The following is a 144179-nucleotide window of genomic DNA, read 5'->3' on the forward strand; positions in this document are numbered from 1 at the left end:
TTATTTGATCAGTAACACCAATGCAGAAAGTGTAAGAGTATGTATTATTAGAGACAACAATATCTAAAGAGCAATATACTGATTCACAAAGTGAACTTCCCTATCATATTACCTCAAATAACTTAACTGTTTTGACTGATTTCACTAAGAGTATTTCTGTTTTTCCTGGATGATCTGTGTTTATATAAAACCGTTTGGAAGGAAGCGAATGCAGTTCTTGGCAGTGAGGTCCCAGTCCTGGTGCCCACTTCATCAGTCCCTGCTGGAAAGGAGTCTTTCTGTCCCTTAGACAGTTCTTCCTGCTTGCAGTCCTACACCCTGCTGGTCCTGAACAAAGGTATGTTACAATCTTAGAGGCATTGAAAAGCTCCCAAAATAGTGCCCATCAAATCTAGTACTGATAAGTTCCCAAGTTTACAACTTTTCCTGTGCCTTGAAGGATTGATTCCAGAAGGCCCTTATTAAAATACAAATATTTACTGGAAGAACTAACATTTTATCATCCACTGTGATAGCAACACCAGCTTTGTAATTTCATAAGCTCCTTGTTAGAAAAGGCACTGAAAAAATGAGATTAGTTTCCATTCATTCAAACATATATTGTCAGCCTACCACAGCGAGACTAATTGCTGGAAATCTCAAAATAAATAAAACAGTGTCACTACCCTCAGGGAGTTTACTGTCTGGTAGGGAAGATGAACATATACACAATCATTTTTATAAAGTATTGCATGATGAGTCTTAATAAGGAATCATTTGATAATAAGGAACAGAAACTCAACTGGTCAAGTTAAATAAGAAGATATTAGCATAGATTTGAGTGTCTAAAAAGCAGCTAGAGCATCAAAAGGGACTCCAATAGGAACTGACAAGCCACCAAGAATCAAGATAAGTCCCCACTCATTCTGTATTTGTTTGCTCATCACTTACACATGCTTTTTCTTGCAATTTGCCCATTTTCCTACCTTTCCTTAAAGATCATCTCTCTTGGCTTGCACATATGACCACATCAACCTTTGAGACCATAAGACCTTACTCATCCAACACCCACAGCCAACTAACTGACTCTCTCTTTCCATCCCCATTATCAATTCCTTAGAAAGAGAAACTGACCTAATCCTACACTAATCCAAGAATAGATTCTTGGCTTTTAAAAAATGTGGGAAATAATCTCCATCTCCAATCCAATAACGTAATTTCAAGGTGAGTCTTGGAGGAAAGGTAGGCATCTTCCACAGAAACAAAGGGAAAAATGCAATTCAAGCAAACAGATTGTCATGTTCAAAGGTATATGGATGAAGCAAAGCAGCCCATATATAGACCCAAGTGGTGGTATAAAGATCCATAGCGAGGAAGCTATTGATAATGCTGGGAAGATAGCCAGGGACCAGATAACACAGTATCTTTGTATGCTCTGCCAAGGTATATGATTTTTATCCAATAGCTGAGGGAGGTAGGGTGTGAAAATTTTTACTGAAGGGGAGACTAAAGCAGACCTGTGCTTTAGGATGAAGACAAAAAAACAAAAAAATCCTCTAACAGCAGGGTGAAGGGTGGACTATTAATACAAGAAGACCAGACTGAATGTACCACTCTGGAAGCCACTTTAGTAATTCAGACAAGAGATGGTGTAGATTCAAAATTGGACCATGGCAAAGAGGATATAGAGGAGAGGAAGGATTCAAGAGCATTATGAAAGCAGAATATAAAATGAAGTAGAGTCAATTCAGAAAAGCAAAGAATCACAAACTTTGATACAGGGAGAAGTAAAGTCTAACCTGAACCCAAGGCTGGTGCTAAAGGATGCACCAGACACAGGAAAATAACACACTGAAGGGAGGGAGGGCGGGGCAAGGAGAGTCACTTTGCATCCTTTCCAATCTGTCCTTAGAGTTGCCTTTCCTACAATCTCTAAACATCTTAATCCACATAAATAAAGGCAGACTCCAAATCTTCAGGGTATGAGCATAAGTGGCATCAAAATAATTAGTAATCAAACATTAATCAAAGCCATATTCAAGTTACCCTGTCATTTTATTAAAAAATCTGTCGATTGAGTCTACTACATAAAGGGGCAAGAATTCATTCCTGGTGAAGACTTAACTCGCCAGTGCCGGGCCTTGTTTCATTATGTATTCAATTAGAAGTTTTCATGGTGTTGTTTTCCTTTCAGTTCCAAGAATAAAAAGTGAAAAATGAGAAATGTGAACTTCTCAGAAGATCCTGTGACTTTGAAGCCACATATCTGAGTAAATGATCTCTTGCTTTTGCATTTAGAAGCCCTAGGGAGCAACATTATCAGACTGATTATGAATGCGTATATTTTCATAAGAATATGCAATCTTAGCCAGCTCAGCACAGGACACTGAAGTGACTAAGTATCAAATTAAAGATTATTCTTTTTTGTGCAGAATTCACTCCAGCAAGAAATTGAACAAGGGGATTTAAAATCCAAAAACAGTGGGACCACCTCCTGAGACATTATTAATTATTAGTGGGCCCCAGTTTTCCAGTTTCTTATCTCCCTATACACCCAACGCTCCCATTGCTTTAAATTATTATCATTATTTGTTAAATGCTTTCAATGTGCTCGGTACCCTGGCAGGCACAGAAAAAAGTTACCGTACCTGCCCAGGGGCTTTCTACTTAAATTGCACAGATATAAATTAAGTTTGAAAATGGGTTGTAGTTGTCAGTTACAGTCTTTTCTAAGGCTTAGAAGCAATAGAACAAAACTAAAAGTATATAAGTTTGAATACCTCCTTTCTCGGCCAACTTGGGTCTTCTTTATATTCCATAGCCTGGTCTACTAACCCAGAAAACAGTATCACAGAAACATGCCAAAGGTCAGTAATGAGAGGCCATCAAGCACTTAGAGAAGATTATCAACACTTAGAAACAATCCCATGTGTCTGACTTCTCACCCTGCTCCCTGTTGTCCTGGGAGGGGAGCCTGTGGTTCAAAAGCAACAGCAAGTGACGAGTTGAGTTGAGGGAAAAGCCTCAAAGCTGACTTCTTCCCTTTGACTTCCCACCTAGTCAAAGCCAGCAGTGCCCACACCCTTATTCTAATCCTTACTCTCCTCTCAAAAGCCCATTCTTCCCAGACATCTACCCCAACTCCTGTGACAAATATCTAGAAAAGTGGAGTCGGAAATTTAGTCTGACTCGGGTCCTTGTATATATATATTTGTGTTTTAATAAAAATGTAGCTGTATAAATGAAAAGAAAATGGGAGTACCCTTTCACCTCTATGTGTGCCCTCCACTCCCGTTACTAACAAAACCAATCCTTTTAAAAAAAATTAAGAAATGCTTTGTTTGCCTCAAGGTCTGATGGGAGACAGGGCAAAAGCAATGAACAAGGGCTCTATTTCACCAACAGATGGAGAAAACCCAGACAAAAACCACTTGAGACAGCTATGGAAGAGAAAACCAGGGAGACCCCCACCTTGAGTCAGAGAAGACAATAACTGCAGGGAGAGGAGGAAAGGGGAGGGTACAGGGAATGGCCTGAGACTCCAGAGGATGACGGGGGTGACTCTACCAGAACCGCAGAAGGTTCCCCATATTGTAACTCCACTGCCATTGCAGCCACCACCAAACCAACAATAACCCCCAGATTCTAGCCCAGCTTCCAGCCGTGGCCTTGGGGTCCACCACCAATGGTTCATCATCAGGGCATCCCCTATTTCATCCATCCAGCAGAGAGGAAAGGGAAGAGCTCTTCTAGACCCCGCAGAAGGGAACCACAAGGTACACCCAGATGTTCAATCACTGAAAGTTATTTTCTGACACAATATTGTTACACATAATGAATTATCTAACTTTGGACATATATATTTTTCCTTTGAAATACACATTCCTTGAAGACAAAGCTCCTATCTGAGCATGAATACAATGAAAAGTGCATAAGAATACATTTCCAAGGGATAAGTACTCATATATCACTTCATTATTGTCTACTGCCTTGAACCTCTGCCTTGAGCCCCACAAAGCCAGCTCCTCAGTCACTTGCGTGCATGCCTGCAAAGTTGTTTCAGTTGTGTCTGTATCTCTGCAACCTAACCAGGCTCTTCTGTCCATGGGATTCTCCAGGCAGGAATACTGGAATGGGTTGCCATGCCCTCCTCCAGGGGATTTTCCTGACCCAGGAATCGAATCCCTGTCTCCAGCATCTGCCCGCATTGGCAGGAGGGTTCTTCACCACCAGCACCACCTCACTGCAACCCAGCAAAGCACCAACCATGACCACTTCTACAGCTAACAAAGTCTCTGTCGTCTCTGGCCTTTTCTTCTGTTTTCTATCTGTATTCACCCAGTCCTGCATTTCTTCCCCCAAGCAGGTTTACCCGCACATTCACTATTGATGTAAAGATTATGTGCTGAGTGCCTACTGTATACATAACACTGTACTGACTACACAGCATTGTTAAGTTTGGAGTCCTGGGAGTTTTAGCATTCTATTCACGTCTGCTCTAACCTACCAATTTCTAAAATGTCAACTAGGTCTTAGTCCACTGATGCAATAGGAACCTAAGTTCTTACTCCTTATACTCCTGGCATTTGTCTGGAGATTCTTGAATGCATGCATAGCTCTTTTTTCTTACTGACCCTTTGCCATCTTATTGTTTGGACCACCAAAAAATCCTGACCTATTTTCTCCAAATGAATCTCAGTTGTTCATTCAAATAAATGAAATTGCCTTCAATAAGCAGCTCAGTGAAAGTGTGTATTACAGGGATACTATGAAAGTAACTTTAAAATGTATATCCAGAGATAACTCTGAAGAGATGAAGGAAGCAAAAGGAAATAAAAATTGTAATAAAAGTAAAAGAAAATAAAAATTACTAAAATCCTGAGAGTAAGAGGTACAACTGTGTCACATTTACTTGAAAACATAGATTAAAAAAAAAAAAATTGAGTCAGAGGTAATTTTTCACCTGACAAAAAGATTTACAGTATCACTTTGCAAAATGAAAAAAGTATGGTTCAATTAGTAAAAACAGGATAAACATAATTCCTTTCTGGTATATAAGGATCTGTAGTATTTGTACACTAATCGCTCAATATAAGTTTGTTAAATAATGGACGGGATGCCCATTTCTCAATTTTTAGCTCCCACTGCATCTTAAAAACCTTGCCAAATCTCTAAGAACGTAAGAATAACCAGGTGGGAAGTGTATTTTAAGAACAGGTTAAATGATTTAAGATTGGACCAATCCACTGCTTTCTCTTAACCGCCCAGACAAAGGCTAATATATGATTGTCAGATCTGGAATCCATAAATGTCACAAGCACAGAGCTGGAAAATCCGTATCAATGTGCGGGCAGGAGGTTGGTGGATACGGAAGACAAGGGAGAGAGAGGCAGAGAGATTACGTTTAAAGAAAACACTTTATAGTCATGGTTTCTAAATGTTGGTTAATGGACTGCTTTAATCTTAATGTAATGTGTTTTTTCCTAGTTTTCATACTGCCTAAATTCATTTTATCCAAATTACTACTTAGATGTTATTCTTTCTTGCCAGTAAAGTCCCTTTTTTCCATCTATCTCCTCTGTAGATCTTTATAAGGTTTTCTCATCCTTGCCTCTTCTCCCTTTATTAGTCTATGCAATTTACTCTTCTTTCAGCCATTCTTTTTTGTTTTTATCTTAAATCTGACTTGAAAACAAACAAACAAAAAATCTGGTTTGTATCAATTAGGTCTGTAAACAACAGTAGAAGCTAATATAGGATGCTAAAATCAAGTATATGAATAATCATCACCCTACTTTTAATGTATATATTTTTAAAAATCAGCTTTTTGCTTTACTCAGAGAGGATTCTGTCTTGCATTCTTTTTATTGTTATAACCATCTTTACTGAGTTTAAGGTAAAAATGTGAGTCAGTACTTCCAACAAGAGCCCAGATCCTAAACTAGGAGCCCAGAGAATTCAGGGTCTGTGAAAACTTGGGAGGTGCCTCCACTTTTGATGAGAATAGATCTGGGTCTGGATGAAGTCACCGATGTGTCTCTGAAGAAACAAATGTCAGCGCGACCTATTAAAGTCAACCCCGAGCTAGGTAGCAACAATGAGCTGGGGATTAGCATTGACAGCTCGCTTAATGTGATTCTTTTGGACAGGGATTAATTTAATGTGTTGCTGTCAAATGAAACAAAAAACGAGATGGATTTACTAATGACTCTATTCTATACCACACACTTTTCCACCCCTGATCTATGTCAGAATGAATCTGACAGCAAAAGAAAATAATTTTTAAAATGAAAAGGAAGAAGACATTGCCTTCTGGAGACGAAACTCAAGAAGGGAGTTTTTTAACTGGGCTCCCAGCAAGGAGGATGGGCTCAGGGTGCAGGGCCAAATTAAGTGAGAGACAACCGAGCGGTCAGGCCACCACCCCAACCAAAACGGGGAACGCCAGGGCGGGACCTAGTGTCCGGTCCCAAGCTATGGCACAAATTTACAAGATGCCCCTAATTTCTCCAAGGCCTCACCTAGCTTCCGTGTGAAAGTAAACGGTTGTATTACGAGGCTTCTAAATAACCTCTCGACTTTAAATTGCTAATCTCTAAAAAGGGTGGCATGGGGAGGGGGGGAGCCAAACCTGCCTGCCAGAGCATTAGCCTTGTTGCACAGACAGCTTACAGTGAGACTGTGACAGAGAGGGGGCGAGTCAAAGAGCGAAGGTTGATCTTTATTTTAGCGAAACGGTTTGCCAAGTCAAATGCTAAAGCCTCCTTAAAATAATTTGGATTCTTCTTTGTTCTCTCTAACAAAGAAACTTTAATTCGCAGTTCTCTGCGAGGAAAGACAATGCAGACAAGCCATTTTTAGGTGAAAGGTGTCTCGTCAATTAATAATCATTGAATAATCACTAAGGATTGGCAGGAGCTTTTCATCGAAAACGGTACTCAGAACATGAAAATGTAGCGATTTACAATGCAGACCTTTTGCGTGTTATTCTTCTTTGTGGTTGTTCTGCTTTTACCTCCTATGAAGTACATACGTCCCTAGTCTTGTTTCTGTGTATATTCTTGTTAAGTTACCGTTAGGTTGGTAAATATCCTCGATTTCCAAGGGTCTGAGTCAGGTCTTATTGACAGGGACACGCTCCACCGCGGAGCTTGAGCCGGGGCTCTGGGAACCGTCGTCCCTGCCAGGTTCGTGAGTCCTGAAGTGAGCAGTTAACTCAGCAGGAACCCCGGGCATCCTCAGCCCGCAGACCTCTGTGTTGCGCGCCCCGCCAGGGGGCACCCCGCCACGGCGTGGCCAGGGGACCTTGAAAGCGACGCGAAAAGTCTTTGCGCAACGGGGAGCCTAGGGATGGGGCGCTTCTTCCCTCCCCGGAACCCAGGGCTGCTAGCTTCTCGTTCCTATGCCCAGACAGGCTGGGAAAGACATCGGGCCGCGCCCCCTAAGAAGCGCTCTTGTTTAGGGGGGTGATGATCGCGTCCGCCCCGCCGCCTCCACGGCGTGCTCCAGCCCCGGGCCGCGCCTCCACCCGCCTTGCCTGTCCTTGTTCCCGAGCGGCTGGCGCGATCCCGCCAAAGCCCAGATCCCGGTTGAGGAGCGATGAGAATTCTGACTCTGGCATTTAGCTCGGTGACCTTGAGCAGTTTCCCAACCTTTTAAGGTCAATGTTTTCCCACCTATTAAGCGGAACCGAAGACTGTTTCCGCGGGCTCCCCGTGGGATGAAATGAAAGAATGGATGGAGCTCCTAGCGCCCTGCCCCGTCTTCGTTTATTCCGCTTTTCTGCGTTTTTTTTCTTTGCCTTTTGCTATCATTTTTGACTCGTGTGTTTTCCCTTGGTTTTGTCTCCCCAATTTCCCGAAGAATTCGTTTTCTTCTCTTCTTTGATTTCTCCCAAGCTCATTATTGTAACCAACAAATTCATTAAAGATTTGTTTCCACTTTCTATTGGACCCTAGACTCCCCAAGATAATAAATGCCCATAATCTCCATTCGCCGCCTCCCTGGGTCACCCAAATAATCGGGCAGTAAAGGAAGAACTCTGCTTATTGTGTAAATACGGTCTCAAGACACAAATCCCTTTGCCCTACTCCCAACCATTAAATTTCTGATCTCTGGGACCCCTAAAACCACCAACGTGCCTTGTCATAACGTCCTAGACGCCGCCAGGCCCAGAAATCTATGCAAGGGCGCATCAAACGTCCCCAAGCGCCTGCGAACGGTACTGGGAAGATGAAACTGGAACCCAGTCTTGAATTACTAGTCTTGGTTTCTTACTAAGAGAAAAAGCAAATTCATATATGATGGTCCATACTTACACAGAAACATATTGTTTAATCTTCAAATAAGCTCAAAGGTACAGCTTTTAAAAAGCACAAGATACACACTCATGCTTTTTAAGCATGTTCTGTGATTTTTACCTATAAAACCGAGATTTAGATCAAGATATTTATTGGGAGTGGTTAGAGAGAGAAAACCGGACTGCCTAAAACTTGAATTGCCTAAAAATGAGCTGCCTTTATATTCATTTATTGAAACATTTTAAAGATACCTGAAAATATATTATCTTTGTAACAAAATTCCACTCTTTAGTGTATAAGCATCATAAACTAAAACCAAAGTTTGTATTTACAAAGAAGTAAAAAGCTAAGGCTAGAGAATTTTTAATTACTTGTCAGTTACTTCAAACCTAAAAGTATCAAGTTTCCTTTGAAATTATTTCTCATTTTTATTAGAATCTAATTGAAGATCACCTGTAAAATGTTGGGGGAAGAAAGACAAGTGGAAAAATATCAATTCTATGCTGAGATTTTTGAAAGAGTAAAAGAACCACAGTACCACCTTGTGGGGAAGACAGATTTTTTTTTTCCATCTTCTCCATTATGGTTGTTTTATCTCCTTCCACTATATAGTCACACACACGTTTTCAAAATAAAAATAAAGCCATAAATAAAAACTTGGGTCTATGTGAATAAAATGTGATAATATACTTTCACTATTATTTTAAACACACCAGCATGTTTATATCAAAATAACATAACATTTACATTAAATTAAATGTAACAATATATGTATAATATTAAGAAATTTTGCTTCTAGTAGTACAAATAATTTTAGAAATCAAATGTTTGGCATGCAACGGTAAATATAAAATTATGTATACATTCTAAAAGAAGAATAATTCTTTAAAAAATTGTTTTACATTTCACTATAAAATACTATTCATGGGTTTTTAACATGTAGTTAGTTCTTTGTTCCTGTTTGGACCAGGAAAAGCCACATTCTTAGATAAATACAAAGTAATGTTTTATTTTTTTTAAGGTTTTTGTCTCATTACATTTAAGATTGGCAGAACAGTCAGATATTTTTAGAACCTATATGAGTTGGTTTAACAAAGCTGTTTTAGTCACTTTGAGAATATAAAAAGGGCATAGATCATAAATCTTGGAATTTAAGAAGATTATAAGACTCCAAAGCTGAGAAATGCAAAATAAAAACTGTTTCTCTTCTATTGTACATCTGGAAATATCTTACATGACACAAATGTTCTCTGCTCTAAACGTGTTTTCTGTAAAGCAAGAGAGAATTCCGGGGTTACCTGTAGGCATTCTTTATTCTCTATGCTTTAGAATCACAGAGCTGGTATATCCCTCTGACCTTCAGGAAGGACTAAATCAAAAGCATCCTGGGAAGAGACCAGTGTATTTCAAACTGTGTTCAGCAGAGCCCTAGGGGCTGTCAAAAGATTATAAGGGAAGGGGAACACTGAGAGAAGCCCCTCACTCTCAGCTTCTACCAACTGACTCTGCTTTCATCGCTTTCACATACAAGAATTCTGCCTAGGATTGAGGTTAAACAACAGGCTCCACATCTCTAGAAATGTTAGAAAACCACTAATCTAATCTATTTTGTCTAAGTCTAGTAAAGAATTGCTGTGAGAAATGTTCTGATGCTTCTTGCACATTTGTTAAAAATGCACCTTAAGAGCAGCCCACTGTGATTACACAGACCGTATTTTCTTTCTTTAGAAAAATAGTTCATTACAAAATACATACAAAATTGACTGTTAAAAAAACAATTAAAACTGAAATATATTAAATTAAAAATCTTTATATCTCAATCCTAAACCACTCACTTCCCAGGAATAGCACAGCTATCATTTTGGTTTGCACACATCCAATTTTTCCATGTGGGCACAGGTACAAGCACGAGTGGGCTAACGCACACCCATACTGAGGGTTTCAAGAACACAAAATCATATCACCTGCATTTTGTCCCTCAATAATATATCTCTCTGTGTCAGTAGCCACAGAACCTCCTCATTCATTATTCAAAGAATGGATGTATACAAGTTATCTAATCTCTATTGTCGAATATTTGGATTTTTGTTCTTACCTTGTGTATTTGTACTTGCTCTTCCTTCTATCTAAAATACATTTCCTACTCTCCACCTGGCCAACATCTAGACCCCAGAGTAACAACACTATCAACCTGGAAGAAGCCACAATTTCAAAATTTTAAAACATAATTTCTCAATACAATGTAATTCTTTACCCCAACATTTTAAACACAATAAAATGGGGCTTTTTTAAAAAGTCTATTAATTTCTTCACAAGAAAAAAAATCTATATCCTTTTTAGATTTTCCCAATTCCTCAAGAATGGAATTTATGCTTTTTTGGAGAGCAATTTGGTTGTATCTATCAATATTAAAAATGTGTATATCCTTCAATCCAGCACCAGAGTAGCTTTCTAAAGGCATATTCACACAAATTCACTAATTCATTCAATAAAATTACTGAACCTATCTAAGTGTAGGTCATTTTATTAGGTTCTTCTGGAAGTATGGTTAAAAGAAGAAAAACTCAAAGAGATTACAGTGTACTGGGATAAATCCTCATTGGATAAATAATCACATAGTATGTTTATCATTTATAAATTGTGATAAATAGTAAGGAATATTATATTATAGTAAACTACTTTAATATTGAGTCTTCTTCTTAAAGAGCTACAAAAATGTTATAAAATCTCTATTACACTTACCTTTTTTGACCCAATCTTTGATGGTATATTTCTAAGCATCCCAAAATGTTCTTTTTGAAAAAATACACCTGAACCTACAGACAAGCAACTGAAGTTGAATGAGCATCTGATATTGACAAATCACTGCTTTCAACTCATTTAATAATTTTCATCTTTATCCCAAATTTATTAAGATACATAGTCCCTTGTTTCTTACCAGCTCTTTCATTTTTCTATTGTGAATTCATTTTTCAAATAAAGGATAAAATAGAATATTCAAATATTAAATAAATACTGCTGCTTGGATAAGGTCAAGAAAATAGGTGAAATTAAATTTTTGGCTGACAGTCAGTGTCAAGCCCATACTATTTCAAAACCATTGCTGATAAGGTGGCTTAGAAGAGTCCAAATTCAGTGCACAGAAGGTAGGTGTGGGTTTGTTAATGTTTAAGGTATGAAAGTCTGCACTTCGTGAAAAGGAATGTATGAAAGCTAAATGCCAACATAAAAAATAAAGTGTTTCCCATTGTACTGGAGGAGTAAAGGCTAGAAAAAAGGTATGGCCCTTAGCTATGGTTTAGTTTTGAAGGATGTCATTTGTGATAATAGCAACAGCTACCAAGGTGAAGCTGAGCCCATGAATCCACAGGAAATTCAGACATGTGTGAGTATATCTAGAGGACAAATGAGTGGCCATCAAGGGGTCTCTTTCTGAAAGAGACCAAGAATGCTTCTGGAAAATAATTCATCTTTAGGTTAGCAGAGACTTTAGGATTATCAGTTTGAACCAAGTAAACGTGGTAAGTTAGTGTCAACAAAAAAGGGGATGATTTGGGTCATGTTAGGAAATTTATGTGACACATGTGGGGACTGCTTGAAAGCAGTGATAGGAATTTAAGAGGCCAGAATGACCTTGGAATTGACCGGGGAGAATGGAGGGGAGGTGATAAACAGAGAAATACTGTACTGTTTCTGCAAGTGTGACCTTTGACCCTATTTTTATTCTGCATCTCCTCACCCCAAGGAAAGATGAGTTAGATCACATAACACTAGGGCCTAACTGGAAAAAGTCATCACAAAGCTGATGCTGTGCCAGCTTCTCTCTTTCTTTTTTCCCTCCAGTTTTGGATGATTGCAAATTTTGGAAGCAGAGTTCTTTTCTATTTGAATCATGAGAACAGGAAACTGAAGAAAGATTATTTGAGAGCTCATTAATGATATTAACGGGTACAAATCAAAATTTTGCAACTATTACTTTAAAAAACAAAACACAACAGCCCTGGCCTCTATTGGTTGGGCAGAAATCAACTGGGAAAGGGCATGAGGGAACTTACTGGGAGGTGGTAATGTTTCATATCTTGATAGGGTTTAAATTATATAGATGTATTCATTTGTCAAAACTCAACAAATGTACACTAAAGACATATGCGTTTATCATATGGAACACTCACCTCAAGAGAAAGAAATGTAAAAAATACTGAGCTCATTAGTGATATGAAAGCTGAAGTATTTATGAGAAAATGTACCAATGTCTGCAATTTACTTTCATCAATGAATACACCAAAAATTAAGATATACTAATGGGTGGATAAAGTACTAAATACATGGACAGAGATGTGATAAACAATAAAAGTAAAATGTTGATAAAACCTAAGTGGTAAATTACAGGTATTCACAATAAAATTATTTTAAGTTTGCTGTATGTTTGAAACTTTTCACAATAAAATGTTGGAGGAAAAAGTTACTTCCTTGCATCCAAGAAGGCCTAAAGTCTAAAAGAGACCAAAGTAGAGTAAGATACTATCTATCTACACTGCATTTAAAAACCAACAAAGAACCAGAATGGGATAGGAACAAGCAAGATCAGTCTGTCAGCTCCTATTTTCCCTGCCTCTGACTCCCCAAGCACCCCCTCGCCAGCACCTCAGGTTATATTGATTCTCCAATTTTTTCCTGGTAATCCAGACATTCTATGCGTTAGACAGTCAGTATAAAAACAGATACAGTTGTCCATTATATAACACTTCCCACCTCAAACCATACATACATCTTACTCCAAAAAACGAGCTTAGAAGCTGACACACTTGCCCATATTCCCAGGCTCAACATGCTTCCATGTTGCTGCCTGAGCTCTTCTGCCCAGTCAGGCTTATGATTCAGTGCCCCCGTGATGACCCACGGGCTTCTGGGATTACCCTACCCCTTTCGATTTCAACTCTAGGAAGCTCTAGTAATAAGGGTGGGGTTTCTGTTTTGGTTTCTGTTATCTCACCAGCTTTCTGTGATCACTCTCCCAGTTTGGCTCCTGAGGCCCAGCCTATCACATAAATAGATGATGACTGCTGTACCACAGTGACCCTGAGAATAGACAGCTAAAGGAAAGGGCTACAAAGGGTCCTTCACTGGGAAGGCATGAGGCTCAGAAAAGGGTTGAGACAGTAGAACCTACATCTCAAGAGCCCCGGTCAAGCCAGTTATGCAACAAATTTATTTAAGTCTCTACAATGTGCTAGGCAATATGCCAGGCACTGAGTAATTCGGTGGTGAACAAAATATAGTCTCTGACCTCACAAAGCTTACATTAGTGGGAGAAACAGTAAATAAGCACTAAAAATCAAATACCTATACATATATCCTTTAGAATTTATTACACATACTATGAAAAGTAGGGTTCTCTGATGGATTATTAAGGAGATATACTTTAGACTAAGTGGGGAGAAAACACTGAAGAAATGTCATTTATGTTGTGACCATATGAAATATCAGAAAGCAAAGACAGTCAAGATAGAAAGAAGATGTGAGTCTGTGAGACACAGCAAAATTAGAGGAAAGGGAAGAAGGCCTGTTTAAACTAGAGCAGCATGAGTAAGGGGGTATAAGCTCTTGGATGAGGTTTCAGACTAGTGAGCACAGACCAGATTTGAGCAGTTCTGATAAATGTGCCAAGGCTTTGGATTTTACTGAAGTACAATGGGAGACCCTGGGTTCAAGTCAGAGGTTCGAATGAAGTCTTCCTGAGTGCCACCTATCCCAGAAATCACTCCAGTTCTGCAGACAAATCTTCCAGGATAATAAAAGAATGTCAGCTCCAAGAGGTCAGGGATTCTTATCTGTGTTGCTCACTGCTCTATTCCATGCCTAAAATAGCAGGAACTTGGGAAACATTTGTTGAATCAACAGGGTGTCTCTAAGAACAACAGGTCTTCCTTATGACTGTAGATTTTGTTTCAATGGCTCTGCTCTCCTTTAAGCAACTATCATTTCAACATCATAGCCACTTTTTACTTCTTCACAGCAAAGAAAAGCTTAACTCTCTAGCACATACTCCAAGAGTCAAAATGTTTTTAAAAATAGAAGTCTATTTATTTGGTGTTTTGCTCCAAAAGAGTTGTTGAGGGAGGGAGAAAAATGGTTTCATATGGTTCATATAGCAAATATTAGGAAACTTACCGTGGAAAGTGAGGGGAAAAAAAAGCAAACTGTGAAGGAGTTGCAGGAAAGCGTTGGTGGAACAGTTGGAACATAACGGTTCACGTAAGTAACAGTTCAGGGTAGATCCCCAGGTACCGCTGAACCCAAATGCTCTGGCATTGTCCTCAAGAGTCTCTTTCCACCCACACTCCAATTTCCGTTCACAGGCTTTGTTCTCAAGCAAACTTGTTCCACAAAGATACCTACTAGGAGCTTCAGGTATACTGACTAAGAGTCTAGCAAAGCAAGCAGAAAGAGCATGCCTCTTTCCCATGGTTTTAGCCAAAGTCTATTGGCTCTTATTGGTCTGACTTGGTTTACACATCCTTTCTTGAACCAATCACCATGGCTACAGGGGTATACAACTCTTCATGGCCATACCAAGATGGTTTTCTTACCACTGAAAGGGGGAGTGAGTAGTCAACCTCACCTTAAACCCAAGTACAGAAAATGGTCATTCTCCAAAGAAAAATGAAGATGCTAATACCAGAAGAATTTTAGGGAAGTGACTGTTTGGGGGACAAATAAAAGGCAACTACAGAGTGTTAAGAATTATTTCTATGTACAAAGAAAATTAAAGGCAGAGAATGGCTAGAAATTGCCTTTTTTTTTTTTTAAGGAATGCACAGATTATATTACAAACATTCAAATAACAGACTATACACATAAACTTTCTGTAATGTTTCCTCAAGTTTTGGCTGAGTGCAAGTTTCAGATGAACAATCCAATCAATGCATGCACATTAAAAAAAAAAAAAGCACAGCTTTTAATTTATATATGTTTACCCTGACATGCGACAGGAAGGCAGTAACCATTTACAAGAATTTTATGCACGTCAAACAAAGATTTAACTTGATATATTTTTAAGTTAAGCTGAAAACTGCCACAATGTGGAAAGCTAAATGTGGCAATTATTTCAAACTGATAATACACTATTCATTATAGTATTACTTGCATTTTGGACCACTTATTTACTTAATCAAAAATGTATACAATTTTGAGCATTTTTATACTTAATCAAAAACTTCAAAAATCTTAACTACAAAATATGGCTTAACTGGGAGTTCCCAGGTGGTCAAGTGGTTGGGATTCTGGACTTTCATTGCCATGGCCCAGGTTCAATCCCTAGTCCAGGAACTGAGATCCCATAAGCCATGTAGTGCAGGAAAAACAAAAAAGGCTAAACCAAATACAAGAATACTGAAAAATGAAAAGCTCAATGAGATTAATGAAATAATAATATATTCCTTAAAACAAACAAAATTCTACAATAATGAAAAGTCACTAGAAGAGAGTTCTTGAAAGGGAATGACAACTGAAAAGGGAAGAAGAAAAGAATTAAGTAGACGGATGAGATAAGCAAAATCAGTAAGTTGTGATCGATACAGAAAAGTATTACAGAGGAAATGCATTACAACTCTGAGTCATGCAACCTAAGTACTAGGAGAAAAATTAAACACACTGAGCAAAACCAACAACCTTCTATTAAAAACTATCAAAATTTGCAAGCACCGCACACATTTGCAACAATAGCATATAAATATACCTGGAAACAACAACATAAGCTCAACTTTAAGCTTTTGTGAGGGCAGAGAGGTAAGACTAAGTAATCATTTGTCTTATTCACTGATATATCTTTAAATGGGCTTCCCTTGTGGCTCAGCTGGCAAAGAATGTGGCTTAGCTGGTACAATGCAGGAGACCTGGGTTCGATCCTTGGGTTGGGAAGATCCCCTGGAGAAGGGAAAGGCTACTCACTCCAGTATTCTGGCCTGGAAAATTCCATGGACTGGATATCCATGGGGTTGCAAAAGAGTCAGACACAACTGAGTGATTTTCATCTGGCACATAGAGAATGTTCAATAAACTTTGTTCAGTTGAAGAATGACACATATAATCATTCTATCCAGTTATTTCAAGTAAATAGTTTGGTGGGCCATTTTGTGATCTCAGAATGAAACCAGTTAATCCAATACAGCATTTATGTGACTGTGAATCTATAATCAAATAAACCCAGAAAGACTCTGTCAGTCATATGTTGGGGTATGTAAGTTTCAGATTGGAAAAAGATATAAAAATTCTACCCATTATTTGTGTCTTGTAGACCTGCAGTGCCACAACCAAGATTCTACCTGGATTGGTTGCAGAACAAGTTCTTAGCTTGGCTTCTAGAAGCAAATCCTGAGACAAGAACTGAACGTACATAGCTTTTTAGAACAGTTGACTCTGACGAGGAAATATGAAAATGATAGAGAAAAGGAAAGGCAGCCATCAGAGGGTGTATTATTAAGCCAACTAACCCAGTGGACATCACAGGGAAGCTTTAGAATTATTCCAGCAAAGGAGTGGAGAGCCTGGGAATTTATACCTCTACATCACAGCTCCACTGGGTTAAGGGCCATCACCTGAGGGAGATAGTTCTTATTCACTTTCAGCCTACCCAAGCATGTACACAAAGGGGGTTTTGGCAACCCATGGCTAGTCCAACAAAGATGCAGTTGCTGGCCCCTGAAAGTCAGGCTGGCACGCATGGGAGAGTAATAGAATCTGAGGGGATATGGGTAGAGCACTCACAGTGTCTGCTACACCAGGCAAGTAATGGCAATAGGTATATAAATGGGAAGAGGTCCTAGAATAAAGAGAGGATATGAAAATAAAATATAATTGTAATTTCTTAGTATTAGGTTAAATAACCTTTAAAGGCACTAAAGTACAGTAGCTACCACTATCTGTGTTCAATAAACCACTGTTGTTGAGGGAGTGAACCAATGATTTAGGACTGCACTATTCAGAAACAGATATACCAGAATTTCACAGTCATAGCAGCTCAGTTACACTGAGCTTTGAATATTTATTTTCTAAATTTCACTTTTGACAACCTAGCTAAGAGAGGATAGCTTTTATGTAGAACTTTTTATTCTATACAAGTTACATACCCTGTTTTAGTCATAAAGTATCAAAAATAAAAACAACAGATTAAACCCTAACCACTTTCCCTATATGAACATGATTATACAATCAAAAATCTAAAGTCAAAAAGCATCTTGAAAGAAATAAAGTCATTTAACTTCTTGTTCTCTATATATCCTAAACCTTGTAAATCTTAAGCTTACATTCTCAAGCTCTAATGACTTTTAAAGGCTAATTTTTTAATCCAGATTTCACATCTTAGTTCTACAGATAAAATCTGTTGCTTTCAGAAATCATTTGTATGTATGCCAGTTCAATATGCTTCAATGAGAGGTGAATTATCAATTCTGATTATACCTTTTTTTTAATAAATTAAGCTAGAGACACAGGAAATAATGTATTCTTTTGTTTCCCAAAGGGGATCAATCTGAGATTTATTAAAGTTGATAATGAGTCCCTTAGAAAAAAGTAGAAATCAATTCTGAGCAGGAAAGTTAAGGTAAGCAATATTACATGAAACAGAAACCAAAGATGACTCCACTTTTGTTTAATAACCACCATATGTCAATTCAAATATGCTATTGTTTTTCTTCTAATGAAGATGGCTTATATTGATTAATAAACTCTTGAATTGCCTGCATATATGAGGTGTAAAACTTGTTCTCATTTAGATTGATCAAGAATTGCTTAATTTGATCTCAGAATAAAATTCCCCTTCAGGCAGTGAATTGCATCCAGTTTGGATTAGGATAATGACATACTTAAGCAACTGCCATTTATCAAGGAAACTGGAAGTAATTACTAGAAAATTTACAGAAATTTAGATTTAAAACCTTAACATAAACTGAATGACAATATTTGCTATTTTTCATTCTCCCCAAAACCAATTTCTATTCAAAGGCGTATAGTATATTTGATACATTCATTATAATATGACCACATTCCTAAACATCCTTGAAGATTCATTCCTAAGGACTAAGTGACCTTTCACTCTTTAAAATATTTCACTCTACTTAAATTTCAACTTCAATTTCCTCTCCCTGAAACCACAGAATCTCACCACACCAGGCACAAGTTTAAGCATGTGCATACATGCTAAGTCACTTCAGTCATGTCCAACTCTTTGCAGCCCTATGGACTGTAGCCCACAAAGCTCTTCTGTCCATGGGATTCTCCAGGCAAGAATACGGGAGTGGGTTGCCATGTCCTCCTCCAGGGGATCTTCCTGACCCAGGGATCAAACCCACATCTCCTACACTGCAGGCAGATTCCAAGCCACCAGGGAAGCCCGAGTTTAAGCTGGCCTTAAATGAGTAGTAAATGATCAGATAAGAAAAGAGAATACTATTAGGAAAATCATAGTGATATAATCCTAAGGTATAATTATCAATCAAATAAATGAGTAGGAAAGGCCCCATATTATTTTTTCAGGGAAGGCCCATATTCTTCAAACAAATAAGATTATAATTAATCATCTGTCTTAAGGAAACCCAATATACTCCAAAGTAATTTAATCATCTAATAGCTCAACAGAAGCCTAGAACTAGTAATCTAACTCCACAATTTCAGGCAAAAAGGCTTTGGTGACTTTACAAGGAACCTCTGAAGAGAAGTGAAGTCACTCAGTCATGTCCGACTCTTTGCGATCCCACGGACTGTAGCCTAGTAGGTTCCTCTGTCCGTGGGATTTTCCAGGCAAGAATACTGGAGTGGGTTGCCATTTCCTTCTTCAGGAGATCTTCCCAACCCAGGGATTGAACTCTGGTCTCCAGCATTGTAGGCAGATGCTTTACCATCTGAGCCACCAGGGAAGTCAACCTCTAGAACTCATTAAAAAAGATGTCTTCTTAGGGTTGCAAGCTAGTTGTTGTCTTTTTAAGCAGTGCTCTGGTTGATAAAATATTATGACACTAGTAAGTTCATTACAACTGTAGCAATCTCTTTAAATATACCACTCCTCAAGCCTCCTTTTGTTAATCTATAGTATTATATTTGTCCCTGCTTAACTATACTCCCTTTCTCCAGCCTTATCCTCAAAAGGACTAGTATACAGTATTGGGTTTTTAGTTCACATGGCCACTAGTGGTTTTGGAAAGGAAGAATCAAAAATCTAATTGTTCTTAAAGCGAACCACTAAAACTCAGTTACTGAATTTACAAAACCAGAGATTACATCGAAGACCAATATCTCCTCTCACTAAGGTGGACTGCTGTTCCAAGCACCTTACTGGAAAGTCTTGAACTTTAGTTAAAAGAAATGTATTACAAAATAAGAATAGAATCAATCAAATAATATCAACTTTTATTTTTTGAAACAACAGGAAAATGGGCCCAAGATTAAAATGTTATCAGTAATTTTCAGTTCTTCAGAAATGATTATTAAATTTATTTCTTAAACTATATGCTGCTGCCTATATGTTACCCTAATGGTTCTCAACTCTACAACTGGGCTGTGAAATAGAAACTCAGGCTGCCTCAGTCACAGCTGAGACCTGCTGGATCAGAATCTCCAGAAGTAAAGTTCACTGACTAATCTGTAGGCTGCGGCTAACTTTTATGGACGCATCATGTCATGTGTCTCTATGCTTTTACACAGCATTTCACTCATATTAACATCTTTGGACACCATATAGGTTCTAGGCACTGTACTATATACTTTCACATACCATTTGGAATACATTAAGATTTAGAGATAGAATGATATTTTAATACGTAACATCAATATGATTCATATTCCTATTAACAGAAACAAAATATTTTAATATTGATAGGACTACAGCATATTCATTTAGCTCAATATTGACAGCATGGCTAAGTCAATCTTTAAATATTAAAGACTTACCAGATTACTTCTTTATTTAACAATTCAAGCTAACACTTCTAACATGGGTTTAATAATCCATGCAAAAATTTCTGTACTTCAGGTAGAGATTCCATTAAGGAGGAATAGTGGTCAAAAACCACTTCTTGAATGTCTTCTAATACTTCTAATATTTCTTCAAATATCTGAGCACTAAATACTGATTTCCTAAACCTATCAAATGTGATAGAACAAGTAAATATTAAAGATCAAACTATTTGATTTAATACAATCACATTTAGGGGGTGATTTTCTGTCTACACTATTTCCCTTAACTTTCTGGATGCCTCTGGGCATAGCTGATAAGACCCTGTTACTTTCCCTATACCATGTGTTAAAGTTTAAGTGTGTTACATAACTGATTAACAATTTTTAGAAGATTAATTAGCATCCCAACAGAAATTTAACAGAACTTTTCATTAATACCTTAATCTTGATAGTACCAATTTCCCCCTCAAAACACTCCGAATTCCCAGAGATGGCTTCCAAATACAGAGCCTCTATTTACTTAATGGAGCTTTGAGCCCCTGAGAAGAGCTCTGTAGGGTGCTGGGGAACTCAGAGGAAAATGTTAAAGGGGCAGCTTACAAATAAGAATGCAAAGTAGATACTCTCAGCCTAGGAGATTTCAAGTACTATCTATCCCTTACCCTGATTGCAACTTCAGCAGAGAAGAGTGGTTTGTTTGCTGAAATAATGAATAGTAGATGGCATCCATTTTAGTGGAAAGTTTTAATTTGTGATTCCCTGAGGCTGTGTGAAATGAAACACCCTTATTCATTCCCGTAAATGAAGCCAAATTGTTTCTGGAATTTCTTCTGAAAAAGGTCGTCTAGGAACACTGATCTGACATATTGGTCTGTGAAAGAAAACATTTAATGAATGCCCTTTTGTAATGAAAAGCACTATTTCTATGAAGACCATTTTTATTTCTGAAGTATGTTGTTATCTGATTAAATTTCTGCTTTTAAAAACTGATGCTGAGGTACAACAGAATATTTAAGCTTGCCTCAGACATTCAGAAAATAAAAAATGTCTATCCTGTCTGATTTTGCATCTCTTTTAGTTAAAATACAAGTTACGTCTGAAAGCAATCATCAATGCCACAATAACACCTTATTACTAAATTTCAACAAACAATTCAAATGGATTAAATAGTAGTGAGTATTGGGGAAGAAGAACAAAAGTTTACCCTTGCAAAACATACAAAGTGAATTATCTAAACATTAGTCATTTTAACATTGAAGAGAGGTATAAATTGACTGATAGAACAAAGCACCTTCAAAATTCTCAAATACTTAAGAAATCTCTGTGATAAATTAGGTATGCTACTTGTTATAGGAAATATTTAGTTAATCTATTCCTTACACCTGAAATAAACAGCATTTACTTAGAAATGTGGATACTCACTTAAGTTTTAGAAGATTATTAAGTGTCTACATTTAGGGTGCAGTTCTAAATGCTGAGACAACAGTGGTGAACACAATGCTTACGATCAATCCCTGTCCCAGTGGAACTGACATCGCATGGAGTGGGGAGAGGGTGGGAGGACAGAAAATAAACAAGGCAATAAAAGTAAATAAGATAATGTCAAATAGGTAAAGGGAAAGAAATAAAACTGAGTAATGGATAAAAAGTGAAGCGGTAGGAAGCTGAGGTGGAGGTAACTGAGCCAAGATCTAAATGATAAGATAGAGACATCAGTGGGAAATTAGAGAAATTGCAAACCGGAGTTGGGAATTGCAACTCTACCTACCTGTAGACCTGCATCCATGAAATTAAAAGATGCCTGTCCCTTGGAAGAAAAATTATGACAAACCTAGATAGCATATTAAAAAGCAGAGATGTCACTTTGCCTACAAAGGTCCCTATAGTCAAAACTATGGTTTTTCCAGTAGTTGGATGTGAGAGTTGGATCATAAAGAAGGCTGAGCATTGAAGAATTGATGCTTTTGGACTGTGGTGTTGGAGAAGACTCTGAACAGTGAAGTTGAAGAGAAGGATATTAAGAAATAATACTTCAAACAGTGTCCCATAAAACACAAAAAGAAACTGAAGGAAGCAGTCAGAATTCTGGGGGATCTGGCTGAATATTCATTGGAAGGACTGATGCTGAAACTGAAGTTCCAATACTCTGGCCATCTTACACAAAGAGCCAACTCCTTGAAGAAGACCCTGATGCGGGGAAAGTCTGATGCCAGAAGGGGACGACAGAGGATGAGATGGTTGGATGGCATCACTGACTCAATGGAGATGAGTTTGAGCAGACTCCAGGAGATGATGAAGTACAGGGAAGCCTGGTATGCTGTACTCCATAGGGTTGCAAAGAGTCAGACATGACTTAGCAACTGAAGAACAAAAACAACAACCTGTAGACCACTGCTGCTGCTGCTGCTAAGTCGCTTCAGTCGTGTCCGACTCTGTGCGACCCCACAGACGGAAGCCCACCAGACTCCCCCATCCCTGGGATTCTCCAGGCAAGAACACTGGACTGGGTTGCCATTTCCTTTTCCAATGCATGAAAGTGAAAAGTGACAGTGAAGTTGCTCAGTCGTGTCCGACTCTTTGCAACCCCATGGACTGCAGCCTACCAGGCTCCTCCGTCCATGGAATTTTCCAGGCAAGAGTACTGGAGTGGGGTGCCATTGCCTTCTCCGTGTAGACCACTACTACATGAAAAAAGAAATCTAACTCATATAAAAGCAGGCCTTCTCCTAACATTTGTAGGGCCCAGAGCAAGAATCCAGAGGCTCACATACGTAAGTCAAAATATTTGTAACTTCTAACTCAAAATAACTGGTAAAGGGAACAAATTCCATCTTGTACCAGAATGCAAGTGGTATGAGCTCCTGACCTATCCCCACTCCTCCTATGCTAGACCTAATTTTACACTGCAAGAAACCTTACACCACCCACAAGTGGACACTCCAACCTACCCACTGGAGCCCATTCCCACACCCTCCCTACATAGATATCTGCCTTGGCTAACCTTCAGGAGACAAGACCCAAATCCAATGGACACTCTGAGTTTTTCTCATATTTAGCTTCTTGAAAAGTAACACTGAAATAACCTTTTATATTGATTTCCACAACATCACAGCTTTTAGTTTTCCACAAATTTCTTTGGCAGTTCCTCTGCCTCTACCCCTACCTTAAAGATTTTATCCCATAAGGTTTTAATTCCTCTTCTTTTTTTATACATCTTCACTAGGTAATCTTGTTCATTTCCACGACTGAAATTGCCATCAATAGGCCAGTATCTGTTTCTCCAGCACTGCCTTTTCCCCTAAGATCAGTTGCTTACTTGATAATTACACTTGGAACTCTCTCCGGCATCTCGAGCTCAGTGTCTTGAAATGCTCTTCATTCTCCTCTCCCCCAATCTTGTTCCCTGCTTCTGGAAATAGCACCCTTCCCAACTGACTTGCACAAGTGAGAAATCTGGGAATCATCCTTTATACCTTTTGCCCTTTCCTTTGTCTCCTTCCCCAACATCCCACCAATTCTGTTTCCTGAGTATCTCTCAAATCCATTTATCCATAACTCCTGTGGCCACGATCTGTATTGTTCAAATCACTAACACTTCTATTACTACTACTACACTCTCCTAGCATCTCAAAATTTTCATGTCATGGTAAAGGTTAAAGATGATAATATGGCAAAATATTCTGGGATAAACTAGAAAACATTTTAAAGAATCTATTTGGGCTTAATTAAAAAAACAAAACAAAGAACCTGCTTTTCCCACATTTGGTTATTTTAAAAAATAAAGCATTATAACATCAAAAGACTCCTTGTAAATATCAAACACGTTTTTTCAAAATTTTAAGAGGAATTTTTATAAGCTTTCCTTCATAAATATAACTTTTTAATATAAGATTTTATATTGTACTTGAAATACCTACTAACAATCCTAATCAAGACTTTTTAAAAATGAACTCTTCAAATTCTTGATAGTCATTATCAAAGAGAACATATATTCATACAAGAAAATGAAACTGTTTAAATACTTTCACAACCATTTAAAAATCTACAACAGCTGAAATAGTAATTTAAAACTCTCTAAACAATTCTTCCTCTTATTTAAATGGCAAATACAATGTTCAAACTCCTTGGGATAATATGAATAGATTTTGAAACCAGCTACATCGTTTCATATCAAGAATTTCAAAAACAATGATGCAAATTTTATCTGCAGGACACATAGGCACCATCAAAGCAGTTGCCTTGCCACTAACACAATTGATGGGGACAAAAAAGAACATCAGCTGCAAACAGAAATGCTAGCTTTGTATAATGTCAGAGAACATCTTGGAGCTGCACCTTTACTCCACTTTTGCAGGTCCACTCTGACCAGTCACATTGTGAACACTTGGAACACAAACCCTCCCAGAAGCCCAAAGACCTAGAATGAAGATGTGGGGAGTATATGGAATAAAGAAACCCAAATATCAAAGAAATGCATGAATTTGGGGAGCCACTCTCCAGCACTTTCACAAAATTGCTAAGGGATTGTCTCTCTTCTGTGAGAAAACTGCAATTTTGGATACAGTGGTAAACTACTTCTGAACTTTCTATAAAGAATATTTGACTGGTGGGCTAGTTTGGTTCTGGCACACAGTAAAGACACACTTTCTAAGTATAGAGCACAACCTGAATAGACATATAAATAATGAACATTTGTTGGCTGCATTCCCAGCAACCACTCCGTGCTTTGCTTTCTTAAAAGTCTCTAGATCTTTCTTCTGGTTAGTAGCTCCTTCTTCTCAAAGCTCATGACTCGGTGAGTCCTAGATCTAAGATAAAGACATTCATAACTTCAAATCCCATCTCCATTCTTCAGTCAAGGGTATAGTTGCCGAAGTTTAAAGTTCCCTGTTCTTCTGAAGCAGCTATCAAAAGAGATGCTGTCATTGTACTAGACAATGTGATATGTCACATGAAAAATGAAACTGCTACAGCATGCATTCTTAATGGGGGTGATATCATCTCCCAGTGGGTGAAATTGGAGAGGAAAAAAATTTTACTGTTTTTACGTATAAAGCAAAAATATGCATACAGTACATAAGATTACTAAGTATATATGTAGTAGTAAAAACTCTGGGGGCTATTAAGAAAAAGTCTTAAAAGGTTCCATGGTGATTGCAGCCATGAAATTAAAAGACGCTTACTCCTTGGAAGAAAAGTTAGGACCAACCTAGATAGCATATTCAAAAGCAGAGACATTACTTTGCCGACTAAGGTCCGTCTAGTCAAGGATATGGTTTTTCCAGCAGTCATGTATGGATGTGAGAGTTGAACTGTGAAGAAGGCTGAACGCCAAAGAATTGATGCGTTTGAACTGTGGTGTTGGAGAAGACTCTTTAGAGTCCCTTGCACCGCAAGGAGATCCAACCAGTCCATTCTGAAGGAGATCAGCCCTGGGTGTTCTTTGGAGGGAATGATGCTAAAGCTGAAGCTCCAGTACGTTGGCCACCTCATGCGAAGAGTTGACTCATTGGAAAAGACTTTGATGCTGGGAGTGATTGGGGGCAGGAGGAGAAGGGGACGACCAAGGATGAGATGGCTGGATGGCATCACTGACTCGATGGACATGAGTCTGAGTGAACTCTGGGAGTTGGTGATGGACAGGGAGGCCTGGTGTGCTGCGATTCATGGGGTCGCAAAGAGTCAGACACGACTGAGCAACTGAACTGAACTGAACTGTACTAAAGGATTAACAATGGGAAAAAAGATTGAGAAACTCTGTTCTAGAATAATGGCAAATATCACAAAAAGCAGATGACAACAATGGAAACTCAATTACTGATGTTTCCATTAACTTTATGATTCAAATGACACCCTAAGTCTGTTCTAGCTCTTAGCTTTCAACTTAACTAAGCTAATAAATCCCCTTTACTGTTTAAGCAATGTTGTCTTGAGTTGTCTGTTACTCATAACAAAGTCACACTAACAGGTAAAATACAGAACTTGTTAAGTACTGACACTGAGGATGGGTGGTACAGAGTGCTCAAACTGGGAGGGACTTCAAGTCCAGTTCAATAGCTTGATATTCAGTTCACTTCAGTCGCTCAGTCATGTCCAACTCTTCGCGACCACATGGACTGCAGCACGCTGGGCCTCCCAGTCCATCACCAACTCCTGGAGTTTACTTAAACTCATATCAAGTCAGTGATGCCATCCAACCATCTCATCCTCTGTTATCTTCTTTTCCTCTCGCCTTCCATCTTTCCCAGCATCAGGGTCTTTTCAGATGAATCAGTTCTTCGCATCAGGTGGCCAAAGTATTGGAGTTTCAGCTTCAACAGCAGACCTTCCAATGAACATTCAGGACTGATTTCCTTTAGGATGACTGGTTGGACCTCCTTGCAGTCCAAGGGACTCTCAAAAGTCTTCTCCAACACCACAGTTCAAAAGCATCAATTCTTCGGTGCTCAGCTTTCTTTATACTCAAACTCTCACATCCATACATGACTTGTGAAAAACCATAGCCTTGACTAGACAGACCTCTGTTGGCAAAGTAATGTCTCTGCTTTTTAATATGCTGTCTAGGTTGGTCATAGCTTTTCTCCCAAGGAGTAAGCGTCTTCTAACTTCATGGCTGCAGTCACCATCTGCAGTGATTTCGGAGCCCAAAAAAATAAAGTCCGCCACTGTTTCTCCATCTATTTGCCATGAAGTGATGGGAACAGATGCCATGACCTTAGTTTTCTGAATGATGAACTTTAAGCCAACTTTTTCACTCTCCTCTTTCAAGAGGTTCTTCAGTTCATCTTCACCTTCTGCCATAAAGGTGGTGTCATCTGCATATCTGAAGTTATTGATATTTCTCCCAGCAATCTTGATTCCAGCTTGTGCTTCATCCAGCCCAGCATTTCTCATGATGTACTCTGCATAGAAGTTAAATAAGCAGGGTGACAATATACAGCCTTGACATACTCCTTTCCCAATGTGGAACCAGTCTGTTGTTCCATGTCCAGTTCTAACTGTTGCTTCTTGACCTGCATACAGAGTTCTCAAGAGGCAGGTCAGGTGGTCTGGTATTCTCACCTCTTGAAGAATTTTCCAGTTTATTGTGATCCACACAGTCAAAGGCTTTGACATAGTCAAATAAAGAAGAAATAGATGTTTTTCTGGAACTCTCTTGCTTTTTTGATGATCCAGCAGATGTTGGCAATTTGATCTCTGGTTCCTCTGCCTTTTCTAAAGCCAGCTTGAACATCTGGAAATTCACAGTTCATGTATTGTTGAAGCCTGTCTTGGAGAATTTTGAGCATTACTTTACTAGCATATGAGATGAGTGCAATTGTATAGTAGTTTGAGCATTCTTTGGCATTGCCTTTCTTACGGATTGGAATGAAAACTGATCTTTTCCAGTCCTGTGGCCACTGCTGAGTTTTCCAAATTTGCTGGCATATTGAGTGCAGCACTTTTACAGCATCATCTTTTAGAATTTGAAATAGCTCAACTGGAATTCCATCACTTCCACTAGCTTTGTTCTTAGTGATGATTCCTAAGGCCCTCTTTACTTCACATTCCAGGATGTCTGGCTCTAGGTGAGTGATCACATCATCGTGATTATCTGGATCTCTGGAAATTTGTGGAGACGCTATAGACAAGTGACTGAAGTTCACATGACACTGTCAGGTCTAAGCTTCCATCCTTAACTCATGAAAGTTAAAAAAGTTAAAAGGAATATGAAGTCAAAATTCAGGTGAACTGAGACAAATTCCCCTCCCTCAATTCTCTAGATTCAAACTATATTATTTGATTCTTTGATTGCAAATAACAAAAATACAACTTGAATCAGCTTAAATGAAAAATGGGAATGTACCAGCTCATGAAATTAAAAGACACTTACTCCTTGGAAGGAAAGTTATGACCAACCTAGACGGCATATTCAAAAGCAGGGCATTACTTTGCCAATAAAGGTCTGTCTAGTCAAGGCTATGGTTTTCCCAGTGGTCACGTATGGATGTGAGAGTTGGACTGTGAAGAAAGCTGAGCACCAAAGAATTGATGCTTTTGAACTGTGGTGTTGGAGAAGATTCTTGAGAGTCCCTTGGACTGCAAGGAGGTCCAACCAGTCCATCCTGGGTGTTCAGTCCTGGGTGTTCTTTGGAAGTACTGATGTTGAAGCTGAAACTCCAATACTTTGGCCACTTCATGCGAAGAGTTGACTCACTGGAAAAGACCCTGATGCTGGGAGTGATTGGGGGCAGGAGGAGAAGGGGATGACAGAGGATGAGATGGCTGCATGGCATCACCGACTTGATGGATATGAGTTTGGGTAAACTCGGGGAGGTGGTGATGGACAGGGAGGCCTGGCATGCTGCGATTCATGGGGTCGCAGAGTCGGACATGACTGAGCTACTGAACTGAACTGAACCAGCGCATAAAATCAAATCACAGAATGAGAGAGGTACACTGGACCTTAAGGATGATAAGATCCAGAGTCATAAGCGCTGCTGAGAGATGGGACTTTAAAAAAAAGAAAAACTGCAAGCAAATAGCAAAAGGATTGATTTTAGATTACTATCAACATCAGAAGTCCAAATCTGTGCATAAAATATAGAAGCGTAAGTATTAAGGTAGATGTTCAAGATCATGAAGGAGACTCACTTTGAAATGCATCCAACGAAATAAGAAAGATGTACGCATGAGAGGATGCATAGACAGATATGGGATAAAAACAAATATAGTAAAATGTTAATGATAGCATCCTACCAGTAAGTATATAGTGGTTTACTGTGAAATTCTTTCAACTTTTCTGTATTTTGATATTTTTTACAACAAAATTTTTGGGGAAAAAAAAAACCAAGCAGAACACCATCATGATTATGGTGACTAATCCCTTGTCTGCCTTATTTTAGTTCTAAACTGAAGGTACAGAAAATAGATCATGCACTCCATGAAAGTTAGGACTGGCAAAAGTATTCATTCAGCCAAAACATAAAAGAATTATCTCTTCAATTCCCACTTGGTAGCATCCACTGTTTTAAGATCAAAGTGTCAAAGAAAAAGTAAATATGACCTGTGAGTGAAAGGGCAAGGTTAAAAGTTGACCATTCTACTTTGGGAATTTGAGTAAAGAAATGACAGGTAAAAATGGTTATCACATTAATTTAATATGTTTCCATGTGGTGGTTGTTTTTTCTTTAGTTGCTCAGTCGTGTCCGACTGGAGAAGGAATGGAGAAGGAAATGGCAACCCACTCCAGTATTCTTGCCTGGGAAATCCCATAGGTTGTAGCCTTCCAGACTCCTCTGCCCATGGGATTTCCCAGGCAAGAATACTGGAATGGGTTGCCATTTCCTTCTCCATTCTATTTGGTTATTAGTGCACTAATTAAGCATCATTTTGTTGTAATACACATAGAAATAAAGCTGTGATTTCTCACTTGGACAACTGAGTAGACAATGGGATCCTTCATGGAGACAGAAAATGCACACAAAGAATATATATGTAGTGGGTGATAACTTCTGAATTTGTTTTTGGAATCTTAGAAAGTTCATGTGCTAAGTTACGTCTAAACAGAGATGTCCAATAGGCCCAGAATTCAGGAAAAATTTGAAAACTGGAAGAGATTGTCAGTTATCATCATAAAAGTGGTCAATACCCTAGGTAAGATCACCCAGAGATTGCTCTGTGAAAGAAATTATTCTTTCTTCCATTCTTTCACCCATTCACCAAATTATCATTAACACTGCAAATAAAAAAAGACACACTGTCTTCCAGGAGGTCATAACTTCTTAATTGCCAAATTCAATGACCTATTCGCAATCCCAATGTTGGTTAGCTATTCCTTACTTGAAAAACTCTCCTCCTCTGATATTGTCATCACCATTCCCCTCACTTTCTCCTTTCTGACTGTTCCCTTTTTGGTCTCCTACTGAGATAGGGAGAAGACTCTTGAGAGTCCCTTGGACTGCAAGGAGATCCAACCAGTCCATTCTGAAGGAGATCAGCCCTGGGATTTCTTTGGAAGGAATGATGCTAAAGCTGAAGCTCCAGTACTTTGGCCACCTCATGCAAAGAGTTGACTCATTGGAAAAGACTCTGATGCTGGGAGGGATTGGGGGCAGGAGGAGAAGGGGACGACCAAGGATGAGATGGCTGGATGGCATCTCGGACTCGATGGACGTGAGTCTGAGTGAACTCCGGGAGATGGTGATGGACAGGGAGGCCTGGCGTGCTGCGATTCACGGGGTCGCAAAGAGTCGGACACGACTGAGCGACTGAACTGAACTGTGATAGAACTTGACCTTCACGACGTTTCATTCTTAAACCTTCAGCTCTAACTCCAATTTTCCCAATTAGGCTTTAGGTCAAACTGACTGATGTTTAAGATAGTTTAAAATTTAAAATTGTGTTGATAGTACAACACAGGAAATGCTTTTCACCTTGGAAATATACTGAGCTAGGTGCTTGTGAGAATCATAACTGATTTACTCCCGAGCCTATTTACCCCTGTCCTGAAAATGGCAACAAAAATATTTAATTTGCAAGGCTACTGTTAATGATAAAATAGGGATACATAAATGTAAAGCACCCAGCACAAAGCACTGCACTCCGACATGTACCAATACATCCTATATGTTCAAATGAACGACAAATTATGCCAAATCATAAATATCTACCTTACCTAAAATTAACTTCTGTTCGTGAGCCTACATTGTATTATTCAGGTTACATACGCTGGCTCGCTGTGTATTATTTTCTTTAGAATCTCTGATAGCATCAGGGACTGGCTCAAAGTAACAGTAGCAATCGCTACCCTCCAAACACAAAATACATTTTCCTAGGCTTTTTAAGAAATAGTGCAGTTTAGCTTAGGGGTGAAACTGCATAGTAAGCTTCATCACAAAAACTCAATCCAATACTACCCCGTCCAGCTGCAGGTCTCTGACAGAAAAGGGAGCGGGGTCAATACATACTTCACCCAGCAAGGCTGAAACTGTAGCTTTTATCTTTCCCGCTGGTTCCTAAAGGACCAACCGTACTGAGATTCCATCGTGCTCTGCGCCACTTCCGTTCGCGCGTTTTAATTACGTCACACGTCAGCTCTCGCGGTATCATCACTTTGCTGAAGGCCCTTAATAAAGGTCTCGCGAAATTTGTCCCTCAGGTCCAAACTAGCCTCTCACCCTCCCCCACTCCACCCCTCCCCCACCCCACCCCCAACCTGTCCTTCCTTTCTCTGTCTCAGTCACCGAATTCTCCCCTCCCCTCCCTTGATCTTAAGGCCCTCCTCTTGTTTCCGATTTCTAGCCGGAACCGGAAGTTTGGTGGGCGGGGCCGGGCGGCGGAAAACGCAGCTGAGCCGGAGCCGGGACTCGGCTGTGGCCGCTGTCCCTGTCCCCGCCACGGATCGCCGTGGCTCCAGGTTGAAGGTCGGTCCGGAGGCGGGTGGGCGCGGGTCTCCCCCGGACTGTCCGGGCGGCAGCCTTCCCGGGCCCCCCGGGCTCCGCGAGGGATCATGTCTACAGCCTCCGCTGCTTCTTCCTCCTCCTCGTCTTCCGCCGGTGAGATGATCGAAGCCCCCTCCCAAGTCCTGAACTTTGAAGAGATAGACTACAAGGAGATCGAGGTGGAAGAGGTGAGCGAGGCCCGGCGCGGAGGCTCGGGCCCTGGCCTGTCCCGGTCTCTGCCTGGTCCTGACTCTAAAGGCGCCTCCCCAACCTTTCTATTTCTCGGGACCCACCCGGGAGTCCCCACACCCCACAGAGATCGGGTGTAAAGGGGCTCTCCGCGTTCAGCTGCTCCGGGGTAGCTCTCTTTTTTTCTCCCTTTAGCACTCTTGAATTTGGATTTAATACTCCGGTGCTTGGAGTTTGGGTCATCTCAAACGGAAAAGGATAAACTGGTGCGATCGTCTGGTCCGCCAGTTCTAGAATCTGTAAGTAGTAAAATATATCAAAGACCATGGCCGTTTTGGAGTTTTAGTTCTCCAAAACATGGTGTTCTTAAGGGTCAAGGATTATATTATGTTCGACTTCTGGCTCAGCATCTGGCACGCAGTGGGTGCTCAATGGATGCTTCGTAAATTAATACGTCCACAGGTCTAATAGTTTTTCCAAGTACCGAATAGGTGTTTCGCCGATTCCATAGAGCAGTAGTCATATTAAATGTTATTTAATAGCCTTCAATTAGACTAATGTAGGCTAATTTCACCAGTAGTAATGTAGACTGGTTTAGGATGAAAAAATGTTTCGAGTAGCATATTCTGAAGAAATAACGATTGATTTCAGTGACAACTAGAATGTGCGATCAGACCAGAAATCGCTGTTATAAAACCCGAATACATCCTTTATTCTGCAATATTTAAAGTTATTTTGGAGCAAGGTAACAATGTGCCTTTAGCACGTTGTTTCTTTTCAATGCACAGAGGTTGGTTGTATAGACCATAAAATTTAGAAAACTGAAAACTATGTATATTTTAAAGACACTTTAGAAAGTATTAAAACTTTGGTTGGAAATAGTATTTATTATTTACCATTTGTTTATCATTTAAGAAATTTTCTAAGCACCCTGCATTACATACACCCACGAGAATCCTGCATGTTCTCAAAGAATTATCTCTACTTTAAAAATTTTAAGTTACTTTTAGACAGTGGTAAGCTAAAAGTAGATAATTATCCTTCAACGAATGATTTTTTTTTCCTATGCATGTTTTGGAAGAATAATGGATTACTTTATTTTTACTTGCTTAAAATAATTTTAAAGATTGCTGAAAACAGCCTCATTTTACAAGATAGTGTAAGTGGGAAGAGCAAAACCTTTGGAGTTAGATAAAGGTTCATTGTATCAGCTATGCCATTTATTAGCTGTGTGATCTGGAGCAAGTTTCCTGACTAACCTTTTTGAGCTTTACTTTCCTTAACTATAAAATAATTATAATTTCTACTTCATTTTATTTTTATGAGACTTTATTAGGCAGTGCATGCAAAACACCCAACTCAGTGCCTGACACACATTATTAGGAAACTGAGTTCCAGAAAGGAACTGTGACCTGCTTTAAGGTCATATAGCTAAAAGAAGGACCTATATTTTGGAAGAGGGGGAGTTTTGTGTGTGTCTTTGTGTGTGTGTGTTTTTCTATTGAGACTATGGTAAATTCTTTTTTCAGAATTGGATAGTTGATCCCGCTTTCATGGCTAACATTCTTTCTTTTTTAAGAATAAAAATTCGGTGAGTCAGTATAAAAGAATTGCAGTTTTTAAATAAGCATTTACGTCTACTCTGTGGCGAACTGCTATGCTTGTAGACTACAAATTGTTATATAATAATAACTTGTACTTCGTGGTCTACCAAATGTTTTCAGAGACTTACATCATCTGATTTTTACAACCTTAGTTTTCCCGCACTGCTTTCTGAAGCATTTTACATTCTTGGTTATTAGTAAGGTCTCATCTGTCCTTTAACTACTCTTCCCCCAAAGCTATTTAACTTCCTGTTTGGGTTCTGTTTCCAAAGACCCTTCTTTTAGTTTAGATGATGTTTCAACTATTCTTTAGTAGATTTAGGACATTCCTAAGGAGTAAATTTTTGTTTCTAGATGAAATTTTCTTACGTTAGGTAGTCTTTTAATTTTGTTCTTTTCAGTTTTTATTACTCAGTTTATTTTCATGTTAAAGATTTGAACTTAGACCTTTCTAATGTTAAAACCATTACATAATTTTCATCATATTCTTTATTTTCACATTAAAGCAGTATTACTATATAATCTAGGAAGCACCATGGGCACTCATTATTTCTCAACTTAGATTCTGCTCTCAGCTTAAAATCATGAATAAGAGAAACAGAGAAAGATGATTAGAAATAAAAAGTATTTTATATTGCTTTCATTATTTTATATGGTACCAGTATATTGCCTACAAATGAAGAAAATCATATTCTGTTTCTCAAATAACAGTATAATTGAATCAGCATTATACTGATTCAGTTAGAAACTGTATAAAGAAAAATACTCTGACCATAGGCCAAATATGCACTCGTTTCACAGATGCATATTTTTAAGGCATCAGCTGATTTTAATCCTTACATTTCTTATACCATGACTCAGTAATAATCAGTGTGAAACTTTCTAAATTCAGTTTTGATATCAAATTATGTCAGGTCTCAGCATTAGAAACCTATGTAGGTATTTTTTAAAATTTTTAAGTCATTTAGCTTTTATCATTCTGGATGTGACTGAATTGTGAGCTATGTATCAGTCCATTGGGGACTAGGTTGCAAGAAGTGACAGAGGCAGTGTGGTGTGGTTAAAATAAAAGTGTACTGGGCTGGGTATTTAGAAAATGTAGATGCCATACTGATTCTGCCATCATGTATTTCAATAACTGAGCAAGTAACATCATTTTTCTGAGCTTCTTGATTTCTCACGTAAAAAGAGAGATTGAACAAGATAATTTAAGGTTTCTTCCAGTTCTAAAATGAAATCACAGTTGCTGTTACACACTTTTTCTAGCATTTATGCTCTGTTTCCACAGTCAGCTTTAAGGACAGTGATCATGATGAAATGTAGTTTATGACTGTTGCTGCTGCTAAGTCACTTCAGTTGTGTCCGACTCTGTGCAACCCCATAGACTGCAGCCCACCAGGCTCCTCCGTCCCTGGGATTCTCCAGGCAAGAACACTGGAGTGGGTTGCCATTTCCTTCTCCAATGCATGCAAGTGAGAAGTGAAAGTGAAGTCATTAATCCTAATTAAATAGGGCAAACTATACTCCCAGTTTACAGATATTGACAACTAGTCATAGAGTTTGATTTCCCAGAAGCCTTATATCTAAGTACATTGTAGAGCAGGGAATTGAGTTTGAGATTTCACACTCCTGAGTCATTTGCTCTTTCCTCTTGGATTTATAAGGTACCTTTGGTTCTTTCTGAAGTTACTTTGTAGCCAAACCTTATTGTAAGAATGGGAAACAAAATACCAATTTCATTTATAATAGCTGGTCTCCAGCACCTAATGAACATTCTTTTCTGTGCTAAAATTATGAAAGATGAGTGCAGAATCCTAAGGTTCTCTCCTTAAAAACTTTGACTTATCCTGAGACTAGATTTTCAGAACCATAAATTAAAACTATGAATGTAATGTAAATTACACACTTAAGCAATAATTTGAAAGTAGAGTTTATCACAGAAGGTTCCATTTAGTGGGAAAGATTTTGAAACTAGATTTTGAATAAAGTAAACATCATAGATTGGGAAAGATACTAAAATGAACTCTTTGTAGTTGTTCCTCTGCCTCTAATACTCTTTTCCCTAGAATTTCATTGACCTGTTCTCACCATTCAAGTCCCATTCAAATGGTGGTGCTGGTGGTGGTATATTCGTTAAGTTGTGTCCACCTTTTGCAACCCAGGGACTGTAGCCTGCCAGACTCCTCTGTCCGTGGGACTCTCCAGGCAAGAATACTGGAGTAGGTTGCCATTTCCTTCTCCAATGTTACTTCCTTGGAAAAGCTTTCCCTGAGCAACCTAGATCTTTGTCAGTTCTAATATTCTTCATGACACTTAGCTGTCACTGAAAGTAGGTATCCCTCAGCAAAGTTTAACCTTATTCACACTTTAAACTGCAATGCCTAGCATCTAAAGGTTTTCTATAAATAGTTGCTGAATGAGTAAATGAAGTTACTGCAGCATAATCATGAGAATTCTAGTGTCCATCTGGTTCTCTTTATGTGAGCTGGTTCTTTTATGTGATTAAACCAGAGGTTAAGATAAGTTAGTGATTTGGCTAACACAGTATTTACACTAAAAATAAAATCTGATTCTCTTTGCAAATGTTGATTTCATTGCAATTAATTATACCTAGCAAATAGTTTGGTTTAACGAGGGGTAAAAGATTCTGCAGAGGGTCAGGTGCTATAACAATACAAGCCATGTATTAGTGGGCCTTTACTAAAATGCTAAAAAGACCCTATTTGGCATGGTCACTTTTTAAAGGGGAGATCCACACTGTTGACATTAAGAATAGCATATGTGCAATGTGCATATAATAATTGGTATATGTTCTTAGAGACATGCAGAGGTTTTGTTTTAAATTGAAATACAGAAAGAGCTTTGACAGTGTTGTACATTTTGTGATTTTTTTATGTTAAATGTGTGGGCAACTGATAATAGAACCTAACTTATAGTGGCTTGAATAAACTGTCTATAGATTTGTTATTAGTATTAATATTAAGAATATTCAGAGTTATTAATAAGTGTTTCCATGTGAAACTTGATTGTTGGTTTCAGGAGAAACCTGTAATTGTTATCACAGTGAAGAGGTAGCCACAGTGATAACATTTATAATGTGCCTTTGTAACTTAAAAGATGACATGAGCATATTATTTGAAAGAAAGGCCTGTTTAAAGGGTCAGATGTCTTATGGCTGGTTTTAAAAAGTCTGAATAATCAACTTTACTTTTGTGTTATAAAGTCTGTCTTGTCAGCAGGTAGCAGTTCTACTCTGCCACAGTTAATTAATAGATACTGAAGTTCTGAAATAGTTGGAGGCTCCAAGTTCTAACTAATAAATGTTCAGATCTATGCTTGTTCTGTCATGTCCCAAATTTCTAGCCAGAGCAATAGCAGCATGGCCAGGGTCCATTCACATAGATCACAGGTCAGGGCCAAAGCAAAATGACAGCTACAGTCATTGAACTAAAAATAACATGAATTGGACACAATTAAGAATTATTTCATAGTAAATTAAGAGTGCAAGGGTGCACACCCTTTTCCATTTAGTTTTCCTCTAGTTGGGTTTTTTTGTTTTTAAAAATCTGACTTGACAAAGGAATGGAGTGTTTGTCCATCTTAAAGAAATTAGTTTTTAAAGGAGTTGCTTTCTTTGAACACATACACCAAATTTTGATTTTGGTATTTTTGCCTTTTAATATTAATTGCATGGAAATATTTTTTTTCTGTCATTTTGTATTCTTCTGCTGCACTTTTTTGTATTCAGAAATTAAATTTAAATCTGCTTTACTTCATGAGACTAAAATTGTGGATCCCAAACCATGAGGGCTAAACCACAGGGGGAAAGGTACATACAATAGAATTAATCTGAAAACACTTTAATTTAGAAAACAGTCATATGTTCAGAAGGAAATATTTTGATTTGACTTCCCTTTTAAAACCAAAGTTCTCGCTGCATTCCTTTGTTTTTCTATTTTTATAGATAAGGGATTGTGAAAAATACCTGAAATATTTATTTCTGGGTTCACCATTTTGGATGGATGTGTGCATTGGGGGAGATACTTGTAATTTGGACATGTGCCATTTTTTACACTCTTGGTGAAAACTGGTCTTTGGGGAGAGCTGTCCATTCACAATAATTGTTAATAATAATATGTCAAAGAAGCTTACTCAGATATGAGTACAATCAAAAAAGCATATTTGATTGTGAACTTGAATTAGAAATTTGGTAGTAAGTAAAAAGTGACTTCCTTTCATTGTTTTGTAGTTGAAATATTAGTTTCTTTTATTATTTACCTCAGTTGCCGTTGTATCTCAATTTGCCATCTGTGCCACTCTTTCCTTCTGATCTACCATGTGTCAAGAACAACAATGAGTTGCTCTCAAGAATTCTCCTTTTCCTTTCTTCCTGCTGAAGATATCATGTCAGTGGTCTGGAAAACTTCCATAGACCGTATCAGCAGTAAGCGAAGGCTCTCTGGTCTGTGTGATGGTTTCCAATGAGGTATCTTGTCTTGCTGTTAGTTACGGTTTTAGTATAACCTGATACAGTCATTCTCAAATATCAGAATCACCTGAAGGGCTTGTTAAAACACAGATTGCTGGACCCGACCCTCAGACTCAGTAATTCTAGGTGGAAACCTGAGAATTGCATTTCCACAAATTTCCAGGTGATGCGAGTACTTCTGACCCAGAGGTTACACTTAGAGAGCCGTTGACTTAATGCTCTTGCTGCTTTTACATTTGCTTTCTTTTTGCTGGTTTCTTCTTCCCCTGTGTTCTAAATGTTGAAGTGCTTCAAAGCTCAGATCTGGGACCCCAGTGTTCACGTCTTATTTTTTGGTCACCACACCCAAGGGATTGATTCGAAGTACCAACTAAATGCTAGTGACTCTCCCAAGTTTTTAATATTCTGCCTGACTTCTTGACTCATGTTTCTCTTTCTTGGTATCTCTACTCAGATATCTAAATAGGCATCTTAGGCTTTATATGAGTAAATCAGAACTCTGTGCTGTTAAAAAAAAAAGAGAAGATCTGCTTGCCTCATCCTTTCTTATCCTTTATTAAACTGCTTCTGAATCTAGACATTAGAATTGACTCAGGTCTTTTCCTGTCCACCTGTCCTGCCTGCATGCAGATCATCAGCAAGCTCTTTTGACTTTACCTCTAAAACATATGGTTTATGAGACAGGATGGCATCACCGACTCAGTGGACATAAGTTTGAACAAATTCCAGGAGATAATGAAGGACAGGAAAGCCTGGCGGGCTGCAGTCCGTGGGGTTGCAAAGAGTCGGACACGACTTAGCTACTCATCAACAACTGAAACATATTCCCGTGCTTCCCTGATGACTCAGCAGGTAAAGAATCTGCCAGCAGTTCAGGAGTGGCAGGAGACTCAGGTTAGATCCCTGGGTAGGGAAGACCCCCTGGAGTAGTAAATGGTAACCGACTCCAGTGTTCTTGCCTTGGAAATCCCTTGGACAAAGGATCCTGGTGGACTACAGTCCATGGAGTCACAGAGTCAGACATGACTGAGCACAGGAGCACAAAAACAAGCTAAAACATATCCCAGTTCTGCTCATTTTTCTGTACTACCATCAGCCTTGTTCTCAAAGCACTTCTCTCTTGCTTGGGCTGCTTTTACAGCCTTCTGCCTGATCTCTCTCTATATATAAGCTAGCTTCCTTACAATTCATTCTTCACACAGAGCCAGAATGATTTTTTTTTTAATGTAAAATCCTATCACATACCTCCTTAAATTCCTCTAATTGCTTCCCATCACACTTAGACTGAGGTTCAGACTCCTTTTCATTGTGCCAAGAACCCTCCAGGATCCAGACTTTGTCTCTCTGGCTTTATCCTGCATCACTCTTCCCTTTTCTCACTATGTCCTGCTTATACCAAACCCTCCAAGTATTTCTCTAGGTCATCATTAAAATGTCACCTTTCTCAGTAAGGCCTAATTTAAAATTGGAGTGGGAGGAGTACATGAATGTGTACACACACACACACGCAATTACGTTTCTTTTCTTCTTAGTGTGTTTATCATTTTCTTAAAACATTACGTCTTTTATATATATATATATAAACCTATGTATACACACATTTGGCTTCCTCTTTGTCTCCCTGCACACAGAGAATATAAGTAGTTAGAACAAGGAGTTTGGTTTAACTGGTTTACTTCTATATCTGAAATATGTAGGATAATGCCTAAACTATAGCTGGGGTTCACATGTTGAACAGGGATTGTAGGGTTTTTTTCCCCCTTTAGGGTCCTTACATTAGTAGTTTCTTTGGCTCATTCCTTGTGTCATTCAAATATGAAATTAGTCCGTGGGGTCGCTGAGAGTTGGGCATGACTCAGGGACGTCACTTTGACTTTTCACTTTCATGCATTGGAGAAGAAAATGGCAACCCACTCCAGTGTTCTTGCCTGGAGAATCCCAGGGACGGCGGAGCCTGGTGGGCTGCCGTCTCTAGGGTCACACAGAGTCAGACACGACTGAAGGGACTTAGCAACAGCAGCAGCAGCAACCTCCTCAGATGCCTTTTATACTATCCAGCCATAAATTTCCACATAAGTGTGTCCCATTATTCAACTTTTTCTTTTTATCCATGGCAGTTTTTTATAAGCTGTTATTTATCTTATTCATCTTTTTATCTCACATGCTTGCGAGCTCAGTCATGTCTGACTCTTTGCAACCCAGAGAGTAGGCTGTAGCCCACCAGGCTCCTCTGTCCATGGGATTCTGCAGGCAAGAATACCAGAGTGGGTTGCCATTTCCTCCTCTAGGGGATCTTCCTGACCCAGGGATCAAACCTGCATCTCCTGTGGCTCCTTCATTTTCAGGCAGATTCTTTGCCACTTGAGCCACACGGGAAGCCCCATCTTTTTGTCTATTGACTGTCTTTTCTTTGCTCTCCCTATCCCCCACTTTAATTGAAAGTACATTTAATGTGGATCTAGGCCTTTGTCTTATTTATGGCTTATCTCTTGTATCCCAGATGGTAGCTGAATATAGTAGACATTCAAGAAATATTGGTTTAAGGAATAAATGCAGTTCATTGTTCTGTTGGCTTTAGCCTCACTTCACCTTTTGAAAGCAGGAGACCTTACTCATTTCTCCCCACCTGCTAACTGGACCCTCCCCTTTGGCTTTCATTGATCCTCTGAGATGCAGCTGAGCTCTGCATTTAGCTTCCTGTATTTTGAGCTGTCTGCCATCCAACAGCCTCCTTCCTGTAGTCAGAAGACACTTCAGTGTTCAGTTATCCTGTTTTTCTCTTGGCAGGAGTTTTTCTGTTCTGTCAAGGCTGAAAGAATGGGGGGCCTCCCTCTGACTGTCTCCTTTACCACACTTATTTGCAGCTTCCCATGTTGGCAGAGCCTGTCCTGTGAGGCTGCTTTCTCCTGCAGATCTCGGTGAGAAGTTGAGGGGGAGGGGGCATGGAAATAAGTCTTCTCTACCCTCAAATCCCTAAGTCTGTCCTGAAAGCCACCACCATAGACTCTCATCTCTGGCCCTTTTCAGCTGGGAAGTGTGTGTGTGTGTGTTGTTGTTGTTTTGTCTTGAATTTCTTCTCTATCTCACTTTCAACCCTTGAAGGCAGGGATCAATTCTTTATATATTTTTTCTTTTACCCCTAATATTTATGCCATTTGAAAAGGTGGGAAGTCACATTTTGATTCTGTGATATGGTGATTTACAAGAAAATGAAAAGAATCCACCTGCAATGCAAGAAACCCTGGTTTGATTCCTGGGTCGGGAAGTTGCCCTGGAGAAGGGATAGGCTACCCACTCCAGTATTCTTGGGCTTTCCTGATGGCTCAGATGGTAAAGAACCCATCTGCAATGCGGCAGCCCTGTGTTGGGAAAATCCCCTGGAGGAGGGCATGGGAACCCACTCCAGTATTCCTGCCTAGAGAATCCGCATGGACAGAGGAGCCTGGCAGGCCGCAGCCCATGGGGTTGCAAAGAGCTGGACATGACTGAGAGACTCACCACACATGTACTTGGTCATTCAGATGACCAAAATATTTCTTAAATATATTTGGTCTTTGTCTGCAGTTTCTGGCTCACAGCTCCCAAAACCCTCTGAATTTTTGTAAGTGCTGAGAGATAAAGATGTCTGGAGGTTAATTTTGGACCACACCTAAGAACAAGGCTGCTTGCCAGGAGAACCATGTGATTAGAGGGTTGGAACTTTCAACCCCACCTCTCTGACCTCTGGGGAGGGAGAAGGGCTGGAGGTTTAATCAATCAGCAGTGGCCAGCAGCTTAATCATTCACGTCCATTTAATGAAGCTCCACGTAAACCCAGAAGGGCGGGTTTCAGAGAGCTTCCAGGTTGGTGAACACATGGGCACAGAGAGGGCATAGAAGCCTTTGGTGGTAGAGAGGGAGGGTACAACACAGTCTCGCAGAACTGAGCCCTTAACCTGTGGGGTCTGATGCTCTCTCCAGGTGGATGATGTCAGAATTGAACTCAGTGGTAGGTTGTCCAACTGGTATCTGAGGATTGCTTGGAAGTGTGGGGAAATCCCCCTCCACACACTGGAATTTAGTAATCAGAATCATTACATACACAGAAATGTAATTCGTTAAGCACTGATTCTGTGCCTCTGAAGGAGAAGGCGATGGCAACCCACTCCACTACTCTTGCCTGGAGAATCCTTTGGATGGAGGAGCCTGGTAGGCTGTAGTCCATGGGGTTGCTAAGAGTCGGACACTTACTGAGTGACTTCCCTTTCACTTTTCACTTTCATGCTTTGCAGAAGGAAATGGCAACCCACTCTAGTGTTCTTGCCTGGAGAATCCCAGGGACGGCGGAGCCTGGTGGGCTGCCGTCATGGGGTCGCACAGAGTCGGACACGACTGAAGCGACTTAGCAGCAGCAGTTTAATTATTTGAATTATTCAAATAATTCAAATGTAACTCAAAATAATTCAAAAATAACTAATAATTCTACAGTTTCTGGCTCACAGCTCCCCAAACCCTCTGAATTTTGTAAGTGCTGAGAGAGAAAGATGTCCTGAGGTTAATTTTGGACCACACCTAAGAACAGGGCTGCTTTCCAGGAGAACCGACAATGTGATTAGAGGGTTGGAACTGTTGTTTCACCCTCCCCAGAGGTCAGTTTGAATTATTACAGTTATTTTTTCTGTTATGTATTTCAGTTTACCTGTACAGCCTCAGGCATCTTGGACTTTAATCATTTTAGATCTGTTGTTTCACCATACAAGTGAAATATCACGTGGCCCTGATGCACGCAGAGGCTTCTTAATAAGTTCATGGACTCTTATCTTACATGAAATGCCTGTTTTATATTTCAGAGTGTTTACAAAAAATTGCTTTTGTAAATGAGAGGGAGAAAGTTTATCACGTCCTTGGTTGCCCACATTGTGTTCTCATGGTTTTAAGTTGCAGGCTCAATCTGGCCACCATCTCAGCACTAGGTGGCACTTGAGCATCACAGTGAGTCATGCACACCTTACCCAGTTTTTGCAACAGATGCATGATGCACAAATGTAATGTTTGAAATCCCTGTGTGGGCATTCTTGAGAATAGCAAAATGAAACAGACCTGCTGAGTACCCGTTGCTTTGAGGTATCTGTAAATACATGAAAAGGGAAAGAAAAGTGAAATTACTATCCACTAAGTCCTGTCTGACTCTTTTGTGACCCCATGGACTGTTGCCTGCCAGGCTCCTCTGTCCCTGGAATTCTCCAGGCAAGAATACTTGATTGGTTAGCTGTTCTCTTATGAAGCCATTCCTTCAGGAATTATCCTGACCTAGGGATTGAACCCACATCTCTTGTATTGGAGGCAGATTCTTTACTGTCTGAGCCACCAGTATCAGTATCAGTTCAGTTGCTCAGTCGTGTCCAACTCTTTGCGAGTCAGACCTGAGCCACCATTTATAAATACATAGTTGGAGAATATATTAAATTACTTCCCAATCGTTATTCATAGTACTGTTAACAGATAGACTGGTCTCTCTCCATCCTTTCTTTCTTCACCTGATATTGTCATAATGTTGAAATTCATTTTAGGTGTGCTGTTCATTGTGGTTAATTTGAAAGAAGTAAGGAGCATAACTCCTCAAACTTATTCATACCCAACTCCAAGCACTTATTATTCTTTTGTGGTGTATAAGAAAATGTCTGATTTTGACTTATGAACCCTATAGATAATATGCTGAAGAAAATGTAAACATCTCCCTTTTACTGTTGAGAAAACAGAATCTCAAAGACATTAATTTGCCCAGTATTGGTAGCTAGCAGGCAGACAGAATCTGTATTTAAATGCAAGTCTGTTGGGTTTCAGATCCTAGGTGTGCTCTTGCCATTATTCCAATGGTACCAGGTTTAGCCAATCACTGTTCATGTTAAAGTAACTGGATGCAAAGTTCAAATAAGTGACATTGACTCCTTTCCCTTATGAGAGGTACGGAGGAGGGCCAGAGCCTAATTAGCAGGAGGTCCCTGAGCACCAAGGGCCAGGAATGGAAAAAGAAAAGTCACCAGAATCAAGACAACTCAGTTTCCTTTAGGCTGATGGCATACAGGCTTCCCAGGTGGCTCGGTGGTAAAGAATCCACCTGCCAAGCAGGAACGCAGGTTTGATCCCTGGGTCGAGAAGATCCCCTGGAGCAGGGCATGGCAGCCCACTCCAGGCTTGCCTGGAAAATCCCATGAACAGAGGAGCCTGGTGGGCACCAGTCCACAGGGTCACAGACAAGTCAGACACAACTTATGGCCTAAACAACAATGACATCAAAGGTTGAATATAAAGTGAATTGTTTATAATATACTCTGTGTTTCAAATCCTGGCTTCTCTGACCCTGTGATCATGGGCAACTTGGCAACTGTGTGACTCAGTTTACTTACTTTTAAAATGGAGGAGGATTAAATATGTTAATGCACTAAAGCATGTAGACTAGTACTTGGCACATGGTAGACATTCAGTGAATGTTAACTGTTTGGGTAGTTTTATACATTAAGCAGCATGAGAAATGTCCATACTGCTTTGTGTAATGTTTGAAGTGGAATTTGAGTTATGGCTAGAGTGGCCATCCATTTCAGCTTACAACTAAACTATCCTGGCATTTATTAGCACCTGTTTCTCACTCTGGAAAGAGTACCTGTTCATGGAAGTTTGCCTAAAGTGAAGACTTCCTCCAAGAGATGTAACTGCTCCTTTCTGATGCATGATGCAGATTTGCATGCGTGCATGTGCAGTCGCTTCAGTTGTAGCTTACTGTTTGTGACTTCATGACCTGCCTGGCTTCTCTGTCCATGGGATTCTCCAGGCAAGAATACTGGAGTGGGTTGCCATTTCCTTCTCAGCTCAGTGCTTACTACATAGAAAGTACATCATTGGTGAGAACTGTAGCTTTTTCACTTAAGGAAGTACTTAGATCCTTTGGAATTTGAAAGATTGAAGTAAGTGGCACATAACTAAGGTCATTTTCAGTGATAAAATAGACTGATTTTATTCTAACAAGTATCAAAAGCTATTCTTTTGTTGTTGTTTTAATATAGTGGCGAATTTCAAACATCAGTAAAAGTAGAGTAGCATGAGAGAGGAATGAACTCGAGAGCTACCTGTCAGCTTCAACAATAATACAGCATATGGTCAGTTTTTATTTTATAACTTAAAAAAGTAACTTTAATGAGATATATTTTACATATCACAAAATTTAGGCATTTAAAGTGTACAGTGATTTTTACAATTTACTAAGTTGTGCAAACATCACCGGAAATCTGTTTGCAAACATTTTCATCGCCTTGGTAGGATTCCTCCTACCCATTTACAGTTACTCCCAGTTTCCACTCTCAGCCCCAAACAACGACTGATCTACTTTTTACCCCTAAAGGTTGCCTTTTACAGACATTTCATATAACTGGAGTCATACAGTGTGTGGTCTCTTGTGTCTGTCATTCGAGCTTAGTAAGGTTCATCCGTGTTGTAGCATGTATCAGTAGTTTGTTCCTTTTTCTTGACGAATAACATTCCACTGTATAATATGCCGTGTTTTGTCTGTCCTTCACATTGGCCAGCCTTTTATCATCTATATTTTTATCCTTTCCCCTCTACTCCCTACCCCACTGAACTATTTAAAAGCTATTTTTAATTTCATGAATATAAGAGCTTAAAACATTGATTACATTTCTGCTTTCTATTTTGGTTTTTCCAAACCATCTTCTCTGTATCTTCTCATTCATCTTGCCTGTTTTAATTTGTTTTCTGTCTTTAAGAGTCCTTTTTTTTAGTTTTGGTTTTGAGAATGAAGAGGTGTCTAGAGCATAAACTTTCAAAGATAGAGACAGTGCCTTTCATTGTCTCCTTGTTTTAACGAAAATTCATACTGGCTCTGTGGCAAATCCAGATCGTGATGATTTCTAAAATCTTTAACCTTTCAGGTTTGCTTCAGCATTATATGTGGCTGGATCTATTTGTTGCTGATTCTCATGGGGTTATTTTGTTTGCTTTTAACTCAGGTTGTTGGAAGAGGAGCTTTTGGAGTAGTATGCAAAGCCAAGTGGAGAGCAAAAGATGTTGCCATTAAACAAATAGAAAGTGAATCTGAGAGGAAAGCTTTTATTGTAGAGGTAAGTTGAAATGTCATTTCTGTTGTGTAGTTCTTTACCTAAGATACTCTGTGAATTTGATATTTGTGAAAAACAAAGTGTTTCTCAATTGTCATTTCTCTGTGTTCTTAAACATCAGCAATTTAGTTGAACTAAAGGGAATGCCATAGGAACATTTTTTCATTCATACTCTTAGTTCTGATTAAAAATTAGAAGATTTAGCTGCATAAATGAATTCATCGCTGAATTAAAATACAGTCTCTTCCATGTAATTCAGATCTATTTCAAGGCATAGAATTTAAATTTTAAAATAGAAAAGAAATGGTAATCTCTCCCATTATCTAAAGTTAAGAAGGGAAATTTTATGCATTCGTTTTTGACTGAATGTTTTAAGAAATTCGAATGAGATTATTTTAAGGAAAAATTCTGTCAAATTGGCTTTTCTCATTTAGCATGAAAATTTATAGCTGTTCTCTTACAGATTTGATGATGGAGAACTCAATAAGCATGAGAGTATTTATTATCAGGTTCATTCTTTTATGGTGTTTTGTATATTAGATTACAGTATTTGAATAAATCAGTGATTTTATAACTTTTTAACTTCATTGGCCAACAGAAGTGGTCTTTACCTTATAAACTTTCTGAATTTTTATCTGTGATTTTATTTAATTATAATGTCAAAACATACTTCCTGATATTTTTAAATGTATAACATGAGGAAATGAGAAATTAGTTGTGATATGATGAAGTAGATTTTTGTAAATTAGTTGAATGAATTGAGAGATACTGATGAATGATTTGATGTCATGAGGAAAAATGATCCATAGTCCAACAGTCTGGCTTTCTCTTGCCTTATTCAGTTTTTGTTTATGGTTTAAATGAGGATATTGATCAGATACTATTGTACTGGCAGTTTCCTAAAACTAGATAAAATCATATGTATTAAAGTCTAGGAATCCAGTCAAAAGATGATAATAGCTTGGAGAAAAAATTTTTCATCAAAGTTACAGATACATGTAATTTAAATTATCGAATGGTTCTCCATGTATTTTAATTAAAAATCTCGTGTATCTCCTCCCATCAAGTTTTCTGCTTCTCAGGGGCAACTATGTTGAGCTCATCCTTAGTTTTGTTTGATGTCCTTCAATCCAGACTCACACCTTCTCTAAAGAAGGTATTTTTATATTTCTATCTCTGTGTTTATCTCTGCATTAAATATATATCTATATTTAGAGAAGATATTATTATACCTTCTCTAAAGAATCAACTTCTAATCTTTTTTTTTTTTAACTTTACAATATTGTATTGGTTTTGCCATACATCAACATGAATCTGCCATGGGTGTACACGTGTTCCCAATCCTGAACCCCCCACCCACCTCCCTCCCCATACCATCCCTCTGAGTCATCCCAGTACACCAGCCCCAAGCATCCTATATCATACATCAAACCTGGACTGGCGATTCATTTCATATATGATATTATACCTGTTTCAATGCCATTCTCCCAAATCTTCCCACCTTCTCCCTCTCCCACAGAGTCCAAAAGACTGTTCTATACATCTGTGTCTCTTTTGCTATCTCGCATACAGGGTTATCGTTACCATCTCTCTAAATTCCATATATATGCGTTAGTATACTGTATTGGTGTTTTTCTTTCTGGCTTACTTCACTCTATATAATAGGCTTCAGTTTCATCCACCTCATTAGAACTGATTCAAATGTATTCTTTTTAATGGCTGAGTAATACTCCATTGTGTATATGTACCATTGCTTTCTTATACATTCATCTGCTGATAGACATCTAGGTTGCTTCCATGTCCTGGCTATTATAAACAGTGCTGCGATGAACATTGGGGTACACGTGTCTCTTTCAATTCTGGTTTCCTCGATGTGTATGCCCAGCAGTGGGATTGCTGAGTCGTATGGCAGTTCTATTTCCAGTTTTCTAAGGAGTCTCCACACTGTTCTCCATAGAGGCTGTACTAGTTTGCATTCCCACCAACAGTGTAAGATGGTTCCCTTTTCTCTGTACCCCTCTCCAGCATTTACTGCTTAACCTCTAATCTTTGGGACAATAACGAGGCTTTCACTAGCTGTTTGAAGACAGGGAAGGAGGGAATCTTTGGCCTAATTTTAAGCGATCTCTCTGCCCTTTTATTAGTAATCGTTTATGTGAATAGCTAGCTGGTACTGTCACCACTCCCCAACCTTTTGGAGGTTTTAGAGTTAAATCTGGTTGCTTCTCACTTTTTCTCATTTCCTTTTAGATCTGCAGTGTCAGTTATTGCTACTCATTTGCTTTCCAACTTCCAAAAATGTGTGGTGTTTTCTCGTATCACATTTTCTTCATCTTTCTGAGTTTGTCTTGAAAAAAAGTACCTTTCCTCTTTTGGTAGCATTTGATGGGGGAGCAAGAGTAAATGCTTGAACAATCTGCTATCTAAAGCTCAGTACTTCAGAATCTTAACAAGGTGAAATATAATAAACAGTGATATTAAGTCTCAGGATTAAAAATCTAGAAATGTTGGCTGTAGAAAAGTACAGCTTTCTAGTAGCATGTGGCAGAAAGGTTTACCTTTGGGCTTCATATGACCCAGCAGTATTATGTAGATAATAGAGAAGGAGACGGAGAAGGCAATGGCACCCCACTCCAGTACTCTTGCCTGGAAAATCCCATGGATGGAGAAGCCTGGTGGGCTGCAGTCCATGGGGTTGCTAAGAGTCGGACACGACTGAGCAACTTCACTTTGACTTTTCACTTTCATGCTTTGGAGAAGGAAATGGCAACCCACTCCAGTGTTCGTGCCTGGAGAATCCCAGGGACGGGGGAGCCTGGTAGGCTGCCATCTGTGGGGTTGCACAGAGTCAGACTGAAGTGACTTTGCAAGAGAAGGAGAGGAAGAAGAAAGGGGAAGAAGCAGAAAAGGGGGAGAAGAGTAGGGAGCAGTTAGGGGGGGTATGTTAATATTAATTTGAGATATAGAGCAAGAGAAATGAGTACAGCCAAACCACTCATGAATCTCACTATGAATCATTGGATTGGATTGGATCGCATAAAACTGGAAGTACGGAGACCGGTTAGAAGGAGGCTGTAGTAATTAATTACTACATTGGTTCAGATTGGAATTGCTAAAGCAAAGGCAGTTGTAATGGGAACTGAGGAGAGGGAATTAACTCAGGAGATAGGAGGTGGAGGGAAAAGAATGCAAGAGTGCAGATTTTAAGTCAGACAGACCAAAATTCAAACTCTGGTTCCACTACTTCCTAGCTCTAAGGTATTTAGCAACTCATTTACCCTACTCTGAGCCTTATCTTCAGGGTACCTCATCTTTAAGATGAAAATGATAATACCTACCTTGCAAAGTTGTGAGGATTATACAGTTTCTGTCAAGTGCCTCCCAGTGCCCAGCATGGAGTAGGTAGAGTATTCCTTCAGCCATAGCTATGAAGATGAAGGTGCTGATGATACGGCTTCCTCTGGTTTGGATAGCTCAGCTCAGTGCCAAATCAGGCATGGCCTTCTAACATTTCTTGGCAAACTTAATTGCTGCTTATTGTACTCACGGCTTGTTCATAACTCCTGTTATAGCACTTTGCATGTTGCTTTAATTACTAGTGTATGTACCTCTCCTACGACTAAACTGTGAGAACTCCAGGGCAGGGATTCTGTACCATTATAGGCAGGTGCTTACGATCCCGGTGCCTGCTACATAGGAAACAGTGACTGTTGAATGATTAAACAGATGTTTTGTACAACCTTAAGACTTGAATGATACTGTGAGATCACTTCCTCAAAAGTTAGCACTTTTCAAAAGAAACCTTTTTGTGTTACAGCTTCGACAGTTATCGCGTGTGAACCATCCTAACATCGTAAAGCTATATGGAGCCTGCTTGAATCCAGTAAGTTTGTCATTTTTTCATTTTACTCTGTCTGTGAGAAAAAACATGGCAGATGCATGCAGCTGTGTAGTTTATGAAGCTGTTTTGATCTGGCGTATTATTTCTAAAAAAAATAATCATACTGTGTGTGCTTCTAATCTATTAGCAACACAGTATAAGGGAAGAGTTATCTTGGGTGGTCTTATCCAGTAACCTCATCTTCTTTGGAGATTCAAAATAACCTGTGATAGCCTCTGTTCATTTGCACTAGAAAAAATCCCCGAAGATCTTGTGATTATGTTTTTATATACATCTTCACTCTTAGACAGTGGGCCTGTAGAAGACAAGGTCTTAGATCATAGATACCTTTTATTTTCCTCTAGTGCTATTCAGATACTGGGGACCAAAAGAATGATTTTTAAATGCATTTATAAAATCAAAGCTGGATCTAAGTTGTCTCTCAAGTTCCCTAGGATGCTGTAGCTCTGTGGTTAATTATTCTGACATATGTTTCCTTCAGGTGTGTCTTGTAATGGAATATGCTGAAGGGGGCTCCTTGTATAATGGTGAGTGTCATTAGACCTGTCTTTATTAGAGTAAAATAATTGAAAAGCTTTTAATACAAACTGTAAGTTACTTAATGTTCTTCACAATTTATTCTCAGAGTCCCAAAAGGAGATAGTTAAGAAAAGAAATCTGCCAAAGATTAAAAATCTGCTAAAGACAAGAGGCTACAACATTAGTATGTGAAATTTAGACATCTAAGTATAGTAATCTTTTAAATTGATGGTACTCTTCATAATGTTAAAAGCATTACTTGCTTTTTAAATAGATTTTAAAATATCTTCATACTTAACAACCTTTTCTTTTTGCCCTGTCTTAGCTTTCAGTCTCCTCATTTTAGAACTTTTTAACTACACATCCTTATTCTGCTTTATTTTGCTTTTTTTCCCCAAAAAAAGTAAATTTGTGAAAATGTTTACTTTATGGAACATTTTAGTAACAATGAAAGGAAACTGTATTATTTAGTTCCCTTTATAGAACAGAGCTAATCCATTTAGTTAGCTGTGTAGAATAGCGCTGTTTCACTCTAAGAAACACCAACCATATATATAGTCTCTTGTCACACCATTTTCATAACATGTAGCATTTTATTTAGCTGTGTCTCTTGCTCATGTGTTTGTCATTGTTAATGGCCGTCTAATACTTCTGTGTTTCATTTTGAATTACTTCTAGTTTTTAGCTATTATAGAAAGCATAAACATTTCAATGCACATTATTTTGTTTCTTTCTATACTGTTTGTTTGTAGCTCTCTAAAAGTACAGTATGCTATCAGATGCTTGTAATTTATATTATTGTGTGCAAGACTGCATCTATGGAGATTAAAAAATGTGGTAATATATAATTAATTGTATTTGAATGTACGTATAACATTTAATAGATGTCCTATTAAATGTTAGGTACTTATGTGGTAGTTATCCATTTGAAATCATTAGCTGTTTCTATCTTTTTATTTAGAAAAGAAGGAAAAGCAGGAGCGATGGGAGCCTGTGTAGGAAAATACCCGGTCACGTGTTCTGACAGTGCTGGTATTCACCTTGTGTCTTTTGTTATATGCAATAAAGTTCTTTTTAGTTTGTGCCTTTCTCTTGCAGTGCTGCATGGTGCCGAGCCGTTGCCATATTACACCGCTGCCCACGCAATGAGCTGGTGTTTACAGTGTTCCCAGGGAGTGGCCTATCTTCACAGCATGCAGCCCAAAGCTCTAATTCACAGGGACCTGAAACCACCAAAGTAAGTTCTAATCACGTGGTCTCTCTCTCGGCACCCCCCACCCACTCCTGAATTTACGCTGGTCATTGCACATCAGTTTTTCTTTTCTCTTCCCTTTTAGCTTGCTGAAGAATGTTTATTTTTATTTTTTTAACATTGTTTATTTTTAACACACCTCCATCATTTAGCCATCTAAACTTGAATTTTAGAACGTTGTCTTCAGTGGCATTTTTATTTTTAATAACTTCTGCCTTAGATGAGCATACTTCTAGAATCTGTTAGTCTGTGCGACCTGTTTTGTGCCCACAGTATATATTGGTTTCCTTGAACAGTTTCATGAGAGCAGAGACAAGCCTGTCTTGTTCCCCATTGTATCCCTAATAAGCACAATGTCCACACATAGTCAACATTCCACCAAACTACACAGGGTGGTTATTATTTGCATTTTCAGAGAAAGGCAAAGGGCATTGCTGGCACATCTGGCTAGAAACTGAAAATACTCTGGATTTCTTTATATTGTGGATCCTGGGACTTTGAAAGAACTTCAAAATTCCTTAAATAAGTATTCTTAGAGGCTAAAACTTAAGAGATTCCCCCCCACGCCAGGGGTACTCAAGTTAAAGAAAGCATATATACTTCTGTCCCCATTTCTCTCTAGTTTTTCTCTTTTCTATCCACCTGTGACAAAAATTCCCCCTGTGCCCTTTCTCCTCTACTGCTGGCCATCACATGGGTTCTCAGATAAGAGGTTTCCCCTAGGAAACCAGTCAGAAGTATTCCATTCTCTTGACAGTGATTTAAAGCATCAAAGTATCCCTTCCAGGTAGAACTTCTCACTCTCCTTTCTAATCTGATACACTCTACATAGGTTTCAACTCTTGGAATCTCCATTCTCACTAGTGTACCTTATTTCCACCTCCAGACTTAAACTGATTTCTCTTTCCCTGGGTCCTTGATCAAATAATGTTTAAGTCCCAGGTTTATGATACTTCTTTTGAACTTGACTCCCGAGACTGTTGTTGTAGCTACCTATCTTGGCTATTAAAGAAGAAAGCAGCTTTTTTGGTCCCTGTTTTGGGAGATTGTGTTCTCCTTTCCCCCTCCCCAGATTAACACAGAGTTGAATTACCAAAGCAAATTTGTGAAAATCATAGCTCTTACCCAGGAACAATGAGGCATGAAGGTATTATGCCTTCATGATGCAGGTATGAGGCATGAAGCATCAGTTTCCTGAAGGAGCCAGAACTCGTTAGATGCAACACCCTTCTGCACTGGGGCATATTTGGCTTTGAAATGACTAATGAGTTATTAAACAATATACTTTAAAATAATCTCACAAGAGATGTTTTTTTAACATGTTTTAGATTCCATAATTACACAGCTTAAACATCTATTTCCATTCTCCATTCAACCACACCCTGTAAATCCATAAATTTCAGGTTTATTTAACCAACCTATTTAGACCAGATATGTCTTACCAAAGTCATCTGCAGCTAGGGACTCTCGTTTTGCTAATAAATACCATTAACATATTTACAAGAGATATGGTCTAGGTCATTCATTCCTCTTAGTCATTCTTACAGTTGGACTCATGGTGTAGTGTTGAAAATTACCTGTGGGGCACCCTGTGTACAAATTGGGCTTTATCACTGAATTTATTTTTTAGAAGGTACTGGGGAAAGGGAAAACTCTTTGGAATGGCTGTACTTTCATATATAATTGTATATACAGACACATGTGCCCTGTCTTATTGTCCCTGGAAAACCTGTGGAGTCTCCAGTCAGGAGGAATTTTTTTAAATGGTACAGAAAGAAGGCACCTGATGATACAATTAGGTGTTTCATACAGTATCAGCTTGTGTCCCTACTTTAGTTACCTTTTTGCTAGTTCATTCAGAATCTTATGAATAAAGGGGTATTCATTGTAAATAGTAATAATATAAAAGTCATTCAGAAAAATTACTGTGATATTTTGAATATACTAGGATGAAACCAGGAAGTCAGTTACAGAATTCTTCTCTTGGATAAAGAGTAGTAAGAACTTAGCAACGGTGAAACAAGGAAAAATTTTTTGTTTGTTGAAGTGTATATAAAGGTAATTTGCACTTAGCATTCTTTCGCTTCAATTATCACAGTATTTGTGGCATTATGGGGATATGAATAGTAGTTTATCTGGCTTATTTTAGTCATGATGGACTAAAAAAAACACTAATATTCTAAATAATCTGTCTAGTTAGAATTTTGGAAGAGAATTATATGCAAAGAATTTATAACTTTATGTAAATATCTGTATATAATGATATAAAAAAATACCCCAGGAAGGGAATAAAGCAACATTATGTATAGTGTAACCTAGACATGCTTAAATCCCCATATACCGCTCTTGTCAGTGCTCACAGTGATCATATAGTAATGTGGCTTTGACTCTTAAACTCACATGAGAAGAATTTTGGTCGTCCAGTAATATGGCGAACTGGGTAAACTGCAGAAACGTCCAGCAACAAACCCAGAAGGTGCTGCATATAACAGCAAACATCCTTTACATGCATAGGTGGTCTTACAAGAAGATAAGGGCATCATTAAGCCAAAAGATAGAGAACTGAACCCTAAATGGGTTTGGTGGTTTGTGGGTTTTGCTCCTAAAGTTCAAACTGAACATTCCTGACTCATGTCCCAGACTCCGTCTGTCTTCTAGGTCAGAATCCTCTGCATTCAGTGACATATAGGGAAAGGAACAGGACTGTATATATATGTGTGTAGGAGATTTTTATGGATCAGGCTTGAAGGTGAAGTACATCACATTCTGCTGGCTAGAATGGTCATAATAACCATACCTAATTGCTCAGAGGGCTGAGAAATGTACCCAAAAAGGAAAGGAAATAGGGTCAGTGAACAGCTAAGCAGTCTTGCTACATTAGGCTAACTAAAGACTCATTTCTGTTCACAGTAAGGTTAATAAGAGCAAAGAAGGTTTGGAAACTTTTGGCACCATGATCCACAGTAAGAAGTACTTCACAGTCTGTCGTGTGTACATAATAATGTGTGTAGACCTGAAACTGAACTTTCCTGAAACAATATTTAATCTTAGTAGTCGTGATACACTTTGATATTTTCCATTTTTTTTAATGCTGTCATAATCTTCTGGGTTGTTTTGCATTCTAGGTCCCCAGATATGTGATCTAGAATTTTTATGATTTAGATTTTATCACTAGGTTTCTACTTGCACCTTAAAAAACACTAGGGTAGGCAGGTAAAGTATAGGAGCCAACAGTTTATGAAGGTATTGATACCCATCCACTCCCATTTCAGAATACCTTAATGTTCACCTACTAGATGTTTTTTAAAACCCCCTATTTTGGCCCAGAGAGAAGCGTAATCAAGAAAGATTATGGAGATAGAGATGGAGACATCAAAATTTGAGTCTAGCAGTCACCCTAAGAACTGGCTTAAAGTCAACTTTTGCCAATATTTCTCTGTATTTTAAGGTATTACAGGTGACTGGTTCACATTTTACAGAAGTTGAATGGTGATGTTTTGCTTATTAACCTTTTCTATTTCCTCAAATGTCTATTTTATTGTAGAATCAAATACTGGTCTTATAACCTTTAATTCATTTTTTGGCTTATTTTTTGTCTTGTTTGTTTTTTAAACAGCTTGCTGCTGGTTGCAGGGGGGACAGTTTTAAAAATCTGTGATTTTGGTACAGCCTGTGACATTCAGACGCACATGACCAACAATAAGGGGAGTGCTGCTTGGATGGCACCTGAAGTTTTTGAAGGTAAAATAGCAAAAGCGTGATGTGACTGATAATCTGCCTTATTACCCCATGTAAATCCAGTGTGTTTATGGCTTTCCCCTATTTACATGATTTTATTTCTACGTGGCGTTTACACAAGATACTTCCTAAAGTCTAAGGAAGTACTGCATAAATACAGCCTTAGATCTTGAATCTCATAGCAAGATATCGGTTGTCTGTGAAGTTCAGGCATATGTACAGTTGATCCTCATGCTCAGATTCCATTACTGCAAACTTGCCTACGTAACCCCTAAAATCAGTACTCATAATTTGTTTCATAAGTTATTCACAGGTATGCACAGAGCAGGAAAAAATTTTGAGTCGCCCAACATACACATTCCCAGCTAAGGTCAAACAAGGCACTGCTCTGCCCTCTTGTGTCAGTTCTCGTACTGTATCACTTCTGTGATCTATCGAGTGCCTCATTTTTTTCCCTTTTTTGTACTTTGTGTTGATGATTTCACAGTTTAAAACAGCCTCTACGAGTAATATTGAAGTGTTTTCTAGTGTTCCTAAGTATCAGAAGGCTGTGATCTGTCTTAGAAACTGCACTTGCTAGCTAATCTGCATTCAGGCATGAGTTACAGTGCTTTTGGCCACGAGTTTAATATTAATGAATCAACGATTTATATTAAAAAGTGTTTTAAACAGAAACACATAAAACAAGGTTAATATATTGATAAGTTGACAAAAACATTGTGAAGAGGCTCACAGGAACCCAATCTTGTATTTCCTCCTAGAGGAAATGATTCAGTGTTTACAAATTAACAGTTCAGTCGCTCAGTCGCATCCGACTCTTTGAGACCCCATGGACTGCAGCACACCAGGCCTCCCTGTCCATTGCCAACTCCTGGAGCTTACTCAAACTCATGTCCATTAAGTTGTTGATGTCATCCAACCATCTCATCCTCTGTTGTCCCCTTCTCCTCCTGCTTTCAGTCTTTCCCAGCATCAGGGTCTTTTCAGATGAGTCAGTTCTTCACATCAGGTGGTCAAAGTATTGGAGTTTCAGCTTCAGCATCAGTCCTTCTAATGAATATTCAGGACTGATCTTTAGGATGGACTGGTTGGATCTCCTTGCAGTCCAAGGGACTCTCAAAAGTCTTCTCCAACACCACGGTTCAGAAGCATCAATTCTTTGGTGCTCAGCTTTCTTTATAGTCCAACTCTCACATCCATACGTGACTACTGGAAAAACCATAGCTTTGACTAGATGGACCTTTGTTGGAAAAGTAATATCTCTGCTTTTTAAAAAGCTGTCTAGGTTGGTCATAACTTTTCTTCTAAGGAGCAAACATCTTTTAATTTCATGGCTGCAGTCACCATCTGCAGTGATTTTGGAGCCCCCAAAAATAAAGTCCCTCATTGTTTACATTGTTTCCCCATCTATTTGCCATGAAGTGATGGGACTGGATGCCATGACCTTAGTTTTCTGAATGTTGAGTTTTAAGCCAACTTTTTCACTCTCCTCTTCCACTTTCATCAAGAGGCTCTTTAGTTCTTCACTTTCTGCCTTAAGGGTGGTGTCATCTGCATATCTGAGCTTTTTGATATTTCTCCTAGCAATCTTGATTCCAGCTTGCGCTTCATCCAGCCCAGCTTTTCTCATGATGAACTCTGCATATAAGTTAAATAAGCAAGGTGACAGTATTCAGCCTTTACGTACTCCTTTCCCTATTTGGAACCGGTCTGTTGTTCCATGTCCAGTTCTAGCTGTTGCTTCCTGACCTGCATACAGATTTCTCAGGAGGCAGGTCAGGTGGTCTGGTAGTCCTATCTCTTAAAGAATTTCTAGAGTTTATCGTGGTCCACACAGTCAAAGGTTTGGCATAGTCAATAAAGCAGAAGTAGATGTTTTTCTGGAACTCTCTTACTTTTTCGATGATCCTTTGGATGTTGGCAATTTGATCTCTGGTTCCTCTGCCTTTTCTAAATCCATCTTGAACATCTGGAAGTTCATGGTTTATGTACTATTTGCAGCCTGGCTTGGAGAATTCTGAGCATTACTAGCGTGTGAGATGAGTGCAATTGTGTGGTAGTTTGAGCATTCTTTGGCATTGCCTTTTTTGCTGCTGCTAAGTCGCTTCAGTTGTGTCCTACTCTTAGCGACCCCATGGACTGCAGCCCACCAGGCTCCTCCATCCATGGAATTTTCCAGGCAGTGGGGTGCCATTGCGTTCTCCATGCCTTTCTTAGGGATTGGAATGAAAACTGACCTTTTCCAGTCCTGTTCACTGCAGACTCTATAAGACAATACAGGGCGTAATGAGAACCGAGTGTGCTTTGTGCTGGTTTCCTAGTGATTAAAAATCAGCCGTTCAAAGCTTAAATGAGCATGCCTTAGGAAGAATGCAAGTAACTAGAAAGACGTGTGATGCTAAGGACAACAAGTAAGGGATACCTTATGCTTACTTTTACATGTGTGTGTCTAAACTCAAGTTTTAAAAGAGTGATCCATAAGTTGCATATGAGGTTTCTGTATAAAAACATCAATTATCTTTTAAACAATTGAGGAAATTTGAACTGCAGACATGTGATTCATACATTCAGTTCAGTTCAGTCACTCAGCTGTGTCCGACTCTTTGCGACCCCATGAATCACAGCATGCCAGGCCTCCCTGTCCATCACCAACTCCTGGAGTTCACTTAGACTCACGTCCATCGAGGCAGTGATGCCATCCAGCCATCTCATCCTCGGTCGTCCCCTTCTCCCCCTGCCCCCAATCCCTCCCAGCATCACAGTCTTCCAGTGAGTCAACTCTTCGCATGAGGTGGCCAAAGTACTGGAGTTTCAGCTTCAGCATCACTCCCTCCAAAGAATGCCCAGGGCTGATCTCCTTCAGAATGGACTGGTTGGATCTCCTTGCAGTCCAAGGGACTCTCAAGACTCTTCTCCAACAACACACTTCAAAAGCATCAATTCTTTGGCGCTCAGCCTTCTTCACAGTCCAACTCTTACATCCATACATGACTGCTGGAAAAACCATAGCCTTGACTAGATGGACCTTAGTTGGCAAAGTAATGTCTCTGCTTTTGAATATACTATCTAGGTTGGTCATAACTTTTCTTCCAAGGAGTAAGCGTCTTTTAATTTCATGGCTGCAATCACCATCTGCAGTGATTTTGGAGCCCCCAAAAATAAAGTCTGACACTGTTTCTACTGTTTCCCCATCTATTTGCCATGAAGTGATGGGACCGGATGCCATGATCTTCGTTTTCTGAATATTGAGCTTTAAGCCAACTTTTTCACTTTCCTCTCTCACTTTCATCAAGAGGCTTTTTAGCTTCTCTTCACTTTCTGCCATAAGGGTGGTGTCATCTGCATATCTCAGGTTATTGATATTTCTCCCAGCAATCTTGATTCCAGCTTGTATTTCTTCCAGTCTAGCATTTCTCATGATGTACTCTGCATAGAAGTTAAATAATCAGGGTGACAATATACAGCCTTGACGTACTCCTTTTCCTATTTGGAACCAGTCTGTTGTTCCATGTCCAGTTCTAACTGTTGCTTCCTGGCCTGCATACAGATTTCTCAAGAGGCAGGTCAGGTGGTCTGGTATTCCCATCTCTTTCGGAATTTTCCACAGTTTATTGTGTTCCACACAGTCAAAGGCTTTGGCATAGTCAATAAAGCAGAAATAGATGTTTTTCTGGAACTCTCTTGCTTTTTCCAGCGGATGTTGGCAATTTGATCTCTGGTTCCTCTGACTTTTCTAAAACCAGCTTGAACATCAGGAATTTCACGGTTCATGTATTGCTGAAGGCTGGCTAGGAGAATTTTGGCATTACTTTGCTAGCATGTGAGATGAGTGCAATTGTATGTTAGTTTGAGCATTCTTTGGCCTTGCCATTCTTTGGGATTGGAATGAAAACTGACCTTTTCCAGTCCTGTGGCCACTGCTGAGTTTTCCAAATTTGCTGGCATATTGAGTGCAGCACTTTCACAGCATCATCTTTCAGGATTTGAAACAGCTCAACTGGAATTCCATCACCTCCACTAGCTTTGTTCGTAGCGATGCTTTCTAAGGCCCACTTGACTTCACATTCCAGGATGTCTGGCTCTAGATTAGTGATCACACCATCATGATTAGATGGGTGGTGAAGATCTTTACATTAGAAGGTATGAAAGCCCATGAAATTCAGAAACATTCAATAATTGAATTCTGATTTTGACTTTTATTTTTGATGAATTTAAAGGGTTTTTTTCTTTGTTTTTAGCCACCAAGAGAAAGAAATTTGTTCTGCAGCTGGTCCCTTGAGTGGAGCTATTTTGCCACAAAGTTCAGTTTAAAAGTTTGTGGAAAAGCCAGTGTTAAATTATATAAGGTTAAATAATGCCACTTGTTTTAAGTTTGTATGTAGAATACACATAATTGGCATTGTTTTGAAATTATTTATTTAATGTGAGTTTCTTTGAGTTAAAATAGTACAGTTATTACGTAGTGTGCAGAGCAGAAAGATTTGTTTTTGCAGAAGAACCCAGAAATAAAAGTTACTCTTAATTGTTTAGAGCAACAAAACTCAGACTGTTAGGCTATGTAGATTTCTTCATTTCTGAAAGACGTCAGCACCTATGGTTCAAATCAGACTGCAATGTCATTGTCTGATTTATAGTGCCCAGTGCCTCTGGCACATGCGAAGTACATTTGTAGCTACTGTTGTAATAATTGGTCATTCTCACAATGGGTTGTTCATGGGTTTTAGGGTTTTGTTTATCAGCTGACTGACCAACCAACTTATAATTATGTACATTTCCCTGCATATATCTGCTTACTGTAAATTTGGTATTTGTAGTTTTCCTGCTTACAACTTATTTTTAAGTTTTCAAGTTAATTTATCTCACCAGATATTGTGGGGAAAAAATCATCACATTAGATTAGAAATTTCTTCTGCTTTGATAGTGTTTTCCATCAAGAGAATGGGAGAAGAAAATTTTAAGATTAAGAAATTACAGAAAGGAATAAGAAATTACAGGAAGGAATGTATCAGTTCAGTCGCTCAGTTGTGTCTGCCTCTTTGCGACCCCATGAACCACAGCACACCAGGCCTCCCTATCCATCACCATCTCCCGGAGTTCACTCAGACTCACGTCCATCGAGTCTGTGATGCCATCCAGCCATCGCATCCTCGGTCGTCCCCTTCTCCTGCCCCCAATCACTCCCAGCATCAGAGTCTTTTCCAGTGAGTCTTCGCATGAGGTGGCCAAAGTACTGGAGCTTCAGCTTTAGCATCATTCCTTCCAAAGAAATCCCAGGGTTGATCTCCTTCAGAATGGACTGGTTGGATCTCCTTGCAGTCCAAGGGACTCTCAAGACTCTTCTCCAAAAACACACTTGAAAAGCATCAATTCTTTGGTGCTCAGCCTTCTTCACAGTCCAACTCTCACATCCATACATGACCACAGGAAAAACCATAGCCTTGACTAGATGGACCTTAGTCGGCAAAGTAATGTCTCTGCTTTTGAATATGCTATCTAGGTTGGTCATAACTTTTCTTCCAAGGAGTAAGCGTCTTTTAATTTCATGGCTGCAATCACCATCTGCAGTGATTTTGGAGGCCAAAAAAATAGTCTGACACTGTTTCTACTGTTTCCCCATCTATTTGCCATGAAGTGATGGGACCGGATGCCATGATCTTCATTTTCTGAATATTGAACTTTAAGCCAACTTTTTCGCTCTCCTGTTTCACTTTCATCAAGAGGCTTTTTAGCTCCTCTTCACTCCATGCCATAAGGGTGGTGTCATCTGCATATCTGAGGATATTGATATTTCTCCTGGCAATCTTGATTCCAGCTTGTGTTTCTTCCAGTCCAGTGTTTCTCATGATGTACTCTGTATATAAGCTGTTTTAATTCTCTGCCCCAGAGAAAATATGTTTAAATAAAAGATAAGGTCTACATTTCTTGACAAGAAGGTAGAAAATAACTAACTTTCTAAAGTGGGTTTTTTTCTCTCTTTATTGGATGATAATTGCTTTACAGTGTGGTGGTCTCTGCTGTACATCAGTGCAAATCAGTCATAACTATACATACATATATGTTTGTATGTATGTATCCCCCCTTCCTTCTGAGCATCCCTCCCCTACCCCCCGACTCCAAGTCCAGATCATCACAGAGTGCCAGGCTGGGATCCCTGTGTTATACAGCAGCTTCCTGCTAGTTATCTATTTTATACATGATAGAGTAAGTTTTTGAGTACATTATTAATACTTAACTCATTTTAAAAGTATATTTATTGCAAAGACTTGAGGTCTTCAGAAAGAATTTCTCAGCCCTACCTGTGGCATTCTCTTGTTTTTGTACATAATGGTTATTCTTAAAATTTATGAAAGCCACTACTTCTGTAAGTCATTAGGGGAAAAGTCTTGAAATTTTACTACCTTTTTTTCTAGGTAGCAATTACAGTGAAAAATGTGATGTCTTCAGTTGGGGTATTATCCTTTGGGAAGTGATAACACGTCGGAAACCCTTTGATGAAATTGGTGGCCCGGCTTTCCGTATCATGTGGGCTGTTCATAACGGTTTGTGAAGTTTTTCGTCAGTATATTTTGTATATTTCTTATTTGGAAATTGTTTCTCCCCTAAAGAAGACCATTTATCCCCAGTATTAAAGTATACGATTTCCTGTAACCAGCCTCAAGCCCTACCTGCCCTGACACCAGGATCAAGCAGAGCTGGGACAGTCCTGGCTCTGGACAAAGCTGAGAAGATCTGCTGGCTATACCCGTGTGGAAGAGGCCGTCAGTAGACAGCCAGAGCCAGCTGCCTCATTGCCTCTCTCCAGCAGACAGGGACACGTTGGATCTCACACGGTTAAGATAATTAGGGAGCTGTTGCTTTTTTCTCTTGAAGAAACAGTGTCTCACTGAGGAGAAAAAGCAAAACATATTGAGTAAGAGTTGTTACTGAAGCTATTCATAAAGGCAAAACGTGAAGTGCCTCACGTAGTCTTGCTTTTTAGCTTCTCATTCATCTTTATGATGTGAGTGCTGTTATTGCCCCATTTTACAGCTTTCCTTATTAGGAAGCTGAGACCTAGAGAAGCTAAGTAATTTGCCTGGGGTCACAGGTTTAGTAAGTGGTATTGCTAAGATTAGATCTGGATGTTTCTGACTCAAATGTCCATATTTTTTAAGTTATATTCAATTATGGACACAATGTCCTTGCATCCCTCCTGTTCCCTTTATACCTCTAATTGCAATGTTTCTAACCACTCATGATACTAGAATACATCTCCTTCATTAATCAATTTACTTTGCAGTTCCTTTGGGAAAATAAACTTCTTGAAAGGAAATTGCTGAATCTTTTAACTTTTGCTATCCTTCTCTGTTGTTTAATTTCTGTCTCTTGATTATAATTACTCTGACTAATGGCATTTTTGACACTCTGTTCCACATGTGATAGAACAAATATCTGCCCCACTGTTGTGGTCATTCATAGACCTGTCAAGGAGTCATTGGAGTAATCTTGTGTGTTTACCAGTTTCCGGTTCATTGTGCTGCCTTTTCTGTCGTTATGGAGAATGCTAGAGCATTGACCAGGACAGTTTGTTTTCTTTTTCTATCATGTGTCAGTAAAATTGAATGTCAGTGAAGTAAGAAATAAAAGAACTAACTTATTAATTGATAAATTTACAAAGATTTCATTATAATCGAGCCCTTCTTTTAAGTTAGGGACCTTGCTAGTGATATCAGTCTTATTAAATTACACAAAAGTTGGCCGTTTTCGGCTTGTGAAATGACTGACTCACAGCTACTGTAAGGCCTGCCTCCCACAAAAGAACCGTTTAGAAGTCAGTGAGTGTAATACTATATAATATATCAATTATGGCAGATGACTTTTGATATATGGAAGATGATTTGTCAAACATTGAAATTTTTATGATAAATCTGAAAATACAGGTCAGATAAGATGACCTTGAGTTACCATTCACACATTAAGCTGTTAACCATTTGTTAAAAGAGTGTTTATAATAAATGAACTATTGTTAACTCAGTCATAATGCATGTGAAAATTTTAATTTGGTTTCTCAAAAGGTGTAGATGCCCCTTTATGAAAATGTAATGTTAACCTAAAGGACAAAATAAATGTACTTTTATACCTCCTAAAAAAAATCTTGATTTAGAAAATAAATACCGTGTTAGAAACTTATAGTATTCTTTGAGTAAATACATTCTTTTCTCCCCTCCTGTAACTTTTAATTGTTAGGTACTCGACCACCACTGATCAAAAATTTACCTAAGCCCATTGAGAGCCTGATGACTCGTTGTTGGTCTAAAGATCCTTCTCAGCGCCCTTCAATGGAGGAAATTGTGAAAATAATGACTCACTTGATGCGGGTATAATCCTTCTTTTGAGGGGCTTTGGGATTAAGGGACTTTTATATATACTGAGTTTTAATGAGATTTTAAGTAAATGGGTATCATTTTTTGTTTGTTTGTTTAATACATTTTTGTATTTTCCACTTTAGAATGGGTATTCATTACTCACATAATCAGAGGAGAAAAACACTATTTTGGGAAAAAAAAATCTAGTTCTTTATAATGGAAAGATGGCTAGACTAGGGCTCTGAACATGCTTTTTTGCTTCTGCTTAACTTAGTAGATGTATGTGTTACTGGGCCTGTTGCCTTATCTGTAATGTGAGAGAAGTTGAATTAGATGATCTCTGAAGCCTTTACAGGACTTGGGTACTTTATGACTCTAATTGTTGCTGAGTTATAAATTTTCTTTAGTACAAATCTTTATCAAGCAGTCATTTATGTAGCGCACTAGAGAGGCTACATTCCCAGACACTTCATTGAAGTGATTTTTACCTTTTGGTTTTTCATTGTATATTTTCAGCTTTCCACTTGCCATTAAAAAGTTAAACTTTTTTCTAGGATCTGTAGAATTTTAGAATTTAGAAGAATCATTTTAAATGATTATTAGAATTTCCCAGTCTATAAATCAAACACTCTTGTTAGAATTATTTGAATCATTCTAGGCCTCTGGTTTTTGATGCACTAACAAATCTGTCAAGTAGTATCTTGACTTGGAAATGTTTGTACACTTGCAAAAGTGCCTGAATTTCAGAACAATTTGCTAAGTAGAAGAATCTTTCAATCTCTTTGAATATAGATTAAGTGATTTCCTAAATGGCCACATAATTAATTTGTTCATTCTATTGAAAATAAGTTAGGCACAGCAGCTTAAACTCATCTTATTAAAGCTTAATTTCATATTTGGAGAAGACCTATATGTAGAATCCTGGGACCTAAAGATACACTCATAAGAAAACAACTCAGTAAAAATTAAAATTAAAAAGTAAAGAAAACAGCTTGGTCTCCATAATCAGATACCTTAAAATTTTGGATTATATAAATTATTCAGATTTTGATTGTGTGTATATGTGCTTTGTCTAATTTGAGAAGAAAACGTTTCTCTTTTTTCTCCCTAAATTCTAATTTTTATCCAGCAGATATATCCAGTATTTTACCTCTGATTCATAGAGTGACATTCATAATCTATTCTTGATATTTAAAATGTCTAACAAATTATTCTATGGCATACCATTTCAGTTATCAGACTCGGTCATTTCAACACTTTAGAGATTTGCATCACTGCTATGAGAACATGAATAATGTTTCATGTAATTATGAGGAATGATACTACTGTATTTCATATGTTCCTCTAGAAGAATATTGGCTGTTTTCTTCAAGATTATCTAGGCTCTATGTAGCTAGATATATGGCATTGATAACAATTGAAATTTAGAAGAGTTAGCACATTGTCTTTGTGTCTACAAATTTCCATGTATGCCTTAGTGAAAATAAAGCAGCATCTTTGCTGCATTCAGATCTGAGCAAGGAAGTAATTCAAACATACTTACTCTTTAAGTTAATTTTCACACGATTTAATTTGTATTAAAGAAAGTTTAAATTGTTATTTACTTTTTTATATATAGTACTTTCCAGGAGCAGATGAGCCGTTACAATACCCTTGTCAGTATTCAGATGAAGGACAGAGCAACTCCGCTACCAGTACAGGTAAATGGATAGATTGGAATGTAATAAAATGAATTTTTGCATCTCTGTTCCTGTGAAGTGATAATCAAGAAGCAATGAATGATGTCCCTTTTTGCATTTTAATTTATTCCTTTAATATGATTGCAATTTGAATTTCCAGGTGCATCATTCTTCATGCAGGTAGCCAGGGTTAGTTAATTGAAACCCACTTCCAAGTTTTGAAATTCTTACATGATTGTATCTAAAAAGACTGGATATTATATTTCTGTGGATGCCATTCTTTACTTGAAAAATAATTCTTACACAGATACAGCTAGATCAAATAGTATCAAAAATTATTATATGTATAAAACAGTATATTTCCTATATTATGAGCACCCTACTTCTTGATCTTTGTAGAAGAATCCATAGAAACATTCATTTAAGAAGCTGTGTTATCCAAAAAAAAAAAAAAAAACAGTAAAAGTAATACTCTAACTTAGAAAAATTTTACTTCTCAAAATATATGGTATTTGAACATTTCATTATTAGTTTGATTAAAACTAAAAGGCATAGGTGTGTATGTACACATATACTTAATACATTCTTAAAATTTTATTTTTACTGGTCTATTTCCCCTACCTCCAAAAAAATTATATTTAAACTGGTTCCAATATTACTGAAAGTCTTTCTGAGATGCTCTGAATTCTAAAGTGAATTTCTCTAAAAACATTTGCTTGCCACTCCTTACTCTCAGCTGACCTTCTTTACCATTTCTCTGTGATCAAAAGACAGCTGCCACAAACTCCCCGTCTCCATGCGCCCACCTGCCTGTGTCTGCCCCTCTGCTCTGCACTCTCTTCTGTTCCCATGCTGAACTGTCCATGCTCATAGCCAGAGGCAAACCTGCCCCTTGTGCATCAGATCCCGTCTGCTCTCCTAGCAGTTCTTCCTGTCTCTTGCATCATCAGTTTTAGCCTTTGTGCTGGGATCATTCCCTGAGTATATATACAGTAGCCCCCCACCTTGTCCACAGTTTTACTTTCTGCAGTTTCAGTTACCTGTGGTCAACTGTGATCCAGAAATACTAAATGAAAAACTCCAGAATGAAATAATTCATAAGTTTTAGATTGCAGCTATCTTGAGCAGCATGATGAGATCTCACTCCATCCTATGGATTGTCCTTTTATTCAGTGTATCCTATCCATTTGTCACTTAGCAATGGCACCCCACTCCAGCACTCTTGCCTGGAAAATCCCATGGACGGAGGAGCCTGGTAGGCTGCAGTCCGTGGGGTCACTAGGAGTCAGACACAACTGAGCGATTTCACTTTTCACTTTCACGCATTGGAGAAGGAAATGGCAACCCACTCCAGTGTTCTTGCCTGGAGAATCCCAGGGACGAGAGAGCCTGGTGGGCTGCTGTCTGTGGGGTCACACAGAGTCGGACACAACTGAAGCGACTTAGCAGCAGCAGCAGCAGCCCTGTTGGCTGTCACATCACCTGTCAAGGTATCACAGTGCTTGTGTTCATGAGACCCTGATTTTATTTAGTAATGGCCCCAAATGGCCACTACATGAGTAGTGATGCTGGCAATTCTGATATGCCAAAGAGAAGCTGGAAAGTGCTACCTCTAACTGAAAAGGTGAAAATTCTCAACTTTAATTAGGGGAAAAAAATCCTGTGCTGCCTGAGGTTGCTAAGATCTGCATTAAGAACTTCTATCCATGAAATCATGAAGAAGGAAAAAGAAATCTGTGCTTGTTTTACTGTCATGCTTCAAACTGCAAAAGTTAACAGCCATAGTGCAGGATAAGTGCTTAGTTAGAAAAAGATATTAAATTTGTACAGTAAGATATGTTGAGAGAGAGAGCCCACATCATTCGTGTAACTTTTATTACAGTATATTGTTACAGTTCTGTTTTATTTTTAGTTACTCTTGTTAATCCCTTACTGTGCCTAATTTATAAATTAAAGTTTATCATAGGTATATATGTATAAGAAAAAACACAGTATGCAAGGTTGCAGGCATCCACTGGAGGTCTTAGAATGTATCCCCTGTGGATAAGGCGGGGACTTTTAAAGTCTGTATTTGCATTTCTCTAGCTTCTCTGTTGCCATTCTCTCTTGTACTCACTCCGTTCAAGCTTTTATTATACCACTACTCTAGAATTGCTCTTGTCAAGGTCACCAGTTATCTTCACATTACTAAATCTAAATGAAGGATTTTCAGATCTCATCTTTTCTGATTCTCAGTAGCCTTTGACACAGTTTGTTACTGTCTATTATTTTCAGCACTTTGAGTTGGTCTCCAGGATACCATACTAACCTGGGCTTCATCTTACATCTCTGGTCACTTACTTTCATGGTTTCCTGTACTGGTTATTCTTCATCTTCCCAACCTAAAATGTCAGGGTGCCCGGGGCTTAGTTTGACCGCTTTGTTTGTCTAAACTCAATTCCTTAGTAATCTCATCCAGTATGCATGTATACCATGTATTTGCCAATATTTTTGTTCCACCCCAAATTCGAACTCCATACTTACATATCCAGCTACTTGATTGATATCTGCTATGAGCTCAAAATTACCATTTTCCTAACTGGGCTCCTTTCTGACTCAGTCCTTCCATAGTCTTTCCCATCTTGATTAATAGCCATTTCTTTCTCTCAAGCTAAGAATCTTAGTCATTCTTGACTATTAGAAAACCGTTTAGGCACTTTGATTCCCTTTTTGTGCTATCCTGAAATATCATTTAAAATGGGTTTGTTTGGGTATCTTCATAGCTTGAAAAGTCTTACTTCTATTCATATCTTGCTAGTTTAGAAAAGAATTTAAGTTACATTTTATTGAATGAAGCATTTGTGTTATTCCCAGCCTATTGTCATAAATATTTTTGCTTTCCTAGGCTCCTTCATGGACATCGCTTCTACAAACACCAGTAATAAAAGTGACACTAACATGGAACAAGTTCCTGCCACAAACGATACAATTAAACGCTTAGAATCAAAATTGTTGAAAAACCAGGCAAAACAACAGGTTTGTTTTGTTATTTAAAGTAAAATTTTGGTAACCTTACCAGTAGTCATGAAGTCCTGAACATTATACTAACAAGTATTGTTCGCCTTCTTCGACTATACAAGTCCTGAATCTTGTTCCTGAAGCAGACAGATAGGCTTAAGAGTAGATGCGTGTAATGAGATTCTCCTGAAATTCTTTATAATTAATTGTTCTCCCCCCATCTGATGATTGCTGCCTTTGACATTTGTGCATATCTTCCTTATGATGATCCCTAACTTGAACAGTTGATGGTTACAAGTATAAAATGGAGATTTCTTGGCTGTACTGCCTGGTTAAAGGAGTTCTTCTAGATCCATCATTTCATGTTGCCAGATTTATTATATTTTTGCTGTTACTGGTTTTTAAATGTTTTAAGGAGTGATTTTATTCGTCTTCCTTGAGGCATTTAGGATAACCAATAATTGGGACATTTAACTCCTAGCTCTAGTGATCACCTTTTCCTAAAGGCCAGTGTCTGCAGCTTGTTCTTCCTCACTCCTACAGCTCCCTCTCCCTGAAAACTTTCCATTTCTTTCAGAACAGAACCCATAAAAATCCCAGTTGGTATCTCCCTTCTTCTAGCTGCCCAGGATTTTTAAATATAAAGAGCTTCAGTAATTCAAATTGACCTGTTTCTAACAGAGTGAATCTGGGCGTTTGAGCTTGGGAGCTTCTCGCGGGAGCAGCGTGGAGAGCTTGCCCCCAACCTCTGAAGGCAAGAGGATGAGTGCCGATATGTCTGAAATAGAAGCCAGGATTGCTGCAACCACAGGTAAAAAGGAAGTAAAAGTCTGAAGAGGAACGAAGATGGTAGTTTCAGTTGTTTCAGTCATGGGAATGTCAGGGGCTTTTTTGTGTGTGTCCTAAATTTTTTTAAAGCAGGAAGTTGATTTATAATATACTTCCTATGCTTCTAGCAGAAAGCATCTCAAATTCCAGATAAACCAAGCATGATTTGTAAAGTTATTTGCATTATAAAGTTTATTTTCTTATTACAGATTTTTATCAAATATAATTTAGCTCAATATGAGCTGAAAATCTAAATGAGAAATTGAAATTTAGCCAATACTAGGATGTTTTTAGGAGGATTTTGAGTGATTCTACTAGAGCTTTGTGCCGAACTCAAGTAATAGCAAATGTTTTGTTTTAAATTTAGCAGAAAAATGTTGTCCAGATCAAGATATGATTTGGCCTTACTGTCTGCTGCTGCTCCTTTCAGCGGCAAAAGTAGCTAAGTTTATGATTAATTCTTTTAATTGTAAAATAAAAGATCATAGTAATTTGATCTGGAAAAAGCTAGCATTTCTCTTCCATTTGTCAGTACTTAAAATGATTAATTGTGGAAAGACTGGTCAGCACAAAAATAATTACATGTTTTGTTACCTTAGTGAACTTCTAACCTTCTTTTCTAACCAGGTTCATTTAGTAACGGTGGGTTAAATTGTTTTCTTTCTGATTTCCCTAGAGGTGGAGAGGAACTGATTATAAATACATTTCTATTGTGGAAAATGTAGAAATATAAATTTAAAAAACTGAGTCTTCCATAATTGTCCCACTAAAAAATAAACACAGCATTTTTGTGTATTACCTCTAATCTTTTAAACTACATATGTATATACAAGTATATTCCCTAATGTATTAGCATTTTTTTTAACTTAGCTAACCAGGTTTTGTGGGATTTTGTTTTGTTTTGTTTTAAGATCTTTCTAAAAAAAATATTTTCATTTTGTGTGAAGTTCTTTTAAGAAAGAAGTTGTCCAGAGGACCATCCTAACTCTTCTTGACTTCAACTAATCTTAGTCACTTACTTATCAGTTAGCATTAGAATCAGTTAGATATTATAGAATATCCAAAATAACAGTGTCTTTAACCCAAAAGTTTTTTTCACACACAAATCTGGAGGTAGGCTCCTCGATCTTTGGTGCCTGGGTTTCTTCTGTCTCTCTGTGTTCCAATCCCTGTTGTGTGGCTTTCATCCTGAAGGTGACTTTGTGCTCCATAATGGCTGTTACAGTTCCAGTCATCACATCCACAGTCCCAGCATCAGGAAGCAGGAGTTAGGGCAAGGGCTACTTTTTCAAAAAGCTTTCGCAGAAGTCCCTCCTAACAGCTTCCACGTTTATGTCATTGGCCGTAGCAGTAGGGTCAGATGGCTCCCTTTGGACTCAAGGAAAGGGGGATCTGGAGTCTTTTATCTGGGAACATTGCTGTCCTGAGTACAGTTGAGGTTCTGTTGCTAAGAACAAGGGGAAAATAGAGACTGGCCGGTCTCTGCCACATAGATGGAATCCTCAGAAACAGTCAGGTTGAATGGAGGGAGGTCAGTTGAGTCACAAGTGTTTCTGTGTGCAGTGGGGGTGTCACAGTACAGTGTCTGATGAACAGTGTATACAGAAATGCAGCCTAACACTTTGAGAGTCCTTTTCATTTCAGGAATATCTTTCAAGTTAGAGCTCCCAAATAGTGATTGCTACCTTAAAACAGGAAGTGTTCTGTAATGTAATAGTAATAATTTTATATCTGCTGGTGTCAATTTTTTAGTCAGGTACTGGTTTATAATTAATCTTGAGATAGGTGATATTTCACCAGATTCAAGGTAACCACATATATTTAAATAACCCTATCCTTTCTCTGCCTAAATGAATAAAAAAACATGGGCTGAACATTTGTTGGTAAATTGTCTTACTTTGACAGGTTCATATTCTCCAGCCTTTCAGAAATATTCCAGTTTAGCAGGAATAGACCCTAAACTTTGGAAACTACAGTAAATACTCAGTTTATCAGAAGTATGTTTAAATATTTATAATTATAAAAGCATACACATTTCATACTTTGATTCAATAGTTATCGTATAATCACTGAATTGTACTTTGTAGCACACTTCAAGAAACACTTCATTGAACACATATTCCTGTGTTTGTTTAATTAAAACAAATATGACAGCTTATTTCTTTTTAACTCTTTTCTTCCCACTCTCATCGTAGACCCTCACTGCACATCAGTGGTTGCGTTTAGATTATTTCTATGAACGTGTTGGAAATTAGCTTTCTCATTACCCTGCAGCTTTGTTTGTCTCTGTCCTTTTTTTTTTTCCTGCTAATTAAAGCCAGTATGTGAAACATCTTGTATTGATAGTTGTTTGCTCCTTAATCATGCCTTGTGTAAGCATGGACAAAGGGTTTGATAGTTCTGCATGCCATCCTGCATGAAGTGTTATTAACATAACTATATGAAAAGTATTCTGTTTTTGTTCACCATTTTCTGTGTTACTATTTGTGGTTGTTTGCATGTATACTGTATGTGTGTATTTTTGCAGCCTTTTCCAAGCCTAAACCGGGCCACCGTAAAACCGCTTCATTTGGCAACATTCTGGATGTCCCTGAGACCGTCATAGCAGGTATCATGGACCACCTGGGTTGGTCTAATAGCTGTAAAACTGGAATAATAATCCCTAGTACTTATAAAATGCTTCTTGCTCCAATTTGATAGAATGTGAAAATAGATACCTTGCATGCAGTCCTTAGGGAGACAGATTAAAAACTGTACACATTTATCTGCACTGAAGACAGCTTGGCCAGAAACCTCACATCTCCAAAATTGAGGATGAACTAGAGGGTAAAGTAATAAGCCTTTTCATGGAAGGAGGCATACCAGCCCAGAATTCTGCCACCTTCCTCTCATCTTTTAAATGAGCAGAATAGCTGAACCCAGACCTTTTTCACACCTAGCAGAAAGGAAACAATCCTTTAAAAATACTTGTTGTCCTTGGCTCCTTTTCTTCCTTCATTGCAGCTTGGCGGCTCCCTCTTGGCATTCTGTCCCAGCCTCTTTCTGTTGGTAGCAAGTAAAATACAAAGTTGAGAAAAGAGTAACTGAATACTATTTCACCTTAACCTAGAAAACAGAAACAAAACAAAAACAAAATGAGATTTGCTGTTTTGCATGGTATCTTGCCAAATAATTATTATCTTGCCAACTTCAGATTCCTATGTATTATTAGGAGGATCTTCTTGCAAATTATGTTTTTATACCTAACTCCCACAAGTCTCATATGGTTAAATTGCTTTCATTTCTTATGGTGATGATCTCATAGATGAATCTAAATCACCATGCCTAGTAGTTCTTGTCTCCTCCAGTAAACTGAAACCTCAGGATAGAGACTATGTCTTTGTTATTTATTATTGATGGCATCAGCCGTGTCTGGCTCAAGACCTCACACATAGTGTTTCATAAATATGTGCCGGTTATGAAAATGACCCATTATTGAGCTCCCAGTGGGTCAGAACTAGTATACATGTAAAATATGTAAATTACAGATGTATATAAAATATTTCAAACAGTTCTTAGGGCCCATTCCATACAAAACCACTTTATTTCTAGAGTAGTTCTTTGTTATTCTGGTTGTTCAAGTGGTTTATTTTACATTTTCATTGTTGCCCTTCAGAGAATACCGTTAATTTATTCCTTGCATATTTTTATTGAGTCATGGGCTGCTTTCAAAATTAGTAAAGTACTTAGGATCATTTTACTTCTGCCCTGAAAGATACCAGGTTTGAGGGAGTAATACTTTTAACTGAAGAAGCAGCAATGTTTAAATATTCATATTGCTGAGCTGTGATTATCTTAAATGTTTGAGAGTATCAGAAAAATTTAGCCAGATGGCACACTAATCTTAATCTGGGTCTTATGGGTAAACATTAAGAACAGATACACCCACACATAGCGAAATAGCCAATGATGTATGTGATAATGAGTAAGGGAAAAGAGGAGAAAAACGGTCGCAGAGGTTCTGAGCCAGGGTGAATGTGTGCACCACACCACACCCTACCAGGGGACATTTGGCACTGTCTGGAAACATTTATGATTGTCAAAACTAATAGGTGCTACTGACATGTTAGACAGAAGCCTCGTTGCTGTTAAACAGTCTGGAGTGTCTCAGGCAGCCTCCCACAGCCAAGAATTACCCATTCTGAAGTGTCAGCAGTGACAGGGCTGAAAAACCCTAGTTAGATGTGCTGTGTGGCCTGTAAGGTAGTTTAAAGCACATCAGCTTAATAGCCGTTTTACAGATGAAAAAGATCCAATGAAGTTGAATGGTTTTCCCAGAGTTACACAGCCAGGATCCCATCGTGGATCTTCTGACACCAGATTACACCCTTTTTGTTTTGTTTGAGTCATAGAAGTTAGAGTAATTCTGTGCTGCTCCTACTTAGGGTTCGTGTTAAATTTAACTGAGCTCTTCATCCAGGAGATACTTTTTAATGACACTGGATCCTTATGGGGTCAGGAAAGCTTAATTCTGCTGCTAATTGCCAGAGTACCAATGCTTGTTAAGTGGAAATAGTATTCAGTAATACATTTTGTTAAATATTCTTGTTGGGTTTTTTTCCCAAAATATTCAAACATTAACCTAGTAGTTCGCTTTTTTTTTAATAAAGGATGCAACCTCTGGAATTGAAATAATTGGACATAAAAGACATTAATTTATTCTTAGGTTATATTTTTAAATTAAACATAAAAGATATAACCTGTGCCTTGGGAATATCTCAACTATCTTACATGGCCATTTTAATTGTAAAGAAGGATGAAATTTAATTCCCTAAATTTCTTAATACCTTTTAGAACTTTTTTATTTGAGGTTGATTCCCTACAAACTCTGTGGTTATAGTATCGATACTTCTTGATATATCCAAACTGGCATTAATTGGCATTGGATCCCAGTAAGCATTTTTAAAATATAAGCTCTATTTTTCATCTGTATGGATAAGTATTTTCAATAATATTTTCCTTTGACCAAGTGCAGTATACTGAGTTTAATGTACCTCTTGGGATAAACTGCCTCTTTTTATTAGGAGTGCTCCTTTAAGCATCAGGTAAGTTTTTAATGTGTATTTATTAGCAGTGTACAAATGTATCATTTTTGAAGTGTTACTTCTTGCATTTAAAAAAATTTTTACCAAGTTTTAAAAGTGTTTAAATAGGCACTGTTACTCTAAAAAAATTTTTTTTAATACAGTCTTTATAATGACTAAAATGCCTAACCTGGTCATGGGTCAACAAATTCAAATCTTGTTTTTTGCTTGCTCTTCAACACTGTTAAATACCCTGCCATCAGCAAATGAGGAACAAGCAATCTGTGGCTAACACCAGCATTCATCAGTTTAACAGTCTCTCAGGTCATGCAAAAATGGACCTTTAATGCCTCAGGACTTCTGTGGATCAAACTACACAATTTTTTGTACCCTTGCTACTTTAGGCCTGGCTCTGAAAGAGGTATTGGCAACTTTGTTCTGGTTAAGTCTTCCTTCTTTCCCCTGCCCACAGAGTGACTGTAAATCTATCTGGCTTCTTTTTAGCAAGCAAGACACATAATAAGAGCAGTTGTCAGTACAGTATGACATTTTGCTAACTCTTCATTTGTAGAGAATGTCCTGCCAAATAACTGTGCAACCTAAGCAAAGTTAATGTAAATGCAGACATCTCTTGGCCATAATTGAAACTATCTGATCTATAGTTTTCTAATCCATTTTATGTTACTTTTATTTGAAGAAAAGAGAGTGGGTGGCAGATTATTGGATTGCCTTAAATTTTTCTAAAGCTTTTTCCTTTAAGTTTTTCATAAAAACATGGATTTTTGTTTATTTGGTTCTTTTACTTGGATTTTCTTGACTTTCCCACATTTTGCTTTTGTTCTTATCTGAGCTTCCAAGGGCCTATTTTCCCTCCATCTTCATTTCAAATACTCAAATGAGATAGGGATTATGAATTGGGAAACTATAATACCTTTGATAGTAACATTTTATCTGGTGTTAGAAGAATACCTAAATTTTACATTTCTTTTAAAATTTGACGTGTCAGAGTTAAACAGGTAAAATGTCAAAAAGTTACCCAACAAGAGTAACAACCTTTTCCAGTTTCGTAGAGTAAGAGACTGAGTCAGCTTCCCTGGTAGCTTAGTGGTAAAGAATCCACCTGCCAATGTAGGAGACGTGGATTCAATTCCTGGATTGGGAAGATCCCCTGGAGAAGGAGATGGTAACTCAGTCCAGTGTCCTTGCCTGGGAAATCCATGGACAGAGGGGCCTGGCAGGCTACAGTCCATGGAGCTGCAGAAGAGTCCAACTTAGCAACTAAACAAGAGGCTGAATAGTTAAAAGATACTTTGTTCATGGCTCTGGTGTCTGTTATCAAGGGGTGTCAGCAGTCCTGCTCTGGAGTCCTTGTGTGAAGAGCTAGAGTACTTAAGAAAGTCAACTGTGATTATAATGTATTTTGAAATCCACTGGATGAAAGTACTGTCAGATACATATACACATACCACCTGCAAAAGACTTAATTGAAACATGTCTTCTGTACTTTCTCCCTTTCTGTTGTTAAAAAATCCTCATGCATAGTTTATACCAGATTGATTGCTATTATGAAATGAAATAAATTTCCAACATATGATTTGCAAAAGTAAGTTTTTCCAAATACTCATACTGATAACTGTTGTTAATTACACTATAAAAGATAACTTTTTAAAATAAGCTAAATTGTAAGGTTTTATAGAATATATTTAAACAGTTTTTATTAATACTACTATAATATCATACTCAGTGGTTCTTAAGTTCAGACTAAATTACAATACTTGGCTTCATTTTAAACACTTGAAATTTTTCTCTTCTGTTCTGTAGATGAGCATTGCCTTCATGTACCTCTGTTTGAGAAACTTCAACAGTGAGACTCTAGTGTACCTTTTGTTATTTCTAAGCCTGAAATAAGATGGTATAACATTTTAAACTGATAGAACGCTTTGACCGAAAAGCATTATGTACTGTCTTAAGGATTTGCTAGAGAAGGCTGAATATGCAAGTGTTTTGTTGAGTCAGTCTTAATACACATAAAATATTTTTGTCCAGGTCTCTGAATTTAATTGACATTTGTTGTTAATAATATTCTTGAAACTGAAAAGAAACTTTAGGAGTCCTTATGGTTTCAGCTGCATTTAGATCTCTTAACTGAGAAAAATTTAATGACTATTCATTCACTTTAAATTTCAGTCAGGTACACTGAGCTCTATTGTATATTGGTTATTTACCAAAAGTGTGATAGGTAGTTAAGTAAAATATGACAAGTGCCAAGTGATAAACAGTGCAGCACCATTATGAGGAGACCATGAGGTAAAAGAATTGAGCTTTTCTAGATCTCAAGTTCTTACCTTGCACAGATAGTATTATTAACACCTGCCTTTGTTTAGGGACACAGGGGCCCAAGGAGAGCTCTTCTAAGATATATTACATCTGCTTCTGCCAAGTGCAGACGCTGCTTCTTCAATAAAATTCTGTATTTGTGACTAATTAAATAGGAAAGTGCATATAACTTTATAGGAAATATTTTGGTAGTCTCTTTCCACCTTATTGTAGTCTATCAAGATCACTTTTTAAATATAAAAAGGATAAGTGTCCCATAATTTTTAATATTCAAAACTTAACAAATATCAAAATTTCCAACATTTTGATTAAGAGATGTCTCCAAGAAAATGTGTTGATTTTTACGTGAATCGTGTCTTCAGAAAGTTGGAACCTAGAAAAATGTAAGTACTTTAGGTAAGGTCTCTGGAAGGACTCTGATGACTTTGAAATACCAGCTCAGGAAATCAGTTGTACTTAAAAAGAACAGCTTTTTGGAGAGATGGATTTTGTTTGTGTTGTAAAAGCAATTGCCCTATTAGCTGCTGTTCCAACCACCTTTTTAGGGGTGGGGAAGAAGGCGGGCTTAGGGATATAGTATATTCCTTTTGTTGCTCTTAGAAAAGTCATTTTTTAAAATATCTTTTGTTCCCTGTCAGAAGTCCTGAACGTTCCAAAATTCATTACAGATTAAAAAACTCAAGACATCATTTGTAAATTCCATATTTTTTTATTAACCATTGACAATATGATATCATATTGTCCCTTATTTCTACTTTTTTCCTTTATACTGCTGTGTTTAATACAGGTATGCACATATTAAAGAATCATGAAAAAATGTAGAGTAAATGAGTTTCTAAATTAGTGTTTAGTTACCAAAAAATTCAAAGTCAGTCTGAATTTACTGAGCACACACTCAGTAATTTTCATTTGTGATAATAGGAGCTTGATGTTTTTTACATTCATATTTCTAAATTATGGCTTGAAACTTAATATTGGAGCAACAAGTATTTGTTGATTGCAATCCTTTTTTGCTTCGTCTGAACTGTATGCCAGATGGTTTCTGCCATGGTTATGCTAATGAAAATGCATTGCCTAGTATTGCTTGCTTTTGACTCATGCTGTAGCTTAAAGATTTCTCATTTTATGGCATCTGTTAACTGTCAGTTCTCCTTTCCCCTACTTAAAACTTTTTATTCCTCTTTCCTCCCCTTCTCCCCACTCCCCGCCCTTAGAGCTTGTCTTTGTTGTTATTGCAATGGTGATGTAATGATTTTCAGACACATGTGCTGGGTGGTTCCCCAGATTCACAAATGTTGCTAATCTGAAAAGAGAATTCCAGACACTTTTACAAGCCTGTCTCATCTCAGCTAATTTTAGAATGATTGTGTTGAATGAAATGTGCCTGAAATTGCTCATTAGTCATGGTAGTGGGGATCCTGTTTGTTCTCAGGAAAATGGGGATAATTAAAAGTTTTCAGAGAAATATCTTAGTGTGCCTGATTCCATAAATGTGCAGTTTGTTGTTATGTCAATTTGTAATTGAAAGTTGGAGCTTGGAATAAAATGAAATGTGAAGTAACTTTAAGATTATGCAAAGAATTCTAAAACAGCTTTAAATACAAAAGAGGATAGCTATAAATTTGAGTTTTTATATTCACTTCACGTACTATTACATTAAACATTATTCTTCTGTTGTAAGGTCCTTTTAGTGTATGTACAAAATAGTAGGGTCACCTTGATTAAGATGCTAGGATATATTGTTGGTTGGTTTAAAATAAGATAATGAAGGTTATGGAGATGTAAAATTTTAAGAATGAATTCTGTCGGCTGATCGGGCCACAGCTGTTAGAGCACGTGGTCTGAGCGCTGCCCACTATTACATAATACAGTCTTCAGAGTCGAAAGAATTTTGACTATTGTGTCAGCTGTTACTCATAGTATTTTGGTGTTTCCTTTTAGACAGCTGATCTCTCATCTTAGAAAATAACTGTGTAAACAGCCCTATTCCCAAATAGAAGTGCTGAGTGAAGCTATTGTTCAATTCACCCCATGTTGCTGAAGACTTAGATTTGTCTAGTTCTTTCATAAACTGATTTTTAAGTCAGTTATGTTTAGCATGGAAGTTCCTGAAGCAGGGTTAACACACTAGCCCATTTCAACAACCTGTATATCTGAGAACGGAATGAGAGTCATTCATCTCCACTAGGAATTAAGAGTTGTTGTTCACAAATAATAAATTACTAGATTCTGACAAAGACTAATGGGATTAGGTAAGTGTGACTCAGTGCAATAAATTCAAGCCTAAGCATCCTTTTAAGCTCTGAAACGAACAAGGTACTGCTGTTGGTTAAAGCCAGTCATGGCTCACAACTTGCTAGCTGTCTTGCTGTAGAAACTGTAACGTAAGGCCCTTGAAATAGATGCCGTCATCAGCCCCAGCCCCCAAGCATTCATCTATTTAAACACATGACAGAAGATGGTGGAAGAGAATTCAGCAGCTCTTCGTGTGGTAGGAGTGGTTGTTGTATTAGGACACACTTTATTGTAAGCCAGCAACTTTTGAGTTAAAATACTATAGCTGTTTCTTTCTTTACTTACATCTTTCTTTCTCTTTTTTTTAACAGTGAACACACTTGTTTTTTCTCACGTTCTGTGTAGATCCAAGGAGCAACAAATTCCAACTTCCTACTGTAGTAGTTAAATCCTTCTTGTCTCTGAATAGATTTCAGTATTTTAATTTTTAATTTTTTTTTTAAAAGGCAACGGGCAGCCAAGACGTAGATCCATCCAAGACTTGACTGTTACTGGAACAGATCCTGGTCAGGTAAGACTTAATATTCGAATTCTCTGTCTTTGAAGATGAGTGATGGGCACAAATCAAAAATTAACTGGAATATATATCCTCTGCAAAATAAGCTTTATAAGTTGACCTAAAATAATAATGGAGAAATTCATTATCATCAACTTAAATATGTAAGTGGAAAAAAGTATAGATGCCATTATTAACTTGCATCTAAGAAGAGATTGGTTAATTCAGTAATGCTATGTGTGTGTTATGTGGTTTTCATATATGCTTTAATAAGGAAGTATTCGGTTTTGTACTTGGAACAATTTGTCATTAACACTGTCCTCCAAAATATATCATTAGTGTTAACCTCCTTTTTACTAAAGAGATTAAGTATTCCCCCAATAAAGATGTCACTTCTCTGGGGTCACAGGCACTGCCATACCTGGTGGACTCTAACTAATCTTTTAATTTGTTATATCCACTGCTGCTGCTGCTAAGTCGCTTCGGTCGTGTCCATCTCTAGATTTACATTTTTAAACATCCTTAAGACAGTATTTACTAAGCAGATGGATAAACTCTAGCAGGGCTTCTGTCCCAGTTGTTACGGGTTTTATTCTTCATCTTTATATTTCTGGATGTTCTTCTAAACTCCCCTTACCTCTTTGAAGACGTCCCAGACAGTGCTGCAGTTTAAGCCATTATTGAACAGGTGCAGAGTTTAACCAACCAAGTATATAAAAGTAGCAATCATTGCCTTTTTTATTATTTACATCAATGCTTAACATGTATAATTTATATCATATTCTTAAAATGAAGTGAAAACTAATTATGAGGTTCTGTTGTTGATTTGCTTTCAGTTGTGCCGAAATAAACTTTAATACTGTAGCATGCATGGGAAGTGATAAAAATACCACATAAAAAATTATAGGATTATGTGTTATAACCAATGTGATTTAATTTCTGATAAAATGTGTTAGTACTTTTCATCTTAAAAGATGTTTTATTATTACTTCTTTTTTATAGCATGCTTGAAATTTTAGAGATTGTTTGTAGTTGTTAATAAAAATTTGAAAGCCTTTTCTAGCCATCAACTAACTTAACTAACAGAAACTACTTGAGATATTTAAATAATAAGTATCTTTGATCTTCACTTATATATGGAAATATTTCTCATAATGCCCACACACACCTTCAAATTCATATATGCACAGCTGTATGCATATGCACACAAATATAAGCATGTATAAGCATATACACACAAACATGCATAAAGTATATATGTATAATACTAATTTATTATGATATTAAGTGATCCTAAATCTTAATTTTATTAATTTAATAGCATCTTTTTCAGTATATCTGCTTTTGTGAGATCTCAGAACTTTTAAATGAAATTTCCCACTCTCTCCCCTTCATATACTTCCAGCATTAATCAGGGCATTTAGTAATAGATAGCTTGATATCTGGTGTTCACTTTGATTCCTTAAAGGTTTGATGAACTCAGCCTTTTTTAATGCTGTTTACTATTGCCGTTGACATTCCAGTTATGAAAAACTCTAGCAAAGTATTCTCCCTTTGATTAAGAATGAGAGGCTTGCTCTAAGACAGCTCAGGAGCATCTGCCAGTGCTTTTTCTCTATGTTCTAGGATAAAGGCATCGCTGTATTTCAGGACTGACCTGACCATACCAAGCCTTACTTACTTGCTCACAAATCCTGTATGACCTGATCATTACCATTTGCGTGTATATTTATGTGTACATGAGATAGTAGAACTCTGGAACTGAGGCAGACTTGCATGCATTGTCACTGAATACTCCAAAGGTTTAGAATAAGGGGGAATTTGATACAGTGGTAAAATTCATTGTGAAACAGGTTCTGTACAACCATTGCCTAGCCAGTGTTAAAATTGATCCACTCATTCAGAATTACTTATGTATGACAACCTTAAAATGCCTAATACCCAGTTAGGGATGAGAGTGACAGATATTAATCTTAATATACTATGAAAACGTTTTCCCCTGAAAATGTTGTTTATGATAAATGACCATTAAATCTTTCTAATTACTCATGAAAATAACATTATTTGGAGAGGAAAAGTATGCAAATCTGGATTTTCAAAATTGAAGGTATAGTTCTTTTTAAAGTCTGGCTAAGCAGTGATTAAACAGATGCATAGGGATTTTTTTGGTTTGTTTTGGCCGTGGAAATTGATAAAGAACATAAAAGTATTTGCCCAGCCAGTACAGTCATCAGAGGAAAAGAGAGTTTCCTGATGAAGTTCAAAATTATATCTCATAGAAGAAAGTGATCGGATAGGTGTTTCTACTTTGACTCTAGATTCAATATTGATCTTAATAAAATCATTTAAATTTTTCATCTGTCAACTAAAATTGGCAGTTTTTATACTGCCATTTCTATGGAGAGGAGGAATCGTGAACATAGCAAGCTTCTTAATTAAAAGTGCTTGTGTAATGTTCATGTAAAAGATTCAACACAGCATACATCTCACTTTTAAATTAACTGAGGTTTTTATTAATTTAGGAAGCTCATTAAGCATATGTAATGGATCTGGCCTGCATTTGAGAAAAAAGCCACACCTGATGTCGAGGAACTGATCTCATACTAAAGCCTTGGTGTTGTTAGAAGCTGGAAATAAACAGTATCTCAGAACACCAGTAGACAAAGTGACTCTGAGACCATGAAAACTGAGAGAAAACAGGGCCATTTTACAGTGTTGTCTAAGCACAGATGGAAAACAAGATCACTGTGCCACCCACAGAAAACCAAACACTGCCCTCTCGCGGCGGATATGAGTGCCTGCTGCTGCTCTACTAGTTACCAGCTTTACCCTCACTCTGCTCTGCCCTCCTGGTAGAACTGCCACTACTTTCTGACAGTAGCCAATCTAGAGTGAACCCCTCCTTCCTTGTGGCCTCCTTCAAATCACTCACCGAAAGCCTAGATCCTCTAGTAAGTGAAAGTGAAGTCGCTCACTCGTGTCCAACTCTGCAACCCCATGGACACCAGGCCCCTCTGTCCATGGGATTTTCCAGGCAAGAGTACTGGAGTGGGGTGCCATCACGGAAAGTGCCTCGGGGAGAGTGCTTTGCTTTACTGCAACAGATACTAATGGAGAAAGCAATGGCAACCCACTCCAGTACTCTTGGCTGGAAAATCCCATGGGTCGAGGAGCCTGGTAGGCTGCAGTCCATGGGGTCGCAAAGAGTCGGACACGACTGACCGACTTCACTTTCACTTTTCACTTTCATGCTTTGGAGAAGGAAATGGCAACCCACTCCAGTGTTCGTGCCTGGAGAATCCCAGGGACGGGAGCCTGGTGGGCTGCCGTCTATGGGGTCACACAGAGTCGGACACGACTGAAGCGACTCAGCAGCAGCAACAGATACTAAACCCAACTCACTCCACTACAGGTAGGTGCATTCGTGGTAGGCTTTGACCAGGGTACATTGACAAAAGGCCCAGACTCCCAGGAGCTTGTTTGGGCAGATCAGACTTAAACCCAGATCAACTGGAGAGCTTCAGTAACAACAACTGCCTTTTATTTATTGTGCACCCATTTTGTGCCTTTACTGCCAGGCCTTTAATATATGTTATTGACATTTTAACGTGAAAGTTTGGTACTTTTTATTTTCCCCATTTTGTAGATAGATAGACTGAGGCTTAGAGAAACTTACCTAAATCTTACTTCCCTTGCCACTGGCTAGTATTTGCTATAATCAAGTTTTGAATCCAGATCTGCTTCCAAAAGCACAGAAACTCTACACTATCGTTCTGTCTTGCGTATAAAACTGAATGCAGTGCATGGTAAAGTAATCATAGACCCCTTCACTTTCAAGTGTTTTGGCTTCATTTGGTCTGCATCATCACTGATTATTTAAATACTGTTTGTTTATCAGTTTTTACTGTATTTTTGAGCAAGGCTAATCCTCCGTGATAATAAATTTATAGATCTGTTTTCAAGATTTCTCTTGGAGGGTGCTGCAGTCAATGACAAATTACAGCTGCAGTATGATATGATATTATTCAGAGAACCAGACATACTAATTTTTATGTGGACTCAAGAATCTACCTTTACTGACCTGATATGTGGCTTTGAGCAAGTCCTTCATTTCCCTGAACTTCAACATTATCTACCAGTGGGGTCAATAATGTCCAACCCCCAGGGTTCTTACAGCATGTGAAAGTACCAGACACACCAGTAGATGCTTGGTACATGCTCGTATGCCTGCCCCCATCTTGTGCCTCCCAAGTCTCTTACCACCTATTCTCACTATATTACTATAGAAAAATAAAGCAAAACTACCACTTGAAAAGATGTAAAATCCATTGGCATTCGTTTCTTTCTGTATCATAAGGGAAGCTTCTGTACAGAGACTATAGAAAGTATCTGCTTTAAAGGCCTTCTGTTGCATATCAAGAGATGTATTATCATACATTGTCATTATTTAGTTAAGGAATACAATTTTTCATACTATTTCTTTTGTCTGTAATAATAATTTTCTGTTAAGCTCTAAATCAGAAGCCTACATAATTATATTTCCTAAATAATTCCTAATTCATAGTATACCTTCCTACTGAAGAATTTAAAGACCATATAAGAAAAATAAAATCTAAAATTTGTCTTGTAATAAACTGTGGTGAAGCCAGAATTAGATTGAGCCCATAATTTTGGATTAAAAAGAATATTTTAGATTTAATTAATTTGTGATTCTTGTGATGGAGTAAGTACTCTTGTAAATCCACATTACCTACTGATACCCATTTCTTTTGAATATTTATGCTCTTCAGATGTTACTTCACAAAAATATCATATAAATCAACATTTAATCTCTGTGTTTTGTGCTCCTATAATTTTAGCAGCTAAGATGATTCCTGAGGGTTTTAAATAGCTTTCAGATGTCAGTCTAATAGTAACCCTGGCTGTAGATTCTTGACTTATGAAAATATTTTCCCAGTCTTTCAGGTGAAACATAAAAAGCAAAGTTTTATTTTTGTTTGTAAATAACTCCCAATTCCTTTTTATAAAGTTTTGGTCCAAGTCCAGTTGGGTTCGTGTCTACTGATGGTCATTTGCCCTGCAGTTTAAATTTGGCTTAGTATTCTTTTGCTGCCTTAAATTGCTGTGTGGCATTTCTGAACCCTCATAACCACTTTCATAGCCAGTCCTTGTGGTAAGTCAAGTTTCTCTATATTTCTTATTGAACTTTTCCGTTTCTTTGAGAATAAAGGAATTATAAATGTCTTGAAGGAAATTGTAAATGTCTTGAAGGAAGGAGCAACCTAAATGAGTTTTGGTAGTTTCAGAGCATTTATGGCCATCAGTGATTTTTTTTTTTAAACAGCTACTATAAAAATAAGACTTCCTTCATACTCAATTGCCAGCAGTTTGATACTTTTTTTAAATTATCAAAGTATTACCTGTCCTTATTTATGCCTTGGATTTTTTCAGGTATTCAAAAAATATAGTTATGGTTTGCTTTTGAATATTTCTTTAGTTTTTTTTTTAATACAGATGTTAGCATATTGTGTTACTTGTTGAGATGCTCATTCCTTGAAATATAAAGACTGGTTTAGTTAATTTATGGATTTAAATTTAAGTTGTAGCTTTTCTTATAGCCTTGAGGAAAGACCAGTTTTGAGATGACCTAAAAATATTAGCCTTATTTCTTAGTTTTATAACTCCTGGGAAATCTGAAGTAGAACAGGTGAGTGTACGCATGAGATGAGATGAGAGAAATAAAGTAGCAAAGAATTCTCTTGGAAAAGATTTAAGTTTAAGGAGTATAATAATTCGTACTAGGTTCAAGTGGGATTATTTGTTTTAATACCACATATTCAGTGACCCTTTTTTTTTAGTGTACAGAATTCATTCTTATGCTTTGTAAACCTAATCTTGTATTTTATCTTGTTTAATTTCTCACAACTGATACTGGTTCTCACATGTCACAAATATTTATATTTAAAATATTGACATAAAATTAGGCTGACTGAAACCCTCTTCTTCTAGCACTCTGAAGAAAAATTGCTCTGTATTTGCAGTTGAAATTGTAACTGTGGTCATATCACTGTCCTCTTATTAAATCAAGACTTGGCTTTCAGACAAAGAAGGTTAAAGGACTGAGGAATAATGTCATATCTATTTGTTTACAGAGATTAACAGCATTCTAAAAATAACAGTTGATTATTTCATCACCATTCTTTATGGTGTATATTTTCATTTTTATTATATATCAGTGGTTCAGTTCAGTTCAGTTCAGTCGCTCAGTCGTGTCCGACTCTTTGCGACCCCATGAATCACATCACACCAGGCCTCCCTGTCCATCACCAACTCCCGGAGTTCACTCAGACTCCCGTCCATCAAGTCAGTGATGCCATCCAGCCATCTCATCCTCTGTCGTCCCCTTCTCCTCCTGCCCGCAATCCCTCCCAGCATCAGAGTCTTTTCCAATGAGTCAGCTCTTCACATGAGGTGGCCAAAGTACTGGCGTTTCAGCTTTAGCATCATTTCCTCCAAAGAAATCCCAGGGCTGATCTCCTTCAGAATGGACTGGTTGGATCTCCTTGCAGTCCACGGGACTCTCAAGAGTCTTCTCCAACACCACAGTTCAAAAGCATCAATTCTTCGGCACTCAGCCTTCTTCACAGTCCAACTCTCACATCCATACATGACTATTGGAAAAACCATAGCCTTGACGAGACTGACCTTAGTCGGCAAAGTAATGTCTCTGCTGTTGAATATGCTACCTAGGTTGGTCATAACTTTTCTTCCTATCAGTGGTAAATAAACCTAAACGCCAGTCTTACATCTGAATACCAAAAGCTTGTGTTATTATTTAATGAGTCTTTATTATATGGTTCTTTACCATGTATGTGGTTTTTATTCATTATATGGTATATTCAGAAATCTCCTTAATCCTGGAGTGACCAGTAGAAAAATACACATGATCTATGCCCTTAGGAGATTTGCATGTTTTTGAGGAATCACAGACTTTAAGAGTAATATAAAGCATTTCAGGCCCAAGTTGGAGTTCATGTCTGAACAGCCTGTAAATACACCCAAAGAGAAAAATACCTTTGTGATCAGGCTTGGTCACTGTCTATGTTTTGTAAAAGAACTGTAATTTTGAACTAGGAAAGGAATTGTTAGGTGCTACAAGTCTACTCATATATTCCCATCTTATAGTTACAACAACCTAATTATCTGCCACCTAGTGAGCATTTTTATCATTTTGCAAAAGTGTTCCATGGGTGCTTGAAAAGAATGCATAATCCCTTTTGTTAAGCATGTGTGTGTTTGTGTGTTAAATCGCTTTAGTTGTGTCCAACTCTCTGCGACCCTATGGACTATAGCCTGCCAGGCTCCTCTGTCCATGGGATTCTCCAGGCAAGAATACTGGAGTGGGTTGCCATACCCTCCTCCAGGGGATCTTCCCGACCCAGAGATTGAACCTGCATCTCTTACGTCTCCTGCATTGATAGGCGGATTCCTTACCACTGTGCCACCTGGGAATCCCTTTTTAAGCATAGGGTTCACAAATATGTTTAAACCAGACTTGCTTTTTATGAAGGTCAGGTTTTTACTGTGAGCATAGTTTGGTTTTTGGACCCTTTTATATATCACAAGAGTATCAAAATATCTCACCATGATGGTAAATTCTTTTCATAAGAGTCAGTGGGTGGTAACCTCAGGTTTTGTTCATCTGAGAATGTTATTTTGACCTCATTCTTGCCATTTTTGATGACTGAACAAATCTAGGGTGACAATTGTTTTCTTTCAGCAGTTTGAACATATTCTACTTCTGTCTTCCTTGTTGCTGCTGAGGATCTAACTGGTATTCCTTCATGGATGATCTTTTCACTGTGGCTGCATTTTACTGTCTTCTATTTTCTTTGTTTTCTAGAATTTGACTGTAATATGGCCTGTGTTTAACTCTTACTGTAGGTTTTCTCCTTATGTTTTTCTGCTTGGGCTTTATTATGGTTGGAATTTGTTATATCTTCCATCAAGTTTGGAAATCTTTTATTGATTGATGGCAGCTACATTTTCTACCCTGTACCCAGGGCTGCCACTTAAGGTTGACAGATTTACTTGTTACCGCTTTTGTAGAGTAGGCTTTGTTGCTTTGTTTTTCTAGTTCACTGAGAATGAGGCCTGCTTGGGTTTAGCTTTAAGCAGGAGATTTTCCAGTCCTACTCCCATTGTGCAAAGACCCCAAACTTTGCGCCTATTCCTCTGAGGATAGCAGGCAGTCAGAACAGAAGCTCCAGCCCATTGGGGTTCAGCTGAAATGCGCAAGGCTAGCAGCTTAAGCACTTGCTAGACTTTATTTCTGGTCTCAGAGCCTTTCCCTTACTTTCTTGCAAGCTTATTGGTTTCTAAGAGATATTATGTGTGAATGCATATAAAATGTTAGCGTACATATATTAATATAATATTCCCAGAGGATCTATTTGATTTCTTGCAGGTGTTTTAGAACCTCTTCTGATAAAAATAGAAGTCTTTCCTTTGCCTTAGAATGGAAATTTTCTCTTGTTCTTTTTGTTTTTATATCAAAATCACACTTTGTTCCTCCTGTTATTTCTTCCTACAGGTGAGCAGTAGGTCATCCAGTCCTAGCGTCAGAATGATCACTACCTCAGGACCAACCTCAGAAAAGCCAGCTCGCAGTCATCCATGGACCCCTGATGATTCCACAGGTGACCAGTTTATTTCCTCATTATGAAGTTGAATCTATCATGTTTATGTTCATTTAATCATGTGATTACTCTAATGTTTATAAAGACTGGCGTTATACTGTAGTTTAGATTTTCCTATTAATAAAATCCTAAAATAATATATTTAGCAATAAATTTTAAAATATCTTTTTGACTACTAAGACAAAAACTACTTTTCCTCATGTGGTTCTCCTCCTACGTCCCCCATACTAAACCTGTATTTTGAAGATGGTTTGTTTGGGGATTTTTTAAGTAGGAAGATACTCTGTTCTTGATGTTTCAATCTGATTTTTTATTACAATCTATCCTTCTGGTAGTAATGATAGTAGTAAACTCTCATCTTTTGAATAACTAAAAACAAGATGGTAAAGTAATCATCTTCATCTCAGTGTTTTGTTTTAAAAATACAAAATATTGTGTACCTTGGTAAGAAAAAAAAATTTTTTTCTGACCTTTGACCTTTTGAATCATTTTTAACTGAGAGGGAGACATCATTTCAGTCACATAAATAGTCTGTTAAATAGATTTTTAAAGGCCTGTAAGAGTTATTAAAACTCCCCAACATGAATAACTTAACTAATCAAAATCAGAATATAAGTATTAAAATCTGTCTGTCTGAAGGTAGTAATGAAATAGTTTCATTATGGATAACCAGGAAATTATGTGCCATAAGAAAATTAACTTTTCTTTAGCATTAAGAGGATACCTAGATAAATATGCAGAATATTCTTCTGTGAAAATTATTTATATGTTATTGTGTCAGAGAGGGAAGATGATCTCTTAGACCTTGAAAAACTAAACCATTTGGGATTTTATATCAGATCAACAGTGGAATTAATAATGGCGATTAAATTGAAATTAAAAAGTCAGCTTTCTGTCTTTACAAACTGAAATTCTGCTTGTAAGTATTTATAGATATTTGACATGGTATCATCAAGTTCATAATGAAATTTTAAAAAATTAACTGGGTGGCTTTTCTCTGTGTCATGTAAGATAGAACTATATTTAGCCTTGGATGTACTCCCTAGTTTTAGAAGGTTTAAATTTAGTGGTGGCAAAAACTCCTAAATTTCACCCCCATCACAGCGCAGCCTCCGATTGCCCAGAACATTCACCACTACTCAGCACATGTTTATCATGATGTGCTTCTCCTCAGAAAGGGACAGGGAAATGATCTTGACAGATTTGACTGTTAACATTCAGGTAGTATTAGCTCTTTTTGATTCACACATCCTTCAGTGAGGGTGTACTTGCCCTGGCATCACAGCATTTGCTGGGTCTCCTCATTTCAGCCTGGACTAACCTAGACATCCCAAAGTGGGGCAGGTAGCGAATTCCTGAGGGTAAAATCAAGGTTCTCCTACCTCTCTCTCATTTAACTGCCATGATTCCATTTCATGTGTTCTTCTGCTCCTAACTTCCATCTCTTTTTGTTCTTTTTCTGGAACCTAAAATACCACAAAATACCAATAGCTAGACATCATACATAAGTCCAGGTTGCAATATCAACTAAATTTCATCTCTGCTGTGAAATATACTATAAATGTATGGTTATTGTTTTTAAATAATTTTGAATATAATTTTAGGTATTGAGAATCTGGTTTAAGTTTGTAAATAATAAAGTTCAGCTTTGTACTGTTTCTAAGAAAAATATTGATAATGAAGCTAACAGAATAAATCGTAGGGAAGAGACAGGTAAAACCTTTTCCTTTCAAGGCCCACTGACCAAGAAAAAAAATGTAGAAGTGCATATGTTAAGTTAAAACAACCTAGTTAATTGGGTTTTTTAATTTAAAAGGGCAGCAGTTTTTTGTGTTTTTCAGAGAAAAAGAACAAAATAATAATTGTAATGCATAGTGCTCTTGTAATATGGGTTTCTACTTGTGGTATATTGGGGATAAAAAAAGACAGGCATACCCAAGAGCAGCTAGTAAGAGAGATAACTGGATCCAGTAGAGGGTGCCACAGTGGTGGGGGGACACTGACTTAAGAGATGGTCCTGTACCTGGTACTTTGCAAAGATTGAAACATAAATCATGCCCCATTTGTTTGTATTCTGATTAGAGTCATGGTACTGACACATTAAAAGTAAACTCATCATGATATATAACAAACTGCTACATTTACAGTATAAGCTGAGTGTTTTAATAGTTATAGATAAGACCTGGCATAGTCCATGACTTTAAAAAAAAATAATAATGAGATTTATTATTTAGTCATAAAGCAGAAAGGAGAAGACAGCATTCCAGTTGAAGGGATCATATATTTAGAGAATATGAGATAGTTATAAGTTTCGTGTTTAAGAGACTGAACGAGAGGTTTTACCTAATTTAACCAACTCAATATGAATTCTGAAATTTAGGGAAAAAGGTTAGATTTGATCAGCAATTAAAACATTATAAGACAAACTTTGCTGGAATAACCTTGCTGTCTTAAAACCAGATAGTAAAAGTTGCTCAGTCATATCCAGCTCTTTGTGACCCCATGGACTGTACAGTCCATGGAATTCTCTAGGCCAGAGTACTGGACTGGGTAGCTTTTCCCTTCTCCAGTGGATCTTGCCAACTCAAAGATGGAACCCAGGTCTCCTGCATTGCAGGCAGATTCTTTACCAACTGAGCTATCAGGAAAGCCTTGTAACCAGAAACTGAAAGCTAAGTTTCAATTTTAAGTGAGAAGGTGAAATCTCACTTCTTGGATTCAGAGAACAGATGAAATTTAGTAAAGGACCTTAATTCCCACCATCAGAGGGCTTTAAAATTGTTTGAAAATAGCACAATCCTTGGACTTTTTTTTTTTAACCCCCACAGTACTATGAAACATTGATATGTTTAATTCTGAAATACATATTGGGGAAAGGGGACTGATTAAATATGATATATGAAGTATCAAAGATTTAAGAAAGAGTGATAAGAGTGGAAATATTAAAGAAATTTGAAGACACTTAATTTTTCCAGTAAGTTCAGAGGAAATCACTTTTAATAAGTTTAATTTTGTGAAAACCAGTATTCAGTGGAGGCATCATTTGAAACTATTGTAGGGGGTGGGGAGAGCTTTCTTCAGAGAAATAAATGTATTTCTTGTTTAGCTATTTCAAAAAAAGCCTTTGCATTAGTATATGATTTTAGGGTAAAAGCTCTAAGGCAGTACTCTGTTATTCCTTCTTTATTGCACTCCAGCACACAACTTAGCAACTAAACAACAGCAGCAGTTTAACATGACTTTTTAAATCTGAAATGTAAACTTCAATATCTTAAATTGCCCTGCTTTCCCAATTCTTTGCTTAGTATCAAAGACAATAATTAAAAAAGAAGAACCAGCGCCATGTGTTGAATCCTCCCCAGAGACTAGCTAGCACTGCATGGTATTTCTTAAATACATTATCTCATCTGCTCTGAATTAGCTTAGCTTTTGGAGTTATTTGAAAACACATTCTCAGTGGCCTCAAAAAAAAAAAAAAAAAAACCTGGAATATCAGTCAGCAGTAACTTAGGAGGTTATTGAACCATCCAACTGTCTTAGGTTTTTATTGTATTTGAGGAAGTGCCTGGCTGTCTTCCTGACCTTGCCTTCATCTCTACCACTCTTTCCTGGAGTCTCTAGCAGAAAAAGAGTGAATAGCTCACTTGCTTAACTCATTTATTCTCTGTTAATACTGGGAAAGCAGCTACTTCTGAAATAGGAAAGTCTATATTACCTCCCAGTTATCCTTCCTGCTCCTGGAAACATACATACGTGTTCATATTGGGAAGAGAGCGAGCCATGCTTCTCCAGCAAGTTGTTGTGGCAGTTTTACCTCTTTTTGAAATACAAGCAAAACTTGTGTGTTCGGATATTTTGATAAATTGGCTGGTTGGTTGTTCGAGTTAACCCATTTAATTGTTTTTTGACATGACATTAAGTCACACTTCTCATGCTGTCCATGTGTGTAATACACTCCCATCAGTAACACCTCTCGTTCTCTGCAGTGATTCTCATTGGCAGGAGTGGCATGGACGGTTAGAATCTTTGCTAATTGAGGATGACCCACTGGAAAAGAATGTGCCTCTTGCTTTCCCCCTTTCCCTGTGAAGGAACACATAATTGCTGGAGTTGACACAGCCTTGTAGTAAACTTAACGTGATCAAGGAGAGAAGGAACGTGAGGCTTAATTAGGTAGAGTCCATAAGACTGAATTTAAAATATAAAAATCCCATATGACTGTTTTTGATTGTAATTAAACAAGGGCTTACATGCTTTAATATATGATGTTTAGTTCATAGCCAGCTTAAATTGTAGGCATGAGAGTATGGTTGTACTCTAATTATCTGTAATTGGATGTCCTCTGTTTACCTTTAGAAATAAAACATTACCAGTAGCAATAACTTTTTTCTCTAGGAAAAACAATCATCTGCTTTCTTGCTTTTTGTTTTTAATTATTTATGACAGAAAATAAATAAAACACATGCTGTAATTCCAGATACCAATGGATCAGATAATTCCATCCCAATGGCTTATCTTACACTGGATCACCAACTACAGGTAAAGGAGTACTCAGCAGTTTCCTTTTTCCTTTTTAGAGAAGTTTGTCTTTAAAGCTGGTGGTTGTGTTCTTATTTGTCATTGTGTGTGCATTTATTTATGCTTTCAGTTGACCTCCTTAAACTTTTAAAAATCAAATTGAAATCATTGATTCTCAATTAAGTCAGTGAGATTGCCAGAATCATATGTTTCTAATCCAGCAATCACCTTAAAATACTCATATCCTTGTTCAGCTGCCAAGAATAGGTCTTGGCTCTTCATTGTTAGTGTATTAAAATTTAAAACTCATAAAAGCTCATTTCTCCTTAATAGATTTTGTGATACATTGGCATGTTCATGGTGACTAAAATATAAGTAGTACACATCTCTGCCTGAGTATAAGAGCTGTAAACATCTTTCAGTATAATAAAGTTTGGCAACTGAAATGTAAAACCAGAGGTCAAGAGTACTGTAGTCATGGTTCAAAAGTTTGAAAACAGCAAGTATAAATTTAAGATCTGAGTTAACACTGACAAAAGGACACCGAGATTTTCTATGCCTGGTTTATTTAATGCTTATTTTTAAAAGATCATTGCTTTAGTGCTATAAAAATCTTATTACAGTCTCTTGTCTTAATGCTCAGCTAGATATTGAGATTTGATTTAATTATGTTTTTAACATTTGTGATTTATTTCCAGCCTCTAGCACCATGCCCAAACTCCAAAGAATCTATGGCAGTGTTTGAACAGCATTGTAAGATGGCACAGGAATACATGAAAGTCCAAACAGAAATTGCATTGTTATTACAGAGAAAGTAAGTTATCTTTTATGAATAAAAATAAATAATTGGTATTTTGAATTTAAAATGTGCTAAGGTGCAATATTGTTTAAAGACATGAAAACCATAATTCTTAGAATTAATCATGAAGTATATTTCTCATGTGGAGCTTTTCTCTATGTTTATGTTTTTTCTTTTCTTTTTTATTTTTTTATTGTCAAATAATTGCTTTACAGAATTTTGTTGCTTTCTGTCAAACCTCACCATGAATCAGCCATAGGTATACATATATCTCCTCCCTTTTGAACCTCCTTCCCATCTCCCTCCCCACCCCACCCCTCTAGATTGATCCCGTTTGAGTTTCCTGAGCCACACAGCAAATTCCCATTGGCTATCTATTTTACATGTGGTAATGTCAGTTTCTACGTTACTCTTTCCATACATCTCACCCTCTCCTCCCCTCTGCCCATGTCCATAAGTCTATTCTCTATGTCTGTTTCTCCATTGCTGCCCTGTAAATAAATTCTTCAGTACCATTTTTATAGATTCCATATATATATACATTAGAATACCATATTATCTTTCTCTTTCTGACTCACTTCACTTTGTATAATAGGTTCTGGGTTCATCCACCTCATCAGAACTGACTCAAATGCATTCCTTTTTATGGCTGAGTAATATTCCATTGTGTTTATGTACCACAACTTCTTTATCTATTTATCTGTCAATGGACGTCTAGGTTGCTTCCATGTCTAGCTATTGTAAATAGTGCTGCAATGAATGGGATGCATGTGTCTTTTTCAGTTTTGGTTTCCTCAGGGTATATGCCGAGGAGGGGGATTGCTGGGTCATACAGTAGTTTTAGTCCTAGAGTTTTAAAGAATCTTCTATGTTTATGTTTTTTAAACAACCCTGGCTAATTTTCCATGTACAACTGAACTCTTGACTGAATTTTATTATATTAGCAACACATAAGGGAAATAAATAGGTGCTCTTAACCATATAATTTATGTTCTCAGAATTTTAAAGTTAAAAGCTATTTAGATTTATTGGTAAACAGATTTATTGTCCTTGGACACTGGTAAAATAATTTGATTTACTAATGTTTAGTTTTGCTTTATCTTAGAAACATTTTGGTAGATATAGTCTCTCCAGGTGTATGTTTCAGAGAGTAGACTGACTTATTAGAGGGCTTTATTTCATCCCTGAGTGTTTTTCTGAGGAGTTCAATACTCACAGGTTGCTCTGGAAAATAGACTACTTTTCTCCCCTTTTAAAGAATTACAGTCCCATTTCCATTCTTCTCTACTTGAGATTCTTAAGAAACAATGTTTCCGTTTTCTTAAACATGACCTTCATGAAATTTTACTCCTTTGACACTGATTTATGGTGATACTTTCAAGAAGGGAGAAAAAGGGTTTTTTCACAATTTTCTAATACAATGATTTTGATGATGAATTCAATTTAACATTTTAAAGGTAAAGCTAAATAGATTAAATATTAAACTGTGTGAACTGTAGAACGATGGAATTTTGTCACACTTTCTGTTAAGGAAAAAAGCTATTTCTTATGTCACATGTTTAATCTGTACTGTTTTCATGCTTTAATCATTTGAAAGAGGAATTCTATGCTGGAGAAAAAAATGCAGGATGAATTGAGGGGCACTGTGAAAAAATATGGTAGTTTTAATCTTTTTTTAAATTTATTTTAATTGGAGGTTAATTACTTTACAATATTGCATTGGTTTTGCCATACAGCAACATGTATCCGCCACAGGTATACACATGTTCCCCATCCTGAACCCCCCTCCCTCCTCCCTCCCCATACCATCCCTCTGGGTCATCCCAGCGCACCAGCCCCAAGCATCCAGTATCATGCATTGAACCTGGGCTGGCGACTCGTTTCATATATGATATTATACATGTTTCAGTGCCATTCTCCCAAATCATCCCACCCTCTCCCTCTCCCACAGAGTCCAAAAGACTGTTCTATACATCTGTGTCTCTTTTGCTGCCTCACATACAGGGTTATCATTACCATCTTTCAAATTCCATATATATGCATTAGTGTACTGTATTGGTGTTTTTCTTTCTGGCTTACTTCACTCTGTATAGTAGGTTCCAGTTTCATCCACCTCATTAGAACTGATTCAAATATATTATTTTTAATGGCTGAGTAATACTCCATTGTGTATATGTACCACAGCTTTCTTATCCATTCATCTGCTGATGGACATCTAGGTTGCTTCCATGTCCTGGCTATTATAAACAGTGCTTCGTTGAACACTGGGGTACACGTGTCTCTTTCAATTCTGGTTTCCTTGGTGTGTATGCCCAGCAGTGGGATTGCTGGGTCATAAGGCAGTTCTATTTCCAGTTTTTTAAGGAATCTCCACACTATTCTCCATAGAGGCTGTACTAGTTAGCATTCCCACCAACAGTATAAGAGGGTTCCCTTTTCTCCACACCCTCTCCAGCATTTATTGCTTGTAGACTTTTGGATCACAGCCATTGTGACTGGCGTGAAATAGTACCTCACTGTGGTTTTGATTTGCCTTTCTCTGATAATGAGTGATGTTGAGCATCTTTTCATGTGTTGTTAGCCATCTGTATGTCTTCTTTGGAGAAATGTCTATTTAGTTCTTTGGCTCATTTTTTGATTGGGTCATTTATTTTTCTGGAATTGAGCTGCTGGAGTTACTTGTATATTTTTGAGATCAGTTGTTTGTCAGTTGCTTCATTTGCTATTATTTTCTCCCATTCTGAAGGCTGTCTCTTCACCTTGCTTATAGTTTCCTTTGTTGTGCAGAAGCTTTTAAGTTTAACTAGGTCCCATTTGTTTATTTTTGCTTTTATTTCCAATACTCTGGGAGGTGGGTCATAGAGGATCCTGCTGTGATATATGTCGGAGAGTGTTTTGCCTATGTTCTCTTCTAGGAGTTTTATAGTTTCTGGTCTTACATTTAGATCTTTAATCCATTTTGAGTTTATTTTTGTGTATGGTGTTAGAAAGTGTTCTAGTTTCATTCTTTTACAAGTGGTTGACCAGTTTTCCCAGCACCACTTGTTAAAGAGATTGTCTTTAATCCATTGTATATTCTTGCCTCCTTTGTCAAAGATAAGGTGTCCATAAGTGCGTGGATTTATCCTGGGCTTTCTGTTTTGTTCCATTGATTTATATTTCTGTCTTTGTGCCAGTACCATACTGTCTTGATGACTGTGGCTTTGTAGTAGAGCCTGAAGTCAGGCAGGTTGATTCCTCCAGTTCCATTCTTCTTACTGAAGATTGCTTTGGCTATTTGAGGTTTTTTGTATTTCCATACAAATCGTGAAATTATTTGTTCTAGCTCTGTGAAAAATATCGTTGGTAGCTTCATAGGAATTGCATTGAATCTATAAATTGCTTTGGGTAGTATACTCATTTTCACTATGTTGATTCTTCTGATCCATGAACATGGTATATTTCTCCATCTATCAGTGTCCTCTTTGATTTCTTTCACCAGTGTTTTATAGTTTTCTATATATAGGTCTTTAGTTTCTTTATAGGTATATTCCTAAGTATTTTATTCTTTTTGTTGCAATGGTGAATGAAATTGTTTCCTTAATTTCTCTTTCTGTTTTCTCATTATTAGTATATTGGAATGCAAGGGATTTCTGTGTGTTGATTATATCCTGCAACTTTACTATATTCATTGATTAGCTCTAGTAATTTTCTGGTGGAGTCTTTAGGGTTTTCTATGTAGAGGATCATGTCATCTGCAAACAGTGAGTTTTACTTCTTCTTTTCCAATTTGGATTCCTTTTCTTTCTTTTTCTGCTCTGATTGCTGTGGCCAAAACTTCCAAAACTATGTTGAATAGTAATGGTGAAAGTGGGCACTCTTGTCTTGTTCCTGACTTTAGGGGAAATGCTTTCAATTTTTCACCATTGAGGATAATGTTTGCTGTGGGTTTGTCATATATAGCTTTTATTATGTTGAGGTATGTTCCTTCTATTCCTGCTTTCTGGAGAGTTTTTATCATAAATGGATGTTGAATTTTGTCAAAGGCTTTCTCTGCATCTATTGAGATAATCATATGGCTTTTATTTTTCAATTTGTTAATGTGGTGTATTACATTGATTGATTTGTGGATATTGAAGAATCCTTGCATCCCTGGGATAAAGCCCACTTGGTCATGGTATATGATCTTTTTAATGTGTTGTTGGATTCTGATTGCTAGAATTTTAAGGATTTTTGTATCTATGTTCATCAGTGATATGGGCCTGTAGTTTTCTTTTTTTGTGGCATCTTTGTCAGGTTTTGGTATTAGGGTGATGGTGGCCTTATAGAATGAGTTTGGAAGTTTATCTGCCTCTGCAGTTTTCTGGAAGAGTTTGAGTAGGATAGGTGTTAGCTCTTCTCTAAATTTTTGATAGAATTCAGCTGTGAAGCCGTCTGGACCTGGGCTTTTGTTTGCTGGAAGATTTCTGATTACAGTTTCAATTTCCATGCTTGTGATGGGTCTGTTAAGATTTTCTATTTCTTCCTGGTTCAGTTTTTGGAAGTTGTACTTTTCTAAGAATTTGTCCATTTCTTCCACATTGTCCATTTTATTGGCATATAATTGCTGATAGTAGTCTCTTATGATCCTTTGTATTTCTGTGTTGTCTGTTGTGATCTCTCCATTTTCATTTCTAATTTTATTGATTTGATTTTTCTCCCTTTGTTTCTTGATGAGTCTGGCTAATGGTTTGTCAATTTTATTTATCCTTTCAAAGAACCAGCTTTTGGCTTTGTTGATTTTTGCTATGGTCTCTTTTGTTTCTTTTGCATTTATTTCTGCCCTAATTTTTAAGATTTCTTTCCTTCTACTAACCCTGGGGTTCTTCATTTCTTTCTTTTCTAGTTGCTTTAGGTGTAGAGTTAGGTTATTTATTTGACTTTTTTCTTGTTTCTTGAGGTATGCCTGTAATATGAACTTTCCCCTTAGCACTGCTTTTACAGTGTCCCACAGGTTTGGGGTTGTGTTTTCATTTTCATTAGTTTCTGTGCATATTTTGATTTCTTTTTTTATTTCTTCTGTGATTTGTTGGTTATTCAGAAGCGTGTTGTTCATCCTCCATATGTTGGAATTTTTAATAGTTTTTATCCTGTAGTTGAGATCTAATCTTACTGCATTGTGGTCAGAAAAGATGCTTGGAATGATTTCAATTTTTTTGAATTTACCAAGGCTAGATTTATGGCCCAGGATGTGATCTTTCCTGGAGAAGGTTCCGTGTGCGCTTGAGAAAAAGGTGAAATTCATTGTTTTGGGGTGAAATGTCCTATAGATATCAGTTAGGTCTAACTGGTCTATTGTATCATTTAAAGTTTGCATTTCCTTGTTAATTTTCTGTTTAGTTGATCTATCCATGGGTGTGAGTGGGGTATTAAAGTCTCCCACTATTATTGTGTTATTGTTAATTTCCCCTTTCATACTTGTTAGCATTTGTCTTACATATTGCGGTGCTCCTATGTTGGGTGCATATATATTTATATTTGTTATACCTTCTTCTTGGATTGATCCTTTGATCATTATGTAGTATCCTCCTTTGTCTTTTTTCACAGCCTTTGTTTTAAAGTCTATTTTATCTGATATGAGTATTGCTCCTCCTGCTTTCTTTTGGTCTCTATTTGCACGGAATATCTTTTCGCAACCCTTCACTTTCAGTCTGTATGTGTCCCCTGTTTTGAGATGGGTCTCTTGTAGACAACATATATAGGGGTCTTATTTTTGTATCCATTCATCCAGTCTTTGTCTTTTGGTTGGGGCATTCAGCCCATTTTCATTTAAGGTAATTATTGATAAGTATGATCCTGTTGCCATTTACTTTATTGTTTTGGGTTTGAGTTTATACACTCTTTTTGTGTTTCCTGTCTAGAGAATATCCTTTAGCATTTGTTGGAGAGTTGGTTTGGTGGTGCTGAATTCTCTCAGCTTTTGCTTGCCTGTAAAGCTTTTGATTTCTCCTTCATATTTGAATGAGATCCTTGCTGGGTACAGTAATCTGGGCTATAGGTTATTTTCTTTCATCACTTTAGGTATGTGCTGCCATTCCCTCCTGGCTTGAAGAGTTTCTGTTGAAAGATCAGCTGTTATCCTTATGGGAATCCCCTTGTGTGTTGTTTGTTGTTTTTCCTTTGCTGCTTTTAATATTTGTTCTTTGCGTTTTATCTTTGTTAATTTGATTAATATGTGTCTTGGGGTGTTTTGCCTTGGGTGTATCCTGTTTGAGACTCTCCAGGTTTCTTGGACTTGGGTGATTATTTCCTTCCCATTTTAGGGAAGTTTTCAACTATTATCTCCTCAAGTATTTTCTCATGGTAGTTTTAATCTGTCTTAAATACTTTAAGAAATGTTACTAGTAAATTTTTGTTGGAGAGCCTTTCATTAATTATTCAGTTGTTTCTAGTAGGACCCCTTTAGGAACTAGTACATAATATCCTCTAAATAAAAGGCACTTGAAGTTTATCAGGCTGTAAAAGACTCTGGTTTTTCTCAAAAATAATTGCAAGGGTGGTACTTTGTGTTCATTTCATTATTTTCAAAGTAGGAAATAGATTTAAGTTGGATAGCACCTTTTTTAATTATCTTGCCAATGTTTTATTAGCTACCACTGCATTGTAGTTGAATAGAATTGTGACTTCAACTTTGCATATGAAAACGGGAATGTGAAAGTCAAATGTGAATGATTAAAACTTCCAAGGGTTACTTTCAAGTGGAGCCAGAGTAAGCTCTTTCCAGAGTTTTTTCTTCCTTCCTACATACAAGGGATAACAAATGAAATTTTCTGGAACTTTATTATACCATTTTATCTATTTTCACTACTTATCTAAGTACAGTTAGGCTTATTAAAAGGAGTATGATATTTGTATGGGTATGCTAGAAGAGTAGATTATAGTTTCCATCATAATTGTGTCTGACTAGTGTACCTAACCTCCATTCATGGGATTTTCCAGGCAAGAGTACTGGAGTGGGGTGCCATTGCCTTCTCCATTAGTAGCAGCAGCAGCAGTGTACCTAAGATGTATAATGATAGACACAGAATCAAAGTTCTAATTAATTAGACCTTTCATCACCAGCTGTTAAGGTAGGAATATTTCCATCCTATGTAATGTGTGGTATTTGTTTTTAGGCAGGAACTAGTTGCAGAACTGGACCAGGATGAAAAGGACCAGCAAAATACATCTCGTCTGGTACAGGAACATAAAAAGCTTTTAGATGAGAACAAAAGCCTTTCAACTTACTATCAGCAATGCAAAAAACAGCTAGAGGTCATCAGGAGTCAGCAGCAAAAACGACAAGGCACTTCATGATTCTCTGGGACCCTTAAATTTCAAAATATGCAAAGAAAGACTTTTTTTTTTTAAGGAAAGAAAAACCCTTATAATGACAATTCATGTGTGTTAGCTTTTTGGCGTGTTCTGAATGCCAGCTGCCTATATTTGCTGCGTTTGTTTCATCGTTTATTTTCCTTTTCTCATGGTGGACATACAATTCAACTGTCTCCTTACATCACATGGGGGCATCTGTACTTGAATAAGCAGCAGTTCTCAACTTCAGAACAGATGCAGTGAACCATGGCTGTATATGCATGCTCGTTGTGTGAAGGCTAGCCTAAGGAAAACAGGGGTGTCAAACTAGCTGCTATGAGCAAACATCGTCTTTTTTTCGAGGTGGAACCTCAAGAATGATTTTGTTCTTGTATCTCATCTCAAACAACCAGTAATCTTTTTATCTAAAAGATGGTATATACCAAGTTAAAGACAGGGTATTATAAATCTAGAATAATTGGTGGTACATTATAGAAATGCAGAAACTTGAGGGATAGTTGAAAGGGAGGGCTTTGATGCCAGCATCCTTGGATCAGTACTGAACTTTATCCATAAACTTTAAGGTAAGTGATGGCCGCTGTATTTAATAGAAGTGTATTTCTTTAGACTTAAATTTGACTATGATACATTGAACAAAGTGGAACCCTTTTTTTAAAAGGTATAAAGATTTTTAATTTTGTGATTGCGTGTATGTGTGCTGAAACTATAAAGCTTTTATGACTCTAATGTTAATATCCTTTAAATGAAATTAAAAGGTAAATGAACATGATCCAGCTTAACCGATCATTCCTTCCTGCAGTGATTATTGTATTGTTTTATTGTATATTTGAAAAACTGAAAAGAAATCATGAAAATGGAAATAATTGCTCCAGCTAAAAGGCTCAGGCCTAAACTACTTTTATGATACTAAATGAGTAAAAAACCTAACAAATCAGGACAAGTTAGTGAGGACGTTAAAGGAATAAGTCTTAATTCATCAAGTATCCTATTTATCAATATTGGAATGATTGATTTTCCTTGCAAGCCCATCCTAGAATGCCTTTCAACACTTTTAAAGGAATTTCACTTATAAAGAAAAAGTTTATATTGTTAACAGTAACTTTGCTACCAACTTTGAAAATAAAAGTAATAATAAAATTTCATTGAAATAATAGACTATATAAGCTCTATTTTTTCAGTTGGTATTAAAATAAACTACGTTTTGATACCAGTACAGTGTATCTTTTAAATAGGGATGTCATCAACCTCATTTTTATAGCATTAATGTTTTATGAAGAGAAAATTAAAAATGAAAGCATAATTGCTGTGATTATTAGAATTATATTGTGATTGTATTGTAGTTTTGCTCTGTTTCAGATAAGCAAGTTGATCTAAGAAGTTATCAAAACTATTCTTAAAAATACTAAAGCAGGTAACTTTTTCTTCCATTATTTTTTCCTCTTCCCAATGAGTTTTATAATGTATTCCTTGTGTATACAAGCAATAAAGGTAAAGGACAGTTTGTACTTAACTGTGTCATTTTTAGCTTCTTCGGAATCTATTATTTAAAAGTTTCTGGTAAATATCAATAAATATTGACTGTTACTTCATTTAAATAAACAGAGGGTTTTCATTCCCAAATAATTTAATTACCTAGCCAAAGGTGATATTAGGCTCAATGTATCAGTGGTCAAATAAAACTGACATGGAGAATAACTTTAAGGAAAAGCTTCACTCTTTCATAGTATTGCGCTTGTTTGTACATCTGTCACTCCACCAAAAGGGACCTAGCCAGTGTTTAGAGACTTTCCTAATCATCTCAGAGCATGAGATATAGCCAAGCGTGGATACTAAGATGGAACTTTTCCATTAGGATTTAGCAGATTGCAGATTTTATTTCTGGTCATTAATGTGTTTTTGTTATACATTACAAAGTTAAAGGGAAAGTTTATTATTATTATCATATGATGGAAGAAAATAGTAGTTTTAAGTCATGGTGCCAAATGCAGAAAAGGCTGTTAAACCCTCATGTGTCTGTTCACAGTATGTTCCTGGGGTTTCCAGTACTACAGTTGTCCTGTGCACTGAGTACAATTCAGCCTTACTTCGTTTCTAAGTTCTTGCATTGCCAAGCTCATGTTTTTAAGTCCTTATTATTCTTGATGAAGGGAAAAAAAAGATAGCAGGGTTAATTAAAATCTGTAGCCAGTTTAACCAGTGTTCTTACCTGTCAGCCCTTCAGAGATGTTAACAAGGAACCAAATTTGTTATTAATTCTGGTTTTACCATTTCTTCTAACTCATGTATTTTGGGGGGATGGAAATAGCTAACAGACATGGAAGTATCTAAAAGGTCCTAGTCTGAAAAATTCACAAGCAGTCCTTGAATAAGCACTAATTACATTTTATTTTTGCCTCCAGGGGAAGGAAACAAAGCTTTTATCTAACTTACAGGGAAATGCTCCTCAGCAGTTAAAATAGACTTTTTGAGTCAAAAATCAGTTGAGAATATTTACCTTATAGCCACATAGTATATTGAAGAGATCTGTTTTAAAAAGTTGTTTACAAATGTTTGACTATTTTTGCTGAAGTATTTTAGAGCATTGAATGTCTTTTCTGTTTCTCCAAGTTTCTTTTGTATTCCTAGTTTCAGCTCCTGCCTGTAGCCAGAGATCACAGGCCTTGCCTGTGAAACTCTTGTTTATTTCTGTAAATGTGTGTGGTTTTCAGCGGTCAGCTCCTCTCTTCAAATGGTAGGAAGTTCTACTTCTGTCATTCAGAACATTTTATGTAAAATGATGTAATGCAGAAATCCTTGTGCATACTATGTAATTGAAGGAAGCTTTTTAGATTTATTTTTGTTTGTAATAAAATTCAGATTTACTCTAAACTTGGTCATAAAACTGGTGAATGATTTATATCAGCAAAAGAGCCATGAGGTGTTCAGCTCCAGCAGCCTGTTTGGCTTATACAAAATAGAATAAAAACTGAAAAGTCAGACTCCTAATACTTAATGCCATCGTAAAATTTTAAAATGATTTTTGAGAAGCTTTCCTCAAATTCAGATTTTTGGTTAATTGGATTCTCTTCACAATTTCAGTGAACCCTGATTTATATGAAGTATAACACAGTGTACATCATTACACTTATGCTCATTAGCAACCTGATTTCTTGTAGTCTATCTAAATTACTTTATTTCATTTCTTTATCAACCTGTTAGCCGTCTAACCTACACATCTATGCATACACATCCTTATAAACTCTGCCTTCACTTTAGTAAATACATGTGCTTATTCACCATTCCTCAACAAATATTTATTGGGCACCTGTGATAAGCCAAGCTGCTATGGCTACTGCCAAGTGACATGTCCATTTCAGTCACATGGTAGTCAGATGATATTCCCATTTCACAGATGGAACAGTAGGCTCCTAAAGGTTAAGACTGGTGCCTGAGTCTGCTTTTCCATCATCATCTGTTTTCAGCAGAATCACATGCCTGGAGACTGTGGCCACTGCCAGCCCATGTGAAGGAAAATTGAATGGCAAACCAAGGAAGGAAAAATGAGGTAACTTTGAACTTGCAGTTCCAGGGACTTAGTGAGCACTCTACAGATAGCAACAGTGCCAACATTGAGACCCACGTGTATCTCTTTTAAGCCTAAGTCTGTGTTCTAAACCACTTGGCTGTGCTGTAGTTTAAAATGCTCGCTGAGTACAGAGGGGCTTCAGCTTTTTCGTTCACTTATTTGACCGGTAGGGTGTCTTCAGTTTTCTGCCCCATCCTCAACCCCCACACCTGAAGAATGTGCTAAAAATGGGAAAACAGGCCATGGGCTTGTAAGACCTGGTCTTTAGACTCCTCCGTTCTTCAAAAAAAATGAGACTTTACCCAGGGTTTTTTCACTTTTGGTTTGTTCTTGTTTTCTTTTTTGCCCTTTTTGGTGTGTGCTAAGTCACTTCAGTTGTGGCGGGGGTAGGGGGTCTCATTAAAGAATAATTGGAGTGTAATTTTTAATACAATAAACTATCCGTTTAAAGTGTGCAATTTATTGAGTTTTGACATATGTACATACTTGTAAAGGGACTATCCCAGGTGGCTCAGTGGTAAAGAATCCGCCTGCAATGCAGGAGACACGGGTTCAATCCCTAGGTCAAGATCCCCTAGAGAAGGAAATGGCAACCCACTGCAATATTCTTGCCTGGGAAATCCCATGGACAGAGGAACCTGGCAGGCAACAGTCCCTGGGGTCGTTAAAGAGTCTGACATGACTTAGCAACTAAATACACTTGTAAAACCATCCCAGCAACCAAGATTCCGAACATTTCCATCCCCTGCAAAGCTTCTCTCATCTCTTACAATCTATCCCTCCCTTCTCTCCAAGCCCCAGTGTTCTCCTCTCTAGCAATATAAAATAATTAACATTTTCTAGAATTTTATATACATGAAATGATTCAACATGTACTCTTTTTATGCTTTTTCCTCCTCTTGAGTTGTTTTAATTCCTTTGAGAGGAATTTTTGATTTTAATCATTTTTAGTGATGCTTGAAAACCTTTCAGTATCAGTTTTTAAGGGAAAATACAGGTTTTAAGAGGTTGTAGGTATGTCCAGTATGGCCTATCCGATTGTACAGTGTTACCATCTTCTGAAACATTTAGGATCACTTTATATTTTTATAGAACTTTAATACTTCAGTCACAAAATCCCTTGCATTTGTTTTAAGCTTATTTGTATCTGTATTACTTCAGATGTTAGAAATGTGAGTGGTCATGGTGAGTAACATTAGTAAATATTCAGTCCTTGGTGATTTTCAGCAAATATGGTTAATAAATGTAATTTCTTTTCAGTTTTTTTGTTTTTTGTTTTTACATTGTAGCTGCTTTTTTCTTGATCAAAAAAGGAAAGATTAGGTTGGTTACACTGCAGAATAATATGAAAAACAACAGTTTAAATAACAAAACAATCTTTAAAAATTGTTAGGTATGATATCTCATACAGGTGCTATCAATGGTCCTATCTATTGCGTTGGCAGAGTGTAAACTGCTTACCAGCAGGACCTATACTCTTTGTCCATCGATGACTAATCCTTGGTTCTCAGAGCATCTTATGCCCCTGCCATGAGGTCCAGTGAAACTTAAGACTTCTGTTTAAATGAGCTACCCTTCATGTCAGTTTTTTTTTTAATATTTTTTTGTTTAATTATTTATCTGACTGTGCCAAATGTCAGTTAGAGCACATGAGATCTCTGGTTGCGGCCTGTGGGATCTAGTTCCCACACTAGGGATAGAACCCAGGCCCCCTGCATTGGGAGCACAGTCTTGGCCACTGGACCACCAGGGAAGTCCCTTCATGTCAGTTTTTTCAGTGAAATTTTTCTGAGAAACAATGTTATCTGAGTTTCATGGTGCTTTTACATTTCCAAGTGGTGAAAAGCATTCTTCATCCTGTAATTTAATGGTCAGCAATATCTTACAGATGCCATAAGGCAGCAGGATAATTGCCTTGAAAGCACCAGAAATTACTGAGCAAATGCTGACTATTTATCTTCTGGAAGTCAAAAGCAGTTCACAGAATGAAGTTACATTTATTGCTTATTTTCTCTCTGTGGATACGTGACTCTTCTTTAATTATAGGAATGGCTGTATTAATCATTGGTTGATACATTGACCAAATTAGAGACTGAAGAAACCTGGAAATGGACATAACTATGGTTGAAGAGAAAATGGTGATATTTCTTCGTCACACACACACTAGACCCCTTCTGACTTTCAGTGTTTCCTACAAAAATAGTTTAAAATATGATGAGCATGAGAGATCCCTTAGTTTTAATGATCCTTCGGGATAGTCTCCCCATTTCTAAGACTTCAGATGAGTCTGCATTTTCCAGTATTGGCCATGCCAGCTATCACAGTTAAAACTACATGATACTAACTTCTGTGACTATATTAAAATCCAAGAGATCATGTGCAGGGGATGTTCCAAGTTCCCCAGTAGATGCCTGAAACTGCGGGTGGTACTGGACCCTTTCACAAAGTTTACTTTGTCTGTTGTACACAGAATATTGGCACTAATAATAAAATAGTACAGTTATTACAATATACTGTAATAATAGTTCATTGAATGTGGTTTCTCTCAAAATACCTTATTTTACAAATTTGTTGCTCTTCCATCTTAGCTATGCACTTTACCATGCTAGTTCAAATTTTTTCCCTTCTTTATAGTTTCACAGGTAGAAGATTAATTTCTTCCATAGATCTTAGCCATCTCAGCATATGATATTTTTTTCCTTATTAAGTCAAGAGCTTTCACCCTTTCACTTAAAAGAAGCAGTTTATAGTTTCTCTTTGACATATCCAAATTGCCAGCATCACTATTCTTGCATGTGGGGGCGATTATTAAGTAAAATAAAGGTTCCTTGAACACAAGTACTGCGATACCACAACTGTCAATCCAACAAAGGTGATGACTGTTAAGTGACCAGTGTCACCATGGGAACACCAGAAGGATAGATGCTCAATTCCCTGGCAGGACATCACAAAATTTCTTCACAGTACTCAGAATAGCTCGAAGTGTAAAACTAATGAATTGTTTATTTCTAAAATTTCCTATTTAATTCTTTGGGGCTGTGGTTGACTTTGGGTAACCAGAAAGCAAAACTGTGGGTAAGGGGGAAATGCTGCAGTCTTTGGCCAGGTCTGTAAATCAAAAAGTACAAGAATTCGGCATTTATTTTCTGTTCTTGCTAGACAAACTATTAATAGTACCTGAGCCAGTTTTGCTACATGAAATGTTTAAACATTCCTGTAACTGTCCCCTGGAACTTCATTTTAGGATCCAAAAAACCTGCCTTTCCCTTAAATACCATCCTGTGATAGATGTGGAGGTGGTTGGTCTACAGTGTAAGCAGGCTGCATCTCAGCAAACTGTTCCATATGAGAGCAAGAGGCATAGTCACTAACACGGAACAGTCAAACCTGCCCCCCCTCCCCTGCACACACAGTGCTTCGGCTTTTTAAGGAAGCAAAGGTCTTGTTTTACACTTAAAAATAGCCAGACTGCTGCTTGTTACTTAAAAGATTTCCTTAACCACTCTTGTCCCAAATTCTCTTATTCTGCTGGTTGTCAGGAAAGAGACATTTTATTATCCTCTAAAACATAACATCTCATCCCTTAGGACTGCCCTCTACAAACTGACTTCAAAAGCATGTAGATATGCTTCTTTTTACTTTTCCTTGGTGAATAGCCATCTGTTTGTTGTTTTGTTTTGTTTTTAATGTTTTGGCTGTGCTGCATGACATGTGGGATCTTAGTTACCCAACCAGGGATTGAACCGGTATTCCCTGCATTGGAAGCAGAGAGTCTAAACCACTGGACCTCCAGGGAAGTCCCAAGCCATCTATTTTTTAAGTGAATTTTTTTTTTTTTTTTTTAGTGTAAAGAAAAGGAGGAAAAAGAAAAGAGCTGAAGTAACAGGGACAAGGTCAGACTATTGACATAATAATCTCCAGTTTGTGCTATTCATAATTCCAAGATAGGCATGCCAGCTATAGATGGTGTGATATGGTAAGTGCATTTCTGCTTTCTCTTTTATCAGCATTCATCTGATTGCCCGTGGATTCAGGGAAAGGTACTGTAGTCATCAAATGAGCTTTGCCTTGGAGCCTGAAAATGGGAGGGGTGTAGCTGACTGTGGGAGGGGATGATGGAGACCTGGGAGGCAGACTGCCTCTGGTCCTGGCCAGATGCCACCCTTCTGTTGGGAGACTCTTGGGAGAGAGGAGACTGAGCCCCAAGTTTCTTCATTCATAAACACAGGAATGGCCTGGATCCAATTCTGAATGCCTGTTATCTCTGTATATAGTATTACCTTTCCCATTCTCTGCTAGGGCTAAATTCATAGCATCCATCACATTATATACCTCAGGTGCTGATAAGAGAATGATCTCAAATGTTGGGAAAATAGAATTGAATGTGTATTTGTAGATTCCTTCTTTCAGAAAAATATTCTAAATCCTCTCATTTATAGTTGCACCGTTGTTTCCATAAATTCTCCACAGTCCTTTAAAAAAATGTTACCTTGATTAGGAATCAGTAAATATCCTGGGAGGGCTTCCCTGGTGGCTCAGTGGGAAAGAACCCGCCTGCAACGCAGGAGATGTGGGTTTGATCCCTGGGTCGAGAAGACCCCTGGAGAAGGAAATGGCAACCCAGTCCAGTATTCTTGCCTGGAAAATTCCATGGACAGAGAAGCCTGGCGGGATACAGTCCGTGGAGTCACAGAGTTGGACACAACTAAGCTACGACTGACTTGACGACTGAACAGCAATAACACATCCTGGGAATGAAAGTCAAAGTCAGATTCCACTTGGAAGAGCTCTGGGACTGTAGGGAGAACCTGGGCTGAGGGCAGATCACTGCTGCTCTGTTCTCAGGATGTGTTGGCAAGCCCCGCACAATGGGAAGAGTCTCAGATCAAATGGCAGGGCAGCATTGCCACACAACAACGTGCAAACAACTCTAAGTCTCGCTGTATTAAACCCGAGGGATGCTGAGGGGAAAAAAACTGCCTCCAAACATAAGTGGAAATTGAACTTAATACTCTAATCACCATAAATTGTAGTGATTATTTGTGTAAAACCATAAATGTACACTATGACTAAATGAGTCATTTACGGAATATCCTTTCAGTTATTAACTTGGCATAAATACTAATCCCTAAAGATGAAGTTGAACACTAATCACTGGGAGCATTCGGGGACCTCTTGTAATCCGAGGATCGTATTTACATAGGGTAATTTCCCCATGGTAGCAGAGTAGGGCGGCTCACTCCTTTGTAAGTAGTAACATACGACAAGGATGCTAGAACAAGGAACGGATTTTCGTCTCTTCTCCCAACCCCTCCCCTTCTTTCCCAATTTGAGCTTAATTAAAATTCCTCAGAACTTAGCTCTGCTTAACAAGCGGGCAGAGCCAGTCCTTTAAACGCTGACACCTCCTCTACTTCTACCCATTAAGGGTCATTACTGGAGAGCACATCCAAGGTGTCAGGGCTACAGGTCAGAGGGCAAGAATCCTCAGAGCGAAGAAGCAGAATGCCACCACAGCAAGTAAATCTACCATTTGCCTGACTTTTAAAATGCATTTTTAAAGATGAATTTTTTTTTATGTAATCCTTGAAAGTCCACATAGCTTTACATCACATTTATCTTCTACAAAATGAGCAGCTGCTGCCCCACCCCCGCTCTCGACCCCTTTTCTCTGCCCCACATTTGTAAGTAATATACTACTATTTCTTGATTTATCAAATTTGCATTCCAAAATTCTGGCTTCATCTCACGTTAGCCAGGATTTAGCTAACACAGGCACATCTCTCAATCTCCTCTACTTCTTCCAAAAATAGTCGATCTCAATTTTAAATCTGCCACTATTACATTATTGTGGCCATGTAACTAGAATTCACTGTTGAGCCAAGTAAAGTATGACTGTAACTATATTGCCTTTCTCTGAAAACCATGTTTCTCCTAGTACTATTTTTCTTTTGCCTTATAGGTTTATCACCTTTACATACTTCGAACAGGTATGTCACCCACAGCCATCAGTAATCTTTCATATTCTCAAGCACAGTGGCCAGGTCTGTGTCCCCTGTAGAGCCATCAGTCTCCCTGAGTTCAGGACCAGCTCCTGACCAGCTTGGTGCTCTCCAAGCTGCTGCTGAGCTGTCATCTTTGGTCCCCTCCATCACTACTTTCCTGGGCTAGATCTCTGTTTCCTGGACTTCATGTCTGTCTGTTTTATGGTTTACACCCTCATTTTGCTAACGTATGTTATCCAATAGCTTCTTCAGAAAGGGCAGAAACAAACTTTTTGATTCATTATGTGGCTGAAAGATGGGCTTCCCTGGTGGCTCAGATGGTTAAAAAAAAAAAAAAAAATCTCCCTGCAATGTAGGAGACGGTTTGATCCCTGGATCTGAAAGATCCCCTGGAGAAGAGAATGGCAACCTACTCCAGTATTCTTGACTTGAGAATTCCATGGATAGAGGAGACTGGCTGGCTATAGTCCGTGGGGTCACAAAGAGTCAGACACAACTAAGCGACTGACACACAACACTTGTGGCTGAAAATGCCCAATGGCCCTTATATTTTTCCCCGAGGTGCACACTGGTCTATATTTCGGCATCCCCTGAAGACTGAGGACCTCCAGGTCAGAGGACTCTAAAGTGTCCCTCTTGCTCAGCTGTTTTCTGGACCATTTTAGACTGTGTTTTTGTGTTTGTCGCTCAGTCATGTCTGATTCTTTGCTACCCCATTGGGCTGTAGCCCACAGGCTCCTCTGTCCATAGTATTCTCCAGGTCAGAGTACTGGAGTGGGTTGCCATTCCCTTCTCCAGGGGGTCTTCTCAACACAGGGGTTGAACCCAGGTCTCCTGCATTGCAGGTGGATTCTCTACTGTCTGAGCCACCAGGAAGCCCTCTTTTAGAGCAGAGGGGAGAACTTATCCTTTTAGCATTCCAGACTCCTTAGCATATAAGAAAATTCTTCCTGCTGTACAGTTACATACTTCTTTTTTTATTGTATCCTTGGACTTTTTTGTCCAAGAACATGGATTGGGGAGAGGAGGGAGAAGGCATAAGTAAAGAACTCAACTGCCTGAAATTGACCCTCCTTGGCCTCTGAGGACTTGACAGTTTTCCAAGACAAGGGGAGTGGCATGTAGGTTAGTCTTGTCTCAGGCTGCCACTTGCCCATCCATGGATGTGCCACGAGTTGTGATTCAGCTCCTGGGTAAAACACCTGACCTTAAAAGAGTCAAGATTAGCCAGTCTCGAAGGAGTGAGCTGTAGACCTCTGAGAACATCAATATCATTTTTTTTCCTACAAGAGCCAAAGCAATTTAAGTTACACCTGAGAAGGAAAAGGGAAGGGCTTCTAGGATGTTGCTCAAATTAAGGGAAAAGCAAAAGGGGAAAAGGTTTATATAAAAAGGAAATATATATAAAAAAGATGTGCACCAACCACTGTCTCCACCGTGCTTCTCCATTGCCTGTCTCTTTGCATTAACTGGAAACACAAGATTTGCATTTCAAGCTCCATTTACCACTTGGAGTGGCTGAGTGCCTACATGAGACCAAGGGGCAGTGGCAGGAAGACTGCTGAGGAGCTCCTGAAAAGGCTTTCTCTTTTCCAGACAGAGGCTTGGAAGGAAGCAGCCTTTGTTCCTTCCATCCTTCCTGCATAGGACTCTGTGTGAGGACCTAACGTGTGGAAGCATCATGTGAAAATGGTGCTAGAGGGCCCACACGTCAGGAGGATGGGAATTACCTGGATGATTTACTCCACCAACCTTGAGATCACAGTCTCCGGACAGTAGCAGTGAATGTCCCATACTTCCTCGGCGAATCCTTAGCCTCAGTCTAAAGTAGACTCCTTTGCTGTGCCTTTTTTTTTTTTTTCTGGAAGTGAGATTCACATAATGAAAATTAACCACCTTGGCTTTACAGTTCAGTGGCATTCACAGTGTTGTGCAATCCCCATCTCTAATTCCAACACGTTTCCATCACCTCAAAAGAGAGCCGTGCACCCATGAGGCAGTCACTTCCTGTTCTTCCCTGCTCCCAGCCCCTGGCCACCACAATCTGTTTTCTATCTCTGGGTTTACACATCTGTATATTTCATGTAAAAGGAATCACAATATGTAACCTTTTGTGTCTCACTTCTTTCACTGTGCATGTTTTTGAGTTTCACCCATGTTGCAGCATCTATCAGCACTTCATTCTTTTACATGACTAAATATAATAATGCAATGTCGTGATGTCATAGATACGGGGTTTCCCTGGTGGCTCAGATGGTATGGTAAAGTGTCTGCCTGCAATGCAGGCAACCCAGGTTCGATGCCTGGCTCGGGAAGACCCCCTGGAGAAGGAAATGGCAACCCACTCCAGTACTCTTGCCTGGAAAATTCCATGGACAGAGGAGCCTTGTAGGCTACAGTCCATGGGGTCGCAAAGAGTCGGACACGACTGAGCGACTTCACCTCATAGATACCCTGTATTTTGTTTCTCTATTCATCTATTAAGGACTTCCCTGTAGCTCAGATGGTAAAGAATCTACCTGCAATGCAGGAGACCCAATTTCAATCCCTGTGTCAGGAAGACCCCCTGGGAATGGCAAACCACTCTAGTATTCTTACCTGGAGAATCCCATGGACAGAGGAACCTGGTGGGCTACAATCTGTGGGGTCCCAAAGAGTCGGACTCGACCGAGCGACACACTACTGTTCATCGATTGATGGGCACTGGAGTTGTTTCTGCCTCTTGACTATTGCAAACAATGCTGCTATGAACTTTCATGTATAAGTGTTTGACTGCCTATTTTCAGCTTTTGGGGGTGTATACCTTGGAGTGGGATTGCTGGCTCATCTGGGAATTCTCTGCTTAACTTTTTGAGGAAATATCAAAAGTATTTTCCATGGCAGTCATGTTTTTTAAAAATCATCCTATGCATCTCCTTGTATCTGTTTCTTACCTATCATGCAAGCTCTGTAAATGTCCTGATCGTATCACTACAGACCGTGTCCCCAAATACTAATGAAGTAGGCCCTAAAACATACTTGTTGACCTAACAAAGAAATGAGTGCGTGTGACAAAACTGATTCACAATGTAAACAGACCACTGTGGATGCAGGCGGTGGATGGATCAGAGGGGCCAAGGATGTGGCAGAGAGCAACAGGAGCTGTGTTCATCTGGAGCCGTGGACCAGGTGAGATACTTTGCTGCATGCTGACATTACCCTGGGAACCCATGCAGCTGTTTCACACAGCCCAGCAGCTGCATTGTAGCTGTCTGTTTATCTTCCCCCACTGGGCTGAGTTCTGTAAGGACAGCTTCCAGGTTTTTTTCATATTGCCAGTTGCACAGTAGATTCTTAACCAGTGTTTGATGAATGAATGAATATGAATGAGTGGATCTGAATGGAGAAACAGATAATAGCTGCATGATCTTAGGCAAGATACTTAACCTTTTAAGTCTTAGTTCCTTCAGTGGTAAAGTAGTTCCTGCCTCAAAGGATTCCTTTGATGGGTAAAAGAAACAAAGCTGCCAGGGATCTTAGCACCAGGCTGCCCATGGCAGTCACCCAGTAAATGATGCCAGAACATTCCTTGTGACTCTGCAGACATAACTTGAACAAATGGGCACAAGTTGAGGGGACAGGTTTCAGCCTAAAAGAAGAACATTCTCACGAAAGCTAGAGCAGGACCATGTCCACGTTGTTTCCTTTGGTATACCCAGTGCTCAGCACAAAGTGAGAACATACTGTTGACTGAACATGTAGTAAGTGAGACTGACACATGTGGAATGGGCAGCCTGGGGTCGAAAGCCACTCATCACTGGGAGTGATCAGGCCAACCCTGAATGTTCACTTGCCTGAGATGGAGGGATAGGGAAGCCTGCTCTGGTAGGACAGATGTGTGGACTGCAGAGATCCTTTATAATTCTGGGTGGTTCATGTTCTTTGATGACCCTGGTGAGACAGCAAATTCTTCCAGGGCAAGAATTGGCAACAAAGAAATTAAAAAATATCTCTAGAGATAAGGGCTACCAAACATAGTACTTTTATTACCTTTCATGATTTGGAAAGCATTCAAAATGCCTCAAAACTGAAGATGATAAACTGAAATTTGGGATTTTCTCAGTAGTCTAAAGATGAAGGAAATCATAGAAAATGAGGAGCCTGAATCTCAAGAAGATACTTAGACTCACAAGTTCATGGCAGCATTATTCACAGTATCCAAAACACAGAAGCAAGCTAAGTATGTGCCTATCAACAAATGGATAAGTGTGTGTGTGTGTGTGTGTAATGGAATATTATTCAGGCCTGGAAAAAAAAGAAACTCTGCCACTTGCAATAGCATCAATTCAGTTCAGTTCAGTCGCTCAGTCGTGTCTGACTCTTTGCGACCCCACAAATCGCAGCACGCCAGGCCTCCCTGTCCATCACCAACTCCCGGAGTCTACTCAAACTCATGTCCATCGAGTCGGTGATGCCATCCAGCCATCTCATCCTCTGTCATCCCCTTCTCCTCCTGCCCCAAATCCCTCCCAGCACTAGGGTCTTTTCCAATGAGTCAACTCTTCGCATGAGGTGGTCAAAGTATTGGAGTTTCAGCTTTAGCATCAGTCCTTCCACTGAACACCCAAGACTGATCTCCTTTAGGATGGACAGGTTAAACCTTAGGTGAACCCAAAGGACATTATACTAAGCAACTGTCCATGGAATTCTCCAGGCAAGAATGCTGGAGTGGGTAGCCGTTCCCTTCTCCAGGGGATCTTTCCAACCTAGGAATCAGACTTGTGTCTCCTGCACTGCAGGTGGATCCTTTACATCTGAGCCACCTGAGAAGCCCATAAATGAGCCAGAGATACAGGCAAATACCTCAAATACCCTCCTATATGTGGAATATAAAATAGTCAAACTCACAGAAGCAAGGGTAGGATGGTGGTTGCCAGGGCCTTGGGGTAAGCTGGGAGGGGGAATCAGGAGATGTTGGTCAAAGGATAGAGACTTTCAGGTTAAGATGAGTAAGATATGAAGATGGCATGTATAGAATGGTGACTATACATAATATTGTATTGTTTACTTGAAATTCACTAAGAAGATAGATCTTAAGAGTTCTCACCACGAAAAAAGAAAATGGTAACTATGTGAGGTGACGAATGTGTTAGCTTTATTATAATCATCATTTCACAGTATACACGTACAGTAAGAAATCAAGTTCAGTTCAGTTCAGTCACTCAGTCGTGTCCCACTCTTTGTAACCCCATGGACTGCAGCACGCCAGGCCTCCCTGTCCATCACCAACTCCTGGAGTTTACTCAAACTCATGTCCATTGAGTTGGTGATGCCATCTAACCACCTCATCCTCTGTTGTTCCCTTCTCCTCTTGCCTTCTCTGTCATCCCCTCCTCCTCTCACCTTCTCTCAGCATCAGGGTCTTTTCCAATGAGTCAGCTCTTTGCATCAGGTGGCCAAAGTATTGGAGTTTCAGCATCAACATGAGTCCTTCCAATGAACATTCAGGACTGATTTCCTGATGGACTGGTTGGATATCCTTGTAGTCCAAAGGACTCTCAAGAGTCTTCTCCAACACCACAGTTCAAAAACATCAATTCTTTGGCGCTCAGCTTTCTTTATAGTCCAACTCTCACATCCATGCATGACTGCTGGAAAAACAATGGCCTTGACTAGATGACCCTTGGTTGGCAAAGTAATGTCTCTTGTTTTTAATATGCTGTGTAGGTTGGGCATAACTTTTCTTCCAAGGAGTAAGTGTCTTTTTATTTCATGGCTGAAGTCACCATCTGCAGTGATTTTGGAGCACCCCAAAATAAAGTCTCTCACTGTTTCTCCATCTATTTGCCACAGATTAGGATGATGAAAAATCTTTGGAGACGGGTAGTGGTGAGGTTGTTCAATAATGAGAATAGACTGAATGCTACCAAACTGTACACTTAGAAATGGTTTAAAATGGTAAACTTTGTAATGTATATTTTACCACAATGAAAATAATATTGAAAATTTCCAATTTTCAAAGTTGGAAAATTTCCCAATTGGAAATATCTCTGTAATTGCTAAAGAAGTACACATTAAGCAAAACAATCATACCTCAGGATCCTAGCTTTCCCCCCGACCCCAACTTACTTAAAAAAAAATAATAATAAAATTTGTATTTCCTTTTCCTATTTTCTTATAGGAAAAGACATCAAGTGTTATACCTTAAATGTATCCAAATTTTAGTGTTTTTGTTTTTTTTTAAGTAAGTTGGGGGGGAAAGCTAGGATCCTGAGGTATGATTGTTTTGCTTAATGTGCACTTCTTTAGCAATTACAGAGATATTTCCAATTGGAAAATTTTCCAGTTTTGAAAATTGGAAATTTTCAATATTATTTTCATTGGGGTAAAACATACATTACAAAGTTTACCATTTTTAACCATTTCTACGTGTACAGTTCAGTAGCATTCAGTCTATTCACATTATTATACAACCTCACCATTACCCATCTCCAAAGATTTTTCATCATCCCAATCTAAATATTCTTTACAAATTTGTTCAAAAGCTGGAGCTAAACTATTAATCAGCAATTAGCTTTTTTAACAAAGGAAAACCAATAGAATGTTATTTTTCCTATAATCAAATGAAATTGCTTTCAAAAGGAGTAAAATAGCTGGATTTCCTGAGAAGGGAAAGAGCTATTGGAAGAATTTTCTATACTTGTAAACTGTTTTAAGTGTCATTTATTTGAGTAGCTAAAGAGATTAAAAACCATATAGATTTCATGTATATCAATCACACTGGTCAACAAAACCCAAACACAACCAGAGACAATAAATGAAGCTTTATAAGCATAGATGCTACTGGAAAAATTTAAATCATCAGCCTCAGGTAATTTGGTTACTTGCTTTATTGCACGTATTTGAACTGCAGCGGCTTTCACGGAAGGGGTATAATCAACTCCACGTGCCCGTATCAGAATCTCAGAGATAAGACTTGAAATTAACAATCAAAGTCATTTTTGATAACAGAGCTGCTTTCCATTTCTTCAGCTGACCTCACGGGGTCTCTTCCAGCACCTCTTCTCGCGTGCCAGGCTCCGATGCCGGACACCAGTGCAGAGGTGTGCCTGGGTCACACAGACCCCAGACGCCCAGGCAGCTCACAGGTCCTGAGGAGTGTGCACAGCAGGGCCAGTCACACCGATTATAATCAGCTTCATATTGTTTCATTTTACTTCCTCCATTTGATAGAATCACCAAATTCAAAAGATTACTGGGCAGCAAAGGTGAACGAAGCAAACAGCTAATATCAGACACCATTTCAAAACCAACTGCCTGGATAAGCCTTTAATAGAATTTCCCAGTTTACAACTCTGAAATTGAAGAAGGCAAGTTACCATGGAAACAAATAGTCTCTTTAAAGAGAGACGGCCTCCTCTCCTGATCTAAGCATGTTCCAGAAGGGAGGAGGTGGGAGGGGAGGGAAAAGGCGGGCCAAGCATTTGCGACTGGAACAATGAAGGGAAGTTTTCTTCTCATTAAAATCTTCCCAATGAAATAAGCTTGGAGGGTCAGCTCAGGACTTGTTTTCTTGGCTGTACTATTAAACCTTAAGTCAGAGATTTTGAGACATTTGGGCAAAATGACATTTTATTGGTAGTTTCTTTTTTTTTTCTTTATTCAAATAGTGACACGTGCTATGACAAGTGAAACCCTCAGTACATGACATAAAAGGCAAAGAGGACTCACTTTTCCTGGTCTTCTATCAGCAACAAATACCCATTGAGGTAACAGGCCATTGATTGCTTTTCTCTGCCTTTAGCCTCTTCATATGTTTGTATATATACATATATATACAAGCAATATATACAAACAAAAAAAAAACTAATTTAAAAATTGGGCAAAGGACTTAAATAGCTATTTGTCTAAAAAATGTATACAAATGACCAATAGGCACATGAAATGTTCACCATCACTAATCATTAGGGAAATTCAGGTCAAGGATAGATATTATTTTTTTAAAAAATTAGTATTACTGAAGATGTGAAGAAATTGGGAACTTTAAACACTGATGGTGCAGCCATCATGAAAATGATAGTATGATACTTCCTCAAACAGAATTACCACATGATCCAACAATTCCACTTCTGAGTATATCCCCAAAACAGTTGGAAACAGACCTGAAAAGATGTTTGCATACCTGTGTTCATAGCAACAGTATTTACAATAGCTAAAAGATGGAAGCAACAGTAATATCCATCAAAGGATGAATGGATAAACCAGTGTGGTATATACATACAATGGAATATTATTCAGCCTTAAAAAGGAAGGAAACTGTGACACAATTAAGACATAAGTGATCGAAGCGAGCCATAATAATGTATAATTCCACTTCTATGAGGTGAAGGCAATGGCAACCCACTCCAGTACTCTTGCTTGGAAACTCCCATGGACGGGGGAGCCTGGTGGGCTGCAGACCATGGAGACTCGAAGAGTCAGACACGACTGAGCAACTTCACTTTCACTTTTCACTTTCATGCATTGGAGAAGGAAATGGCACCCCACTCCAGCGTTCTTGCCTGGAGAATCCCAGGGACGGAGGAGCCTGGTAGGCTGCCGTCTACGGGGTCACACAGAGTCAGACATGTCTGAAGCGACTTAGCAGCCACTTTTATGAGGTGCTTAGAGTACCTCATGAAGAGAAGGTATTAATAGCAGGGTGGTTGAGAGGAGGCAGGCGTGGGAAGCTGTTAGTGTTAACTTGGTACAAAATTTCAGTTTGGGAAGAGAAAAAAGGTCCAGAGATATATGGTGATGATGATTATACAACAGTGTGAACACACTTAATGCCATGAAAATGTACATGTTAAAGTGGTATTTTTTGCATGTTTATGCAAATATGCATATTTGAGCACAATAAAAATTTTAGTTCAATATATATTTATGTACAGGAGTATTTTGTATATATGGATGTTTTGTATGTATAGATGTATAGAGATTTTGTTTTTGCTCTTGACTGTTTGCTTTTACTAAAAGAATTATACTACACACTTACTCCTTATAAAACAAACCCCAAACCTTACTGGTATAAAGTAACCATGTAATTATGCTTAGATGAGATTTCCCTGGCAGTCCAGTGCATGCGGATTTGATCCCTGATCAGGGAACTGAGATCCCCCTTACCATGTGCAGTGTGGCCCCCAAAAAAATTCTTTAAAAAAAAAACTATGCTTAGAATTAGGGAATCTATGAGTCAGGAACTTTACCTAGGCAGAGAAGGGACAGTTGACTCATCTCCATGGTGTCTGAGGCCTCGTCTGGGAAGACTCGAAGCCTGGAGCAGGAATCATCTGGAAGGAAGCTTCTTCACTTAACTGTCTGGCAGCTGATGTTGGATCCTTACTTGGGCTGTCGACCAGAACATCTACATGTGGGCTCTCCACATGGGCTGTGCCTTCGAGCTTCCTCACAGCATGGCAGCTAAATTCTATGGGCAGCATTCCAAGAGAAGAGAGCATAGCATGTGGCATATTTACAATGGAACATCAAAGTGTCCTTGGCTATATGCATCTGGTTTCAGAGGGGCAATGCCAATATAACCTTTGGAAAATAGAACCTGTTATAGCACATTGATTAGTTTGCTACTTGCTTTTAGGATATTTCATTGACATCCCTTTAAGTCAGTAAAGACGTAATTCTTCAGTTTTTCTCATTTCTTTATAATTACAAAATTACTTTAAATTCTAAAAGTGATATAAGTACAATAAAATCTTGGAAAACATAAAAGAAAAAACTCTGTCTGCAATTCCCCATCTTCAACCAATCACAGTAATCATTTTTAGACTTTTTATTCCATAATTTTCTCATAATGTACATAGAGTTTATGTTTATTTTTAAAAATTTCCCCTTAGCACATAATCCCCCAAATTCACATCTTAACATTAAATTATCATCTTTATTTTTCTTGTGTGGACAAAGCCAAAATAAGAGGAGGGTACACCAGGGGATAAAGATCTCAGGTAGGTTCTTGCTTATCTAATCCTACTGACAGCTATCAGGGAAAATCACTTCAGGGCTTTCAAGGTTTCCATCTTCGTTCCCAGGAGCATAAGGCAGACACACTGACTCCAGAAAAGTAATGTCCTGAGTGAGCTGTGCCTTCCGTCACACTCATCTAAGGAGATGACTGACCTGGTGTGGAACGCCAGCTGGTGGCCTTTTACTCAGTTTTCTGCCACCCTGACTTGGCATTGGGGTTTCAAGAAAATGCGTGGATCTAGCAAATAAAGTTTGGCAGAGCCCATGTCTCCCAAACATGACTCCAAACTGTTATTGGTTTTCATTGTTCTGCTGTGAAATGAGACAAATGACCATGGGGTGGGTGTTTCATGAAGCTAAACGGATTCAATTTTTCAAAAGCTAAGCTTTATTCAGGGGTGATTAAAATGTCAATATCGGGAGTTCCTTGGTAGTCCAGTGGTTAGGACTCCACGCTTTCACTGCCATGACCCAGGTTCAGTCCCTGGTTGGGGAACTATGATCCCACAAGCCAAAAACTAAATACAAATAATAAAACCAAAAATGTCAAAATTTATAACATTATTCAGATCACAGATTTTCTTAGCATTCCTAAGTAGCAAAGTAAAAAGCTGACAAGTCTAAACTGAGTTTCAGTCATTTGCCTGGTTTGTGTTGCTTAGTCGCCGAGTTATGTCCAACTCTTGCGACCCCACAGACTGAAGCCCACCAGGCTCCTCTCTCCATATGATTTTCCAGGCAAGAATACTGGAGCGGGTTGTCATTTCCTCCTCCAGGGGGTGTTCCCAACTCAGGGATTGAACCTGCGTTCCCTGCATTGGTAGGCGGATTCTTTACTGCTGAGCCACCAAGACAAATGGAAACACTGATCCAGTCGCCTTATGAAGAGTCTTTGAGTTTGAGGTACAATATTTGTCAAAAGGGATTACACTCTGAGGTTGTTGGGGGGAAAAAACTGCTTGACGTGGGAGAAGGATGCAAAACTCGACTCTGCTCGGGATGGTCAAGTTGTGTGGCCTTGGCCATGTCATTTATACTGAGTCTCCTCAACCACCACGTGAGTCGGGGCGAAAGGCTTAACTGTGGGAAGTGCAGAGAACTGGGTAAGTGCCGAGTGTCTTGGGGCTGCACCCTCGAAGCTTTCCCTCAGCAAGGCAGCTGAGCGGGTCCTGTAATAGCTGGTGAAAAACTCAAGAAGGGACTTTCTACCATCCCAAGTATTTCCCTGGGAGTTTCCTAATTTCAGTGAGAAAGAATATTCTTTAATTAAAATGCCACCACAGAAATTTTTTAAAGAACAAATTGCCATCTAATTTCCCTTTGATCTGTTTTTTTCCACTTGGGTTGCAAGGTTTTACAGAATTTTCCCCGAACGCTTGGAGTCTGCAGTAATTTTATTTCATTCTGATTAAACTTCAAAGGAGGAAACACCAAGCCACCAGAACAAGCTAAGCTTTTTTTCCACTTCATTTATTGGGTAGGCATTTCGGGGGCATCTACAATGTGCCTGATGTTGTGCTGAGAGTTGGAGATACAAAAATGAATAAATACAATTTGGCCCTTGCCCTCACTGCGTTCAGTGTTTCCAGGACCTGAGCAAGCCACAAACAAAACTTTGTAATGCAATGGGGAGACAGTAGAAACAGCGTCACGTAGTCTTCTGCAGGGCCTTGTAGGAGCCAAATGGTGGCCCTGGCTGAGTTGACACTTTCAATGAAACTTAAAGGATGAATGAAATGAAATCAAAAGAGGGCATGAAGGATAACTGAGGCAGAAGGATAGCAGAAGCCTAGGTCCAGGGGTGGAAAATCACATGGGCTCTGGTGTGTGTGCACGTATGTCCATGACAACATATGTCCATGTATGTGTAGATATATGCACCTGTGTATGTGTGCATGCCTCTCTGGGTGTATGTGCGATTGTGTCTCCATAACAGGAAAGACCTAGAGTGTCATCTAGAGACTCCACTGATGGCATGGGGACAGGCTAGTTAACTTGACGCAAGTTGCCAGGATCTTATATTATCTGTGGAGCTTCCCTGGTGACTCAGACAGTAAAGAATCTGCCTGCAATGCAGGTGACCTGGGTTTAACCCCTAGGTTAGGAAAATTCCCTGGAAGAGGGAATGGAGACCCAATCAAGTATTCTTGCCTGGAGAATTCCATGGATAGCGGAGCCTGGCAGGCCATGGGTCCCAAAAGAGTCAGACACGACTGAGTGAATAACACATGCTTTATTATCTGTGGGTGTCAGGGAAAGAGAATCAAAAATTTGCTTTAGAGATCCTGGAAAGAAGAATGAAAATACTCCAGCATGGGTAAGTTTGACTTTAATTTTGACTGACTAAATCAGTCAGACACCAGCAGTGACCCTGAAACGAAGAACCCAAGTTCTCCTGTAGAGGTAACGTGGGGATCCAATCCAGGGCTTCTCAAGCCTGGATGTCCATTTGAATCCCTGGAAATCTTGTCAAGATGCAGATTCTGACTCAGTGGCCCAGGATTCTGCATTTCTAACCAGCTCCCAGGTGATGTCAGTGTTGCAGGTCCACGGGGCACAATGTGAGTAGCGAGATCAAATGCACTTGTTGCCCAGTCTTGATGCCAACCTAGACTCCACTGGGGAGCCACTGACCTCAACTCAGGGCAGAGATTTCCAGAGGACGATGTTCAGTCCCTCACTGCAACCAGGCACAGGGCCCCATCTGGCAGGAGTCCAGACCCTCTGGTCTAAAAGGGCTGCTGGCTCCACAGACCTAGAATCAAAAAGTGAAAGTTGGGAGGAAGGAGGCAGAAATGGAGGGCTGGAACTGGCACTTGCTCAGAAAATAGGCCCAGAGAGCTCCTAACAAGAGCTAAGTAAGACACTAAGGGCACAAGAAAAGGAAGCAGGAGCTTAGGCAAGGGCCCAGGCAGAGCCTCAGACACTGCACACAGACCATCTGCTCAGTGACTGTCTTTGCTTTATGCAGATATCACAATCATCTTCACCCAAAGCCATTGCAAAGCCGACCATAAATCCCTGCGAACAGATGAGGATGGGAAAGTGCAGAGCAGTTCAGGGGATCACTCGACCTCCCAGGGGATACACAGGGGAGCCACAGTTCACACCCCAGTGTGCAGGATCTGAAAACCCAGGTCTTTTGGGGACCAAACACTGTCCGCTGTCCTTTTAATGATGAATGAGGTCCAGGCTCTGTGCCCCAGGGTATGGTCTTTCGATTATTTGAATCCAAAACCAGTGATGTCAGCCATGAATGCCAGGCCAGGAGGAAGCCAGTCAAGAGAAGCCAGCATCTGAAGAGCTGGTATCAGGAACGGGACTGCTCTTGGACAAAGTGGCCCAGCCCTCTTGGTCCTAAAGGAGATCTGCCTCCATGTGGGCCAGCCAGGTGTCCAACACAGCCCTCGCGATCTTGGTAGGTGCAGAGGTAGACAAACCGGTTAGTAGACATCTTAAAGCCATCTTGAATAGAAATCTTGGCAGAACTGGAATATGTACCTGAGAAAAAAGAAAACAGAGCGCTAAATGGGAAGAACTGCCATCTGACAAAGTGTCTGAACATAGCATGCAGTCAGGAATTGGGAGTTGCTGTTGCTATTATTATTATTGTTTTGGGGTGTTGTTTCTGTGCATTGCTATGGAACCAGTGAGTGATATACTAGGAACATGCTCGGGCATAATGAGATATTTCATTCTCAGGAAACCAAAGTCTACAGGAGTCCAGCCAGGTTGCTAAATGAACGAGCTGAAGCTTCATACAGTGTGATGGAGGAGCATTCACCCCCCTCCAACATTTTACGGTCACAAATATTTAGCTATCAGAATGCTGCTTGCCCATGGTCACTGCTCATGGCCACTGGTTCCTCCTGGTTGGGCTATCATGGTTCAAAAATTATATTTCTAAATGCCAGGAGACTTCCTATACAAAGAGCCTCAGACTGGAGTTGAAAGAACCACTCTGCTCCTCACTGACTCTCCGTCTTCTCACCTTGGGAAGGGAGACAAGAGCATCTGTGCTGCCTGCCTCGGGACCAAGCGAGGTGCAGCAAGTGGAAGGAGGTAAAGACTGCTGTCCTCCATGCAGAGAAGCCCTGATATTACCCTGCCCAAGTCTTGCCATTCTATTCTATTCTCTTTATTAATGTTTTTATTATTCTTATATCCTCTATGTTTTCTCTAAACTGCCTCCATCCTTTGAAGAACCAGACGGCATTTACTTACATTCATACATCCATAAAATAAAAGTCTACATGGAACCTAAAAGCAAACTTCCATGTATAGATCTAAATACACCTAATATATATATAGACATGTATGCATATATACAGGGATTTCCTGTTGGCTCAGAGGTAAAGAAACTGCCTGCAGTGCAGGAGACACAGGTTTGATCCCTGGGTTGGGAAGATCCCTGGGAGGAGGTAATGGCAATCAACTCCAAAAATTCATGGACAGAGAAAACTGGCAGGCTACAGTCCCTGGGGTCGCAAAAGAGGCGGACACAAATTAGTGACTAAACAACAATGTATGTATACAAACGTGTGTGTGTGTACACCAATATATACACACACAGAGGCATATATACATATATATATATGATTTTTCCCTTGTACTAAACTCAAAGGACTACTCACTGAAGCAGGTGAGACGTTTCCACAATTCGTTTAAAAGATTATTATTTAAAAATGGAAATAGCTTGGAGCAGATGACTGGAAATCATTCCTCACTGCAACTCACATGGAGGAAGCTGTCTAATTCTTGGAAATTTAGACATTCTTCTCGTAATTTAGCACAAAAATGGGTCTGACTCAATCTGCTCTTCACATTTTGGTAATTTAAAAGGACATACGGAATTTTATTTTAATGGTAATTGCAAACTCATGCAGAAAATGTAAATGAACATTTCATGATTAGCTTACAGCATAAACTATGGCTTCTATTAATGTATTCCAATTTGTAATTCTTTTCACAGTATGAGATTTGAAAGCTGTGATTAAAATTAATTAGGTTAAGTAAAGTTTATCCCCCCTGAGCACTGCTGTTGGGAAAGAGCAAGAGGAAAACGCGCACCGCATCTGGCTCTGCAGGAAGCCGTGTCTTCGCGAGAAGTCGACCGACTCCTCTTCTCCTCACGGAGGTCGCCTGCTGCTTATTTGGCATATCTCAAGCACCATGTATCTCCTCAAGGAGCTAATTGAACCATTCAGCTCTTCTTTGCTGGATCACAAAACCACATAGCTGTGACTGCTTCATCTTCCAATAAGGACATTAGTTAGATCCATCAATTGTTTATGCAGGAAAAGATTGAAGAAGGGAGGAGAAGGGGACGACAGAGGACGAGATGGTTGGATGGCATCATCAACTCAATAGACGTAAGTTTGAGCAAAGTCCAGGAGATGGTGAAGAGCACAGAGGTCTGGCATGCTGCAGTCCATGGGATCGTAAAGAGTCGGATACCACTGAGCGACCGAACAACCATGGATTGTTTAAACACGGTACATCTTAGGGAAATCCTGTAAAACTAAGGTAATGTGGCCACCGAGAATCCAGTACCGTGAACGCTGTGAAAGAGGTGCCAAATGAGCGAACAGTAAGAAAGATAATAAGTAATCCCCACCTGTACAATTCTGTTTTTGCCCAGAATTGTCCTGAATATTGATTACCTCCTTTGATCGCCTCAACAATGCTGACGAGATTTTTGCTGTTGTCTCGTTTTACAGATGAGAGTACTGAGGTTAAGTGACCATTCCAGGATCAAGGAATGATGGAGGTTAACCCAGGGCTTCTGAGTTCCCATCCTATATGCCTTCCATGGCTCAGCTCTGTAGCTACTAAAAACAAAACTGAAGTAAACTTTTAACCTATAGCTTGCCTGTGTTTACTCAGTGGGTTGAAATTCATTACCTAGGTTCCTAGGATATGAACTAAGGCAAAGTTTAACAATTTCAGAATGGTGTTGTACATCTCAGTAAGCAGAGCATCAGTCTGGAGGGCTAGGATGACAAGGAGTGCAAAGCTGGCAAGGGACACCCTCTTCTTATTGGAGATCTTGATTCAAGTTATTCGGTCTTCCCTAATTGTCCTTCAGCTTCATACCCAGCTACTCAGGCTACCCCTGGCTCCTCTTATTTCCTTTGGCGCAATGCAGTCTCTGGTCCTGGCATGGAGATACAGACATGGCTGACACACGTCCCGCCTCTGGGCTTGCCTGACCCGTGCCCTGAGTCATGATAGAGCCTCATCTCCTGTGACTCATCCTTCCTGGCTCTGCACACTGCCTGACCTGGTTTCTTCCAAAGAGGACTAGTAGCTTTTGAGTATGGAAAACTGGGTTTCATTCAGCCCTTGAGTGAAAGGTGTAATTTCTTCAAAATCAGTGCTTTTGTCTATCAGCACTACCTGATAGAAATTCTGTGATAATGGAAACTTCTACTTCTGAGCTTTAAACATGGTAGCCATTAGCCACAAGGGACCACTGTGTGCTCGTGTGTTCTCTCACTCAGTCCTGTCCAACTCACAGCAGTCCCATGGACTGTAGCCCCCCAGTCTCCTCGGTCCATGGAATTTTCCAGGCAAGAATACTGGAGTGGGTTACCATTTCCTTCTCCAGAAGATCTTCCTGACCCAAGGATCAAACCCACATCTCCTGTGTCTTCTGCATTGGCGAGCAATTTCTTTACTTGTAGCACCACCTGCGAAGGCTTCCCCAATGCCTCAGCTGGTAAAGAATCCTCTAGGTAATGCAGCAGACACAGGAGATGTGGGTCTGATCCCATCAAGAAGAGCCCCTGGAGGAGGTAATGGCAACCCACTCCAGTATTCTTGCCTGAAAAATCCCATGGACAGAGAAGCCTGGCAGGCTAAAGCCCAAGGGGCTTGCAAGAATCAGACATGACTGAGCGACTAAGCTCGAAAAGTGGCCTTTAAGCCCTTGAAATATGGCTAGTGCCTGTGAGAAATGATCTTTTTAAATTTATTATTTAATTTTAATTAGTTTCAATTTAGACAGCCACATGTGGCCAGTGGCTGCTGTGTTGGGCAAAGAAGGTCAATGATCTCTTCATTCTGTTCCATCATTAAAGCTCTGCTGCTACTGCTGCTAAGTCGATTCAGTCGTGCCCAAGTCTGTGCGACCCCATAGACGGCAGCCCACCAGGCTCCCCCATCCCTGGGATTCTCCAGGCAAGAACACTGGAGTGGGTTGCCATTTCCTCCTCCAGAAGATCTTCTGGAGAAAGTGAAAAGTGAAAGTGAAGTCGCTCAGTTGTGTCCGACTCTTTGAGACCCCATGGACTGCAGCCTACCAGGCTCCTCCATCCATGGGATTTTCCAGGCAAGAGTACTGGAGTGGGGTGCCATCACCTTCTCCGCATTAAAGCTCTATATAAAACAAAATCTAAAGCTGGCAACCTCTAGCTTGTATGGTAGTAGACTGGTGAGAAAGATGAGGGAGTAGATGGGACCTAGTAATGACCCTTATATCCGGCCACATGGAAAACCACAAGCTCCCAGAGATTAAATACAGAATGAATCTTTGCTTTTAAGGTGGAGGATTGTGTAAGAAGAGACTTTCTCTATTGCCAGTGGAGTTTGAGCCAAGGAAGCCAGTTAAACGTTCATATGTAGATAGTTCCTACTACACAGAGCTAGTGTGGTGTGTGCATCTGCTAAAATACTAACAAATAAGCAGGAATGAGTCTGCAGAACCCTTTGCCTGCAGAGGCTCATGGTACACTTTCTCCTTCCTCCTGCTGCCTATCAGTAAAGATCTTCTGCCCAACTATGAGAAACACATTACTTGGAAACATACCTTAGCGCTGCTGGGGAATGACCTTCTATTCATATTAAAGATGTCTGAACAGACTAAACCTCTTTACTAAAATCCATTCAGCAAACAGGGATGGAACCTGGGCTGCAGAAACACAAAACACAAGACACGTGTGAAATCTAGCCTGTGACCTTCAGGCAAGGACTATCCAGATAATGAGTGAGAATTCACTGTCCTGGACTACTGGTTAAAGACAATAAGCTATTATGGAAAGTTTACAAACAAGCTTAGGTTTTTAAAATATATTTGCATATTTCTAAGTATTCTGTATGAGCACTAAACACATGAAGATGGTTGGATGGCATCATTGATTCGACTGACATGAGTTTGAGCTAACTCCGGGAGATGGTGAAGGACAGGGAAGTCTGGTGTTCTGCAGTCCATGGGGTCACAAAGAGTCAGATAGGACTGAACGAATGAACAACAACAAGCATGGGCTTTGAGGGCTAGAAGCAGAATCCTGGGGAAGAGGGAACAAGATGCTATTAATAGAGAAGAAAACCATCCAGTTTATAAAGGAGCTTCACCCTCAAACCTCAGTCACCTAAACCCTGCATATTGTTAGCTTCCATTTTTCTAAGAGAAAATGGGAGATTTTAGGCATTTCCCCGAAGTGGAACAGTGAGCTAGTGACTCAAGCAAGCCTTTAGACTCCTAGGCTGGGGTTTTTGTCCCTACCGTGAATCTCACAGCATTTCATTGCTTTGGGGGAGTGATCAAATCAAATCAAACTGAATTATGTAATTAGGTTGTAAATCTGTGAATAAAATGTTCATATTATAAAATTTCTGTGAGGAGGATGTTGGGTCTCGGTAATCATGGCACAGGTGGGTCTGTCTGACTGTGAGGTCCCAAATCCTTCCCAGGCTGTCTTGCTTTTGATAACCACGAGGTGGCAGTGCAAGCACAGCCTTCCAGGGCCTTCTTACCATGGACGACCCAGGGGGGTGACAAGCGGAGTTTCCTACGCCGGTCTAGGGTGAATCATTCCGCAACTCCAGGGTCGTGGTTTCAGTGTGTCTGATTATCTGGAGTTTTTTCTGTGCTCTCCAATCTCACCAGAGGCTGCTCTATTTGCGTAGAGATGCCTGCTGCGGGACCTTCTATTGAATTATGTAGAATTGGTGAATGAGGGGGACGCTTAACGGGGCTGTCCGCCCTTTGAATGCCAAGTAATCGTCATCCTTCTGAGTAAGCAGGGCTGCCTAGGATCCTAGAAGGAAAATTCCAGGTCTCCTTCTCTATGTCCTGAAACCAATTCTCAAGCTATGTAGCATCTTGGTCGCTTTCTGTTGCGACTGGTTACAGAGTAAGTGCCATTAATAATAGGAAATTGGAGACTCGGAGGTACTGAGCTTATTTCTCCCAAAATACAGTTAATATTCTCATTGCAAAGAAAGGTATCTTTGGGGGGTGACCCAGCCTGCCTACTTCTAGAAAGGAGCATCCCGCACAAAAATTAATTATGCTATTAATGTTAGTTAATAGGGACTTCCCTGGTGCTCCAGTGGTTAAGACTTTGCCTTCCAAGGAAAGGAGTTTGGGTTCAATTCCTGGTTGGGGAGCTAAGATCCCACATGCCTGGTGTCCAAGAAACCAAAACATAAAACAAAAGCAACATTGTAACAAATTCAGTAAAGACTTTAAAAATGATCCATGTCAAATCTAAAAAAAAAAAAAAATTAGTTACTGCATATGGGAGAAGGCAATGGCACCCCACTCCAGCACTCTTGCCTGGAAAATCCCATGGATGGAGGAGCCTGGAAGGCTGCAGTCCATGGGGTCGCTAAGAGTCGGACACGACTGAGTGACTTCACTTTCACTTTTCACTTTCATGCATTGGAAAAGGAAATGGCAACCCACTCCAGTGTTCTTGCCTGGAGAATCCCAGGGACAGGGGAGCCTAGTGGGCTGCCGTCTATGGGGTCACACAGAGTCGAACATGACTGAAGTGACTTAGCAGTAGCAGCAGCATTGAACTCACAGAAAGTACTGTGTATACACTTACTATAGGTTACCTCCTTTACTCTGACAATGGCTAACAGAGGCAAATGTTAACATGATCCCTATCTTCCAATGAAGAGACTGAGAAATTATTTACCCAAGCCATGGAATTTGAGTGAAGGTCTCTGATTGAAAAAATCTAACATTTGTGTCCATCTATGAGTAGTTAGCAGGTTTCCCTGGTCAATGTTCTTGCCTGGAGAATCCCAGGGACGGGGGAGCCTGATGGGCTGCTGTCTATGGGGTCACACAGAATCAGACACGACTGAAGTGACTTAGCAGCAGCAGCAGCAGGAGATATGGGTTTGATCCCTGGGTCAGGAAGATCCCCTGGAGAAGGAAATGACAGCCTACTCTAGTATTCTTGCCTGGAGAATCCCATGGACAGTGGAGCCTGACAGGCTGCAGTCCATGGAGTTGCAAAAGAGTCGGACACAACTTAGCGACTAAACAACCAACAATAAACAGATGTGAGTGCTTATCGTGTCCTTGAACTATATATAGGGTCTCACTCTACATCTGTCACACAAGCGGACTCACAGAGGAGCCCCCATGTTCTAGTGCAGATTTTTTGGAGGTAGAGCAAGATGCCAAGATGCCCACCAGCTGGGATGGGCAGGAAGTCCCCCAGGCCTGGCTTAGCTGAGGTTCAGCTGGACAGGCCCACCCCTAAGGTGAGATTGGCCTGGTACAGGCAAAGACGGAGGTGGTCTAGACTGTCAGGCAAATGGCTCAACAGCGATGCAGCCAGCACTGGTGCAAGTACACGAGCTTCCTAGTGTGTCCGTCTGGAGATAAGACAGTGCAAAGATCCTGATTTCACTCAGAAATGGCACGTTTTCCTCTAGGTTTATTTCCTAAAGTCTTGATCATGATGCCTCTTTCACTGGTTTGCATGAAAATGAGCACTCAAGGACAATGTGGGTTTTTTTTTTTAAAAAACCAACATTTATTACAGAGAAGATAACCCCTAATTTTGAGATTCTGCCCTTCCTGTTTATGGTTAAAATGTTTCTCTTAGGAAGACATGGTAGTTGGTTTATATCTTAATAATGTTCCCTGGAAAAATAAAAACTTGACATACCTACAGAGTACTCCTCTTTTCTTCTTCTTTATAAAAAAGTTACAGATTAAAATCTAGAACTCCATCTCTGGGTGGTCCTCAAACTTTTCCTCCCCTGAGCAAGTTAGGAGTATTTTATATACTGCCATCTAGTGGTCACCCTCTGTCACACTCGCTGACTCTCTGAGAAAATAAATAGTGTGTGGGAACACAAGGGGGGGGGTTTGTGTGTGTGTGTAAACTCAGGTGCCAACAAGCAGAGATGTGTTAGCATGGAAAAATGCAGGTTTTGAAAACTGTGTAGAAAGAATCAGAGTGAACAGACCTCCTACTCCAAATCCATGTGGGCAGAATTGAAAGCAGGTGTGTGGGATTAGCACGCTGTATTTTTTCCAACATCCACCACCCAAAGGGCAGGCGCACAGAATCGTTCATGCTCAGGAGCGCAATCAGCTAATGGGACGTGAGACGGTGTAGAGAAGAAGGTTTCAAGACGAAACTTGAACCAAATGTGTTCACGGTATAACTCATACCCTTTGAATAACAGAGGTATCCCTTCCAACTCTGGGAGGACCCCTCAACCTTTCCAAAATGGGTGAGTGTAGATTTCTGCAAGTGCCTGGTGCAGCTGGGAGCACAGCAGAGAATGTGGATTTGCAAATAGCAGGCAGCCTGACCTTTGCAGATGGCTCCCACTAGCAGCCAGTACTTCCCACCTCTGTCCTTCACTGTTGCTGCAGCCTCCTGCCAACCCCCTCCTCCAAGCTGGCTGCTCATCTTCGTTTCAGACTGTTAGAGAGAGTAAAAGGGGGACAGGGAGAAATGCAAAGAAACCATGTCTAGGGTAGAGAGGAGACAGAGGTGCTTCCTTAAAAGGCCTGAAAACCCCTTCTCAACCCCAGAAGACTGTGTAGAAGAGTCTTAAACTACATGGTGTTCTGTAGCTCTCCCGAGTGGTCCTGAACTGAGTCAGCGAATTCAGGCTCTGGACACTAGTGCAGAAGCCAATAGTCTATAAGTTGCTAACTGACTGTATTCCGAAAGGTTACATGTATCTTAGGCTTCCCTGGTGGCTCACTGGTAAAGAATCCAACCTGCCAAGGCAGAGAACATGGGTTTGATCCCTGGGCTGGGAAGACCCCCTGGAGAAGGAAATGGCAACCCACTCCTATATTCTTGCTTGGAAAATCCCAAGGACAGGGGAGCCTGGATGGGGTCAGAAAGAGTCAGATGTGACTTTGTGACTGAGCACACAGGCACATACACGTATATTAGTCCCATTTGAAATTTGAAATACATTTACACATAAAACCAATGAGCTACAGTGCTTAGGTTCCCAGGCTGGCCTGGGAAATCCACTTCTCTGCATCTCAGCTGTGCTGCAACCTTCTTTAGGTCACCTGTGCTTTCTCTGAGTGGGGCGCTCTGTGGGGAGGGGGAGAGGGAGGTTCTGGAGAGCCTTAATCATTGATTCTTTTAATAATTCTCAGGAGAAACTCCTTAACACATCAGAAGAATATCCAGGGGGTAAAACTAGAAATAAAGAAATAAATCTGAATGCAATTAATCACACTTGCCAAGAGGATGTGTTCAAAGAATTCTTAGATAAGATAGCAGCAGCCAATAATTACAGGAAGAAAGTGCAAGGGTACAAATGGGTGCCCTGCCTCCCTGGGCTCTGGACACCCAGGGCTCACTTGCGCTCCTTTGAGTCTTCTCCTCAGCTGTCTGTGTGCTCCAGGACAGCTCTGCACCCCTTAGTGCTGGCTCACAGTAGGTGCTCAATAAGTGTCAGATGAGCGGAGCTGCCAAAAGCAGGCATAATTTCTCACATTCACTTTATACATAGTAATCACTTATCTGCTATGATGTGCATGTATTCTAAGTACTGGATCAACAGCGGGGTGGGAAGTTGGGTCCCTACTTTTGTATCTTGTGGCAGGTTGAATAATGGCTCACCAAAGTGCCAGCATGCTAATCCCTGAAACCTTGAGTATGTTGTTATGGACATAACGTGGAAAAAGGGATTTTTAGACATGACGAAGTCAAGGATCCTGAGATGGAGAGAGGATCTTGGATTATCCAGGTGGGCCCAATGGACTCACCGAGGTTCTTATGAGAGGTCACAGTGATGCAGGCCCACAAGCCGAGGAATATAAGCGGCCTTGAGAAGCTGGAAAAGGCGGGAAACAGATTCTCCCCTGGATCCTCAAGAAAGACCATAGCCCTGCTGACACTGTTGCAGAGAAGACGCCAATTCTGACTCCATATTGGAACTGTTTCTTTGACTTGCTTTTTGTTGTTTTTGTTATTATAAGCACACAGCATGGCCTGCCTCAGAGAATCCTGCCCCTCTGTGTGACTGTTAAACGTGCCTTCGTTCAGGACCCTGTCCACCTGTAGATAGCAGGAAGGGAGAAATTGACACATCCCCCGCCTGAGGTTTGCCATTTTAGGAGATGTTTTCTAGATTAATGGTCTTTTTACTTTGTTTCTTCACCTTCCCCCATCTCTGATCTATAAAAGAACCTGGCAACCAGCCCCCAATAAGATGATTATTTTGAGGTGCTAACCTACCATCTTCTTGGTCAGCAGGCTCCCCACTTAAAGTCTCTTTGCCTCATCCCTCACCTCTTGGATTCATTGACCCATCGTACAGTGAGCAGAGTGAGCTTGGACTTGGTAATAACATCTTGATTTTAGTTCTGGAAAACTGCTTTCAGGCTTCTGATCTTCAGATCTGGAAGGTAAGAAGTTTGTATTTGTGTTGAAAGGCACTCCATTTACGGTAATGTGTTACAGCAGCAATAGGACATGAATATAAACAGAATATAGTTATAACTTATTAGCTATTTTGTATAAAGTATAACAGGCTTCCCTGGTGGTTCAATGGTAAAGAATCTGCCTGCCAATGCAAGAGATGTGGGTTCGAGCCCTGGGCCAGGAAGATGCCCTGGAGAAGAACATGGCTATCCCATGGACAGAGGAGCATGGTGGGCTACAGTCCATGGGGTCGCAAAAGAGTTGGACCCAACCGAATGACTAAACAACAACATAAAGTATAACAGACATTAAAAAAGTAGCCCCAATACATCCTCATAATAGAGACAGTATAGAATGACGCTCTCTTCACAGGTGGGCTTAATAATTTATTCTTCTGTTTACCAGTCAGAGGATCTTTTTGAGGCTCTACCTTTCCTGGGGTAGCAGAAATTCACTTTACAGCTTCCAACATCAGATTCTGAATCTCCAAATGCTTATATATATATAAAAAAGAAAGAAACATTTTGATGATAAATCCTTCCCTAGATAACAACTTTTACTTTAGGACAAATATTGTTCCTTAATTGACAGACAGGTTCAACTTGGATTTTTCATCACAGCACCCTAAGAAACAGGGAGGAGATCTTTGCCTCTCATTTCTCCAAGGGGGAAACAAGCACAGATCTGACCAAGTTGCTTCACCGCCCACAAGCAAGAATATGAACTCAGCTCTTCTGACACCTCAACCAAGGGCGTTCCCCCAGTCTCAGCTCTAAAAGAGGCTTTAAACACGCGGAGGGCTGGAGTTGACAGCTTGCTACAGGGAGAGGAGAGGAACTCCGGAGAAACACCAGTAGTCAGGACCTCTGGAATAAGAAAGCCTCCAGTTTTTACATTAAAACGAGGGGGAAAATGTGACAATTGGATGAGTTTCACTTTGAAACTCATTTAACCCGAAAAGTCAAAACGAAACTCCAGGGGTGCAAACCCACAACAATCAAAATAAAAACAAGTTTTCACAGCCCGTTGCGAAGCTAAATATAGATTTTTTTTTTTCAGATGGACCCCACTCACCTTCAAATTCATGACTTTTGAGAACTATTTCAAACATTATTTTAAAAAAGAATGTCAATCTAAAGAAAAATAGTTTCGCGGGGGAGGGAGGGTGAGGCTGGGCTTGTATGTGTGACTGGGGAGCATTTCTCTGACTTAGCTCCCCCTGCAAAACCATCAAGCTGTTTTTAAATACCATTTGTGGTCACCTGCCCTGGTAATATTTTCTAACTGTGGTCAAAAGAAGCTGACTAAATATTTGTGTGTTCGCTCCAGGGGGAAACTGTCAAAAGCCAGGGCCTTAGTGGATGGGCTTCCGTCGTGTTATTTCTCCCCTAGTTCTTGGGTGCCTCTGTGAGAGCCCCCTCTGCGTCTGCCATTGTAAACAGCGTAATTCAAATTGGAAACCAAAGTACTCTGGCTGCAGCAGGGGCCGTGCACATGGCTTTTTCCTTTTGCTGTTCCTCTGGCCTCACCTCTCTCTCTGCCCAGGCGGAGGCAGACAGCAGGGGCTGGGATCACCTGGGGCCTGAGGGTTGCCCCAGAAAGATGGCCCCTTGGCTCCTCAACGTGCGGTGAGGGCTTTGAGCCAGGACGTTTGAACTGCTGAGCAATTTCTTATTAAGACATGAGCACCCAAGTGTCAGCTGGAGCTCTAGGCTTTTATTTGTGGCGGGCTGTTTTCCTGTCACGGTTGTTGTGGTTCACCGTCTACCTGAGTGTTCAAAACTGCTTTGCAGAATCCAGTGGCTGAGCTCCAGATGGGTACTGCTCCTTCCCCACCCACCGGTGGCCCCCTGGGATGACAGCCCCAGGGTGCATCTCCTCCTGGCCCCTCTGCATTCCCATCCGGAGAAGAATCGTGAGAAAACAGGCATGAGAAAACACACTGTCAGATCTTCAGTGTCTATTTCCAGGAATGGTACTTTGGGGAAAACTGAGACAGGTCTCCAGACTGCTGTGCCAAAGAATTCAGACTGTGATTTCCCGAAACAGACGGTGGAAATCAATTGTAACCCCATGAAGTCCAAGAATGGAACTGGGACTTCAAAAGCCTTAGAATTTTGAGAACCACGACTCATTTATGCTAAGGAAATGAATATGAATATGTAAAACATTTTCAAAACTAAAGATACAGGGATATTTATTAGGAGTTCACCTATGCTAAAAAAAATGGGAAAAAATCTAAATGGCTAATAAGTTATTGATCGATCACATTACGGTATAATCATATTTTTTTTGTCATCATCTGTAACTAGCATTTGTTGAATAGTTACTGTGTCCTGGATGTTATGTATTAGCTTTATGGGTGTTATCACACTTAGTCCTTAAAAAAAACCCAAGAACTTACACTCAGAGAGGTAAAATTCCTTATCCATGAGCACAATACTAATACAGTGAGACAAATAGTAACCCCCTACCACCCCACCAAATTCATGGCCACCTGGAACCTGAGAACATGACCTTGTTTAGAAATAGGGTCTTTGCAGAGGTAATTGCTAAAAACAAAATCTCCCCGGGCCCATCTCTGACTGGCAGCCTTAACATGAGAAGAAAGAGAGTGATTTGAGCCCCACAGAGACACAGACAGAAGTCTACGTGAGGCTGGAGGCAGAGACTGAAGTGAGTGTCTACAAGGCAAGGAACGCCAAGGGTTGCTGGCAGCCTCCTGGAGCCTGGAGAGAGAGACACATGGAGCAGATTCTCTCTGAGAGCTCCAGGAACAACCGGCCCTGCTGACACTTTGATTTCAGACTTCTCGCCTCCTGAACTATGAGAGAATACATGTCTGTTGTTTTAAGCCACCCAGTTTGTGGTAAATTGTTATGGCAGCCACAGGAAATGAATATAGATGAAGAGAGTAGTACACAGAGGATTTGAACCCAGGCTGACTCCAGAACCAGAGCTCGCCCTCTGTGCTATGTAGCATCCCACAGCCGGGCTTAACATGGTATATTTAACATAACATTTGGGTAAAAATTTGAATATATGCATAGAAAAGAACTGGAAGAATATATGGTGAAATGTTTATTTCTGGATAGCAAGAATCCAGATGGATTTTAATTTCCTTCTTTTTGCTTATCTGCTTTTTCCTTTTTCAGCATCAAAAGCGATACTTTTCATAGTAAGATGCACATGGAATGATGTAGGAGTGAAGGGGCATCATGCTACAACTTGCACTCAAATGGTTCAGACAAAAAAAAAACTAATAAATATGTATCTACACAGAGAGAAAGTGATTAAGCAAATGTGGGAAAATGTTAATCATTGAGAATTTGGATAAAGGGTAGATAGGAATTCTTTGTATTGTTCTTACAGCTTTTTAGAAATTCTGAAATTATTTCAAAATTTAAAAGTTGCCCGTACACCCAAAAAAGAGTCCTAACATGGAAGACATTCAAACTTGAAACAGAAACAACTTTATAAACATAAATGCCAGGACATGGCCAACTAGCGTACTCTAAGAATCAGAAAAGTTTATTTGTGGATTAAAAGCAAGTATGTGCATTACAGCAAAGATGACTCTCCAAAAGAAAAAAAAAAAAAAAGGCAGAGATAGAGACAGAGTATCAGGTGATAGAAAGTTGTAAAAAGATGTTCCTGTTGAATTATTGCTGTGGGGCTAGCACAGCTGTGCAGCCCATGCCAGCTCTCCAAGGTCGTTTTTGGCACATGGCTGATAAATAGTGATGGAGTCAGAAGATGAGACTTTGCCCAACCTGCTGGGGAGCTATGTGTCTGTCTCTTCACAGTCCCTTCTGATGGCAGCTTTGAGTCACTGCTTACTAGTTTCCCCAGAGTAGTAGTGTGTGGCTTCAGTCATGTCCAACTCTTTGTGACTCCATGGACTGTAGCCCACTAGGCTCCTCTGTCCATGGGATTCTCCAGGCAGGAATACTGGAATGGGTTGCCATTTCCTTCTCCCAGGGGATCTTCCCGACCCAGGGATCAAACCCACATCTCTTATGTCTCCTGCATCAGCAGGCAGGGGTCTTTACCACTAGGGGAAGTCCCCGTTCCCCAGCGGATGGTCATCAATAATAACTATCCAGGTTACATGTTTTAAAGGATTTACTTTTATTTATACATTTGGCTGTGCCAGGTCTTAGTTGTGGCATGTGGGATCTAGTCTCTTGACTGGGGATCAAACCCTGCCCTCCTGCACTGGGTCCACGGAGTTTTAGCCACTAAACCACCAGGGAACCCACATTATATTTTTAAAATAATATGGATAGACAAACTAGAAAAGGATTTCTAGTTTATTGAAATTAAACTATTATTGATGGGCCACTTGATATTTTTATTTTAGTAGAACAGAAATCCTAATGTGCCAATTTTAAAGCTCACTTCCAACCAACACATCTAGTTTACCATCTGGGCGAATACAGGGGAGGGTATGTCCATAATTTGGACTTATCTGGAAGAGAAAAGAGTCAAATTACTAAATGGCATTATTTCAGATGGTCCCTTCCTCTAGCACTAATTCCTATCAAAATCTGTGCCTATTATGAAAAATAACAGTGTTATTGGCATCATTTTTGTTCAATATATTGTGTAACTGGGCTAGTTCTCATCCGTTTACAGGAGCCATTATTTCCTGCCATTCCAAGGTGGGTGAGTGGCAGGGCTGATGTGAATGAGTCTTGCTTAAAGGTAGCCCCACCTTCGGCCTCAAACAGCATAGATAAGTATATGGTTTGCCAAAGCGTATTGAATATATTGTGTGCCCTTAATTGAGTCAAAGAATAATAGGTCCATTTTTATTCCATTCTCAAGTTGTTTCACGTTCAACATTCCTTTCTCACAAAGGTTAGCTAATTGTTCCAATTTGCAGTGCCAAGTAATTTGTGCCTAGTAATTCCATAAATGTTTGTATTTCTGGTTTCTTACAAAGCAATTCCACTTCACCATGCTTCTAAGTCTCATTTGGAGGGAAAGGATCCCACAAAGACCCATCCTGCTGTCACACTTGCATATTCTGAATGGCCCCAAAACCACGGAGAATATTGACAGCCCAGGGGCCTCCCATGGATCATACAGAGAGAATCACCAGCCAATGGGATGGTGTCTGAGTGGGAGGTTTGGTGTATGTATAGGTATTTTTCCCTAATATACATAAAACTAGTTTGAAGTTCAAGTAGGAAGAGTCCCTTTCTAGCCTTTCCTTTATGGAAAGAAAAAGCAGCTTCTTGGTAAGATTCCAGACCATCAGCCCCACCTCCATGTTGACCTCTTTTCAACTGGTTTTATTAACATTTTCTGCTTTATGACATCCTCATAGTGTACAAAGAAGGTGTCCCTTTGAGTCTTACATCTTCCTTCTCAAGGGTAATATCCTCCCAAAGCCTGGCCATGGCTTTTTGGATTTTTGTTCTTATTTTTGGGGTAAAAGCAATGGTGTTTATAAATTACGCATTAGAGCATGACCTAGTGATGTAATGAACCCTGAGTTCATGGGCGATATTTAAGCCCTTTTGGTAAGTCAGCCTTAATAGGTGAGTATCATTGATAAAGATACTTGCATCCATCCTAGACCACTAGACTCACAATCCTGAGGGGAAGGATGCAAGCCAACCACTGAGAAGTCTTCAGTTGACCTCATGACTAAGTTAAAGCCTTCTTTTGGGAACTGACATTAAAACAGAGTTATCCTTGTCAAAAAAAACTAAGGTTTTCATGAATTTGGTAGCGACTGCTATCATATTTAACTCTATGCACTTAACCCACATATGTTCTTGTGGTCTTTCAATCTGCCTTGTAAAGGAGGAGGGAACCAGGTTCTTGCAATTCCTTGCTTAGTAATAACACACAAGGATTATGCTGTGTGTAATGAATTCTAATTTTTCCATTTCCAGCAGAAGAAATCTAGGGTCAGAAAGTTGATTTTCCTGCAGGTTTACACAGAGTTCATGACCCTTGTGGAGAAGGCAATGGCACCCCACTCCAGTACTCTTGCCTGGAAAATCCCATGGACGGAGGAGCCTGGTGGGCTGCAGTCCATGGGGTTACGAAGAGTCGGACATAACTGAACAACTTCACTTTCAGTTTTCACTTTCATGCATTGGAGAAGGAAATGGCAACCCACTACAGTACTCTTGCCTGGAAAATCCCAGGGACGGGAGCCTGGTGGGCTGCCGTCCATGGGGTCGCACAGAGTCAGACACGACTGATGTGACTTAGCAGCAGCAGCAGCATGACGCTTGGGGCCAAGGTCTCTTCCAGGGCTCCTTGTTTCTTGGGGACCTCAGGCAGTACTGACTCCTGGACCTGCAGTCCGTGATGGTCACCAGGTGAGCAAAGGTGCCTTAAGTTCGGGGTAGGGGCTCTCAAACTCCAGTGTGCATAAAAATCACCCAGTGTTGGGAATGGGGAATTTTAAAAAATGTGGGCTCTGGAACCCCTACCCAAGTATCAGTTCTGCAGGCTGGGGGGCATGTGCATTTTTAACAAATATTCTGCGTGCTTCTGATGCAAGTAGTTTGCAGTAAGAAGCACTGTCCTATAAACTGGGATGAAGCATATTCCAACATGTGCCTTAATTCATCATTTTTTGGTTTGTTTTCATATTTTCCACTCAAAATTCTATCATTTCAATATTTTTTCCTAATGGGCAAACACTTAGGACAAGAAAAGACACTCAGGGTCATTAGTCATTGGTGGTGGTGGTTTAGTTGCTAAGTCATATCTGACTCTGTGTGATCTCATGGACTGTAGCCTGCCAAGCTCCTCTGTCCATGGGATTTCCTAGGCAAGAATGCTGGAGTGGGTTGCCATTCCTTCTCCAGGGGACCTTTCTAACCCAGGGATCGAACTCAGGTCTCCTGTGTTGCAGGGCAAATGCCTTACCTCTGAGTCACCAGGGAAGCCCCATTAGTCATTGGGGAAATGCAATGGAAAATCCCAGTGAGATACTGCAGCACACCCATTAGAAAGGCTGCAATCAAAAAGACAGTACCAAATGGAGACAGAGGACGTGGAGAAACTGGAAAACTGATATCCTGCTGAGCAGAGCATAAAACGATAACACCACTTGGGAAAGAATGTGGCAGTTTCTTAAGAGGTTAAACATGTATTTACCATATGATCTAATAATTCTTCTCCTAGGTATGTGCCCAAGACAAATGAAAACATATGTCCATACAAAGACTTGCGCGTGAATGTTCATGGTAGGTTTATTCATAATTGCCCTAAATTAGAAACAACCCAAATGTCCACCTACTGATGAACAGATAAACAAAATGTAATATAGTTATACAGTGGAACATTGTTCAGTATTTTAAAAAAAGAATGAGCTGCTTATATATGGCGCAACATGGATGAATCTCAAAAACATCACATAAAATAAGCCAGACACAAAAGACCACAGATCACATAATTCCATTTAGATAAAATTTCTAGAAAAGACAAATCTATAGAGATATAAAACAGATCAGTAGTTGCCTGGGGCTGGGAGCAGGATTGACTTTGAAGAGACAAAAAGATGGAAATATTCTAAAACTGGATGATGGGAGGACTGACTACAGAACTCTGTAAAGTTACTAAAAAATCATTAAGCTACAAAGTCACAATGGTGGAGTTTTAAGATATATAATTTATACCTCAAAAAAAGATGTTTAAACAAACAACAGACTCTCAGAAATGGCAATTGAAGGGTACAGGAGTGAATGAATCAATCAAAAAACATTTCAAAGTATTTAGGAGCTGGTGTTCAAAGAAATCTATCTACATATGATTAAGCTCCTTCCGTTGCACACTGTCATCAGCTACAGCCTAACGTGAGTCTCATTAGTTGGTGGCTTTTTTCTTTTCAGCTCGCTCTGAGTCACAGTTTCAGCCTCTGCCTTCACCGACTTATCCCCAACTTTCCAGCTGCTCTCAGCTTTTCTCAGCCTGAACCACCACTAGACTCTCTCCCTTTAAGATAATAGGCAATTTTAGCCTTTTAGCTTTCTTAACAAGCAGAAAGGACCGTCCACCATTCCCTCTGACTCATGTGCTTTCTTTTCCGTGTGGCAGGAGAAGAAAAAAAGAGTTTTCAGTCCCACCATGTGTCTCTGTGTCAGCAATTCAATTGTTCCCTTAGCAACCATCGCTTTTACTGCCGGCTTTCCAATACACACAGCTTTCTCGAAGAGCTTAAAGTCACAGAATATTTGGTTCATGCCAGAAGCAGTTTTCTAAAAAGACCAGTATCTCTTCTAGAGCCAACTATTTTTAAAACAATATTCAAACAAAACACACAGGTTTCAGACAAAGCCAATGATGCAGACAGCGCTGGGGAGATGATGCCTCCCAGGAACATTCAGCTGAGATAAGGAAGGCTGAGCAGCGCTGGTCTGCCTGCTCTCCTCCCGGTCGGTGGATGTCGTGGGTCACAGGGGAAATCAGAAGTGGAGGAGGGAGGATCATGCTGGGCGGGAGCAATCCAGTGACTCTCCTTTGCTGATGCAACAATCGAGGCGTTATTTTTGCATTAGACGCTTTCCAGATTTTCCATTTTTCAGTCTGACTCCTTATGGGAGCATACGGTCTTCAATGTGTTTCTACATCCAGGTAAAAACTAAGACCCAAGGTTAGCTCAAAAGTGTGGTTTCCTTTATTATTCCATCCATTATTTATGTTCAAAGAGGATCTGTAAGTTGTTTTTCCCTTTAAAACAAACAAACAAAAGAGATACGTTTCCTACGTCAGGCGAGAAGCAAAGGGGTCATGTGTATACCCTCTCCAACACCATGAGAAGGATCTGGGGTGTGTGATATTCTATTTCATAGGCCCATCTATAGAGATAAAACTCACTCAGTAGCAATGGTAGTTTCTTCTTTAATTAACAAGAGTGAAGGGGTATTTTATCACTATTTGAGAACACTGGCTTTTCAGCATTTCAGAACACCTGTACTTCAAACAGCTAATACCAATATCATGGTGAAGCCCTGCTGAATATTAGGTGCACGGGGAGTTGAGTATATGACTTTCAAGATTTAGGCATCTGCCTTTTAAAAAAATGTATGGACATATATATGGGATTCTTTTTTGTTTCTTTTGTTGTACTTTGCTTTATTACACTTTGCAGATACCACGCTTACAAAGTTTTTTTATTTTTTATTGAGGTAATAACATTGGTTTATAACATGACATTAAATTTCTTGGGTACAAAACTGTATTTCTACTTCTGCATATGCTACAGTGTGAACAAGCCAAACCAAAACAAAAGGGTAGCGACAGAGAACAGAGTAGTAGGGTTTTGTTTTGTTTTTTAAATTCTTTCTATTTCAACTTTTCCTTTCAATTAGTTCTGTTCCTAATTTAGGCCAATTTTCCTTGATATTAGCCCAAATTAAGATGATTTCCATATACACATATGGGTTCCATATTTACATATATTTCAACACAGAAGCTATTGACCCAGTGGGCTTGTAAAATAGGAAGAAATGCTCTGGTGCATTTTATAACCTTTAAGAATAGATACTCACAGTTGTATATGTAATCCTGCAGGTCCCAGCTCTGTGGCCTGGACGTCCCCAAACCAGTCCTCCAAGCCATTTTGAGAGGTTGTACTTAAGGCCAATCCACTCCCTCAGCGTTTCCCAAAATAATGCAAAGTCACCAAAAATGAAACACTCAAGGTTCTAAGTCCGTCCCCAAGGCCTTAAGGATAAAACTTACAGGCGATTTATCACAAATAGCCTATGGGCAAACACTGCCAACCATTCCCACACAAAGCAAAAGCAGCAGCTTCCCTGGTGGTTCAGTGGTAAAGGACCCACCTGTCAATGCAGGAGATGCAAGAGACGCAGGTTTGATCCCTGGTGTGGGAAGATCTCCTGGAGGAGGAAATGGCAACCTACTCCAATATTCTGCCTAGAAAATCCCAGGGATAGAGGAACCTGGTGGGCTATAGTCCATGGTGTTGCAAAGAGTCAGACATGACTGAACACACACACACCTTTTCAGTTCAGATAAAGAGAGTCCTTCCAGTTGGAGTTGGCCTTGGAGGAATCAACAACTATCTGTTTTATTATGACAAAACAAGAATTAAATGTTCCTACCTCTGTGCTGTGC

General features: G+C 39.1%; 1 protein-coding gene and 1 long non-coding RNA gene across 5 annotated transcripts; both read left to right on the top strand.

Moving 5' to 3' along the window:
* The first annotated feature begins 31524 nt into the window (after positions 1 to 31524).
* On the top strand, positions 31525 to 103707 carry MAP3K7 (mitogen-activated protein kinase kinase kinase 7). Of its 4 annotated transcripts, XR_005720830.1 has the most exons (18): positions 31525 to 31839; positions 45934 to 46044; positions 49859 to 49924; positions 50424 to 50469; positions 51560 to 51698; positions 55330 to 55454; positions 61862 to 61990; positions 63678 to 63808; positions 65415 to 65496; positions 68360 to 68490; positions 69154 to 69283; positions 71828 to 71908; positions 79442 to 79506; positions 88085 to 88190; positions 92668 to 92729; positions 93407 to 93522; positions 100641 to 101402; positions 102196 to 103707. XR_005720830.1 is itself a non-coding variant. In XM_040238793.1 (17 exons), exons 1-17 carry the CDS (start codon positions 31720 to 31722, stop codon positions 100819 to 100821), a joined length of 1821 nt encoding a protein of 606 aa, XP_040094727.1. In that variant the 5' UTR covers positions 31525 to 31719; the 3' UTR covers positions 100822 to 103707. The 4 variants fall into 4 exon arrangements, 2 of the variants coding, with proteins under 2 accessions (XP_040094727.1, XP_040094728.1); XR_005720831.1 differs by lacking the exon at positions 71828 to 71908; XM_040238793.1 differs by having other exon boundaries at positions 100641 to 103707.
* Positions 103708 to 109090: 5383 nt separating this feature from the next.
* LOC120862715 lies at positions 109091 to 112516 on the top strand. Its single transcript, XR_005720832.1, has 3 exons — positions 109091 to 109924; positions 110367 to 110394; positions 112006 to 112516. It is a non-coding gene; the product is annotated as an uncharacterized LOC120862715 (long non-coding RNA).
* The last annotated feature ends 31663 nt before the right edge of the window (positions 112517 to 144179 follow it).

This window comes from Oryx dammah, unplaced genomic scaffold, assembly GCF_014754425.2.
Source record: "Oryx dammah isolate SB20612 unplaced genomic scaffold, SCBI_Odam_1.1 HiC_scaffold_4, whole genome shotgun sequence".
NCBI lineage: Eukaryota > Metazoa > Chordata > Mammalia > Artiodactyla > Bovidae > Oryx > Oryx dammah.

Coding starts and splice junctions, on each gene's coding strand:
- MAP3K7 (XM_040238793.1), top strand. CDS start 31,720: ATGTCTACAGCCTCCGCTGCTTCTTCCTCCTCCTCGTCTTCCGCCGGT. Junction 69,284..71,827: donor CAGGATTGCTGCAACCACAG/GTAAAAAGGAAG, acceptor GTATTTTTGCAG/CCTTTTCCAAGCCTAAACCG. Junction 79,507..88,084: donor CTGGAACAGATCCTGGTCAG/GTAAGACTTAAT, acceptor TTCTTCCTACAG/GTGAGCAGTAGGTCATCCAG.